This window comes from Cuculus canorus, chromosome 3 (assembly GCF_017976375.1).
Source record: "Cuculus canorus isolate bCucCan1 chromosome 3, bCucCan1.pri, whole genome shotgun sequence".
In the NCBI taxonomy this organism is placed as follows: Eukaryota; Metazoa; Chordata; class Aves; order Cuculiformes; family Cuculidae; genus Cuculus; species Cuculus canorus.
Genome location: NC_071403.1, coordinates 112120848 through 112265026, shown reverse-complemented (window position 1 = coordinate 112265026; position 144179 = coordinate 112120848). Strand labels below are relative to the sequence as shown.

General features: G+C 37.6%; 1 long non-coding RNA gene across 1 annotated transcript; it reads right to left on the bottom strand.

Moving 5' to 3' along the window:
• Positions 1-85772: 85772 nt before the first annotated feature.
• LOC128851768 (uncharacterized) lies at positions 85773-139177 on the bottom strand. Its single transcript, XR_008449205.1, has 3 exons — positions 138876-139177; positions 88800-88882; positions 85773-86024 (listed from the first exon to the last, which is right to left on the bottom strand). It is a non-coding gene; the product is annotated as an uncharacterized LOC128851768 (long non-coding RNA).
• Between the last annotated feature and the right edge of the window lie 5002 nt (positions 139178-144179).

Here is a 144179-nt window from a genome sequence, read left to right as displayed (position 1 = left end):
CAGTGACCAATATTAATACTTCAGTCAGATTATTCTAATCAAGAAATACTTATTCCTGTTTCATTACAAGCTACATTTAAAAATCCACATTAAGAATAACTCTAGGGCATGTTTCAAATCTTAATTTATGCAACTATATTAAAGGAAAATAAAAAACTTTTCTGCTTTAATTTTCTCTTGTTTGTCATGTAATAATGGAAGGATACATGAGATTCTAATAACTGATTAAAGAAATCAAGGGATAAATTATTCAGAATAAATTGTTCTGCTGTAGCTCGCTGTTTATCTTTTTCTAGAACAATCCAGCTTATTCTTTTATTTGTGCAGGAAGCAATTTTGAAAATAACAATCACTGTGAAAAATACCTGAACTCAGCCAGAAGTTTACACACACACGAGATGTGTTCAGCTGCAGTGTTACCTGTGATTTCATGCTGCTGCTATCTTAATCACGTGTATTGTTTTCAAAGGGCATAGGTATTTTCAAGGACCAGATGAAGTAAACATTTCAGACCGTGCTTAGATTTAAAAAAAAAAAAAAAAAAGAAAGAAAAACTAGAGCTCCTGGGGTTTTTTTTGTTTTCTGGCTATGCTTTCAGCAGTTAATCTGGTCATGTCTTTGGCACCTGTTGTTCTTCAGCCCCTCTGTCCTGTCAGTATTTGAAGACACAGAAATCTGGATAAGAGGCGTGGTAAACCCACTGAATGCTTTTATTCATAATGAGAACACTGCTGTTCAGCTGATGAACCTGTAGACCGCAGTAGTTCCAGAGGACAAGCACGGATTCTTGGATGCCATCCTCTTAGTTTGCTTCAATGGTGTTCCTTTCAAGATTCCTTAAAGAGATTTGGTATTCAAAAACCATATACTTTGACAACAAGCCTTTCTTATGAACTGGACACTCATAGTAACAATCATCTATTATCTTTCTCAATGCATGCTTGAAACAAGGATCTCATATAAAAATAGATATTTTTTTTACCAGTTCTCCTTTCTTGGTTGTTGGATCACAAAAGCAGAAATGTCAAAGTGTTAGTTAACAGACTTCAGGAGTTTTCCTACAGTTTTGGGGAAGAATCTGATACATTTTCTGTTCCCTTCAGTCACTTATAAAATCATCCTTTTCCATGATGATTGAAATCCTGGAAGATATTCTTATGACAGAAACACGGACTGCATAGCTGAATATAACTTTTTGCCTTTCATAATTACTTGAAGCAAGAGCCATTAGCCTAGATTGTCCTTCCTATATCTGCAACCGGAGACAATGTTCAGTGTAAAACATCTTTCTGAAAGAAGCAATGAGACAGTGGAGACTTGAATCTATCTATATTATTCGGTACTACAGCATCTTGCACTTCTTTTCCCAGGATAGTCAGAAACATCCAGTGGTTGTCCAAAATTTAGAGCAGGGTATGAAGGATAGAGAGAGAATGATGGGCAGAGAGAAATGAGCTGGATGTTCTCATAGGAAAGGGAAGGTCATGTCTTCCTCATGTGCCTCCACTATCATAAAATATAGCAGGAAAAAGGTCTCAGATACTAATTTGGTTTCCATTTCTGTAAAATATATTAAAGGATGTGGAGAAGCTGTATTTATCCTTGCTAAAGCCCTGTGAGACTCAGTAGTCTGTAATCACATAGGAAGCCTGTGGCAAAACATAATTTGAACTTGTTCCTTCTGGTTTCTTCTTCAACCATTAGCCTTCTTTTGTTTTTCTCTTTCTCTGAGGGGCTCCTTGGGAGCAAGGGAGAGGAATCAGCTGATGGTATGGAGTGGTAAAGGGATGGATAGAGTCAGTTTGGAGGCAGTGTGCATGAATCAGTTTTGCAATTGATAAAGTCTCAGATCTGTTATAACTTAGTATCTTTTTATTGAGGCAAGCCCATTTCTCTGCAGTAGACCTACTGTACATAAGGTTAGTTGTTTCACAAAGAAGACATTCTAGGCTGATATATTTAGTGTGTGCTTTGTTAAACTCACACGGTTTTGTTCTCCTCCAGGACCAGTGTGCGGTCTTCGGTTGTTTCTGTTTAAGTTAACGACTGCAAGAAACGCCCTTCCTCTGAGATCATTACAAACATTGCCATAATGTTCTAACTTTCCCCTTAGAATACTATCTACCGTGCCAGTAGTCAGGCTCAGTATGGTAATTTAGTTATAACTCTATCAAATGTATAACAATCCAAACCTAAAAAAGATCTTGTCGTCCTTTTTAACAAAATGCCAGTCTAGAAAACTACAGTAAGATTCATAGGGAATATAAAAGTTATTAAAAAAAATCTTTCGTTATAGTTTTCATACCATAATAAAGGTCCTACTTATGATAATCCCAAGCAAAAAAGTCAATAAAAGCTTTGTTCAAAATGTCTTATTTATAGTGGCTAGAATCCTTTTTATTATATTAGCAATGCCATACATCATCTTAACATTTATCAGTCATTTGATCTAGGTAAACTTATTATGTCTGATGTAATTCCACTAAAATAAATCTGTTGTAAGTTTTAAGTGCTATTTTTAGCATAGATAAGGTTTACAACCATGTTAATTGGAAGTAGGAACAGTTTTTGTACTAATTAGCCCACTATTATTTTGAAACCATCAACTGTATTATCATTGCACAACTTCCTAAGGAGATTCTTCTATTGTTTAGAGGAAAATGTTGTAGAAAACTACTTATGACTCATGTATCTCTTATGTTTCAGTGTGATGTATGCTCATCTTGCTTTCTCAGCTTTAGCAAAAGGCATCCTTCAGATTTTTTCACTTATCTGCTACTAAATGTCACAATCCCATAAAATTTCAGAATGAAATAACAAACACAGAATGCGCTTCTGAATTTTCTAAAATAATTCAAGTCTGATGTAGCAAATATTCCTCTAGGTGAGTTGTTCTCTGTGAAGTTCTGTTTATAAATACAGTGACGCCAGACTCAGGAAATGTTACTATTCTTTTAGTTTTTCTACTGCTCAGCTCACATAACAGATCTCACCCAGGCATGTAGACTCATAGAATAATTTGAGCTAGACCGGACCTCTGGAGTTCATCTGATCCAGTATCCTGCCTAAAACAAGACTGACTTAGTAATTAGCTTCAAATATTTTTCAGGGTTATATCTAGTCAAGTTTGGGATATCACTATGGATGGAGAACCTAAAATCTCCTCAAGTAACCTGTCCCAGCATTTGGCTGCTCTCGTGATGAAAAAATTTTCTCGGGAAGGAATGGCAGAAGATTCAGAATGTGCATGAAAACATTCAGCGCAATGTCAGTTGTTTTGGAGACAGAAACTCAGAAAGACTCTATGAGGTGATTTATGACTTGCTTTTTTGCATTTATTCTAAAGTATTCTGCCACTGGATGCTGAGGAATAAAAAGTAGAACGTTCGGGTTTCATGGGTTTGCTATTTGAAACTTGAATTACACTGCCCAGAACTGCCTCCTCCAGCACGCGCACAAAAAAAAAACCCAAACCACATTTTACAAGTGCTCATGATAAGAAAACACTTCTCCCTCCATCATCTGAAGTCAAAGTGTGGAAAAGTGTCTCTGAGCAGCAACGCAATGTCAGATTAAAAAGAGATAAAAGCTGGGGCTTGGCTGTACCTGAGCCCAATGTCCAGAGCAGTAGCCTGAGTGGATGATTCAGGTGAGAGCCCTTTCTGTCCTCAGCTGTATGTTTTTATTGCTGCTAAAGGTATTGAGTTTCTTGTTTACTCACCTGGGGCTGTTCCCATTCCTGCACCACCTTATGAAGGCTATGGTCATTAAAATAAAACTACAGCTTCTTTTTGTTTGCTGTTGTGCCGCTGCTTTCCTTATTATCTCCCTGTTGCAATGCAGGAACTGATTGCAGGTCCATGTCCTTGCTCATGCAGAGTTATTCTGCTGTGTTGGACACTTCTTCCCCTCTCCTGTTGGGAAGACAATGTGCTCCAGCAGAGTTTTATAACACAGGCTTTATGCTGAGTAATCACAAATAGTAATAACATAGTCATAGACCATTTGGCTTTCTCTGAGAGACTATTTACAAAGAGGAAAGAAGTTCTAACCCTAGGCATGCAGATGTACTTTGTGGTGACAATTTAAGATTTTTTTCCTTTGTTCTACACATCTATCTACCTCTAGTAGTCAGAGGAAGGCACAGACACACAGGGAAGACATACGTGGTTCATCCTTCTCCCATCTCAGAAGAGCTCATCAGGACAGATCCAAGTTTGTCTTGTCTTCAGAGAACTTCTTTGATATCCATAGCTACTTTCTTCCCATCCAAATTGCATTTACTAGTGGAGGATCACAGCTCCAAGTTAGGATACACTCTTTTTTTTTCTGTTTTCCAGTGTTCCCTAAATCTGTATAATCTCTTACACTATAAATTATTGAGTAGAATCCTATTCACCTATCTGCTAACAGTGTGGCTTTACATAACAATGGACATATTACAGAAACCATTGAATGCTGGTGCTTAAGCACTTAGCTGTACCCACAGCAAAACGACAAAGTACAGCATCAGACTGTACTTCAGGATGAAGAGCATCTTCTCTCTAAAAAGGAAGCAGAAACTTTTAGAAAGAACAGAAAGAGACTTCTTTTCTGTGATTTAGGGCACTAAAGTGCAGGGTTAAAATTCTGCCTTTCAGGTACCGAATGTGCTCCTTGAAAACTTCGTCTTATGACCTAAACATGGCCTACAATAGTCCTCATAGTTTCTTATCTTAAATAACTAGCGGCTTGATTGTGATTTTATCTTCTTTTTTACTGAGACAGTTATACGAGAGTGCTGACCTTCAGTTAACTGCCGGCTTCCTCTGCACAGGGTACACAGGACGTGAGAGTTTGGTTCAATTAGGCACGTTGAGTTGCAAGTAAGTGAAGGCCTTGATCTCCACAAGTGATAGAATTGTTTTACTTCGCATGTTACTATATCTGTGGTCTACTTGTTACAACAGGGCGGTCCCTGACTCATTTCTACCTTGCCAGTGTACATACAATGACTGATACAGTAAAAATTCCACCATGGTTGCCAGTGAGGCTCGAAACAACCACAACCCGAATGTGTTAACAGCTCTTCAGCATCTCAGGCTGTACTGTTTAGCTATTTAAAATAATTTGTACACAGCTTGAACCATTTAATATGCTGACATAATTTATTTCCTTTGGGGCAGGAAGGGTTAGAGCCTACCAAGATCATTGCTTTCTACTTGAGGGTCCATCATGACATTCCGCACAGGTTGAAATGAGCATAGCTGTTATGTGGCACTGGCAGATCATGTGGGATGGGATAGGGATTTTTTTAAGTCCTAGCATACGCATGGCTGAGCCAGCATAAGGCAAGCAGTGTTGTAAAGAAGACGAGAGTTTGAACGAACTATGAACTCAAGACTTAATATGGTCTTCTCTCTCAAACATGTGGCTGGACTTGGAGGTTCACATCCACAACAGGGCCTTAGGTTTTGATGGGCAGCATTTTGGGATATCTAATTTTCCTCAAGAACTGTGCAGGAGTACAGGTCCCTAAGCTGAAATAATAGATCGCACTATACAGCTGCCTAAAATTTAGCTGCTTGAATTTTCAGTGTTTACTTTACTTTTGCAACCTCTGTGCTTTTGGAAAGGAACACATCCCTTGCTACATTTACCAGGTGGGGAAGCAGAGAACAAATTTGACCCACAGCTCTGATGATTAAATCACTTCTTAAGGGTGGAGCGTACATTAAAAAGAAAAAATGTTTTTAACTCTCTTCCAACCTGCCCCTTAATTCTGCATCATTGACTTCTCAAGGTTGGTTTCCCAGAGTTTTAGATTGTTGACACAGTGTTTTGTGATAGATCTACAGGGAATGAGGCAAGACAACAAAAGCTACATAAGTAGCTATTCGTTAGTTCTATCATTATGGCATAAATCAGTCAGCCTGGCTGATTGAGACGGAATGATCATTCCTTACTGAATGATATATTTTTGCTTTCACTAGTCTCATGATCATTTTTAATTACAGTAAAACCTTCTTCAAAAACACTTTTAAACATGATATTCTTCAGCTTCTACTGTCTCTTAAAATGAGGTTTGACACTTTTTGTTAGTGGATTGTATGATGTAGAAGTTAAGGTAAGAAGAGACTTATCTATTCATTTCATTGTAGAGCAGTACAGACAAGCAGACGCTATAGTAACTCCAGCAACCACTGACCACTCTGTCCTACAGGACTTAATAGATCAAAAAGAAAAAGGAAACTCATATTTCTCTGAAGAACTGTTGAATGAAAGTAAAAGGACAAAAATGATGGAAAGTCCCTGTCTTTTCATACAGCTTTAGCATAGGTAATGGTAAAAGCTGCTTAATTTATAGGGGTTATCTGAAAAATTAACTGACATCTATAAAGTACTTTGAACTTCTTTAAAACAAAATGTGCCAGGGTCAGCATGTATTAATATTATTTAGTTGCTGTAAAACAGTCATCATTGTGTGTTTCATTATCTTCCTCCTCGTCTCACTCTTTTCCTAATTCCTCCGGATAATAGCATTCCTCAGTAGCATCAGATATTAATATCTTTAAATATCAGATATGAGCAGAAAAATGGTTTCACTTAAGGAATGTTCTTGGACTTTTCCTAGGGTTTACATTTACTACCACTGCAATGATACAGAAGATGACTAGCCATGACTTACAGGACTGGAAACATGTTGCTTAGTTTTAATTTGCTTATTAGGTCCCATAATCAGTGAAGAGGAATAATTATTTCCAGAGAGGAACGATCCCATTTACAGTTGGAATCGGGATCTGGAAATTACCGTATTTTTGACAGTTTAGAGACTGGTGATTAGGCTTCTATTTTATGTTACTAACTAAATGCTTACACTGGGAAGGAATGAATACATAAAGTCTTACCAATGAGTGCTATATAGACCTAGAGAGAGTACATTAATTGGAAAGTCTTGGAAGAAGTAACAGTAAAATGATTTTGTGAATGCATTCAGAAGCATTTTTGTGCTCTGTTTATAATCATTGATCATATGGTACTGACCCAGTGCAGGAAACCTTTTTTTTGCCTTATTTCACTGTTAATTCTGCTTCTGCCCTTTCATGTCAGTAAATGGCTGACACATATTCCTGATTCTCCGTGTCAAATCTTCCAGGCTGAGTGCTTCATATGAATATTGTGGCTCTGAAAGTTGGATTCACACATAACTTTGCAAGTTAATGCCAAATACATCAGCGAATATTGACCTGCATTTGTTAGTACAAAAGAAGTAGGAGTAGCAGTAAGTAAAAGGCTTATTTTAGCCTTTTTCAGGACAACATCAGATTAACTGTAGCTAAACTCTGCCTTTCAAGCTTTCCTTGGCTGTAATGTGTTATCTTAATTACTGTACAGTGCATGTCACAGAGTTTTGCAACAGTATTTTACCTTACACTTCCTTACAGTGGCAAAAAGTGATAATCTAATTGATCCTAATGTGTTAGCAGGAAATTAGAGGATTCGAGTGGTATATTCTTATCATTCTAGGACTGATTTTTTATTATCTAACTAGTTTATCTTCTACTTGTGAGAATAGTGGTTGAATTATTTGAATTTTTCCCCATACTACTGTGCACATGTTATAGTGGTTTCCTTTGAACTCTGCTTAGTTATATCCAAAAGAAATTATGAAAGGAAGAAAATAATCTAACTGAGGAAATATGTGAGAAACCAAAGCAACAGGAAGACTAGCTGGTCTGATGAATTCAGATTGCTTGAGTGTATCTGTAAACAAACATTGTTTCTGTATCCCCAGACTGCGTCCTGGTAAGCTTGCCATGATATATACAGGGCTACGATGTCCTAGCATTGACTCAGATTATTTACTATAATAGGTTTATTCTTTTCATTTTTATATGCCATAGGATATATCCACTTATTAATTCAAGCTACGTAGCGAATGTGCAGGAGATCTCGTACAACTAATAGATATTATTAGACTAGTAAACTGTGTGTGTGTCAGCTCGGGGCTTGGACTGGTCGGGGATCTCCACAACAGAATGTTCAGAAGTGCTGTTTGGCCCTATGATTTACCCTTCTGTGCTTGGTAACATAGCATATCAAATTGCATTACAGAAGGATGAAGCGAGAGCGTCATGGGGAGATGCCTTTGCCTCACTCCCCACTGGAAACTCCAATAGATAACACAGTACAGAATTTGCCGTAGGGCACAACAGTGCTCCCAGATGTCTCCTGCAAACTATTAGTGTTAGATCAGGTGGTGGCCAGTAACAGGTCAGACCTCAATACCCACCAAGGTAAATCTCACTGTTGTGCTATTCTGTCATGAACACGAGGTGAGGATCAGGGTTTTAGGTGGCTGGGGGTGTGTGTGTGTTCTTCTCCTTAGGACTACCCTTTGATTTAAATTCACTTTGGCATATTGTCTGCTCACAAGTTTCCCAGAAATTCATTCTAGCACTGGAGAAAAGAATTATCACATATCTGATGTGATTAGCGTGTGTATGAATTAATCTTTCCCACAAGTGAAGAAATGTAAAAGTAAGCTTCCCATGGCCATTTGTGATTACAAAATCTACATCCATCATACCCTGGAAATCCATGTAATTTCACATTCAAACAACAGTTAGTGCGTACGTGCATCACATCTAAGAATGTCAATGTGAAAGTCACTTTTTCATACCTACAGTGAACCAATGTTACTATGTATTACAATTGTCAAAATCAATATACACGCTAAACATTGCAATATAGCATTAAGTATCCACATTTTTCATATTTCATTGAAGAAATAATTTCAAAGTGCATTTTCCTGTCATTATAAAGATATGTATATGTATATGTATACGTATACGTATATGTATATGTATAAAAAAGGTTGCTGGGTTGCTTCCAGCTGAGATTATTGCCTGCTGTGTTAGGTGTTGCACACTTTTAGGAGATAAAATAGAATTGTTTCTGTGGAGTACTGATAATATAGGGACAACGGAAATATTTTCCCTCATTTATCTTTGTGTTAAGTGGTCTTATCTATATATTTGAATGGTAACTAGGGAACATGGACTTCACAGCTCTTGAGTTCATCGTAACTTTTAACTTCAGAAGCCCACTCCCTCACCTGCTGGAGCCACTGAACCTAGACTCTGGCCTACAGAGGCAGAAAATCAGAATTAAAGCTTAAATCAGATTGGGGACCCAAATTTGCATCCTACCCGTGTGTTGAAAGCTGTTTACTGGTTGCAGCTACAGACAAACCTTCTCACCACTCTGGGGAGTCACTGCTTCCTCTGGCAGGTGGCTCTGGGGCTGCCTTCACTCCTGTGAACTGTGAACTGCAAGGATGACTCTGCCTAATGCCAACTTCCAGCTCTAAAATTCCTATTATTAATTTATCTTCAGAATATTCCCTTGCTTTCAGATCATTCTCCCACATCTAAGTGCCCTACATACAAATGATCAAGTTTTTCTCCTATCTCAGCCTTTTCTTCGAGCAGCTGAGTTGACTGAGCTCCTCCCAAGCCCCTGAAAAAAAATATTGCAGCTCTCTTTCAAAACTTCCTGAAGATTCCCACACTTTTTCAGACACTAGCACTGGGTTCAATATTCTGGTAAAAGTCTTACCAGCTCTGTGTGCAGAGGGAAGGTCATTTCCCTAATTTCTAGATATCATTCTACTTCCAACAATTGCATTAGGCTTTCTAGCTTCAACACAGTACTTGAGAGCCCTGCTGAGGTGATTATCTGTGATGATGATCTCTGCTTTAGCTGGAGATCTTGCTGTGATGTGCTTCATTAGTGTCTTTTTCTATTGTTTTTTTCTACCTTGTGTTTGTTCCTTCCTTTTAGAGAAGGTTGTGCCTACATTGAATTTGCTTCTCATCTTTGCAGTTTTTGAATCCAGAATCAGGTGAAACAAATTTATAATATGTCTTAATATTTTATATTATCTTGAATACCCAGTCCAGCATTTATCATATAAGCCTGTTCTATAACAATTTTTCCAGACTTTTTTCAGAATGTCAATAGGGTCAGTATGCTCTAAGAGTGGATTTTAAGTTACTTATGCACCAGTGTTTGGATCAAGACAAATCAGATCTAATTCAAAGCACTCCCACTAATTTAGAGGGGCTTTAGATTTAGGGTGAAACAGACAGATTTTCAAAATTCCAAGCACACAAAGCACAGCTGAACAGTAACTGGGGTGAAAAAAATAGTATATTACCTGTTGAACTATCTCAGTTCACTGGACAGACTTCACCAGAATTTGTACACAGTATGGTTGGTTATTACCTTTCCGTACTTAAAGATGTCACTTTCTTAGGACTAATTAGAGCTGTAAGCCCTACTCAAATTACTGGAATCTAATTTTCAGATCCACTAGAAAACAGCTTTGTAGGTTTCTATGGATTTAGTCCTACCTTGTCTTTGGTAGATATAGCAAGTACATGGGCTCTCCCTCCCTCTGTTGAGAAGTCCTTAGATGCCAACAATTGTGGGAGTTAAACTCTATGTGCTCTCTTTCTTTCGCAACTGTATTCAAAAGAGAGACACAGAACAGATCTAGTATGCTCTTGTATTGAAACTAGCCCTGTTTTAAATGTACATGAGAGAAACCAACATCTATTGCTGTTTAAAACATCCATAAAATTGCTTCAATCTGCTTCAAAGAGAAAATGCTCTGTTTTAGGCTTAGGGTGAGTAGTAAAGATAATTTTGAAGAAATTCTTTGCTCTGTATCCTGTCTTTTCACAAAGCTCTATGTGGCAGCCTTGCATCTCCTACACAGAGCAATGTGTTTAGGTTAGTGGATGTGGTTTGAGGTTATTCAAGGGCACATGGTTTTTTACGTGCAAGTATGGAAAATAATTGAATTAGTTCAATCTAATAAGAATTATCTAATTACAGTAAGAACTGGCACAGATTCTGTATACCCTATCAGAAACACAAAAATCACATTCCATACACAGATCTTAATAATTTAGAACTAGTTGTAAAAAGAAAGTTGAATACTTTGCAGAAGAAGAGAGCTCTGCAGTTTTATCTGTTTCAGCCTTTTATATCAAGACAAGGTTTGGAACTCAACAAGTAATTTGGTCATTTTGGATCAGATCCAAAATGTTTTACATATTCAGAGAATCCTACGGATAAAAGAACAGTTCAACCCTATAACATGATACCAGCAATAAACAGCTGTGTTAAGAAAGAGTAGGCAATTTTAAATAGACAATGTAAGCAAAGGGGTAATTATCGCCTCCTATTATATTTCAGAAACCAACATATGGAACCCTGTTTTGGAAAGAGTTGGTCAACTTAAGTTGAATAAGTTTCAGTTCTTAATCATATCATGTCAACAGACTAAATCCCTGGCAAGTTCAGTCTTGCTTAGGCAGAAAAAATAGCATCACTCTGAATGCACAGACTTGAATGACAATGCTGAGTTCCAGCTCTCAGCCTTTGACACAACAGCAAATTCCTTACGAGAACTGACACTGTTAAGTGTCATGTTGCTGACTGATACATGAGCTAGCGCTGCCTCCAGTTGCACCAGAGAGGTGATATTTTCTGAAGAGGTGCAACAGCATTATACGTCAATACCCAAGAAAATATGGTTATATAAAGCTGGTCTGTAGAAATTGTGTTTGCAGTAATGTGGTCAGATGTTTTGGTGTGCATTTGTCTTTTAAGCGTCAAAAACAACAGTAGGCCTATTTTGCATATATAGCCCTTAAAAAAAGTTAAAATATATGTAAAACAAAAAAGTATTCTGCTTTTATACATGGGGACACTGAGGAACCAAGCTTTGTAACAAGTTGCAGAAGATATTACAACTGGACTCAAGTTACCTGTCAAAAGCTGTTCTCCAGCCACTCTTCCATGAAAATATTCTTTCTGATTTTTCAGAAGCAAAATTAATTTCATGCCCTTATTTCAATCCTATTGGTAGACTCAGAGTCAGAATGATATTTTTCTTTCAGTTTCATCTTTCTCAAATTCAGAATGCTAGCAAGCTGGCTTTCATTAATGCAATAATTCTGTTTTATGGTAATTTTTTTATCCACTCTTTTTTATGGTAGATTTTTGTATGCTGCCTGGTTATAGTAAGGTTACTCTCCAGTACACATTTCCATTCCTATTTTTCAGTGCAACATGTGCTGGAGCCGTCTTAATGTTTCCTACCAGAAGTATTTGTTTCTCTACTTTTAATCATTAGAAGCAATTTTAGAGGTTGGCCGCTTTTTCTTTGTCTGTATTTGTTTTTCTATCTCCATGCAAATCTAATTTAACTTGTAAATCCTTGAGGACTTCATGTTTATTTTAAACTTATTTATATTTAATAATAATAATGGACTGGTACCAGAAATAGCAGATCTAGACACTCTGGCAGTATAAGAAGCTCTCCTTTCATTTTTATTTACAATTTGTTTTACTTTGTTACAAAGGTAGAATTCTATTTTTGTGATTCCAGTATGTAGCCTTCTTGGAGCTTCTCAAATCTTCTTTCAAACATGATAAAAAGATAAGTTTTCTAGCATCAGGGCATACAGTCTGGTATGCTGTTATGCTGTTCTGGATATTCTTAAAAATATCAGGCAATATCCATGTGCATTTCATGAGTGCTACCAAGAAGAGGAAAAGCCCTGTTGAGCTAATGACCAACTTTCTTCCCTTATTTAAAAATCTGAATTTAATCTAGATGAGTGGCAAGACCTCCCTGTGTCACCATGGGACAGGATCTATCTGTTAGAAGTGAACATCCTACCATTCTTGACTTACCACTTTAAAGTCCTGCCAGTTCTCTTAGTATTTTTATCTAAAAGTCTTAGATCGTATGTGTAAAAACTTCCTCTGGAAAGAAAAGTTCCCTGGTACTATGACTAAAACATAACAGTGAATGTACGATCTACCTGATTTGTTAAAATATTCCGTGTCACATGAATATATCCTGTGGATAATAATAACATATTTTTTCTTACCATAAAAAAATCTTATAACCCCAAAGCTGAAAGAAATGCATAACCATGAAATGGACAAATCTCTGCTATATTCCCTCCTTTTTTTTGCATTAGTCATTCTAGAAGTTGCATATCAAACACTATTCTTGGGTTTGTAGCTGGCACAACTGTGCAATTAACAGAGAGAAAATTTTGCATGGATGCCTCTCCTTAGTCAGGTCTACCAGCATGATCTTCCTAATCTCGTCCTATCTCATTGTATAAGTAAAAGTGAGAATAGGGCAAGATTCACAATAGACTGAAGCCTAAATCTTTGTTTGACCTCTTCATCAGGCTGATGATAAGTAACAGGAATATAAAGGTAGGGCACATCCTGGAAATGAGGATATGGATTATCATGCTTAAATGTCAGCAGAATGTGGATGTGTGCTGAAGTCAAGGGAACTGGTTTCATTGCCATAATGCAAAAAAGAATCAGTCTTACGCAAAATCGCAACCATGACAGTGAGGTTATAATTTCACTCTCCAAAGAGATTTTTACCCTCCCTCCCTGCTCAGTTGTAGAAAAGAAGAATTACACTCTTATTTACACAAACTCGGATAAATATTTATAAAAGACTTTGACTGTCAAGTTTCATGATATAAAGCATGAAAACCTAAAAAAAAGACTGGAAAAGCTGACACCTTCCTTTGGAACATCTAGCACAGATTCCTGTTATTGCACAATAGTGAAAAACAATGACCATTGATCTGATTCACAGCAAACATTTGTGTGGCTTCATTAGATCACGTGAAGGAAAGGAAAAGTAAGGTTCAGAAGCTTAAAAATTGCATTATTATAGCAGAAAAAAATGGAAAAACCTCTGTCCTGAATACTGGCAATTAAGTCTGTTCAACAATCTAAATTTCCTCTTTGTTTTTAAAACCTATGTAACTTTAAATTCCAGTACACATCACTGTGTCCTCTGTTGCAAACTTAGCTGATAAGGAAGTGTTGTGTGATTACTAACAACATCCAAATAGAATAACAATCATTTCAGAGCTGGACTCAAAGCCTCCTTTTGAAATCAAGTGAAGCAGAGGACATCCTGCAAGGTGCCCTCTCCACTCCTTGTGTGAAAGTAACCCTAAAGACAGCAAGAATATTCACAATGATTGACTACCAGCAGCGAAGCTGGACTCCAAGTAGTGGTCTGTTAATAACCAAGTGATATTTAAGTTTTCTTCTTGTGCTAGAAAATGTGTTGCCAGTAGCAGATAGGATCTGGCCCTCAGGAAAAAAAAAATGTTTGTGATCTTGCTTTTCTGCCTCTTGTTTAGTGATTGTGTGTAATCTCTTTATGTGTCTTTTTGACTGCATGTTTAGAGATCTTCTGAATCATCTTAATACTCTTTTCTAAGTAGTACAGTACGGCTCTTTTCTAAGTTGAGACACTAATAAAAAATAATAGAAGGATACAATTCTGTTTTGTGTGACACAGCTGCATGTGTTTTATTGTTTTTTCTTTACAATGTTTTCCCTTTGTTCTTCTCAGGATCCTTATTCTGTATCCTGAACTCATTGCAATACAAAATCAACATGATATTTCAGGTGATCCAAGATAAATATTCGTTGTTTAAATTACTTTGGTGCAGAGGCAGTAAACAGCAGAGCGAATAGAAACATCTGAAACAGTCTTTGACCACATTTCCAAATTACTGCAGATATTTGACCTGTGTATTCTTGACTTGCCTACAGCCCTTGTATTTCAAACAGTAGTTATGCCAGTTCTCCGTGAAGGTGAGATAATCCATCTCAACAGGGCTGACCCATGGGGAAATAAAAGATCACTTTAATCACTTTATGTTATCAGGAGACTTTATAATAAAAGATGCACTTCCCTGATTATACATCCTTGTCAGGAATACCAGGAGAGTGACTGAGTTTTGTGTGGCTTGCATATCTGTTTTAAGGCTGCTGTGACAGCAAATCTTGGCAGAATTAAATATGAATCTTTGCATGTGGCTTCTATAAATCCAACATTTTCCACTTTACAATCCAGAAAAGATGATTGAGCAGATGGTAATGCAAGCCACTGGATTTATGCAATTTTTTGCTAAAACCGGGAGTTTTCACTCTCAAAAGCGGCTTATATATGAGGGACTGAAAAGGCTGAATACTAATTTTTTGGCAAAGCACCATGCTCACATAACCTAGGTACACAAATACTAGTTATAAATAAGCTGACTGTAGGAAGTACAGAAAACATTTTTTTTCTATGTTAATGAATTCTTTCTCAAGTCAATTTTATGTATGAACATATACATATATACTTGTGCACAATCTCTTAATCCATTTATAAAACAAAGAACGATTGCCTGTCTGCATTCAAGTAAACTAAATAAAATATGTTAATCACCAAAATATTCTAAGGACCAGAATACATGAAACGTGAGCAGGGACATAATAGCAAATGCATTTTTATTTTAGGAATTCTTCTCGGAAGCTGCTGTAATCAGTGGCTCAATGCGTAACATTAATAATGCTTCATGAGATGCTCTTTCAGCAGGTTTTCAACTTTCCTACTGGGGGCCCTTGCAAAATAAACACAGAGCCCTGTACTTTATTATTACTCTGATATTCTTCCATGTTTTCCCTGAAGGCTGACCTTATCTGTCATGTTTATCCAAGATTTCCCGTCAAAAACAGTGTATTAACTTGACCATAAGGCCACGGAAGGAAATTCTACCCCTTCTAATATCAGGCACAACAGCATTGTTGTACAGCATGTGCACCTCTGTAGTCAGTAGAAAACGAGGTGATCTTCCAGGAAGTAATTCTGCTGATTTAAAACCAGAGCAACTTCCCAGCAATGCCTTTCACTCATTCTTTAACACAGAAATTCCATGGGCCATTGAGTGTCCCCCCATGATCTATGTTTGTAACATGTCTGTCACTAATGTTCTGGTGTTGACAGTCTTGCTGTGGATGGATTTCTGTGCCCAACGAGAGTTAACCACCCTTCGCATAGACACGGTAGGCTGTGAAGAGCAATATTTAGGATGAGCATCTTAAACTGAAAAATCCTCCAGCAGTGATTGCCTTTGTTTGCAACTCATACTGATTTGAGCACATTTTTTGGCTCTTTACACTGAGCAATAATTCTTAATAACAACACTGTCTGCAGGCCAGAAATGCTCTGATTCATCTCAGCTTGTAATTTTGGAGGATGTATTAATGTTTCTTCATCAGATGTTTTTCTGAATGGAACCTGCATACTTTCATAGTAACTGGGGTGTCATTTTTATTCTTTTTTTAAATTGTGGCTTTCAGCCTCCTCTACCCTTTATAAATGCCTTTTAGATTTCCCATTGCCTGTTTGAGGCTGCAAAAAACCAATGCACTAGGATGCCCACTAGCCCTGGAACATATCCTGAAAGTCCTTCATGGTATAAATTCTTGCAGAGCAGCCTCAGGACTTCAGCAGCCTCCTGAAGTGTGTTGATCATTGCAAGAACTTTGCGATTCACTTCTGCCATTTTCATGAATTTCCCCAAAGAATCATTAAGGATGCTGTATGGGTAGAATATTACAACTCTGTAATCACATCCAGGTAATTTAATGGAGGACGCAGTTCTTTCCATTGCTGTCGAAAACATGTCTGTTGCGTATTACTTCTGAAAGTCCCGCCCTTCCCTTCAGTCTTTGCTCAGAGAGTCCACATTTCTGATCAGTAGCAGATGGAAGAAAATGATTAAAGTTACACATAAGGACCAGATCCTGCAGTCCTAACTCCTTTCACATTCTGGCAGTTTTCCAATTGACTTCAGTCCCAGAGTAATAAATGTAGAAGGACAGCTGGATCTGTAGCAAAGATATTATTGTCTCTTCCTCTATGTTTCTCAGAATATTTTCACAGACTGACTACTGAGACATAGCAAAGAATATTTTCCCTGCCCAATTTCTTGTTTACATTCACTATGTGTAACGAGATTCTGCTATGCCAAACAAATGCATTTTAAATTTGACACTCAAATTCTAATTCACAATAACCATGTTGCAAATTGGACAAGACCATCCAAAAGACTTTGCATTGGTATGGTACAGGTGGATCATCTTTCCTGGAGACTATCAGTGGGATCATGGGTAAATCCTTTAACCATTTTGTCCTTCTGTTTCAAGACAATAATTAATCTTTTTCAAATTTTTTGTAATATCTGAGTAAAATGAATTTTACAGGTTGTGAAAGGCATTGTGAATATCCTAAAGCATATATAGATCACATCAGGCACCCAATGGAACATTGTTTACATCAAAGAACAATCGCAGTGAATCATTCCACATGAACTTGCCTACTTTAAAAGAAGCTGATTTGTTTCCAGGGTGTAATAAACCATTCAAGTGAGTCATAATTTTGACATTGTATACCTTTCCTGTTTATAAGCAGTAGCGAGAACAATCTGGAACTTATTTCAGAAGGCATTTTCATTTTTGCAAATCATACTCCCAGACACTGTCTTCTATAGTGTGCTTTCTCCTCTCACTGCAGATAGTCTGGGGATTTGGATTTTCTTTTATATTTCATTCTAAACTCTTGGGGACAGAAGTCTTGTTAAATTTCTGCATGTAAATAAGGGATAACAGCATATCCACTAACAAATACACATTTGCTAAGTTTAAACTATCACAATTCCAGTAAACTCAGCAGTAGAAGGGTGATCCCATGGTTAGGTTATTTGTGTAGGATTTCCATCTCTGTCCATATGTTTCCTGCATGACACTGAACATATAAACCTCATCATATTTCCCTTTCATTTAATTAAAAGAGGAATTTAATCTTCTAGGTTCTTTCTGTTATTCATAGAGAAAAATAGGCACCTCCAATTTGCCAACCCATTGTCCGTATCCACCCTTGAGATGGGATAAAATTGAGCAGGACTCAGCTGTTTTTTTTTGATAGCTGCCCAATCACTTTTGTGTTTATTTTCTCTGTGTTTCTTCTTAGTTTTTAAATCAGAAATTACTTTAATACATCCTAAGACTCTCTTGGTGTTGACACCTAAAGAAAATATTAATAGTATATTAATGAAACCAATGAAGTGTGGGAAGACCAGTCAACAGCTTCTTAACATGAGTATTAAGACTGGTAATGAGACAGAGGTTTTCAACACAGATATAGTCATGGCAAGAATTTAGCACACACAGTTTGTGAGCATGAGAAAGATCTAGGAAAACAGAGTGTACTGTGTCTTCCTGGTTTGGGCATAACTAGTGTAGATTGGATGTAAATGAAATAGCTTAAGTTTGAACTAGGTGCAAGTATTTCTCCAAGAGGCAAAAATAAAAGGATTAGGTCAGTCTAAATAGTCTCAGTGTTCTTGTGTAGATTACCCCAGACCTATTCACAAGTATGTAATTTTATTCTGCTCAAAACCCAAAGTTTCACTCATAGATTTTTTTTGTAGATTCGTTGAACTGTTGTCACAATTAGAAGTGCATGGAGTTTTTCCAAGTGTTCATTGTTATGAGTCACCTTTTGTATATAATGTCATACGTACTCACGGTTTCCACCACAGTGAGTGCACAGATGCACTCATCGGTCCCACAGTTTTAGAAATTACAGCCTCCTGAAGTCCAGAGAAGTTTCTATCCCTATAATCGAGAAATGCTTGAGAGGCAGAAATAAGAGGGAATAGCAAAAAGAAAGTTGTATGAATATTAGCCTAAACAGGAATGATCAGATAGTAGGTAAATAGTGAGGAGGTAAAGGCAATTTAGCATTGGTTGGAAGGTTGTAATAAAACAATGGGATGAAAATAAGCAAAAGAAAATTTAAGTTGAAAACCTGGGAACTTTTCCTAATACTGAGCTTTATTACACTAGAAAAAGTCTTCTGAAGAAGTCAGTGGAAACAGTATCAGGTGAGTCAATTGGTTAAGGAGTGGAAAAGCTTTGAGTACAGGGAGAAATCTAGAAATGGACAAGTGAATTTCCTTTCTTCACTCTGCAGCTGAGGGATACATAAAAATTAGGAATAAATATAAATTGGGAGGGAGAGATACAGGTTTGATTCCCAGACTTGCTACAGATTTTCTGTGAGAACTTGTTTCAATCACTAATATTCTTATTTAAAACTGACTGGGAAATGGATTTTACTCAATTTAGAATGTCAAGGTTCATGGAGGAAAAAAAGAAATAAAATTGTCCTTAGCCAGTATGAACTTTCGCATATTGCACCACAGTGAAATTCTGTGGGAAAAAGAAAGGCAATGACCTCCCATTCCCTTGGTAATGCTCAGCTCCCTGGGTGTTCACTTGGCAGCCGTCTGGATTCAGAGCATTAAGGCATCCTTCCAGCAGGTGCGATTTGTTTCCAGTGTTTTCCATATGGCATTTGGGGTAAGCACAAATAAAAACATGTACCCACAGGGTTAGATGTTCAGCCCAGTCTCTCCTAGCTCTGCAACAGCTCCTCTGCCTTTCTTAGGTTCTGGGCTGATACAGAACAAGTTCTTCCTCCTTACTGGATCCGGAAGGGTTACATCATATTTCACATTGGAAGCTGGTTGGGGCTTTGCTGGCTGCTGAGAGATGAGAGAGAGCAGCAGCGTTTATATTTGCAGCTTTGCTCCCTTCTGACTTTGTGCCACTGGGAATTCTGTATCCACAGCAGCTGCCAGGGTAAGGATAACTGCAGTGCTGGGTAACTCCCTGAGCCGCTCTGTGGAACAACGTACAGTTGTCATATAGAAAACCCACGCCGTGATGTGCTTCTTTGGTAAATGAAGATCCAACACATTTCCCCATTACTTGTGCTGTCACAGTTGCTGAGTTTTCACTGCCTTATGGGCAATCTGTGAAATGAATGCTCCTCACAGCCCACAGCCACTTGCACAACAAACAGCCACTAAAGATTCTGCTGCCTTAGGCAACCAGGGTTTGACTGATACGTGTGAACTAGCTCTGGCTGCTTATTCCTCCATTTGCTGTTCTAAGCTATATGGGTTCCTTATTCACTGCTGTTTGCTGTCTGAGCTGCCTCTTAACAGAGAGCCCAGGATGAAGCAGGTGGGAGGAACAAAGAAACTAATACTTCTTAGAACTTGACTAACCGACCAACCTCCTGCTAGACAGTGGCATTTTTGGACATAGAATTTTATTTTTCCTTGCCAAAGATTTTTTATCTAACTCCGTACCTGCACACTGTGTTTTCTTTCTCCGTTAATCACTGTCGTTACACAATAAACTGCTTTAACTGGTCCATGCAACCCATGACGGGAGCATCTCTATCAGCGACTGTGCCTCTGTAGCATGGGTTGTTTTATAACCTAGAAGTGGCACAGAGCTGTTCAGCCATCAATACTAAGCCTTATGGCTTATTTGGCTTAATAAAAATATATTGTTAGAGTACAAAATTTCTCTATGATCACCTACCAATGGAAATTAGTAAGATATGAAGAGATACATAGCTAGCTCTATAATGTAATCTCCTAATCATTACCCTTAAGATTTTAACAATAGGTGTGCGCAGAATTCTCATGTGCAAAGAGATGATACTGCATTAGGGAATGTGTTCAGATGACATAAGAGACAGGACAAAGAATGGAAGAAGTGTTTGCTAGTGCAAAGCTGAGTGACGACACAGTAAGTGTCTGCATATTTGAAATTGGAAACAGTTAAAACTTATCTCAGAAATCCTTCCTCTGCTCCAGTCTCATTTTAGTTTTTCATTCAGCTGTTCAAGCAAGATGCATACATCCCTAATATATACAGCTGCCAGCAGCAGAGGTGACCTGGAAGAAGAATTCTCATATCTTACCGCAGTAAGCTATATCTATAAAATACCCTGAAATTAAACCTGTAGATGACTACTTAAAGTTCTCTGTTACCTCCCAGTTTGGCTGATACTTAACAAAGAAATTTTTATTATTTTCTTCTAAATTTTGGACTGCAGATAATCACAGAATCACAGAATCACTAGGTTGGAAAAGACCTCCTGGATCATTGAGTCCAACCATTCCTAAGCACTAAATCATGTCCCTGAGTATCTCATCCACCCGTCTTTTAAATACCTCCAAGGATGGTGACTCCATCTCCTCCCTGGGCAGCCTCTGACAGTGCCCCATGGCTCTTTCTGTAAATTTTTTTTTTCTGATGTCCAGCCTGAACCTCTCCTGGAGGAGCTTGAGGCCATTCCCCTTTTGTCCTGTCCCCTGTCACTTGGGAGAAAAGACCAGATACCTCCGCTCTACAACCTCCTTTCAGGTAGTTGTAGAAAGCAATAAGGTCTCCCCTCAGCCTCCTCTTCTCCAGGCTAAACAACCCCAGCTCTCTCAGACGCTCCTCGTCAGACTTGTTCTCCAGCCCCCTCACCAGCTTTGTTGCTCTTCTCTGGACACGCTCCAGAGCCTCAACATCCTTCTTGTAGCGAGGGGCCCAGAACTGAACACAGTATTCAAGGTGCGAACACAGTATTTGAGGTGCTAATTTTACTCTAATAAAAGAAGCAGACACTAGGATATGATTGGATATACATATTAAAAATGTTTACATGTTGGATAAAGACCCATCTCTTCTAGATGATCCACAGCACTACTAGTCAGTTGTTATAAGGTGCTATAAGCTGGCTGCCCTTTAGGAGTGGTGGGAGATGCTTGACTTCCTTTGTATAAAAAGTGTCTTCAACCACATCTACAGTCAGGATCTCAATATACCAAAGTACTGCTGTCTTAGGCATCTGCAGAAACAGATTCCAACAGAAAATATCAAGGAACAGCAGAGTGTGCCTTGAATGTGTACCCTGCAAGTCCAGGGCTATTAAATAACAAACTGAAGTAGGAACTGCGGTTAACTAACGCAGAACTTGGTGCGTTGCCATAGTGTCATAAAGGTCACTCCCATGTAGCAAGAATGATTGTTTTTGCTCTGAATAGGCAGTAGGTATATCTCACCAGGATACATGGTAAATGGAGTGTGTAATATCAAACAGAATCCTCTTTTCAGAGCAATGGATAGCAACAGTGTCAAAACACTATGCCAAATATACCACCTCCAGGATTTATGTAGGGAATTCACTATCCAATCAAATCTGGTTGGCAAAGCTGTATATTTTGAGTCTGCTACCCTATCTTCCTGTTCAACTTTTCCTAGTGTGCTGGGTGTTTCAATTAATGTTTACTGCAAGAAAACTGAAGCAAGATGCAACCTAAGTTCTCTAACCTCTTCTTAACTGCAAGCAGAGATGATTTGCAATTCATTATTAAACATTCAAGCAAGCCTCTGCAGAATGGAAGCCAAAGTAAAGAGTTCAGTCTAGATACTGCATACAAAATTCCTTAAGCATGAAGTGAAACATGACCAATTTTCTCTTTTCTTTGGATTTATGCAAATTAGCTTGAATAATTTCCAAATCTCAATTCTCACCAACAGGTGGCACCAACATTTTCTACTATATTCATGTTACACTCCCAGTAGCTAGATTTAAAGTCTACCCCAGTGCTAAATTATCTGTTAAATTATGATGAGTACTGTTCTGTTCTTTTTCCTGCAGATTGTGGCTGATCACTATGCAGTGGTACATGTTTAGTTCTCTAAGCATTTCACAAACTTTGTGTGGGATGTTTTACTAGATACATTACCAACAATTCAGACTGTTATTCTCTTTCAAGTTATGGGAGTAATTCTAATGATGCTTTATTGGAGCCTGGGTGTAGGGTGTGGGTTTTTTAATGTTTAATGTCTTTCTTCAGACTTTCACACAAAAATGTTACTGTATGTATCAACCTTCTTAAAAAAAATGACCTTTCTTTCACTCCTCTGCAGTTAATAAAAAATTGAACAGTAGACTTGTAAAAAAAGTCAAGTAGTATTTTTTCCTGCTTCATGATTGCATGATTACAGGCTTTACAGCCAGGATTCTACTGAACGTAATTTAAGAGCTAGTCCCTAAAAAGTTTCAATCATGTGAATTTTATAGTTGTTTTGGTGGGTATGGTACCAAAACGCTGTCACAGGAAACCAAACTTTGTCATTGAAACCAAAAGCAAGCACAGCTGCAGCAAACTCAATTAATTGATTCAAAGAATATTCATTACTCTTTTTTTGGAAGGAGGATCCTTCCAGGAAACATTGCAAGTAACCAGTAACTCTGCATTGCAGTCTAGTGGTTTTGTTTTCAAATCATAATTTGCCTGTTCCAGATTAATTGTCAATGACCAAAAGACTTTAGTTTCCCAATTAAGATTCATAGACAAGACTGTTTTCTTTGTCTCTCTTGTTTGAGTTATAGTCATCATTACAAAAATGTCTTTTCAGGATTGTAATAGTTATTCTGCAAATCATAATCCCAAGCTTGATAACTGTCATATTTTTAGAGATGTGAGGTTTTGTTCACAGATTATATCCTACTCACCTGAATTCACGACACTTCTAGTCAGGAAACAAGAGTGCTGTTTCATCTAAAATTTGAAGTTTAATGCCTGCCTACCTATCTGCCTATACCTACAAACAATTTCAAAGTGTTTATTCAGTTTGCTGTTCTGAAGAACACTGTGAAAACAGAACCTGTCGCATGGATGACTGCCAAGATTAATGCAAGTTTGAGCATACAAAGCACCAATTACATAGAAGTTTGTCTCTTCCTAACATAATTTATATAGCTGACTTGTCATTTTTATCTCTTGCATTTTTATGAATCAAATCAAACATCTTTATTGATTCTGTACCACCTTATTGCGTTCTGAATATTCTGTTCCCCAAACCTCATATTCACAGACTTATCAGGTGCTTAGGGTCATCTCCCCAACTGAAGACCGTGTTTGTGTATACAACATGAGCATATGAGACAAAGTAACTCCTAAGACACAAAAAAATGAGCAGAAATATTCTTTATATGTCTGGTAACCTTGCTGTCAAGTTTTGTTCATGCTATAGAAGTCAACAGGTCTGTCTAAAATCCATAGGCAAGATCTGAAAATACCCTTTGACTTGAATACAAGTTCTTGAATTGCTCTAATGACTGCAATGTTGTGGATTTGCCCTAAAATGGGAGACATTACCTTATTCAGACTTTTCAGGAAACGTGATGCATTTAAAATACTCATTATTCCAGTCCTTAAATGATTTAACATTTTACTGGCCTTTATGCAGCCTTAATTAACCTTTCTCTTTTTTATGCGGAACATTCTAGGGTTTTCCATTTCTCTGTAACTGAACTATTCCAAAACACACACCTGTGGATTGAACTTGTTTAATTTGAGATTTTAGGTATCCACCCTGTATTGCCAAAGTAACCCATGTGATATAATATTATTTTCAGAGGTAGACTTTATAAAACAAGTATTGAGTAATCTGAATGTATCTTTATCCTTGTGTGTGCTTAGCAATCTTAGAGGTCTCGATGACAAAAAAAAATTGCCTTTGGACAGCAATTTAGAAAGACACTAATCAGAAAGAAAAGTAAAAACTTTGCTTATATTTTGCAACAAACAGAGAATGAATATAGGATCTCACAGTCACATTGTTTTATATTAGGGCAGTATTTGAAACCTTTCACTTTTAGACCTGCGCAGATGCTCTAGGGAGATCTGGAAGTAGGAACAAGAAACTTTCTCTTTTTGCATCCTATGGAGTAGCTGTCAGAAGAACATCTGTATAGGTACATTTATTTCTCAACCTTGCCTAAGCAGATATTCTTCAATAATTATTAGATTTAGAATAAAATATAATTAAGAAAATAAGTAAATGCTACTTAATATGCTTCAATATGCTTCTCAAACACATCTTAAAAATGGTGTGATGGATTAGGTACAGAAACCTAAGGGGATCAGATTAAGACTTGTCCGAATAGTGTTGCTTTCCAAAGAAATCCATAAGAAAAGACCTTAGAAACATCTCTCATCTCATACTGTGCCCCAGAGCTGGACAAGAAGATATCATGTGGTCCTTATAGGAAGTTGATCAGAGCAGCATCTACCTACATCTATCTAATTGTAGTTATGCGTCAGCTGGTGTTGAGGTGACTATGTTTAGGGACCTTACATACTTAGGAACTGAAGAGGGAGGAGGTACTCTGTTGCACAGGATTTGTGTCCCTTACTGAGTAGCACAACCTGAATTTCACTCTGCTGTTGAGCACACAAAGAGTTAGTCAATGGAGTTATGACTAGCTTTAACTGATCGCACATTGATGCAGTTTGGTGCTTGGTAGGAAGAAATTATTGCTGAAATTAGGTTCGTACCCAATTTTAGCAGACAAATGCATCTAAAAATCTGCTACCTCTGCCTAAATCGAGGACAGCTCATGTAATCCGTCTCCTCTGACTCTTAACCTCTACAGTCTACGTGTCTACACTGGAACTAGTGATTTTACACTTGATAGGGGGAAATAGGTGCTTTTAGAGAGCATCTGACCTATTTCAGATATCTCCGTTAGGAACAGACAAATGAAGGTCTGTAAGTGCCTGTTTTTTTCACTTACTCTTAAAGAGATCCAGATAACTAGATCAGAAACTATCCATGTAGGTGAATCTGACCTCACGTATGATGGAGCGCTCACTGCTAATGTGCAATTCACATTATCCAATTTAGGCAGCGAGTGATAATGCAATGCTAACATTTATAGCTTAACTAATAATCTATGTAGAGGTGGTACAGCTGGTTGGGAAGAAACAAACAAGCAATTAATGGAGAACATTTGCTTCCCCTGAATTCAATCTGAGTATAGTTTTATTTTAAGACTTTGTCAGAGAAGCAGCAGTCTTTGCTAACCTGTTTCACAGCAGACAGATAAATCTGCATGAGAGAAGGCAGAAAAAATTATATTTGTTTCTGGGAGGAAAGGGGAAAAATAACAGCTTTCTTTTTGATCAGTAGCAAATTTATTAAGGTTGGAATCTAGTATCTAAATTTGTTTGCTGACAAACCAGTCCTTCTCAAGTGAATGCCTATGTTTTCAATAAATTTCATGGAATGATAAAACCTTGCTAAAGATATGTATGACTTAGGTACCTCCTTCTTTCCACTTTCGCAATCCTTCAAAGTGATCTGCCTTCTACAACATCATCATGTCTTTTCTTCTAGCAACTGACAGGTTTAGCTCACTCCTTACCTAAGGTGGATGGCATGAGAGATTAGTACATATCTCCTCTTGCTTCTGAGCAAGTACAGGTGACTCAATTAAGCACTTTTGAATTTTTCAGGCTAAGAATGGAGTAACTTTACAATAGAAGATCCTAAAGTACTAGAAAATAGTAGACTGAAACCCTATTTGGACCTTCAGACTGTTTTACATGGCTCAGATCTCAACAGATACGAACGTAATGTTCATTACAATGCTTCAGTGTAGAATATAACAGGGGTCTGTTATATCAAGACTGCACACTGAACTCTCAGCTGTACATAAGTTATTCTCTCATTTTATGGTTTTCTTAAGCATTTCACTAGATGATTTTTAAATCACGTTATTGCATTAGCTTGTGTGGGTGCGCAAGTTCTGTGTTCTTAAAAAAGGTTACAAACTACGAGCACTACTGCTTCAGTTTTAATTAACGTTGCATCAATATATATGAGGATTTTCTTATAACATCAAGTCCATCACAGTTACTCAATATTTGAGAGACTGCGTCATCTTGGATTATTTTAATGTTGCTTTCCTTTGTCCATCTCTCTTTTCAACATTACAGTGTGAAGTTAAATGTTTTCATCTCTTAAGTTCCTAAAAATGAAAGCCATGTTTGTATAGAATCTAAAGAAGTCATGTCTAGAGTGGCTGCAGAAATATTCAATACACACAAAAATTTTATCATTGATGCAGAATTGTTGCTATAGATAGAAAGTCAGCTGCCATCCCAGACATCGTATATACTCTAAAGATGGTCTGGCACAAACTTTTACATACCCTGGATTTCTCTAACAAATGTCTCACTTGGTGTCAAGTTGCTGTTATACTACTTTAAGGCATGTTGCAAGAAGTAAGGAGATGGAAACTTGTGAAATCTATCCTCCAATTTTTTCCACTGGAAATAATATTAAAGAATACTTCAGGAATAGTCTGCTTGGTCACGTTTACGAAAATCTGCACCCTTTCATTAATATACTGGTATTAACTATTTTCTAAGAATACTCCTAATTTGTTTTCACCCTGTAGGATGTTTGTGAATTACTCAAAGTCTATCAAGTATTCACTGCTCAAATTTTTATTCTAAGAACTTGTTCAGTTCATCAGACTCGCTGTATTAAACTGCCATCAAACTGTTCCCAATTCCTCCTGCGCTGAGCATGGCACATTGCTTATTTTATATCCAACAGGATGCTCAGTCATGTTATGTGAAAGTCTCGGAAATGAAGGGTCTATCAGTTTCCCTCGATAGTTTACCTGAACAACATTCATACCCTTCACAGTTAAAAACGTGCATTATTTCTAATGTATACTGTACTGCTTTATCTTCCAGTTGTTGGTTCTTATTATGGCACATGGGGCTTGTCCGTCAGCTTTAATGAAGTGTTAACCTCAATTGGATGTGGAATGGGGAGTGAGGGTACCACGAACTGAGATAGTTTCCATCACCTTTCAGCACTGTCTGTGGGAGCTTCTCTCTGAGCTGCATTTCCAGCCGGTAGCCCACACGTTCAGAGCAGGGCTGGATCCACTCTCTATATCTTCTAAGTTCTCTGCCATTCTTAAGAAAATGTTATGAGTAACCTCTAAACACAGAGGTGGAAGACAAAATGCATAGCTGCTTTGACACAGCCGTGTTCAGGCTGTGCTTGTGGTGGCACTTCAAGAGCCTTCTTCTTGCAGGCACACCTGGAGAGTTTGCAGAGCTTTGCATACTAAATGTCACCTGCTCCTTTTCCATAAGCCTGGCTTCCGTGCGCTATGACTCATGCCAGCCAGCCTGCGCTAGAGTAAGGGGTGTAAAAGGCAGCACTATTCATCTACCACCTTGTTACTGATAAATGTGAAACGTGAAAATAAATACTCATTGGTCTGCCCCCCTTTGAGCCCCCCAGTGAGGCACCTCCCTTGGAAAGCAGTGGAGGTGAAGTTTCCATTCCACCCATCCTTCTGAAATTCACCTGTTCGGAAGAGAGTTTTCAGTATTCTTAGAGACATTTTTAATTGCTTATAGTAACAACTAAATTGCTTACAGAGGAAGAATGGAAGAGAGGGAAAAGAAACAGGAAAGTTCCTTTGAAAATGTTGATATATTTGAATGACACTGGTAGAGAAAAGAACATCAGAAAGACATATAGAGCATTAAATTATATTCAAGTAAGGGTTAACATTAGGAATCAAAGTAATGGATAGGATAGCTAGGATAGTACATTGCATTTGTATTTGGTTTACATTTAGAAATATTAAGCAACATAGGTTTTACAAAGAATGACAAATGTTATTATCACCATTCTATTTTGGAGAAGCTACAGACTCATAAACTAAGATTAAGAAATATATGCCTAAGAACAAAGAGAACTGCTAACAACTAGGTCTCTATCTCACTCTGTTTTTTTTCCATTGGAAGTTACTGAATGAAGGATAAATCACAAGCCTGCATTCTAAGAAATCCTTTTCTTTTTGTCTTTATCAGTTACTGCACTTTCTATTTTTTGCATAAATGGAAAAGAGGAAGTCTTTCTTTGCTGGGTGTATCCTTTTTCCCACAAAGCTTTAGGAAACTAATGGAAAGTAGAAGCAGTAAGGGACTCGCTGGAGTCTAGTTTCTGTGAGTAATCCATATTTCTAAAGTATTTTTAAATTTGAGTTCTAAGCTTCAACAAAAGCAATGATATAATAAAGAGGGGATATAGAGTGGACTGTATATTAAGAAGAGATACAGAGCACCTCTATAATGTGTGCATAGATAGTCTTGCTGCCCTGAACAATGGGATTATATTACATTTAGATGGCACCTGTTCATTGGATTGGTGACCATATCTTTGCCCCTCAGACTGTCAACTTTTGGTTTAGCTTTTTTTTGTGGGCCTCTGTTCCGTCTGATTATAGCCTGAGCCTCAGCTGTCCCAGAGCTGCCTCTCACAAACTTCATATTTGTGTCTGAGAGCTGTCGTTCCCTCTCACCAGCTGCTTACCCATCTAATAATTCCTCTTTGTTCCATGCATGCTCCTTTTGTCTATTTACGTATACATTAATGCATGTAACTTTAGAACATGCTTGTAATGTTTTATCCCGGAAGAAAAGCATCCTAATTTTGAACCTCTTATATCCATAACTTGCCTTTTCTTTGGCACTAACAGAATCTGTTTAATTTTTTTGTTTCCATTTTGTAAAGAAAGAGCAATTCTTTTAAAGCCTCTGGAGTTGTTTCTTCTCTCTGTGGAGTTTTTCATGTTCTACCTATCTCCGTATGGTACAAATTTCCGTGTGGTTCATTTCCCCCCCCCCCGCCCCCCACACCGCCCACTGTTGTGCAAGCATTGGGAGCCAAAGATAGGCATATTTTATAAGTTAAAAAGAAATCAGTCAGTACATTGAAGCAATTAGTGTAAATGAGTTCAACAGACAAACAGGCAGACAGAGTTCACTGTGCTGTTTGTCTTTTCCCGCCCTCACCAGCCTTAAGTGTAGTACAAGAGCTAAATGAACAGAGTGAAAAATGACCACATATCATGGGCCGGGTTCCAGTCTCAGTGACAGAGTTGTAAATCCAGAATAAGAACATAAAACTTGCCGCCCTGGGTGAATGTGAAAGTCGTTTTAGTCTTTTTAGCTCAGTCCTGGATAACAGTGGGCAGAAGCAGAAGCCCAGGACAAGACTAAGACAGATAAAGTGATTTCTCCTGCTGTAGCCTGTGAACCAGAGCCTAATTTATTGGAGACAGAGATTGTAGGCAATGATAGAGTTTGAGAGCCAGAAATAGACCTATCTTCCATGATCTAATACTTTCTTAAATCTGTGTATGTTTTGAGGCCCCACAATGTCCCAGTGCAGTGAAGTCTATAACTTCAATACGTTTTAAGTGAAAAAGCTCTTGTTTTCAACCAACTGCCTATTAATTTCATCGGATGCCCCTTCTTGTACTGTGAAAACAGGGACTGCATTCTCCTGTTTGCTGTTTTGATGTAATTTTATGGTAGTTTCACTGATGTCACTGGAGATCATCTCAAACTGACATTGCTGTAAGGCAAAGTCAGAGTCTTATTTTTAAGGAATCTGATTAATTCAAAAGTCCAGCTGTTACCTAGGTCAGGATAGTCTCCCTAAACTTCACTGCTTGCAGATCATCTCTTCCCATTTTCTGAAGTCCCTTTTTTAAATGTATGTTAGTCGCCATTTCAGAGACAATAAGATATAAGCTCTTAATAACTAAAAAAGCCACAGTTTGGGGGGAGCAGCAGACAATTTCTTCCTTCACCCTGTCTAATTGCACATTAAGTGACCCTTCATCACTCGTTTCTTAGCCAGAAGAAAGCAGAGGCAGTATTTTAGAGATACTGATGATCCTTCCCGTCTTTGGGCCCTGCTTCTGTCTGGGAATGTACTTTGTAAGTTCTCAAAACTGATTCTCTTTTAAATCTTTCCGGGAATATAGTTTTGTTAGTTGGAAAAGAATGTGAAATAATAAAACTACTGCAAAATATTTAAATACATGAAAATTAATTGTTAGATTTTTAATCAATATGTTCTGATCCAAAAGACATGGATCTATTGCTATGGAAAGAGTTAGGATCTGAGGTGTGTCTTCTGTCCCCCTAATAGAGCAGTTTTTGAGATTGGTGTGAAAATAAGAGAATCTAAGTACGCGTGTGTGCATGCGTGTTTGAGAGATTGTTTTGTCTTTGATTCCTCTTCAATTTCACTAATCCAGTGTCTTACCCTTTATCTGACATGAAACTCTGTCTCCAAAGAGTTCGCTGCATGAAAATAGAAAGGTTAACAAATACTCAGTTTAGTTCTTAATTCATACTAGTTGAATCAACACACCAGGAAATCCTAATTCCCAAGGAAAAAAAAAAATTAAAAACTGTCTTTTGCCCAAGACAACATAGAGTGACACATCTTCATCAGAGACAGTGACTCATAGCTAGGGCTTGAATTGTTGGGGGGGATTATCTTATCTGTTAGCTGTATCAAGCTAAGACAGATGGAGGTGCAACCTTGAATATCTTTCTAACTGCCAAAATAATTACATCATGGGCAAAAAGGGGAGATGAAAAGTACTTACATCAATTTCTACACTTAGTCAGTTTGTGTGTTCTGGAAATAAAAGTTTCTATCTTGTATCAAAGGTCTCAGGCAAGTTTCATAATTTACCGTCTGTCAGCTTCTGCCTTTTCAATGTAAAATATTTATGTTGATAGAGTGTACTGATGTTGTTGTTATTTTCTCATCCTCTCATTCAGCTATTTTTGTTGTTTAAATCTTTTCAGAGGATATTTAATCCTATGTATATATTTCTTTTTTTTACTTTCAGAGTGTTACACTGAAGGATGGCAGAGTTAATGCTGTATTCTCCATGCATTCAGCTTGGAATCAGAATCCAAATGACTGGCAACACTAAAGGAAAAAAAAAAAGAGAGAAATCAAAGGTAAAGAGTACAATTATGGCTATTCCCAGTAGAGGAGGTGGACAAAATATGTGAACTTACACTAAGCCATGAGGTCAGCAATTTTTCTACAGAGGTTAGCCGGACTGCGTTTTTCATTCTTAAACTAAAGAAAATGCTATTGTTGGAACCACAGTGTGAATCATGAAAAGCTGCCACTGTGGGAGGCTGCGAGAGTCCCAGCTCCCAGCAATCTCAAAACCAAGAGGAGACAGGATGCCATCATCACCTCCTTATGGCATCCCACCTCTGTGTGAGGTACAGTGCCGAAGCCCGGGTGTGGTGGGATGCAGGGACTGGATGCTGCTTTCTTTCAGACAGGGATGCGGGGTGGTCTGGCTCCTCACTGCCCTCTGCGAGCTGGCTCTGCTGTGCACCCCTTGAACAACTCCCACAAGCTGTCTTGCAGGATCTGTCATGCCATAGATTAACAAGTGTCCCACTAAGCGGGTAGATCACAATTTGTGATCTAAACCAGACACAACTTCCTTAACACACCAAGTCCATTAAAAGTATTTTCTCTATTCCCTCACAAATGGCCAAAGCAGAAGCAATTATCTATGAGGGGCTAAATCTTTCAGTTAGAGCTCTCCCAAAAAGTCATTAACCCTGCGACTGGGTTAGAATGTAGTTTGCAGCCCACAGCTTTTCCTCCCTTAGGAGTAATAGTTGGGGCATTAGTCACAAAAATTGAAGGGAAAAAGATTTTAAGAAAGAAGTAGGAAGAAGTCTCCTCCTGGAAGAGGGCGGCATGGGAATTGCTGTTGGCAGGAGCTGAGGCCTCTGTGCAGGAGAGGTGATGAAAGAGAGAGTCTGCAAGTCAGCAGATGGCGAAAGCTCAAACTCAAAGGAAGCCATTTGACTGTTTTCAAAGGCAGACATGGTGGGAATTACAGAAGAGAACGGGCCGGTTTGATATTTTGAGAGAGGGCTGGGGATTCATTGGCTGCCACCCTGATTTCCTTGTGAACATCAGAAATGACTGTGTCTGCCTAAATGATGTCTGAAACTATGTTTTTAAGAGGTGAATGTCTGGTTGCCCTTCCAAACACTTATTTTGAGCATCAGCTGCTCTTGCAGTAAAATATTAGCCATTCCCTTGGCTGCTATTTAAAGAGATGAAGAAAATGGGTTGAAGATTTAACCCTTTATTCTCCAGGAGTCTTCTCCTCTTTGATCACCACAATGTTTTTACGCTTTTGTACTTTCCTTTTTCCTTTGGTTGTTTCTTCTCTTTCACCCAGAAAAATTCAACACATATAAATGTATGAAACTCTCTGCACATGCTGCTTTAAAGTCTCCCTCTGTATGAAGTTACACTTTTTAAAGCCATGACTGACAGGTGACACTGCTTTGCCAGCTGTGGATCTGCACAGTGGGAAGACAAGTTGTCAACTGCTAGGAGAAAGAAAGAAGACCAAAACCACCATAATAATGCAAAGGACAGATATCCCCAGGCCATTCTTTGCATTGTAGCAGGAATTTTTAGCTCTGAGGGAATTAATGTTTCTTTCCCTGAATATTTCATAGTTAGATCTTTACTATGCAGTGATCCAGCTCTTGATGTTTCAACATCTAAACTCACTTCTCTTCAGTGATGGTATTTTGTATGTGTGTGCAAATATACTTATGTGTATGTGTATGTACTTGTAGATATCTTTTGTGAATAACTATTGCACTGCCCAGTCTTAAAAAAAAGTGTATTACTGTAACTACTATAACAAAAATGCTGCTACACTGGCACTGACCAAGAGTTTGTCATTGAAGTGTTAACACCAGAATATTTCTTTGTAAGTTGTAACTTATGTCTGCTCTCCTCCTGTCACAGCTGGCCAGCACTGGTAGCTGATAGCCAGGAGGAAAACAAGTACCTCTCTGCATGTGTGTTTGGTCCTCCCAAGGCTATAAATACAGTTTTACACAAGAGAAAATTTACAGCAGGAAGGGCATATTCTGATAGTCATTTTACAGTACAGAGGTCAGAAAAACGGAGACACAGAAAGAGGAGAAAACAGGTTATTTTCATTAGACCTGAGAAGAAGAATCAGAATAACAGATACAAGTCCAGGTAATTTTAGGATGGACTTTCAGAAAATGCTTTCTGAGCAGTGAGGTCCATGAAAACATAAACCAGCTGGTTTGTGTGCATTGTTGTGTGGCTGATGCCATTTGAAATGTAACTGGACAAAGAGCTCAAGTAGGTACACTAGAGAACAATCATTAGACGCTTGTATGGAACAAAAACTTAACTATATGTCTTTTTTGCTTATCTAATTTCTGTGATTCCATGGCTGACAGTCTTCTGCCTGCTAGTCCTACGTAAAATCCTGTGGCATAAAATTGATCTAAATCCGACTTGAGTGGAGTGTGTGCAAGCAATGAGGGTGATGCAGCAACAACTGGCCCTGAAATGTGAAAATGGAACTTTGCGTTAGAAAAGTGAAACAAGGTTCTATAACAAGCTATTGGCAAGTTTTTCCTCCCTGCAGTGAATCGTAGAATCCCTAGATTGGAAAAGACCTTTAAGATCATGAATTTGAAGCATACCTGCCTACTACTAAATCTGATCCCTAAGGGCTTCATCTTTTAAATGCCTCCAGGGATAGTGACTCAACCACCTCCCTGGGCAGCCTGTTCTAGTGGTTGTTAACCCTTTCAGTGAAGAAGTTTTTCCTAATGTCCAACCCGAACCACCCTTGTCACAGCTTGAGGCCGTTCCCTCTTGCCCTATCACCTATCACCTGGGCAAAACCACAAACACCCACCTCTGTAAAACCTCCTTTCAGGCACTTGTAGACAGTGATAAGGTCTCCCATCAGCCTCCTCTTCTCCAGGCTAAACAACCCCTGTTCAACTCAGCTGCCTCTCACAAGACTTGTTCTCCAGCCCCTTCACCAGCTTCTTTGCTCTCCTCTGGACACAGTCGAGGACCTCAATGTCTTTCTTGTAGTGAGGGGCCCAAAACTGAACACAAGAGTATTTGAGGTGTGGCCTCACCAGTTCTGACCACAGGGGCGGAATCACTTTCCTGATCCTGTTGGCCACAACGTTTCTGACTGCAGTCAACACAGTCAGTGCTCTGCACATTTAGTTCTTTAAATCCTACATCCTACATCTATGCTCCTACAAACATCCAGACACAGATGAAACTTGGCTCCCTTGAGGAGATTCATTGACCTGATTAGGACTACTCCTATGTAACATTTACCCTTTCTGTCGTAAAGCTGGAAGACCTTGTATAGACATCAACTATGTTGCTACAAATCACAAAAATCTGTCCAGTGAGTCATTGGCACTACACCGTGTTGTAGTAAATAAACTTTTTTGCTTCAGGAAGAAAATATTTTAGGTGTTTTTATGCAGTGTTTGCAAAGTTCCCTTTATTTCCAACAAAAATTTAAAAAAATCCAGAAACTTAAACATCTACCCCAGAACCCGACGTTACAGAAAGCTGTTTAAATCAATTTTACTGGTGTAAGGAATATGTGTTTGTTTACATATATTAAGGCATGAGGTCTAATAGAAATGACTTTATGCCAATAAGCTACCAGTATACAAAATGTATACTAGGAAAGGCACAAGACCCCAAAAATAGAAACCTTTATTATAACCTCAGGAAGTAGGAGCAGGCAATTCAGAAGGACTACAATGACATTGTGAGGTTATACAGGGAGAAAATTAGAAGGGACAAAGCCCAGCTAGAACTTAATCTGGCTACTGCCATAAAAGACAAAAAAAATGCTTCTATAAATACAACAAAAGCAGGGCTAAGGAGAATCTCCCTCCTTTTTTAGATGTGGAGGGGAAAAGTGGTGACAAAGGATGACAAAAAGGCTGAAGTACTTAATGTCTTTTTTTGCCTCAGTCTTTAATTGTAAGACCCATTGATCTCTGGGTAGCTGAGTAGCCAGCCTGCTAAGCTGGAAGAGAGAGACTGGGAGCAGGATGAAGCGCCTGTAATACAAGAGGAAATAGTTGGCGACCTGCTACTCCACCTAGACACACACAAGAGTACTGGACCAGAAGAGTTCCACCCAAGGGTACTGAGGGATTGGTTGGAAGAATTCAACAAGCCTATATCCAGGATTTATCAACAGTCCAGTTGACTGGAGGTTGGCAAAAGTCATGCTTGTCCACAAGAAGGGCCAGAAGGAGGATCCATGGAACTACAGGCCTGTCTGTCTGACCTTGGTGCTGGGGAAGGTTATAGAGCAGATCATCTTGAACACCATCACACGGCACATGTGGGACAACCAGATAATCAGGCCCACTCAGCATGGGGTTAGGAAAAGCAGGTGGTCCTACCTGACTAACCTGATCTCATTCTATGACAAGGTGATATGCTTAGTGAAGGAGGGAAAAATTGTGGCTATTTTCTACCTAGACTCTAGTAAAACGTTCAACTCTTTTTCCATCAGCATTCTCCTGGAGAAACTGGCCGCTCATGGCTTAGACAGGCATACTCTTTGCTGGGCGAAAAACCATCGGGATGGCAAGGCTCAAAGAGTTGTGGTGAATGGAGTTAAATCCAGTTGGTGGTCAGTCACAACCGGTGTGCCCCAGCGCCCTGTGTTGGGGTGTGTTCCCTTTAAATCTTTATAAATGATCTGGAAGAGGGGGTTGAGTGCACCCTCAGTAAGTTTGCAGATGACACCAAGTTGTGAGGGAGTGTTGATCTGCCTATGGGAAGAAAGGCTGTACAGAGGGATCTGGAAAGGCTGGACCTATGGTCCAAGGTCAATTTTATGAGATTCAACAAGGCCAAATGCTGAGTCTTGCACTTGGATTGCAACAACTTCATGCTGCTCTACAGGCTTAAGGATAAATAGCTGGAAAGCTGCTCAGCGGAAACTCTGTTAGTCAACAGCCATCTAAATATGAACCAGCAGTACGCCTAGGTGGCCAAGAAGACCAATAGCATCATCTTGGCTTCTATCAGAAATAGTGTGACCAAAAGGACTAAGGAAGTGATCGCTTACACGTATTTGGTGCTGGTGAGGCCGCATTTTGAATACTGTGTCCAGTTTTGGGCCCCTCACTACAAGAAAAACACTGAGGTGCTGGAGTGTGTGTGAAGAAGCTAGTGAGGGGTTTTATGAGGAGCCTAGGAGAGACCTTATTACTTTCTACAACTACCTGAAAGCAGACCGCAGCAACAAAATTGTGGATCTCTTCTCCCAAGTAACAAGTGATAGGCCAGAAGGAAACAATCTCAAGTTGTGCTAGGGAAGATTAGATTGCATATTAGGAAAAATGTCTGTAGTGAAAGAGTTGTCAAGCATTGGAACAGGCAGCCAAGGGAAGTGGTTGAGTCACCATCCCTGGAGGTGTTTAGAAGATGTAGATGTCCTAGGGTCCTGGTTTAGTAGTGGGCTTGGCAGTGTTAGGTTAAATGTTGGACTCGATGATCTTAAAGGTTCATCCCAAACTTAATGATTCTATGATTCTATGAAACTCTGCACTGCTAATCTTTGATAGATTTTTGGTAGAAAATTCTAAACCTTTGTCCTCTGATCACCTGTGTTTAGGATTACACAAGACTATTATTTCCACTTATTTTAGCACTTGGCAAACATACATTGTTACCCAGATATCTTCAATAATGGCTTTAGCTATCACAGCACTAGAAGCAAGCCTGAAACTTAAGTCTAGCATCCCTTTACTGTGTTTTGTTTCAGCCTAGTAGGAAAGCAAGTCTCCCTCTGCACGGCCTCCTCCCAGGCTGACCACTTGCAGCAGAATCCTGTTCACACCCCTAGATTCACTACTCAAGCTTTATGATTTAACCTCTATGGCCTGTGCTCAGTACAAATCATTTCACCTGAGGACAGCGCTGTGCCTCATAACACAAAAAGGTTAATTTAGCCATTGTTTTCTTGCTTTCAGACAGTCTTTGTGTCTGCCAGTCACATGCATGTCCTGTCCTCGCTAGGAGATGGAGCAGTTTTGCAATTAGGGCTGTGAAGTACTGTTGATGAACAACTCCCATTGACATCATGACAGTTGTTCAATAATACCAAGACAAAATGAGACTTTTCACACACTTTGCAAGTATGAGTCTTACCTTCTGGAAGCTGGAACAATAAAAGATGTTGTTTCAGTCAGTCACTGCCCTGGGCTGCAGCAAGTCAGAAATGACAGTGCTCATGCTCTGCCAGACCTCCTTTGAAAACAGATTGCACAACAGCACTGATACCAGTTATAATGATACTAACAACACAGATATTTCTTTGTGCAGCAGGAACAACTAAAAAAAAATCTTCAGCATTTTCTGCAGTGTTAGACCTCTTTGAGTCAGAAAGAAAAATCAAAATGACTCCTCTATGGAGGTCTCTGGAAAGAAACAAAAACCCCAGACTGTAAGTGTCACGGCTACCAATGCTTCTCTTTTTTATTCTCTCTTAATGACAGGTTTTAATCCTAAGAAAGAATGATGAGAAGCTTTTACTTTCCAGTTTGCCTCAGCCTAAATGATTTTGTAATTTTTATTCGGATGACTCAAAACATACTTTTACAATAAAAAAACTCTCCTTGGGAAGTCCCACTGTTAGGCGGTTTCCCATGGTAAGTCTGAAATAATTTTTACTGCCCTCTGTCTTCAACTGCCCTAACTGCCCAGTAAAAGACTAAGATAATTAGATTCATTACTCTACCCTATTTATAAGTTTTCACAGGAAACTATTACTGTCAGAAATAATGAAAGTTTCATATTTACAAATTCATTGTTGGTCCCTTCCCTCTCCACCCTTTTCTTATTCGAGAAGGCACATTTGCTTTGCTTATCTGTAGAACTGGCTTTTCTTTCACAAAATCTGGCCCGTTCTACAGTAGACACATTTTCCAGCACATGAGTATCAACTCAGTTTATTTTTAGTTTAGCCATTTTATTATATTGTCAAAAGTTTTGTGTAGATATGGTTACAGTAGGATGGAAAGTGGTTTTGCCAATGTAACTTATTCCACTTGGGAAGCAGTATTTTCTGTACCAGCAAAATTACTTTCTTTTCTTTTCTTTCTGGCCAGCAGAAGCTGCACCCACACAAGGATGGCTTGCCAGGACAGTTGTATTGGTAAACTTTTCCTCATGCTGACCTGGTCTCCAAAACAGTATTGCATAAATAATAGAGGCAGAAGGGAGCAATCATAAGTGAATGCCAAAAAAATGCAGCTGAGTTCATTTTTATGTTAGAAGCACTGTGGTGGTGTGGTTCCGTCAAGGGTCAGCTATTTTGAGTCGGGTGGAGAAAACTGCAGGAGGAGATGACACACTTCAGCATCGCTTAAATTCTGCCTCTGGAAATAACTTTATAGTTAAAGCTGCTTTGAAAAAGAGTAGGACCAGATTATAGCCTGACTCCAATTCCCAGGTGGTCTGGACCAGAAGCTAGAAGACATGAAACAAAAGGAGAAGCTCTCACAAGAGTAGATGAAGAAGAGTAGAGTTGTTTTGAGTTGAGCCAGAGAAGAAAAGAAGGTGAATGCAATGCTGGCCAAGGGAGACAGGGGCTTAGGTGAGTTAGGCCAGGGTGAACACACAGCTCTTTGAACACACATCTCTGTACTGGCTCCCAGTATACATTGGATGAAAATCAAGATATTGGCTATACTTTAAAAGCCATGATTGGCTCAGTTCCAGGTGATCTCCATCGTTGCCTCATACTCTTTGATTGTCTTTCACGGCAGCTTCATTGCTGGTCCCAAAGGCTAAACTCCAGCAAATAAATAGTATGTTCTCTTCTTGGGAGAATCCTTTTTGTCTGTAATTTGCTAGTTTCTATACTATAGTATCATGGAAAAACAGATCAATTTTTTAGCTTTAAATTTTTTCATACCCTCTTATGTGTTCATTTGCGCATGTATTTAATTCACGAGTTCTGTCTGTGTGGGGTATTTTTCAAGGGATGTGTCTGATGTAGCCAGGGATGATCTCTGCTCTGAACCAAATTCTTGGAACTACACCAGTTGTTACTAAATGCTCCTCTGAGCATCTGTAAGGCAGCTGGATATTTTGATGAATGTCATAGTCTAACCAAATTAAATAATGCTTATGTAGTACGTAACAGATAGCCTGAATATCTACTGCTGATTTATATAAATAATTCACTGATTTATATAAATAAGGGATGTTGTAAGTATTTAGGTATTGCCTTTCCCTGAATGGAAAAGTAGAAAGAAAAGTATATACGGGGAATGCCAGAGCAGCCTTATATAAAACAAAAAGTGGGACCCTTTGGCAACAGTTTTCACTTTCTTATTTAAACTAAAACATTGTCAAGTGTCATTCACATATCTTCCATGATTTTCTGAATTTATAGGTATTTAGACTTTAATGGTGGTTAATGAAAAGCTGTACAGGGAATTTAAAGTGTACCTGTGTACTGTGTCTTAATTTTACGTGAAGAGAGTTATTGTCTTTATTACAGCAATGGAAATTTGTCCAGAATGAACTTGAAGCCTTTGCTATTATTGTCTAGTGCCTGAAAGCACATTTCTTGCACTGTTTTTCCTGTTGGACTCACTTTACTGTCTGACAGTGGCATTATGGATTGCTTAATCTTTTATTTTTGTAAAGAAAATTCAAGACTTACCTTCCTACTAGAACAGTGTTTCTTTTGTCAACAAAGGGTTAATGAATAAAATTGATTTCAAGGTCAAATTAGCAAGTCAAGCCCATAAAAAATTGCCTCATGCTTCAGCAGTTATAAAACAGGATTTGCAGCTCAAGACTTTTGCTTCTTTCTCTTAAAACCATCTGATTAAAAATAATTATAATGACAGAACACTCTTACATGCATCATAGGTTTGAAAAGTAGTTCATACTCTTCCATGCTATTGCATTAGTGACTAACTTCCCCTATCTGCAGAATAATGTAAGGCTACAAAAATCCCTCTGCAACAAACAATAGACCTCTATTCAGCATCAGGATCAGTTTAGGTGTTTTAACAAAATGTTTGTGTAATAGAAAAAGATTTTATCTTAGTATATTATTTCCTTTCTGTTTTCTAGCTGTTTGGTCTCAATAATGGAATTACTGAATCCTTTTCACCCCTTATAAGTTCAATTGAATTGATAGTTGGTTCTAAATCAAAATTAGTCAGTTAGAAAATATGTGGTAAAGTGTCAGTGATGGCTTCTGTAGTCACTTCTGCTGTTTGGACAGAAAGACCCTTAAAAATCTTTACAATGATATGTCCAGGTTAGATTGCGTGCTACAAAAATCTAAGCAGGGGGGACTTCTCTTCATTGCTATGCTTGAAACACTGCATATATCTCAATAGTTCTTCATATTATGCTTAACGGTAGATTTAATGAGGATAAGATTTTAGATTTGTAGGAGCATTCTTCCATGTGCAAAACTTACTCAACGCAGCAGCAAGTAAACAGTACTAACAATCCCAATAATAGCCCTGTTAATAATTTGAGGAACCTAGACAGACAATCCACTTTTAATTTTGCCTTTTTTTTTTTTCCACAGCTACTTGTTCCAAGCAGGTTTGAATTTTGTTGGGTTATTTTTTGTTCTCCAACCTCACCGAGTAACACTTCTACTTACAGTTCCCAAACTGACTGCATGCAGATGACAGCTATATCTTGATATGCATATACTCAAGGAAGGAAGATTCCATTTTCAGCAGTAAGACTGAGAATCAGTCATTTTAAGTTGACTTATTGTTTTCTAGGCCACATTCACCGTTATGTAGGTTGATCCACATACTCATGTGGTGATGCAGTAACAATCTAAAAAGCAGAATTAACCTGATAGCTAAGCAATAAACATCTTGAAGGAGTAGAGAAAAAACATATTGATTTCAAAGGTTTCTGAGTTGGATAATAGGAATTTTTTTGAGAAAACGGTGGGGCAAACAGTTTTTATATAAATGAAATATAGAAGAGCTAAGTTAGAAATACACATAGCACCCTCAGTCCTCTTCCTTCTATTATTATACTTTGCCAAAAAAAGTCACACTCCAGAAGTGCTCCAGACTGTTGCATCTCATTGCGCTTTCTTGTTACATTGTCTGTAGGAAAAAGAATCTGCTTTTTTTGTAAGCAAGGACTCAAAGTATGAAGAACTTTAACATTCTTCAAGACATAATTTTCCCCTAGGAGTTAATGGAGACTCATCACTTCCCTGTTCTGTCTCTTTTAAAGATAATAGTAGAGATAAATCATATGGGTATCTGAAACAAATCACAGTTTTGCCGCATTCTGCTCTATGCAAGGTAAATGAAGATGAATCTGAGGAAAGTGGCATGCCTTTGGGTGGTTTGGAGCACAGCTGGTCATCTGCATCTTCTAGATAAGCTTAGATTACAGTAAGGATTTGAGAATACAAGATATTACATATAGCAAGGTGTAAATACTTGAGTATGGTAACTAAATCCTGCGTTTTAGAATTATCGCTGTGACCAGCTGCCCGTGAAATGCTTTTCATTTTAATGTATAGTGTGTCTGTATACGATTCTAGATCTGTATTTATATCTGCAGCCATATGCTCTTAGATTTCCATCTCCTGTTCAGACAAATTACTTCAGCTGCAGTTGCCAAAGCAAACAGAACTCCTTTTTTTTTTCTCAAAAGCACCGAACACATAACACATGACGCACTTCATTCTTTCTTATGTGATAACTTTTAAAATAACAAGCTACTAATACGCACGATGTGTAAATGGGCAGCAAAGTTAAAAACAGAGGGGGAGGTAAGAGAGTCGTACATTTGTTACTGGTTACTAATCAGAGCAGCTGTTTGGGAAGCCCTCCTTGGAGAAAGCAAAAGACACATGTGCGTGTCCTGTCATAAGTCATCATTTTTTCCTGTACCCCAGATTAGTCCAGAAGATGTCATTGCTCACTTCAGACTGATAAGTGTCACAGTCTGCTAGAAAGTTTTCCATAAATCACTGGAGGTTAATGTCTTGCAATCTCAGGATAGAAAGGGGCTAGTTTGTTGGTTTTATTCATCTTGCTGAGGTGTGCTCTTTGGAGTGGGATTCCAGAGCTGGAGCCTAACTCTTAAAGGAGAAGTTACCGGTTTAATCAGGAACATAACAAGTTCAGAGATTAATTGCAAGGCAGGGAACAGCAATAGGCTCATTGATGATACTGTCAGTATATCACTAGACAAAGCTCCAGAAAGGTGTGTGCCATATCTCATTGAAATCTCATGTTTATCTGCTGATTTGACAGCAAGTCTTTTTCAATGGAGCAAATCTATACATATTTTCCAGCCAAGAGTTATGAGTGGGAGTTTTGCCTGATTTCAACAAGTTAGCAATCTCTCTTTTGGCTGACAATGAGGCAATATGAATATTTCTTGCAAATATTTGTCTGGCAGGGGCTCATTTATATTCCACTGTACAAAAATGTTTGAGGATAAATTAAGCAGCATTGTCAGCTACACTGTCATCAACGTGCTTCTTGCAGACTTATCTAAGTTTTCAAGAAAAAGCATGATCACCTCCTTTTTACCTGCATGCCCTTTGACATCTGATAGCTGCTTGCATATGTCAGTTAGAATTAAGTATGGAAAGTGACAGTTTGTACCAAAAAATAGCAAAAAATCATTCAGAAGTGTAATAGTCAATCTGTTTCTAGGGTGAGACTTTTATCAGTTAATTTTGGTGTGCAAATTTGAGATAGGTTTTGGCATAGTTTTCTGGACTCCACAGGATGACAGTAGTATTGCAACTGTTTTTAATAGACCACAGAAATTTGTCCATAGCACTGCCCCTTGTCACAAACCGTGACTACTCTTTTGCACCTCAGGATCAGACTCAGTGTTTTCTCTATTTTTCAAAGTATTTGGGTTAGATAAGTTTCCTACTAAGAAATGAAGCAAAGGACAATACAGTAAATCTCAAAAGTTGTGCTATTCTGTGAATGCTAATAGATTATAAAAAGTTAATTAATATCTTACAAGTCATATATGAAACAGAGACATCTAATTTTGGAGTGTTCTCACCCTCTTTCACCCTTCATGGGGAATAAGGAAGAACGAGGTCCTCCCTTCAACTGAATGAGGTCAAAGAAAACAACCATTAGTGAGAAGGTGTCCCTTGCTCCTAGATGTTCTTCATTTGTAGGCCAAAATAATTGATCAACAGCAGTATGAAAAGAGTTTGTTCCTTTTTTTTTTCAAGTTGGAACTGTAGAGGAGGAAGAGTACTATTCTGAAGAAGAAAGCGTGCCTCAGCTGTGCATCCACAGGCTGTATTCTCAGAAGGAGAGTATCTTGTCTACTCTATGTGGTGAGACATAGAACTTGATAGAGATAAAGGTCTAGTCTAACATGATCGTGTAGCTCCTTCTGTAGCTGCTAAAGCTAGATGGGCTGCTCCAGCTACTCTCCACACTGCCACAAGCATTCCACATTGGTGATCTGACTTGCCCTGTGGAGCTGGCTGGTTTTTCTTTCCTCCCCTGGCTGTAGACAAAACAAGATTACTGTCTTGATCCAGACAGCTGTAAATGACTGAAGTTGGCTCAGATGCACCCTAGAGTTCGTTAGTGGAACCTGAGTTGTCCAACAGAAAAGAGATCTCCGGAGTGAAACAACATGTAATTATTGCATCCCATAGCGTAGGATAATGTCTCAGCCTTCTGTTGACTGCATCAAATAAATAGCAGTAAAACCTTTGCCTTGGCAAGCCTATATTTACTCTACCCTATTGAAGTAAGGTTTCCAGCTATGTATAAGGAAGTTTGCTAACCATTCATATAATTCCAGTGTTCATGTGCAGGATTTCACAACTAGGTTTGCGTTCATCTATTTTCCAGTTCATATAAAGCGTAAACGGAACTAAAAGAAGTTATGGGCATGGTCAGAGAAACTGCATTATATATCCGTACGTGCTTGAAAAAGAAAGGTCCTTTAACAGAGAAAATTGAAAGAGAAAAGAAATCTGTGACATTTATTTTTAGCTACTCAGATGTAACTAAGCCTGATGTTTTCATAGTATTAAATAATGAGCTACGTTGAAGTAAGAAGGTGCCATCTTTCAAAATTAATTGTGCGTCTCTAGGTTTCTTGTGCCAACTGAGTCCCCACATTATTTAAGAATTAGGGGAGTGATTGTAGAAAGTGATTCAACTGTTAGCTTAAATGCAGTGCTTACATGGAAAAAGTGATAATTACTCTTCTTATTTGTTCCTTGTCTTTATGCTGAATCACACTACTAGCATTAAATTACTTCTGACTGGAAGGTAGTCAGAATTCTTTAATCAAGATGTATGTAAATATAATAATTTTACATTTCCCAGTTGTGGTATGATATGTCCTTTACATGTCTTTCAGTTTGGTCTTTGTAGATCAAACCGCTACCAGATTTCAACAAATGAGAACAGAGAAGGTGCTAAAGGAAGATATTTGTTGTTCCTGCTGACTAAAAGCACAGTGATGAATGTATGCTACACATTTATTTACTACTAGCAAAAATAGGTTTGTGCTTCATATGGTGCAGCAAAATTATTGGTTCTGTTAGCTGGCTGGAGTCTATTTTGACTGATGCTGTATGAAAGAAACAGTTAAATGAGTTAAAGTAGGAAAAGGAAGCATTCTCTTCCTAGGACGTTATTATATGCTGTAATCAGAAGGTTTGAAGAGCAGAACCACAGTACTGCCTTGAAACCCTCAGTCAGAATCTTTATTATATGCAACAGCACACTGGGAAGACTTGAGATATAAGAAGGGTTTGCAGAACTCCAGTTAGGAAGAGAAAGACATCTTCTTTCTTCACATCTGACTGCATTTTAAAAGTAGTTTCTTTTACAGTAAATTTCTATCCAATCCCCTATCAAAACTTTATAAAGTATATTAACATCTTCAACCTGGGAGAGGTGTTGTATTTTTAGTATTTTTACTCCCTGTTTATTTGGGATTCAAAGGCTTTTGTGAAATGCCGTTAGTGATGTCTTATTAAATTCAAAAGGAATTCTTCTTATGCCTTCAATTTGCCAGCGATTCCAGTGGTTAGAGCAAGGCATATTCTTTAATTTTTATTTTGCCAGTCTTTCCTCTATTTACATCTTGCTAAAGAACAGATCTTTCAGGAACTGTAATTCTGGGAAGTCTTCTAGCCACAAACTGGGAGCATTGGTTCATTGCAAAACTAGGGATCAGTTGTAAAATCAGTCATAGGAATATCCATGTTTGGAAAAGGAGACCTCTGAAGGTCATGTGGGCCAATCGCTTACTTAGAGCAGAACTAACCTAAAAGTTCATCAAAATACTCAGGGAATTTCCTTTAAATTTTGAATCTCTCTAATAAAGGCTTGAAAGCTTTTCTGTGCTACCTGCTTCAGTGCTTAACCACTCTTCTTGTGAAACATTTCTCCTGTTCATAGTCAATATCATGTCTATCACATCTAGTCTTTTTACTGCGTTTTTAAGCGTACAGCACCAAAGCACTGCACAGCCCTGATCTTCCCATCGCCTGGAGATTTGATTCTGTTCCTGCCCTTTATATAACAGAAACCTGGATGTACGAATGAGACCTGTGAATCTCTAAGAACCATTTGTCAATCTGGGTTGCATGCAACTGTTTTCAGAGTTAGGGTGACACTCCCAGTAGAGCACAGTGTGGAAGGATGGAAGCATCTGGCAAAACAGACTAGCCTGAGTAGGAGCTCTGTTGTCAGTTCTCAAGGAGCCTGGGGTGAAGCATAAGGCAAGAAAAAGATTTTGCAAATGTTAACTAGAAAGAGTGTGAGGGAGAAGATGTTGGAAGTGATCATGGGAGGGATTTGATTAGTGGTGGAGCCTAAGGGCAGGATGCTCAGCCTGGAGCTTGTCTGGTGGGAGGGAGGTGATGATACTGGTGGGAGCCCAGTCTGTAGCCAGGGGGGCCTGGAAAGGAAAATAACCTGTGAAGAATTGAGAAACGCATGTCACTTACTGGAAAAGACAAGCATGTCCTCAGGGAGGGTTTCTGATCTGATAATGATTTTGAGGAAAGAAACATACTTTTTATTCTCATTTGGCTTTAAACTGAACTTCTCCTGCGCTCCCCGGAAAGCCCATCTGACTTGGTACATTGGAAACACTGCAACTCCAGAGGAACTACCTTGGATGGGAAAGAATTCTTTGTGGTGAAAGTTCCTCTGAGTAGATCCCAAAGGTCTGGCCTTCCAATTGCAAGTTTTCAGTGGTATCAAAACAAATTGACCAGTCAGTGACAACAGCAGAAATAGATATTTATATAGAGAAAGCAGCCCCTAACCATCTGTCCTGCATGATGCCACACTGGCCAACTCATTCTTTTGTGGTGCAGTGGCCTTAGATCCAATGAAATCCTGCTCAGTCTGTCTCACATGCAGAGAGCTCTTTGCTAACCATCCTTTTCCGAACAGACCATTAAAAAAACTTACTTCTGTGTCTCCAGACCTTGTCATTATGGGTCCAGAGACTGCATCTCTGGAAGTGTTGACAGGAAATCTTTAACCTCTCAGGGCTATCTAAAACTGGCTCAGTATAGTAATGACTGATGGCTGTTAGTGGTTTGTGTAAAAATGACTAAATAGCCTCAGGTATTTTTGGAGATTACTGCCCAGATAAAGGAGCCACAATACATCTTTAATTATCAGTCTCACTGCTTCTAGTAATTTTCGTTGAAATAAGCAGCAACTGGTAGAGTCTGCGGAAAGAAAATCCATTAATCTTATTTAACATGAAACAATCCAGCAGTTCTGGGTCTTCCAATGACAAGAGAAACATATTCTGTCTTCAGGTGGCATTGTGGCTGTTAATAGGAGAGTATCTCCTTTTCTACCACGTCTAAACATGTCTTTTCAGCTGCCGTTAGTTAATCTTAGTACAGTTTTACTGATACAAGTCACTTTGCAGTCCCCACAGGATGTTCTCAGTTGGAGATGTCTTACTACATTGTTTCACTTTTTTTTTTCTTGATAAATATATAACCCTGAATGAATTGTTGCCAGCTTGTTTACAAGATCCTTTTAAATGCTTCCCCTAGCGCTGGGAGCACATCTTTCTTTTTCTTTGTTCCTTTTTTCCCCTTGACAACCAAAACCAACAATAATAAAAAGTGCCCAAAAGCTATTTTAATTCTTTATAGCTATTATAATTGCAGTTTTCATGGGATTTCCCTGCTGTTCTTTGGAAGCAGACGGTAGTTTCCATATTGAAGTAAGTCTGTGGTACGTAGTAGGAGAGTGTGAATTAAAATGGTGACGGTTTAGGTATAATCATGATATTTATCAAAAGGTATCAATTTATTGTGTTAAAATTAATCACCTGCAGTCACAGTTATAGCCTCCTGTTGAGAACTTAATTCCCACTTAAATTCAGAGTACCAAGAACAAGGTAATACTCATCCAAAGTATAAAGAGGTTTATGACAACTGAATCTTTTAATAGAATTATCTATTATCCTTTTCAAAATTATGGTTTGTTTTTAAAAAATGTAAGTTGTTTTAAAAAAATCCTCCTAGAGACCATCCTGCTTTTTTAGGCTGCTGAATGACTTTCAAAAGATAGTAGGTAGCAAATAGAAGAATTAAAATTTCAGACAGGGTGCATTGTGTAATAACTCAGTGGAAACACTTAAGAATGGGAGAGGAGTCAGATTATTGTTATAGTGGGCTGAATTTGAGAAAGAAATTCACAACAGTAACTTGATAGATTTATAGAGATGTCACTTTTGGGTTTCTTGGCCGTTGAGCTATTGAAGTTTAGAGAATCATAATGAAAATATTTTAGCACATATCACTGTAATACAACAGAAATGTAGTATTTCCAGCAACACCTTAATACAACAGTTATTAATAGCTAGCTTTTTAAAAAGCAGCATTGGTCTGAAAAGCAAAGTTATAACAATGAATAGTTCAGTCTGTTTGCGTTGTGAATGATTTTAAAATAATTTACTGGTCATAAATATTCTGTCAAAATTCTCCATCAAATATCTGCTATTATTTTTTGTAGAAGCTGTCAGCTCAAAAGGCCAAACTGTTTCTGTTATTTATGAATAGCAGAACTGTGGTAAGTAAGAAGAGAGGTAAATGCACCTATGGGGCAAGCTCACCTGTTTTGTTACAGAACTGGTTATTACCCCTCTTGTCCAAATCAGAAGAGGATGTCTGTGTTTACCTTCAGTTATACCACACTGTGGTGTCTTACCTTGCTGTTCTACAACTGCTACCCATGGAAAATTGCGGTTCATTAAGAAGGGCAGCAAAACTTTGCCTCGAGGACTGAAATGTTGTTATGAAATGCATTTCCGAAAGAGCCTCTATTAACCTCTGACTTGGCCCTGAGTCATTTACAGGTGTGAAACTGCATTCATTAAAGCCAGGGCTAGATCCACTTAGTGCATAGGAATGATTACATATGTTTAATTTGATTTCACATTCTGTGAAGTACACAAGAACAGAGATTTTCATCATTACTTTTTTTTTTTTTAATAGGCAGTGGGAAAGTCACCTTCATTTCAGTGGCACAACAAGAGCATGCTGACATTACTGGAACTGACTAGTCACATCCCTGGGGTTCCTGTGGATGTAAGCCCTGATTCCACATCCTGTAAAATTACCTGGAAGTATTCCCATAGGCACTGGGAGCATAGAATCAATCACAGTTATTATAATTAAAGGTAAAATACGCATCTAATTCTGTGGAAACTTGGCATTGTTTAAATGCTGATTAAGTGCTGCAGGGCAAATACTAAGACAGGAACAATTCCTTTTAAATGAGTACATCTCAAACAAAGAAAAAATCTTGCTTTCCAAGCATTTCTATAAATGATATTTTCTTTGTTTACAAATGAGCTTTTATGACCATCCTGAAAAGAAATCTTGGGCATACATAATTCATGGGTATTGTATAAGTATTTTCATGCATTTCTAGAAGTCAGACACTTTCAAAGTGGATGTTGGAAGAGTTATAATGGAGCATGGATCACGGCAAGAAAATGCAGAAAGGAAAGAATAGCAAATAAGCTGTAAATCATGTGTATAAGAAATGTACATTTATTCCAGATTCACTCAACAACTGCAAAATTTTAGTTGATATATTGAGTTTGAGCTGAGTATCTCCTAAATGAAAAAAATAAACCTCTATGGCTTGAGCTCAAAATTGCAGGCTCTTTCACTGGGACAGTAATAGGATCATATCCTTTGTGGCTCAGACACAGGGGAGAAAATGAGGGAAACTGATCTCTACAGATGTTTTTATTCTGTGCAGGAGGTTATTCCACACAGTGTTTGCTGGAAACAGCCTACAGGATGGACTTGCTTGGAGATCATACAGGTTTCTGATTCAACGTATCTGCTCTGGATTGCCAAAGTGGTAGAGCAACTGAGCTTTACCTTGGATCTGTGAATGATAGTCTCCAAAGGACAATATATTGCCTGGCGATCCCATAGTCCTTGGCTTCTGAACAATTCTATTCTTCTGGACAGTAGAACGGGACAGCTTCACCATTAATCTGCTGGAGATTCTTTTATACGAGGAACAGAAGTTATCCTTGGAAGCTGGAACCGTCGCTGTTAAACACCAAATCATCTGACAAGTTACAATGCAGAGCTTCTCTGAACAGACATATTTTTAGCTGTTCTTTCCAACTGTGGTGAAATTATGCTATGCAGAAGCATTACTTAATCAGGTTTGATTGTAGCCACAGCACAAATTAGTCTCTTTTATATACTGCCGCCTAGTCTAGACTACTAGCTCACACAATATTAATGCAATACAGATTAAAAGAATATTGTTGGAAAATACTGAAAGCAACCCTTGTTTATGCTCCACTCCTACTAAAACTGAAATTAAAATGTCTATTCTTCATCTACTGAATAGTCACTTCAACAGCATTCATTTAAAATTGCCTAAAAATTCTTAGATTGACATTCTGCATTTGTAGGTTAAAGGGAAAGGATTTGAATTATGTTGTATTCCAGAACTGAGAAACTATTGCATAAAATTTCTATTAGGATGGAAAGTAAAGAAATTAATATTGCATTTGTCATGTTTTTGCTTTGTTTCTATGTATATACTAGGAAGCAAGGTAACAGAAAGAATGCATTTAATATAAATCCAGAGCATACAAATGAGAAAATTATTCTGAATTCTGAACAACAAATATGCATACAAGGAACATGATTCTGCTAGAACCAGGCCTAGTGCATTTTACTCTGTGAGACAGATTATGTATTTGTGCTTATCTGAAGGCTGAAGGCCTCTTTGCCAGAACAAATTATTCATTCAGATAGCTGCATTCAGTCTCACAGGGCTTTGGCCAAAGAGAAGGAACGTAGTTCCCATAGAAATCACTGAGTCTGGATTATGCCCACTGTGAAATTTCTTTGCATGAAAGTGCAGAGGACCTTCTTTAAGAGCAAAAGAAACTTATGACAGAATTTCTGCTGGAATACAGAAAAGAGAAAAAAAATCATTCTGTGGGTTTAGGGGGGCTGGATTTTGGTTTATGGGGTGTTAAGGAAAGGTGTTATGAATTTTACTAACTGGATCAAACATATCTCAGCAGCAAATTTGCTGACTCAGGATAAGGAGCTATCAAGAGGACCCCATAGTTTTCCCTTGTAAGGATAAACAGAGTTTGGGAAGGCTTGTATAACATTGGTTCCTCTGGGAGTCCGGAACACAACCCAATTCTCCTTCTACAAATGTATTATTGATTATGCATTAGAAAACTTGTTTTGTATTGCCAAAATAATGAATAAGCTCTTAAAAACACATGAGGTTTGACTCAGTCATCAAGTCATGAGACTTTTTATCAATATTACCTTTATCCATATGTTAAAAGATTTCTTGTGTTATTCTGAAGGCTAGAATCTTCTGGAAAACAGAAAGAATGTATCAAACCACCTAAATACAAATAAGAGCATTTTTAAAAGATGAAAGAGTGGATGACACTATTCCGATCACTAGAAAAAATTTCCTGTGGTTCTTTTACGTGTCAAAGAAGAGACTGAAGTCAACTTGATAGTAGTCTATGTTACATATAGTAGATCTCTGATAGCAGAGAGCTTTGTAGTAACACACGCACACACACAAAAAGGTATAGTAATAGGTAGAGTCCAGAATTAAGCAAATTCAGGCAAGAAATGACCATAGAATGTGGCAATTTCTCTGCCATCTGAAAACCTGATGATACCTGGGTATAAATATATGGGATAGTGGAATGTTAAGTTTAAGGGCTAAACTTTGTAACTAGTTGACAATACTCTTTGACCAAAAATTTGGGCGTGCATCTTCTCTCTGATTTTAAAGTCTAAGATGATATGAAAGACCTAAAGACTTCTCTTTCTGAACTGTTTGCACTACCTACCTAACTCTTGCGGCTGATCTTTTGATAAAATTTATGAATTGTTCCTGTGGTTTTTATCCCACATCTTTATTAGATGTTCTGATTTTGTTCTTAAAACCACAGTTTCTGGCAGCATGTTCTTATGCAAGAACATTAACTTCTGTTAAAATAATTAGCTAATGTTTTTTGAGAAAATATGGTTGATAATAAAGAAGCAGTCTATGTTATGCTGTGACACATTTTTAGATACCTCATTATTTTTCTCTAAGCTGGTTTTTATTGAACAGCACAAAAATTGTAAAGGCCATTGGTTCCAAGCCATTAAAAATTAGAACACATTTTTTAAGTTTACATAATACTTTCAAAAATTTTAGGTGAAGTGGTTTTAATGGAAAGCAATGAATACTTGTAATTTTTTCCATCGTTTTGCTTTTTTTTCTCAATAGCACCCTATGATTTCTGCACTCCCACAAACTTTTCTTATTTTCATTTACATACATGAAAATGTAATACGTAAGAATAAACGTATACAGACCTCTGTATTTGTAGGAAAACAGATACTTATAAAGGAATGATTCATGAGAGGTATGCTTTGATTTAGTATAGATTTTTCACCTATTTCAGTATTTCATTTGTTAGCTGTTTATACTCTGTTTTTCTCTGTTCTGTAACAATGCATGGAGTCAGTATTTCCTTCTCTTTAATCTTCTTAGTTCAGCAAATATTTTCTAGTTTGTGCATTCTTTTCTTATTACCAGATAGGGTGTTAAAATAAACCTTACAGTTTCCCACTGTCATTAGAGATTCTATTTTTTTTCTTTGAATTTTATTAACACTTTTTCTTCTTTCAGTTAAATTAATTAGATTTTCAGCTGGTAATAGCCAATATAAACTGATTAAGCTTTGCAGATTTATGCTGCTGAAATTTTAGTTCACCATTTCAACAGGCTGCATTTAATGGGAAAGTATAAAATCAGCTGCCTGTTCATCTGAACAGGAATCCAAATTCACCGTGTGTAGAATGATCACAACCTACGGTGGAAAGAAAGGGGGAAGCCCAAGTAAATACATGCTGGTAGTGAGGACTTGTAATGCTAGAAATTTCCACCAAGGACTACCCTACACCAAGTGAATAAAGTTCTGCTCCATTGGGCTGAACCTGTAGGGTAGGTCAGATACAGGTACTCGCATGACCACGTCTGACCTTACAGGATGATTGTTTAAACCGTGAGGTCCTAATCTACAATTTCTCTTGATAGTGTTCAGCAATAGCAACCCCTGGTATAAGTTTGTTATAGAAACTATGTATTATATAATTTGCTTTCACGGCAGGAATTGTGCACACACCTATTCTTAAAGCTTCACATAATATTACTTCTGAGGCTTTCTTGAACTAGGTGTTTGGTCATACCTTCTTGTTAGAGTTAATGTTGAATAAGGTGGTTATTTGGTACCCAGATTGAGTGCGGAATATACGACCATTCAACATAAAGACAGCAAAATGAAAATTACTTTTCACATAGCATGAGCTCAAAAATTTCTACTTACTGTTGCAACACTGGAACACGACACATATAATTACATTCAGTGCCTGCTTTAAAAAAAGAAAGAGACACTACAGGTTTGTGGCACATTTATTACAGGCACTAATGCTAATATTTTGATGGTAATCAACAAAACAAGCAGTCAGAGGTCTAGAAGCTAAAATATTTAAACCTGCAATTTAATGCAGGGATTTGAATGTGGATTAATAATTATTTTCATTTGCAAGGCTGCTTGCCCTCAAACAACAATTGTTAGTTTGTTTATTAAAGCTTTTGGTAATTTAGACAGTTTCCCCGCAAAATGATGTAAACCTTCATTGTTCTGTGGCCACAACAACAGAAAATATTACATCATATTATTGTAAATGATACTCTTAAATTGTTTTTCTCAAGCAAGGTCTTGCCAAAATATGTTCCTTTGATGAGATTAAAGCCAAATAAGAAGTGTCAGACTCCACCACTTCAGCAGCTGCAGAAGTGTACTCATCAAGGTTTGCATCGCTGAATCAATAGCAGATATTTTCATATGCAGATCTGGCCTTCGATGTATATTCAATTCCTCAACCTAGATCTGTATTTATATTCACAGCTGTTTAATTATTGTCTGTTGTACTGAGAAAGGGTACAGTTATATCCCAAGTGGAAATCACAAGTATGTCAGCACAAGGCTTTCTCTTTATTTGGTTAAATACTTCACCTGTCAGCAGCCTTCCACACCACCAAAGTCACAGGGATCAGTGTGACAAAGGGGCAGACCTGACCAGCAAATGTCACCCACATCCTCCTATCCTCATGTAATGTCATGTGAGACAAAGTCAGCATTGAGAATAAGGATTATTCTGTTAGCTTTTTAGGAAAAGGCTGACAGCATGCGAATGGAAGGACCAGTAAGATAAATGAATGAATGTGCAGCAATGAAGCATACTCTCACCTGCACCTCTGGCGAAACCAGAAATCGACTTTTTAGGTACACACTATCTTGACATCTGCATGAATTTGTGCAGGAAAAGAAGTGAAGGTAGAGAAAAACTGCACCATCATGTTATTTTCCTGTACTGTTTCACAGAGATTTACCAAAGGAAGGAATGGCTGGCTCTGGCAGAGGTGATGGTATTGGAGGGAAAAAACAGCTGAGAGGATGACTTCCAATTGCAGTGGGATGGTGAAAAATATTTTATAAATATATATATTCAAACGTGTGTATATGTATATGTGAACGTGTTACAAAGACCTAATATAATGAGTTGATCACATTCGCCATTATTCAGCTGTATCTGATTAAGACCAGCCTTATAAGAAACCAGATGCTAGTGCTGAATGTGAATAAAACACGCCGATATCCAGGATTTCCTTTGGAATACACAATGTTGGATGGCTGCCAGACTGCCCCTTTTCATAAAGCCGGATTTTGTATCCAGGCAGAGGCTTATGTGACAGTGTGGGAACCTAACACTTACAAGTCTTTCAGATTATTGGTTCAAACCAGTATTTCCACAAGCTGTTACATTTTTTGGTAACTGCAGACAATTTGCACTCACAAAGGACAGCTATCCTCTCCTGCCTTTGAAACATCAAAGGCGAGCTGGTAATGAGATAGTGGTGAGCAGAGCTGTAACTGATTGCTTAAAATTGCTTAAAATTTAGGGTAGCAATAATGGCAAAACGTAATGAGCTGACTGGTAGCCATCCTGAAACACATTCTGTCCCTGGGAGACTGGCAGTTTGTACCCCAAACAGCTGAACTCCTACAGGCACCCACCAGAACTCTCTGCTCAGGGAGGTCACCAACTAGTTAGGGAGACTGAGGCAGTACTGTTTTACAGATTAGCTCATAACTGGTAACGTATCCCCTTCTCAGAGGACCTCCTAAAATCAGTTGGAGTGGAGCTCAAGCTAGTAACTTCTGTCACATGGACAAGAGAGTGAGCTTGAAAGGAGTTGGGATGTTGAGGCAGTGACATGGGGCCACGGATGATGGCGGTGGCAAAAATCCAGGCAGCAAAACAGGCAGTCCTGAAGGCAAAAGTAGCTGCAGGAACTCCCCAAAAAATCATCTTAGTATTCATTCCAAAAGCATTAGAAGCCACTGCTTCAGCTGTTGGATGTTTCCTTCCAAGGTACGAATCATGAACAAGATGCTGCAGCCTGCAAAGTTTTAACCAGTTCCAACCAAAAATGTGGCTCCTTTAGGATAAGTGGGATAAGAAAGAGCAAGGGGGCAATAGTGACAAGAGCTTCTCAAGTAACATCAAACTGGGTTTTTTAGGCTATTTGCTCTTTATTTTGTGAGCATTCGACAAATAAAGAACATTTTGGAATGCAACTTACACTTCCATTTTCCAGCTATGTGACATCTTCTGATCTGGCTTTCTGCTTCTGGATTCCAAAAGTGGTGTTCAAGTGTATTTGTGTGAATTTGGTGAATAAACCAAAATGCTTTACACCACAGGATTGTGGAAAAAAAGTTGTAACCAGTGTTCCTCCCAGGGAAAAAAGCAAAGACCAATACTCATTATCACTCAAAGTTTGAATTTCATTTTCTCTGAATAAACACAAAAAAGATTTTATGAGGATATCTAATCAGATGCTGATTCATCTATACATTCACCGGTTCCTCTTCCTTCCTGAATATCACTGATTAAAAGACAAGAGTTTATCACTTTAATACGGATATGATGGATTAGGGATGTCAGAACGAGTTTATTTGAAAACGCGGTATTTCTTTTGAGCTCTTAAAGAGCAATCTGCAAGCATTCCTGCTGTTTGTGAAATGAAAACAACATATCCATTGTTCAAGTAATAATCAAACTAAGTTTAATGAGCATCGCAGACCCAGATTTTCCTTTTCAGGATCATTCAAAAGTCTTGGTTAAAGCATATTTGATGCTCTGTCATACAGAAGGTTTTCAATATGATTTATCCTGATCGGCAACGGCAGTAACATTCAGTATTGCTTCATTGAACCTGCCAATGTCAGCAATAGGCAACAGTTCTCAGCACAGAGGAAACTTTTATTGTGCAAATTATCAGTTATAATAACAAACCCTGCCCTTCAGTTTACCAGTCCAGTCTCTTCCATTGCTTTTTAATATCTCCTTGGCAGCTTAAAGTTTCCATTATTTGCTTCAGCTGTTTCCAAGTGTGCTGAGCATCACTGAAAATGCCAAAATCTGTCATTTTAGTTGCGATAAACTGAACTCCTCAATTTAAATACAAATTCAACTCACAGCAGACTTAATAACAGTTGGCCCAACTCCTTCAGATTTTTTGGAGGAGAAGCTGCAATAGCTGGGAATGTCAGCCCCCATCCACTCTCAGAGTTGTTTCCTTAGATGTTACTAAATTGCTTCAGAAACTCCTTATTCTGATGCCTTTAAGCATGAGGGTTTACAGGGGAAATAGCTGTAGACAGAAGCCTACAAATAACAGGTGGTTTGGGAAAACTCCTTCATGCCTGATAAACAAAAAGGGAGATCAATATTATCTCAAATCACAGAGTACTGTTACCAGAATTTTTGTTAAAAACAATACAGTAAAATTCTATATAATCTTGAAAAAAAGGAAAATCCATAACACGATGTGTAGCAACCTGCCACCGATGCTAGAAAGTATTGCTGTCTAATGACCGCAGGGCAAAACCCAGCCATGGTGCGTAACACCACGTAAGGTTAACCCACAGTAAATACCTGAAAACTTGTCTTTCTTACTCTCTGGTAACTCTTGTATGACTTGTCATGCTGGTGGAGTCATACTGAATTGAGCAATACTAGTTGAAACCAGATATGCAGAGAAACATTTGTCATTGCACTTAAGCTGACAGCTGAAGCAATTTTCTCTGAGCAGACACACACAGCTTGATGACAAAGAGGGAAGCTTGTGTGGATTCCTAATTGCAGAGTTCTGTTGCAAAGGCCACCGATAATGGGCCTCTGATTTTAAGAAGGATTAGGAAACAATCAAAACCAGGTGGTTTGTTTGGATTTAATATGCATGAATCATTTGCCATTTCTAACAGAATTAGGGAACAAGCTTTTCAGATTTTTCAAGAGGAAGCAGAAACTATTACAAGATTCAGTGAAGGATAGAAGTAGCACGATGATTTTGAAAAGGGTCACTACTTTGCAAATAGTGTAAGGATAATTCATTAAAATTAGTAGCAACAGTGAGAGGAAGCTATCATTTTCTCAACTTTTATCTGATCACTAAGGCATTGGCAGCAGTATTAAAGGTCACTTGCTGAACTAAAAGAGTTATTCTGATTTACTTGCATGATTTCGCAGTGTCAAATCTTTACAAAGGGGTAACTATCCATGTAGGTGCCTTCGAGTCCATGGAAAACCCCAGGCAAATCAAATTAACTTAACACGTGACAAACAAGTACTGAACAAACTCATATGACTTTGCATTTGCTGTTCTGAGTGACCCTGGACTGTTACCACAGTAGATAATGCATGTTGACTACCTACTCAACAGTAACTCGTGTGTGACTAAACAGCGATGTTAAAATGCTTTGCTGAAAATGTCTGTATCTAAGCATTGCTGAAAGGACAGTGAGAATCCGTACATACTCTTCACTTAACTGTCAGGAGAAGTAATTTCAAAAGTATAACTTTAATTATAATTAAAATATATGTATAAAAATGCTCTTACGTAACTCAAAATATGACTTCCTTATGTTCCAGATAGTTGTATATGTATGGTCTGAGTTCCCTTTAAACTGCAGCTATCGTGGAGTTCCTTTACTCCTTAGAGCTTATTAGCGATTTCCCCAATCCATTGCTAAATATTTGTCTTGTTTCTCTTCACCTCTAAATTCATCTAGGGATTTAAAACAATTTCTTTTCTCTCACTCCTTGCTAAAGCTCTCATTTTGATTTCCACTGCAGTCACACTGCCATTCCACCCTTTTTTTTTAGTAAGCTCTTCACTCAGTCGCCCTGCAGAACCTCAACCCTGTTGTTTTGACAGTGTCAGTGATGGTAATGCATTTGCAAAGTTGTTTCCTCCTGTAGTTTTTACAGATCTCTACTATCTCCTCTCCTTATTCCTAATTCTCTGGTTGCTCCTTTAGGGAGTTTACGTCATTCTCTTTTTGTTGTACAATGCTCTCCCATTATAGGCTCCTTGGGGAAAATCAGCCTATGACACATTTTCACCTTCCATTTTCAGCTGATGAAGGAAAAGCTTACCTTTCCAATCTCATATTATAACTTGTTGTCATGACGTTACCTCGGCTTGTCTGTTCTAAGGAAAGGATTAGTAAGACAAATCTAAACTCAGGTACTAAGGATGGATATTTTTCCCCCATCGTGAAATATCTTAGAAGATACTGGGCTCCCTCCACCCTGTGGGTGACAGCTGAAAAGCCTTCTTTACTGCCTGCAATTGAAATCTGAGAGGATGTCTTGCATATATATTGTTGGGCTCCTGTGTTGAACTATGCACCTGTTCTTCCCAGTAGAGGTGTCAAAGTTGCAAGAGGTTTGTCAGCTCATGGGAGCTGTAGCCCGGACTGAAATAAACACAGAGTAATGGGAAAATTAAATATATCTCCCAGCCATTTGGGAATAAACCCACAATTTTCACTACGGTGATCAGAAAAGTTTGGTTACCAAGAATTTTATCTTCTACAGGCTTGGTAAGAGTAATCACTTCATCTTCATTTCTCCTTAGAGCACACGGATTACTACCTCAGTTCCCAATGTCACTCAGTTCTCTTATTCAGTATCTTCACCACACAAACACCAGTTTCACAAATTAGTTTCAAGATTTCTATGAAACTTTTAAGGGCCTCCTACTTGTGAATGTCATCTTCGTTTGGTCAGCCGTGCTGTCCTGTGGGCATGGTGTGTCCTTCCTAATGAAGCAGTGAACACACTCTCTCGACTCTTCCCTCAGGGCATCCCACAGCACCACACATTCCGTCCAAACTCATGTTGTTTCACAGGAACACAGACTAAGTGATTTAAAAACTAAGTTTTTTTTTTAATTGGCATAAGATATAACAGTTGTAAAATGCAATTTTATAAAAATTATTGATGAAGTGCTATTTGAATATGAAGGAGATGGAATATGACCCAAAGAAGCAGTCGTATAGTCAAAGACTGAAGTGGAATGCATGTGTTGAGTAAGAAGGTGTTCTTATTATATTTTTATAATTATTATTATTATTATGTTTTAATACTAAAATCTTTTAATAATTAAACTTTTTCAATATATTTAATAATAGCAATATTTTTAAGTTATTACCAGAATTTATTAGTTCTGATTTTTCACAAAAAATATGCTTGTACTACAAACTGGCAGTGACATAGTAGAATACATCTGTTAAAAGAAATCAATGTGCTTTTTTAAGGCATCATTACAGTTTTATTTGTGTATTTTCTCTTTAATAAATTATTTTTATTAATTTATCTTTAATAAATTAATTTTTAAAATAATCACTCTGAAAACATGAGAGTTTTTTTCCCACAAATAACAAGCCAGAGTAGTTTGTAATGAATTGAGCAATGGTGGATAAAAACAAAGCAGAAAGAAAGACAAAACTAAAAACAAGTTTCAAATGAATAGATCATTAATACAGCATACCCGTGTAACATTAGCTGTACATAACCTGTCAGCTTTCAGTCTGATGCGTCTTCCAGATGCAGCAAACTCATAGAACATAAATCTTCTGTGAAACCTAAATTAAGACAGCAATATATGACATAATAGCTTTGGTAAATTGTTTCTTGTTCACAGAGTGGTTTCTGGAACTGTAAAGATTAGTCCTTCATATCAAACATCAAAGAGGCTGGTACAGACAGAAAAGATAAACTCTAACCCTTGTGAGCTTGTTCACGTCACTTCTACCCATTTAAATCCCAGTTAGGTTGATCAGAAGAGAGAGAAAAAAGCTTTAAATTGCATTATTAACAATAGGTTAAATCTTAGACTGCTTATTAAATCAATTTCTCTCAGATAAAATCATGGTAGGCATTGTCTGTATTTGTCTGACAGGAAACATGTCATTGGTAATGCTTTGTGTTGCCTTTAATGAGTCTGATTGTCATCTTCTAGCAGGGAGAACATAAAAGGCACCTGCAGGTCTGGATGAATAGGATCACTTATCGATCAAGTTGTCTGGCCTGTCAAGCACTCAGGAACGACTGAACGAGTGCATACAATTAATGTGATCTTGTATTTATATATAGGCCCCAGATTAGTCAGCTGATTGAAAATTTTGACTGAGTTAGTTACACGCTAAATATAATTTCCCAAATTGTCTAGCTCACAATGTTTGCACTTAAAAATAATGAAGATGTTGAATAGAATGTTTGATTCTTTTTGGTTCTGAAGAAATTGAGATTTTTTTTTTTTTTTCATTATTTTGTCCAGATTTATTTCTGTGTAGAACTGCGGCCTACCCATTTCCCACCCCCACCCCCAAAACCAAAAAATCATTTGTTAACTTTTATTTATTACTCATATTTAGTTCCTACTCCCCATTTGCTGAGTGGCAGCTCCATGTTGGCAATGACCTTTGCTACTGTTCAAGCTGTGCTGTAAAGAAGAGGCTGTTCTAGAGAAACAGTAAGCAGGTGTGTGTCTCATCTTCCCTAAGAAAACTGCTTTCTTGCATGTGAGCTCTTTGTGGTCCAAAACACCTTCCTGGAAATGGAGCAAAGAGAAAGGAATGAGAACTAGCAGCCCTAGTGAGGAGATATAGCAGGAAGAACCCTCTGCTACTTCCAGACCAGGCTCCTCCAGCAGCTGATGGGGCCGTTTCTAGACTGGCAAACACACAGTTGAGCCCTAGATTGTGAAAGGCTTTGGAGTTACTGGGAACGTAAAATATAACATTAAAGTAGAAATTCCGTGTCACACCCAGGAGCAGGCTTCTTAACACAGTTATTTTGTGTGTCTGGTGCATTGCATTTCCATTTCTAGGTTTCTTGTTTACTGTTATCTTTTCTGTTTTCCTTCTGTCACTCTGCATCTGTGTTTTATAATTCATTCACAGAATTTCCATTCACATCCTACTCTTGCCTCACTTCATTATTCTCCCCAGGGAGTCATTTTCCCCTTACTACCTTCCACGTATCCTTTCTTTCTTTCTTTGTTTGACTTATTTGTAGTCCCTAAACTCACAGAGGAATAAAACTAATCTAATTCAAGTCTACATCCAAAAAAAAAAAATGGCTTACTCAATTTAAATGTATTATTTCTGCTGGTTTTGATACAGATGGATAGAATTCATGCTTGGACATGAAATGTACTACCAAGTTTGAAAAGAACATCTCTTTTTTAATCTTCTTCAAGTTTTTATCATTGCATCAGTCATTCCTGCACGTTTAGCGTACAAGCTTGTTGCACTGTGGTGCCTTTGGAGTCAAATTGGTTCTCAGTCTCTTTCAGTAGGATTTAATCAGTTAAAACTTCACCATAGCTGCAATAGCACAAACACCACAATGGGCAAGTTCACTATAATTGAAAGTAATAACATAAAATTTTAGAATCTGTTTGTGTTTCAGGTGGGGATAAGAAACATACTGCTAGGGGAAAACTCTTTTCAGCCCACTTGTTGCTTGCATAGTCCATCCCCAGGAGTTTCCTGGATTAGCCCTTCTTCCTCCCAGCTGTGAAACAGAAGCTCAGGAGATCTTCAAGTCATCTCACATCACAAAACCAGAAACCATCGGATTCTGCCCTCTTCATACTGAGACAGAGCTTATGTTCTATTTCAGGAAGAAATTCCATGGATATAAGGCTGAAGTGACCCCAAGTTCTAGATATCTGAATTTTAGAAGATAACACAATATTTCACAAATTGATGTGTCCAAAGACTGCAGATATCATTATAAATGATGTTTGAAATTTAGACTGGGTTGATAGCGAGGCAACTGTAGTGGATTTAAACTATTTAAAGTTAATTTGGAGAGTTCACGAGATGTTCTTGGCAATGATGAGACTGTGACTCTAGAGTTCTTATCTGATGATTAATGAGAACTCTAAATTAAAGCTCTTAATTACATGTCTATATTATAACAGGTAGATGAATGCACAGTAGAAGTGGAGAGGAAAAGCAATCTCTAAGGATGCTTGGATGAACTCATGGGTGATTGTTTAGAATCAGAATGTTCCAGGGCACATTGCTTCACAGCCTTTCCTGGAAATAGTAACAGGGTTAGAGCCGAATCTTCCACAAACAGCGTATTTCACTTCAATTAGTGACACTTTTGCTTCTTTGACAAAAGTGGGAATGACATCTTGTGTTTTAGGTTGCTATGACCAATATAAAAAGCAGCATCTAACTGCAGATGCATAGCCAGGTTTCTGATTAATTGTGTGTAGTATAATGTTAGCACAAAGGAAAACACTTGTTGTCAGTATCATTGATTTGCTGAAGTACATCATGAGTGCTTTTCTTCCTTCCTTGATCTTTCCTACCCAGTGGTGTCTGTATCTGTCACATCCTCTTCCCCTGCATTTTCTGATTACCACTTAAGGCTTTTCAAGAGAGTTTCCATGACTTCCGACTTCTAATGAGTCTTCTTTAATCCCGACCACTATAGTTTTGAAGCTGAACTGATAGATGAACCCAAAACAAAAAGTATCCAAAACTACTGGGGAAAAAGAAAGTTTAAAACAAGATGTATTTCTGGCTTTTTAGTTTATTTTGTCTTTGTTGACATCTGAGAGAACCAGGCAACAAGAGTTTTACTCAGGAAGAAAGTTCTTGTCCCCAAATCTTGTCCATTCAGCACATTACCTTCACTCTTCCTCAGCCTGCCTTTAGACATAGTATTTCTGTTCATCAGTTTTTCTTCAACAGTTCCACTAAATGGTGGGACTAGAAATGCAGCACAGCATATCTGAAAGGTGATGCCCTCACTGCCCCAGTTTTACATGTAATTTTACAAGGCAGAGCAGTGAGGATCCTCATGCTGTGAGCTCCTGGCTAGTCTGCTGACACTTCTCCCTCCTGTGGCAGACAGCTATAAACTGGGAAATGGCTGTGTTCTTTATTTCTTCTCAGTAGGCATCTGTAAATCAAACCCAGCAGGTATCTCCCATGTTTTCATATGAACCCAAGAGTTTGATGCGTTAATAACCCTAACCACTCCAGATTCTCTTTAAATGACTGAATAAAATTGGGGAAATATTTTAATTTTCATGTGCTATAAATAGACTGTAATTACCAGTTATGCAGATTAGGAACATGTCCCCTGAAAGACAGCTAACAACCTCTATGTCTTACAAGTTGGAGCTTTCATGTTAACACTAGGATCCTGTTTGTTATGACTTTGAAATTCTGGTGTTAAAATATTTTATAGAATCATAGAATCATAGAATCACTAGGTTGGAGGGGATCCACTGGGTCATCGAGTCCAACCATTCCTAACACTCCCTAAGCCATGCCCCTCAGCACCTTGTCCACCCATCCCTTAAACACCTCCAGGAAAGGTATCTCAACCACCTCCCTGGGCAGCCTATTCCAGTGCCCAATTTTAACTATGTCAAAGGCTTTACTGAAGTCCAAGAAGACTACATCCACAGCCTTTCCCTCGTCCAGTAGTCAAGTCACTTTGTTATAGAAGGCAATCAGGTTAGTTTAGCAAGACCCGCCTTTCATGAACCCATGTTGACTGGGGCTGATCCTCCTGTTGTCTTACATGTGCTTCATGATAGCACTCAAGATCACTTGTTCCATGACTTTCCCTGGCACTGAGGTCAGACTGACAGGTCTGTAGTTCCCTCGATCATCCCTGCAACCCTTCTTGTAGATGGGAAACCCTTTTTGAGAAGGGTTTCTCAACAAATATCTTCCAACAAATCTGTAAATTATTTTTTAATTTATTCAAATTATTTCTCTAAAATTCCAGTAATTATGTAGAGGAATCAGAATTTGTAACTTTACAGAATATGAGCTACTATTTGAATTTTAAAACCATTTTTCATGATCAACACAGTTTCAAACTAAATGAAAAAATAGAATCTAGTAGATACTGCCATATAGACTGCAAGTTCCTATGTATTTCAAAATATATGAATTGTGACATGATCCAGGGATCTTTGAAACCGTATCAATTATTTTGGGCCTGGCACTGCGCACCACCTGCATAATGAGAGAGCAGAGGGCTTGATAACTTTTGAAACTTGTTTCAATGAATAGTCACATGAATTCATTGTGTTCTCCTCTAGACAGATGGAAAGCTACCAATGTCTCAGAATTCAAAAATTACTTTATTGAATCTTGGCTTATATTTTGCTTTGTTTGTTTGTTTTGTTAATTTGACATGTACCGATCTACCAAAAAGCAAGTATTTTTTCAAAAGAGCAACTTAAATTACATACAGCTATATCCTTCTTTCTATATGCTGTTTGGCTTCCCCTGAGGAACTGAAAGCAGCATGTGATATATACTCTCGGAAAGGGCACATTTTAATATCTGCCTTTTCATTGTTTATCAGGCTTCAAAAAGACTCCATAGTCAAATAAGTTGATATATGTGAACATTTCAACATTCTCCAAAGACTTTTACTTGCATCAGAGCAGTGTTTCTAAAAATTTGCCCCAGTATAGAAGATTTGCTTAAGAATAAAATAAGGGCCAAGCCGAACATAGTGAAGTTAAAATTTTATTGGCAAATGGTGGTTCATATGCTGTAAATAACACAAGTTCTTAATAGCAGATTACCAAAACTCTGCATTGTATCATTAAATACACATACATATTTTAAAGAAATGTTTGTGCATCACTTCATTGTTCAAAAATCATCCAAAATAATATGATACTGATTGACAAAGGCTACTTTTGAGTAAATTTAATGCAACCTTCATTTTCCACTGCTAAGTGCTTCACACGGTCACTTACACCAGTGTGAGATAGCTGTTACAATCTCACCTGTGTGTATTTCTCAGAGGTCACTAGGCCAGTGGTCAAATCTGTACTAAACTCCAGCTGTCCTCGAAGTGAAAGTCATGGTCATCTGACAAGATCCCTGTTGGGGCTAATGAAGTGTATACATGTCCAAGGATACCCTTACTTGATACAGAAGAAATTTTCTGCTGCAGCAACTTTTGATCTTTCTGACAGATAAAGATAGTGGGATATATTTCCAAAGACCATTCTCCACATTTTTACGTTGTTATATAAAGGTGATACATTAATTTCTTGGTAGGAATCACTTTTCTGCCTCACAAAATCCTGTGAGATTAAGAATAGAAAGAGATTCTTCTTTCTTAACTAGGTCTCTCGGTTTTTTCCCCTGCTAATGTAAAGTAGATGTAGCACAAAAATTATAATCGAATCAAGCAAATGGGCAGCTCTACAAGACATTTTAAAACTGAGACCTATTTTAGATTTTTTTAACTTATAAGAATGAATTCTTTCTTCTTGCCTGAAAAAAAATTGCCTACTTTCTCCACTTAAAATTAATTTTTATAGTCAACGTACAAGAGTTGAAAGTAAGGTGTTAGCAGAAGTACTGGCTGACCTTTAACTGGAAGCAGAACAAATGGCTTATCTGTAATAATGAAAAGATGAAAAGCTCCTCAGATACACATGCAAGTGATTTATTTTTGATATGTACACATTAGACATGTATTGGATAGATTTAAATTGATTGGACTGACTTTTACTGGTAGAATTCTTGTTGTAATTTACACCTACGATAACAGTTTGTTTAACATCAAATGCTATCCAGTGTTTTGAATAGGATGTAAGCAATATCTTCCAAACAACACAGGTTTCCTACAGATTTTTTATTGTTTCTACACTTGCTGTCTTGCATTTTAATCCCTCTCTGTGGCCTAATTCTCTTCTCCCTGTTTTCATTTTCATTGATTTGAGAAAAGAATCAAAACTTTTATTAAAAAGAACAATGAAAAATAAGCTAAGTGAACCCTTTGAGTTCAATCTTCAAGACTCAGATCCAACATAAGAACTCCACTAGGATCAGGGATATTTAGATTTGTGGATTGTAAATAGGATTCATTGATATTTTGAGGGACAGTTCATTTGGAGGACGGTTTGTCTAATTTAGCATATCTTTTCTGTTCTCAATAGATTTCTGGTTCCTTATCTCAAATGGAATGACTCTTAAAAGCCTCATGTCGTGTAGGCTGATGGGCCAACATCACAGCACACAATTTTCATCTGTCTGCCTCTGGGAAGAGAGTTCAGAGGGGCTAAATTACTAAGGACTGCAACTCTAAGCTATCTGCATGTGTCAACATAGATTTCTATAAATCACCGGTGCTTGATCACATAACTTCAAATTCTACTTTAGGTGCTTATGAACTATTTGCAATATAGACTTAGGCCATTTGTATTCAACTGAATGACAACAATTAGATTTTCAGATGAATTTCAATCCATAAAAGTACTGTAAGATTCCCATTGCGATATTCAGGCACTTAAAGGTGAATTAGAGCCTAACTTTCTAAGTCTCTCTTGATAGCATCGTGTCTGCATTGCCAGATACACAAATACATTTGAAAACTGAGCCCTAAGTTTCCAATTTACTTTTGAAAATAAGATGTGTCTGATATAAAATTTTATTCCTTCTAGTATTTCCCCTTTATTTAAATATTTAATTCGCCACCTATCACTAAAGCACATAAAGACAGTAGCTGTCAGCCGTTATGTACAGAAACACTTTTTTTTATGTAACTGGCTACAGAATAAAGTAGATAAAAAAATATATATTTCCTGAGTTTCAACTATTCTCACAGCCTGGTATGAAGGTTATAAGATATGCACAGTGGCAATCAACAGTTCCAGAAAACGGTGGAGTAGTGCAAGACTCAGTGTTGGATCTAGTCTTCATTTAATGTTCAAAATGAACACTCATTTCCTGTAACTGACTTGTCATTGACATCAACAATTTTAATAATACTGTCTGGTAAACTTTAATTCAGTATTTATTAAGTTAAGATATTGTGCTGAGACAGATCTGATTTCTGAAAAATCCATTAAACTTGTTAAATTATTATATGCAATTATTGAATGTAATCATTATAGTAGGGACTCGCCCACTCATCTGTCTTAGACTTCTAAGAATGACCTACTAGAAATTAACTTTAAATTTCATGCCCTGGTCTCTGAAAATGCAGACATAAACAGTTTTCTGTTTCCTAAGCTAAATAAGCTTTCCTTAACTCTGTAACGAGGATTCAGATAAATTGCTCTTGTTTTTCTCTATTCATATATCTCTGGTGTGCCAGAGAGATGACTTGTGGCTTTCAAATAGGAACTACTTTGCACTCTAAAATATATTTTAGAAGTCTTAGACAGAAAAAAAATTAAGAAATCCTTTGTTTAAATTGTTTTTATTATCAGAAAAAGTATACATAGCCAGGTTGACATCTGCAATGTTCTGCAATACACAGTGGTAATGTTTTTCTACAGGAAATTTGGTTTAAAAGATGAGCAAAAGCAGTATTAAAATGGCAGAAACATTGGTGTGATTTCTGGCAGAAGGTACAACTTGCTGCGATTGCAGACATTAGGGTCACCACAAAGCTGGGCCAATTTTACTTTGCTTCTTACCGAAAGAAAACAAGGAGCTCCTTGCCTTGATCCTTCTTTGATGTTTCTTTTCTTTTGGCTTAGAAAATTTTCCAGACAGCTCATCTTTGAATTGTGAGAAATAAAAGCAAGGAAATTAGGAAAGGCAAAACAAAACCACAAAATAGCCAGTGTGGTGCTGAGATTTTTTTCTGAATATAGATGTCTCTTCCCCTTGTTCTTTTCCCAGGTCTGCCTGCCTTTACTAGAGGTGGCATTCACAAGCTCTGAACATGCTTGAACTCATATGAAAACTTGCTGTCTTCTGAAGCATTTTTGCTGGGCAAGTCTCCCAGAAAGAGTGGAGGCACTTGAGCTTTGTGAGTAGGCTCTTACAAATGTGCTTCTCTTGACATGGGCTAATGAATAGCCATCAAAGCTCAGAACAGACTTTTCCTCCTGCGTCATCATGGTAATTGGACTGTAGTAGCAATGCTGCATTTCTTTTAGTACACTGCAAATGTGATTGCTGAAAGCTTTTAAATCAGAAATAGTTTGGGTTGTTTGGAAAGTTGGGAAGTTGTGGGCACGTCATGAATAGGAGCCATTGTGAAGGTGGTAAACAGGAGTCTTTTGATTTTAGACTGAGATAGGTTCAAACTGCTGAGGATTTATCTGTCTTTATAAGAAAACACATTCAATTTAATTATGTACTATTCGTAAGTTGTCTGCAGTGTGCACAGATATTTTAAAACCATTTTAACTATCAAGTAATACAAGACTTACTCCTTGCACAGGGTTGATTTTCTTATCCTAGGCTCAAAGCAACTTGCCCTGGTTTCCTGAATTAACCACAAGGTCATCTTTTCTCTTGACCACAACATTATTTTTCTGGTCTCATATGGGTATTTCAGGTCTTGTTCAATTATGACTTAGATGTGTGGCTTCTGAAGTAAGCAGCTGGAGCAGTTTGATATTTTGCTTCCCATTAACCAGAGAATAACACCTCATCAGCTCTGGCAGGAGAAAAGAAGCATGAACCTTCCTCTTTTCCTTTAGCATGAAGCCCAGAACTTCACTAAAGCTAAGGTCCTATGACCTTTTTAATTTATGTTACTGGTGTTTACACTGAAGCAGCTTAAGTGTGTTCAGGTACTGCAATCTACAGCCAGAAGCAGGTGGGTTTTTTTTTTTTTTTTAGGAAAAATCCCTTAAACTGCTATAGCCATTTGTGAAGCTAATGTGTGCCTAATCCCTATATCAGGATTTATGTCCTTGTATTTATGCAGATTAAACACAGTCTAAAAAAGTGTCTGTTTTTCCTTTCCTCTCCCCTGCCCAGTTTGAACACAGAGTAGCAGCTTGCGTTCAGCTCTGGCTAGTTGGGCTAACAGAAGAGAGAGAGAATGGACGTGAATCTTGTAACTCTCTGCCAGGGTCTGTAGATGTGGTGGAAACTGTTCATAGCTTCTCCTAACGTCCTTCCAAAGCCATAGAGCAAACAAGAACACATAGTACAGGTTCTGTGCGTCAGTTGCAGAATCCAGCCTTAATAGCTGTAAAGCTTTCCATGCGTAAATGGTGCCAAACAGAGTAAAATATTAATGTGTACTGCTGTGAATAATCCAGAAATGTCATCCTGTAACCTAAGGAAGTGACTTCTCAGTTGTTTCCTGGCCTTCTGCAGCACTGGAACCATTTCTGTGCCACATAAAAGAGATGAAGTGTTGCTTTGTGATCTCTAACTTCATGTTTTCTGCCTCGTGGCATGAACCTCGTGGGATGCATTGCTATGCAAAATATTTTTGTGATGAAATGCCCTTTATTACATAGTCATTACTGATGTCATATGATATTAAAAAATAACTGTGTTATGTTGTCCATGAATTTTCAAGCTGAAGGGTTTTCTGGGTGTCTTCATTCCTCGTGGTACTATGACTTTCACCCTGAGAAATGTTGTAAAAGGAAAATTTTTTAAAAAATTCCTGAGATATTTTAAAAGCAGTTGATTTTTAAAAGTAATATTGCTCAACTTGTTGGTGTTGTCTTAGTGAAATCATGACTGTGCTGCTCAGCTACCAAAGAGGTCAAAGCCACCCTTCTCTCAGGTGGTAGAAGCGGTTTGTGAGCAAAAGCTTCTCCTTGTCACTTTGTAATAATGAAACAAGGACTGCTGGTTGTTACAGCTTTCATTAATGTGGAATGTGGAGTCACCTGTTGCACCACACACTGCCACATAAGAAAGATAGTATGTCACTGTGACTATTTATGGCTCTCTCAGTAAAAATCCTTATTCAAAGTTTTCTGTTTCTTTAGAAGAGATGTATTGTCTCTGACATGTCAAATATTGTCAAAGTTCCTCTGCCGCCGAGATAAGTCAATGTCCTTAGAGAAGACCTGCTCTCCTGCTGAGCAAGGACTCAGGAGGAGGGTTGCTATCATCCTCCCTTCTTCAGAACAGTAAACGGGGAGTGAAAAAGAAAAGAGAGAGAAAAGAGGAAGAGGACTTTAGACAAACTGTGACTTTAGACAAACTCAGCCTTTAGACTGAGCTTCATAGTATGGAAAATTCTGTTGTAAATCATCTGGAAAATTGTGCAGGAATGGGTGTTTTAGCCAAAATCAAAATGTGTCCTACCCTTACGCCTCCATATCTGTTCACTCAGACACTCATTCTTAGCCACTCTTTTCTCTCTGGAGGTGATGTTTCCTTTCACGGTGGCTCTGCGATGAATCTCTACTTGTGCTTGCCACTGGACTTTCCACCCCTGCATCACTTTCACACTGAGTAATCTCCTTCGTGGGTTGATTGTACGTATATGTCTTCACTCTTACTTCTCTTTTCTTTCTTTGTCCCACAGTTTGGCACTTCCTCTGGAGAGCAAGGGATATTCTGAAGCTTCTTGGTTCACAAAGCAGCTGCTATCACAATTCTGTTTCATTGTGCAGGATGAAAAGGTTTCTATTCCTTCATTGGGGTTTTTCCCTTGACTGTAGGAGGATCCTTACCTGAAGAGAGGACTAAAGGTCAGTAGATAAAGCTGGCCAGACATTTTCCAAAAGAACTTGGAAGACTTTCTCTGTTCATCAACAAAAGGCTAACGGAAATCAGGAAATTTTCAAGTTCTGCCTCACTCCCACTAGCTCACCTTCCTTGCTGTTCATCATCCATATGGTTCTCCAACAGGACAAGAGCCTGTTAGCACTGCCTGTCCAGCATGAAGTCTCTCAAACCTGAACAAGTCTAGGGTGGGAAACAATTCCCACTCTCCACTATACCTTTTCTTGCTTTTACAAGAGTTAAAATCCCTTTCCTGACAGACTGTAGTCTTGTCTACAGATTTAAAATCATCCCGTATTTTCATTGGCTCTTTATCTGTTTCTCAAGTCCTATCTCTTCCTCCACACGTTTCTTCTTAGATCAAAGGAACAACAACATTTCTCTGCTCGCTCTTCCCTGCTTCAGACTGCCAGTAAGAGCAACTGCAGGCCCTCTTCCACAGATTCCTCAGATTCTCAGCAGGCAGTTGGACCAAGCATTAGGTGCACACATGTTCTGTCCCAAGGATGTACATTCAAAGTATTTTTAGAATTTTGTTAATAGAGACTCAGATAAAGCCATTGTATTCCTGTGTTTAGCTATGCAAAAAATAGGGTCAATTCCATTAGTCCAGAGCACTAAACGTCTGAAGACTTTGTAAAAAGTCTCTTTATTTTACTATGAAATATTATCAAGTTATTTTAGATTATATTGACTATTTATATCTGTTTATTTCATTAGTTCTTTCAGCACAGCTTTGTGAATAGTGTGGTTCCATCACTTGAATATAAAGCTTGAGTTCAGTTTGTTTTTAAAGTATATTAGTACTCTAGAGATAAATCAGATCAAGGAAAAATATCCTTGCAAACAAATTGGTAGCTCATTGTGCTTTAAAAGCTTCTTGCAAAGAAGGCTATAGTAAAACACTCAAGCAAAATTTGGTACAAGATCTGAAAATATTCAGACGTTGATCCACATTTCTTATGTACCTTAAACAGTCCTCCAATATTCAGACTATCTTGCCTTCAGGATACCCACTCCTGATAAAATAAAAAGTGACCACATGCCCTGCCAAATTCATACATTTTCATAGTAAATAAACAAGTTACCAGTAGCTCTTTGGCAGTTGGTGAGGGAATTAATTTCAAGCTGCTTGTTTTCTTCTAACAGCTGAATAAATACATTCCTGGTACCATAATAGCTTCAGAAAAAAAAATATTATGCAGTAACTCAAGACCCAGATATACTCCTCCTGCTGTTGTTTGCCTAAAACCAGGTGGGATATGGCCTAGGTATGTCTCAAGAATTGCATAAGATCCTAGATGAGGATACATGAGGGATCTAAGCCAAGAAAAAATTCTTTCCTGGGGAGCTGAAATTTGGATATTTCCCTTTCAATTATAATGTGTTATAGGTGACTAATTTAATAGGACAGAACTGGAAATGGGAAATGAAACTCAGTATATGAGGCTTATAGAAAATAAGAAAGACTTTTAAAGATGGAGTTCTGAGGCAGTGTGTCTTCTTGTGATCTCTAAGGGCATCATACTTCCTCAAAATAAACTTTTTATTGTCATTCCTTTGTTGTGTGGTTTTTGGAGCTCTATCTTTGCGTGTTTTCCAAAGCCTATCATTATCTTTACTCCTTAATAGCTCTACAATCAGTTGCACTACTACTATTGCAGTATTAGACTTCATATTCTGAACAAAATAATAAGGAATGTAATCACTCATCTTTGCAGAAATTCTGTGTGAAGAGACCAGTCTCCTTTTCTGCATGCAGGAATAGAGCTGTGCAAAGTGTACATTGCAAATTTTAGTGTTTCTTTTATAACACAGTTACATAGATTTACAGTTCATTCTTTAGAGACATGACTGTGAGCTAGTCTAGGTGGAGAAATGTGCAGTCAAGTCCTTCTAGCAATATAGCTGGCAACACCACGTTTATAGTACTTCTGCTGTACCTGAGCTAATAAGAACTTGTTGAAATGACAAAGCTCTGGTAATCGGATGCCCTTTGGCCTTCTACTTGACCAAGACCCAGGTTTTCTTTGCAAAGCCCAGATATAAGGCTGTTGTGCTGCACTTGGGAAAGTAAAGAGATGTTTTTTAACCACTAATCTAGAGATCTGGGTTACTGGTTTTTATTTTCCTTTTTTATTATGCCCACAGTCTGTGACAGCCATAAGTGAAACCCCCCTGCTAAATAAGTGTTACCAAGTTCTGGTGAGTCACATTTTCTTTTCACACATCAAGCAGGAGAAAATACCTGATGGAAAGTGCTGTGATCATGCTAGGGAACATGTCAAGCATGGCCAGACTCTGAGATACACATAGTGGAGTAAAAGCCCTTCACCAAAACACTGATGTCTACAGACTTTCTAAACAGTACTGTTACCATTAACCACCCTCACACAGGACTTCTTTCAGACATTTCTGTATGTCTTGTGGCTTCCTTTTCACATCTTTCTTAACAATTCCCAGAAAGAAGTATTGTGACCCTCCAGCCACTTACTGTCACTCATGCTTACTCGACAAAATGTTCCTGACCAAGGCTGAGTGAAATCCGTCTTTATGAGACCTAAAATACCTAAGGTGGATCCATCCCACTTAACTTAGGACATCTAATGGTAAGATATTTAAATTGCAGCTGGCTGTTGAAAAACACGGAGCAGCACCAGGTAGTAATGCAACGTATGCTATAGCGTGTGTCCATAAATTATTGGGGAAAATGACCTTCGAGAACCGTCTGTTTCTGTCCATTGAACAGAAAGGAAGCCAGGGTTTAGATTTAGTCAGTTGATGGGTAGATGCATGAAGTGAGTACGACGAATCACACTGATGATAATCACATCCAGACTACCTCGTTTTATAGGCCATTGCCTAAAAAGTAAGCACCTGCCCTCAGCATAGTGAGTCAGCCTGCCTAAGGTGGTAACGGGGAAGCTAGTCGTCCTGTACATAGATGCATATATAGGCACAGTGTGAAAACTCAGCACCTCTGAAGAATGATTCATAAGACTAAGTGTGTTTTCCTGCCTCAGATAATTAGGGGTCTTAAATGCTTCTGTAGGCTGGCTCAGTGCGCATTTAGCAAGGAGGTACCCTTAGCCAGTTTGTGCGGAAATCTAGATGATGCTGCCCAGACTGACACTGATAAGCCTTCTTTTGAAAAACAAGAGGCATCCCTTCGCGTAGTCTGACAATAGGAAATGAGAACACTAAGTTTTAGGCTTTTTCAATCTGAGCAAATTTAAACACACAAATCTAGTGTCATAATCCCTTAACTGTAAATCACAAATAACAACGGAGATTTCTCATCAGTAAGTGACATTCATGTATCCTCTTAATCATTGGAAAATGATACACTTGAAGAGGAAGGTTAGACAGTCGTGCAGTCTGAGACTTCTTCACAAACTTTCCATATAGGACAAGGGACCTTAGAAATGTTGTGAAGGTTTAGAAAGAGATCAAAATCACTCATGAAGAAATGGCCTGAATTTGACTTATAGGTCTTTAGATTCAAGAAGAAATTATATGAAACATGAAAAAAGTACTCTTCGAACTGCGCTTTCAGCTCAAAATGGATGATTTGCAAGTGTCTTTGTGTGGTGTTCTTAAACCACATCATACCGTATAAAACTGGAACGATAAATAAATGTGAATGAAGAAATCTGTTCTAATAAATTCTTAGGTAAAGATGAAGCTGTCAGGAAACAAGTACTTCAAAGGATCTGGCCCATAACAAAACCCTCAATTCTTAATTCTGCTCTATTTTTTTTTTTTCTGTTGGACATTAACAAACAAGGTAAAAGGCATTCAGAAATTTTGCATGCCAGCAAAACATAGTGCAATGCAGCTTTACACACACGTATTTAAAACCAGACTTTCCATACTGTGGGTATAACATATAGTGGATCCATATCAGACAGATTTACCTTGAAAAAAAAATACCTATTTATTTAGTCAGATATTAGAGGTGAACAGCTGAGAAATAGTAGGCTTGTAGCAAGCATAGATGACAATTATCTTATGCAGCTTAACTAGAACATGCAAATTATGCTTGTTAGCAAAGAAAAAGTGAACTTTTTGAAATATCTCAGGGGGCCTATCACCTTCCTATAACTTGTTCACATACGTGTGAATGTGTCTTTCACATGGCAAGCTAATGGATGGCATCAGTTTCCCCTTAAATAACTTGATAATCTTGAATACAACAGTTCACCTGCCCCAGCGTGAATATAAAGCAAACAAGGTCAGGATGGAAATTATGAATCATTGGTTCCATCATTTGCAAGCCAATTCAAGTTGAAAACTAAATGCATTTAGCATTGACTCAGCCTGGAGCTTCCTGACTCAGTGTGTGTACATGCGGTGAAAGGAAATCCTATTTAAAAGCAAACCTTCTAAAAAGCAGATTAGTCTCAGCAAGATTTCCTGTGACGGAAAGGTAGAAGCAGCTCTCTCAATTTTATTTTTATACTTGTTTGTGGAAGGATTGGGGTGCCTTTGAGTGAAAGATAAAAGTGGTCTCAGGTTTAAAAACCAAATTGTTCCTTGGACTTCATGTTTTTTTTCATGTTTAGGTGGGTGAATGGAAAGTACGTCTCAGCACAACAAAAGGGGGTGTCATTTTTAAGAGCCTCCTCACATTCAAGGAACAAAATGTTAAGTACATTTCTTCATTATCTGCTAAAAATAAAATTAACAGGGCACTTTTTAACAGTCTGTTCCTTTACTGTATAGTACTTATAGATAATGTAAAAACTAAATAATGTAAAAACTAATATGTTTTTGGTAAACTTTTTACTTCATCTCACTCCTTTTGGAAGTGATAATATGAATGTAGATATCAACCTCATTCACAAGTCAATAAATGAAAATAATAAAATGGAAGTTAGACAATAGAAGGACCTGTGCTGAAATATTTGGGTCTGATCCAGCATATTATGTACTCACAGGAAGGGTATTGAAGTAGTGTGCAATATATTTTAACTTTGCCATGAATTATTGCCAAATCCTGCAAGCACTTGCATTCACCACCTTCTCACGAGTGAGTAGTCCTTTTCAGATAAATAGTTGTATTTATAGCTGTAGGATCTAGGTCAGAATTCATAGTTGTCTGGTGTATCTGTGGATTTCGAAGGCTGTCTGTACAACTCAGCAAGCATAAAAACATTTGACATATTCAGGTGTTATTTTTTGATGAAGAGTCAATTTAAATTATTAGAACTGTCCTGCTTGTATATAATCTGTTACAGTTAGTAGATAACATATTTCCCAAAGAGATAGAAGCATAAATTTTATTGTTTTCAGTACAATATAGACACCAGCAAACCTAAATCCCTTTTGAAATGGCTCTTCACTGTCCCAAATTACTCAGGGTAAGATTCATCTCTTCTTACTTTAGCTACAAACAAGTTAAGCAAAACATCTGAGACAGTTGTCTATGCTCCCTTTATCTTCTACAATGAGAGACAGGGGATCTCCAAAAAGCAATGTCTCCCTCTTCTTTTAGATGTATCTTTAAGGATGAGCTAAATCACACTCTAGAGGTACTTGTCTCTCTCCATCAATGATAAAAGGAGCCCAGAGAATTATCTTAGATGCCTAACTACTAGACTGGAGAAGATACTACAAGTAAAACACTCCCTTAGACACTCAGGAACGCCACCTTTACACTTAGAAGCTTCTTTCCTTAATACCAAATGACACCATTATAAAGAAACATAAAAAAAATGTCAGCCAGGTGCTGAATGGTGGTAGATAAGTGTACTTCTGTTAATAGATTAAATAAGCAAGCAAACACACAAAAAAACCCAAACAACCAAAGAAACCCAACCAAATAAAAGAGAAAAAACAAAATCTAAGGCTTTAGACTTCCTGAGTTTTGAAAGAGGATGGTTTTGAGCCAGTGTGATGCAGCTCCCCCAAAATAATGTGCTCCTGAGAAATACTGAGAACTAAGACATCAAAAGAGATTAGGAAGTGCTAATGCTCTTGTGCAAGAGATTGAGGAAATTATTTTGATCATCTGCTCTCAAAAAAGATTAACTCAGTGTGAAGCAGAGTTAGAAAAAGACTGCCAGGATATGAAGGGAGTAGAAGGCCTGTCTGGCGGGAGTTTAGACTAAGAAAACAGAAGTTGAGAGGAGTTGTGTTTGCTGTATGGGGGCAAGAAGAGATTCAAAACAACTATTTTAAGCTAAAGAAATATGCAAGCATTACAAAAGCCTGGTGTGAGTTGTGATGAATAAATTGCTCTGGAAGTTAAAACAGTCAGATCACTGATGTTTTAAAACAGCCTTGTAATCAAGAGAGAAGTAGAAATCTTAGCTGGTTTTTAGATGAAATTTGGGACTTTAATGCAGGGGATAATAAGACATAGTGCTTACGGCAGCAGAGGAGCTGACTCCACGTGCTGGCACAGACAGCTATCCAGAAGTCAGTGGAATCAAATCCCGTGGACAGCTCCAGGATTAAGAATATAACCAAAAGATCCTTCCTAGGCATCCGTTTCCAGTGAAGGCATTCAGACTATACCACAAACTAAAACATGATAAAGATAAATATTTGTAACCATCCAACTTAATTTTCCATTTGAGTCTAAAAGGCTCATGTTGAGCTCCAAAAGCATTAGAAAATTAGAATCACTTCCTAACTATCAAAGACATGAGATCCTGGAGGAATGCTACTTAACTCCTAGTTTGAAGTTGAAGGCTGTTACCTTTGTGATTTTACTGTATTTTATGGGTGCTAATCATAGCAGGGCCCAAGTACTATCCACAACGTCTCTTCAGGGCTGTGCTCCCTGCCTATTAGAACAATGAAGCTGATTCTTGTTTACTGTGTTTACTGGGGGAAGTTGGGCATAAGATAATTAACAATAAGATTTTTTCCTTGACTGGGTTGAAGTTCGATGCTCATTACACTCAGGAAGCCTGAAGGCTTTTAATTCTCTTGAATATTGCCAGATTTGTACTAATGCAGATACAACGCAAGGGCTGAGGTCACAGCTACTCCCCCGAGAGGAGGCCATCTCTACACACATCAATAAATTGTTCAGATACTTGTCAGCCTTTGACTAATATTTGAGCGATACTCTGCGGATCCCATGTCACTTTTCTGCCTTTGGGGAAGCAGCAGTCAAGCTGACTATCTCTAAAAGTAGGTGGACTTCAATATAACACGTTAATATCTAAGCCCAGAAGCTGAACCAATTAGTATGTTGAAAGTTTACATCCTACTTAGCATTGATAAAAGATTGATTTTTATATATATATATACACACACACACACATCCACTTTATTCTTTTTGATGGGAAAAGAAATTTATTGTATTAGCTTCATTTTTCAACAACAGCACTCTATTAGCCATGACACTGTTAACAAATAGTATTTTTGGCATCAAGTTTATAGCAGTGCAGTACTGGTAAGCAGAAAAGTTGTATGAATATTTAGTCTGAAAGAAGAGGAAAAGGGGGAAAAAATGTGATTTAATCCTTTCCTTGAAGATTGTACATACCTACAACAGACATGATCAATAGGGATCACAGTAGCAAAGACTTTGGTCTTTGCTCTTACTACAGATCTTTGGTAGCAAAGACTGGAATGGGGCTTCTCTTTGCTTGTGGATTTCAAAGTAGTGCAGGGGGTTAAACACGGGTCCTCTAACATGTATGTGAAGAAGCTAAATCCTTGCACACTTGAAGAACTTGGCCTTCTGGGCTGTACTAGACTTGATTTAGTAAGGATCTGTGCTTGTTTTCAGCTTGATTTTCTCAGGAAACAAAAATATCAGCTACAATTTTGGCTATCAGTTCACTAGTCTCCTGAGGCCCAAATATTTTCTTACCATGGATTCAGGATAGCCAGAACCCTGCCAGATTTTTCCCCTTTCTGATTTAAGGGAAGAAGTTATTATAACAGTGAAGGGTTTACCAGAGCCATATGTTTACTTAGAGAACAGGGGGGCACAAACTTAGGAAACTCGGTTTTACTCACTGCTTTTCTTGCTCTTCCTTGTTCTTCTGAAGAAAATGAACTAACAGGTTTTTCCAAAACCTTGATGACTTTTTTGTTTGCTTAGCCTTGGATAGCCTACACTTATTCTCTTCCTTGAATGTTCTGGCAGAGATGGATTAGGCATTTTTATATATAAACACTAGAGAGAGATAGGTTGGATGAGTTCACATGCCTAGTGGAAAAACTTCCACTGAAGTAAACAAGTGGGGTTTGCTCTAAGGTGGTTTTGGAGATAAACTATCCAAGGAAGAGAGCATGGAATGGAGTCCATGCAGCTGTTCTGAATTTTTATTAGAATATAGCAAGCTGTTATCCCCAGGAGCCATCTTGTTATTAAATGTCAGACCAGGTAAAGCAGAGAACAATTACATTATCTTGTTTATTTTTTATGTTAAGTAAGTTAGGACATCAAGTACAGAACTATGTCTGCAAAAGGCATGAAACTGTATCTTGAGGTCTTGTAGGAACTGTAGTGTTAGCTGTGTCCTGTCAGCAAGGTTTTAATAACAATAAAGGTAATAGCTGCTGCTTATCTAATGTTTTTCATCTGTATGGCTCGAGCATGTTTCAGAGGAAACATTATTATCCCTCTTTTACGAATGGAGTATCTGAAGCATTAGAGAGATCAATGATTTGTTTAAGGTCATACACAGAAAGCATTTTAAAATGGACACAAATGCTATTGCTAACATTTTGGTAATTTTAATACCCTTTCTTTGAATAATCTGCCTTTTTCAATGAGTCACTTGCAGAAACTAATTTATATATGTGACTGTCCTTTTGCTGAAGGAAAGCAGATTGCCAGGTTGTCATCTGACAGACTGAAACTTGCTACAGAAAAATTAGTGATACAGAATCAAGGGAATTTAGAAAATACACAATTAATTCTGGAACATTATTCACACTGTACAGTCTGTTGCTCTACTGGCATAAGTAAACCCAAGGCAATCACCAGCATCTCAGAAATAATGATTACCATAGTATGTTTCTTTAAATGTAAAGAATGCCTTTTTTATTTCAAGCAGTCCCTGCTAAAACAGAAGAAGCATTAATTCCAGGTCTAGAAACCATAGGTCAGATAATAATTAACATGGTCTGATGATGAGAAACAGCTTTTTTGTCTCACTTACAATCTCTGCCTCTTATTTTTATCTGATTTTGTATTGTCGGTCTGGCTTCTTCTCCTTGCAAAACACTGTGGTGCAAGACCAGTTCCCAGGCCACAAGGGAAGTCTTTTTTTGTGTGAGTGGTGTTTTGTCTCTGGAAAACACAAGTGTGAAATGTCATCTATGGAAATTAAGGAGCCAAAATTTATGGCAGTGCTTAGGGTCTTTTAAGGAGACAATTAACTAAGAAATACTAAAATTTAGGAGTTTAGTAAAATCTGATTGTGTAGGCTCCTTGCATAGTAAGATGAGGGAAAGGCATTTCCAGAAAGAATCCTGAAACATGTATTTACAATAAACAGGTGGGAAGTTCTCTTTCTAATTCCATTTTATACAAAGGACATCTGTAACTAACAAGAAAAAATGCCAAGGATTTGGGTGGCTAAATTCAGGTAATATGAATTTCATCCTTCATGGTAAATTCTTCACTTCAGTCAAGAAAATAGGTTTAAACTGATGTTCTTGTAAGTCTATAATGAGGCAAACGCCAGCAAATACCTGGACTTAAGAGCCCAAAAGAGGGTCTTTATTCCTTCTACGTAAGTATGGAGATACACCATCTCACCTATCATTCTTGTATTCTTCTCTTCAGTGCATTGGCTGTAACTTGGCCAACATATCACAGGAAAGAAAAAGTATCATCTAGAAACAGATGTTTAAAACCTTTTTATACCCATGTAAACAGAGATTTTGGGGGACAAACACCGGACTGGAATGTGCTAAAAAACTGAATGTGTGCTGTGGTGACCTAAAGAGAATGAAAATCAGGAAGCCTTTAACTTTTCTTTAAGTGCTGCAGCACTACCACCAACTCAGAGACTCAGATACCAAACAATAAGTCCCTGAAGGAACAGAAAGCTACAAAGTCTGTACGTGATAATAATCCTGATGGGATGCAGCAAGCATCAACCAAGAGAGGTTTCTCAGCCTCTTTGAGAGAAACATACACTGTTGTTTGTACACTGTTGTTTGTCATTGTGCACTGGGAATGCTGTAAACTCAGGAACACAGCTGAAAATTAGATGGTAACTGAGAAGTCATTTTCTAGAAAAGTAATGAGAGGAGATGCCTTTTTTATTGTGCAGTGCAGCTGATCTGTTATAGTGTTAACGGGGAGCACAGTGGACACTGGTAACTGTTGAAAACCCTATTACCTCAGGCTTTTAGGACAGAAATCAGCAGAAGTCACATGGGTAGTAAGATGCTGCAACATTTCACTGGAGTAAAAATAAATCTTTAACAATAAGATTGTGAAGCTCCTACAGCGATTGAGTCATTTTTCCATAAAGAGATAGCACATGGAGTTATGTAAATTATAGTCTTTAGGATGTTAAACAGGATTCAGCTGACTTCCCTGGAGATGTGTTCACTTCACAAGTGAGCGAGCAGTGGACTGTTGAGTATACAAACTATGTAACAGGGAAGATTTGGGGTTTGGGGAATTTTCCACAGGAATTTATATAAGCAGAGGCTTATAAATAGCTAGTACAGACTAGTCTTCCTGATCAATGGCAAAGAGAAGTAGTTTGGAAGACTTTGTTAATAGTAATGACAATAAGAATAGTTTTATCAATAGAGGTGGTAAAATCAATATATTGCAATATATTTTTTTTCAAATTTATTGAACTGTGGGAGAAATAAGGTGAAGAAATTACTTTTTTATTCACGTATTTAGGTTAAAAACAACTGAAAAATCTTGGAAAGCAGAAGTTTGTCATAGGCGGCAAAGTAGATTATAGTTAGTATGTTTCAAATGACTGGAACTTTAAAATATTTAGCTGTAAGATGTAAGGACAGTGGGATAAAGCATGGAAGTAAGGCAAAACATTTGTGGGTATTGGGAACTGTAACTTAGCTCAGGAGACGGTGATCATTAGAGGTCTGTAGTAAATCAAAGAACTATACCAGAAAACTGCCCACTGTACCTTCTTATCATGTGTAGAATTTATTATTATGCTTTGTTTGGGAAGTATAGGCTAAGGGGCACGGGTATCACAATTTCTAGAAGTTATAGAATGCTATTTCTTATATAATATGTCTGATACTCAACAATGGTTTATTTTATCTGCTGCTAAGATGAACAAAGATTAATTGCTTCCTGGTCCTAAAAGTAGACCATTGCCTAACAGAGTGGTGATCATGATCTGGTGATATTCAATACGTAATCAAAGAAAGAACAGTCCTAATCAGCTGCATACATGGTTCATATAAACAAGTAATTCCCCAAAGCTACGGCTAAGCATGAGTAATATTGAGTAGGAGGGAAATGCAAACAAAAAGTGAGAGAACTTGAAGACATTGTTAGAAGCCAAAAAGTCATTGCTCCGTAGTCAAGAAAGAAAAATTTGGCCTACAACCCGCTATATTATGGTGATGGTATTACAGGCCTGCTGGTGAAATGGAATGAGTAATGTTGTTAATAACAATCCAGAAATTTAGTTTTTAGAACATGCTAGTTTGTGACAGAAGATTTTTGAACACTTTATTTCCATTACTGGTCAGGGAGGTTATTCGGCAAAGATTTGTTAGTACTAGATGTTTAAAAACAATAAGCCAGCATTACTTTTACACCAATGTTACAGATGAGACATCCCAGACAACTAGCTTCCCGGCCCTCCAGTATAGTTTTGTTTCTTAAGAAAATAGTGCTTCTGTGGTCATGGTGCCTGCCTATTGAGCTGTTTGCTGTCTGCTCACAGTCCTCTTTTTTTCCAAAAAAAAAATTCTAAACCCACTAGCCAATTTCAGCTACATTTGAAAGAGTGGTAAAAAAATCAAAGTATAAATAAATTCCTAAAACTTTGCAAATTAGAAACGCTGTTTTGGAGTTTTAGTTCTAAAATGATTCAGAAAAAAACTGCCTGATGGTGTTATGCATGATAGTTTGTATCAGGAAAATGATGCCGACAAATATTCCTGGTTTTAAGTCTTTAAAAATATAACAATACCCAACGTTGAGATAGGATCAGTATTTAACAGTATGCCAAACAATGACCTTTTTAATTTAAACAACACAGTATCACTGATTTTTAAGAAATAGCTACACTGTCATTTAATTCCTCCTGTTGTGGGTGTTATTTCCTCGCACAGGGGCAAGAAAGCATCTAACCTTTAAAGAAAACAGGGATTTGGATCTCTCAGTGCCCAGCATGGTAGGAAGAAAAGACATCTGACTAATACAGCAGTCAAAAAGCAGCTTTAGCTGAGCAGTTGTCATGTTGGAGACAGTGATTTCCATTTCCAGTAAGATTAGGGTTAGCAAGAGTTGGGACTGGAGAGACACTGCTGCAGGCAGAAAAAAGTCCATTTCAGCCTTCTGCAAGTGTACAATTCCTTGATTTCTATAAATTCAGCATCATTGAAAGAATTATTTCCTCTTCTATTAATTAGGTGCAGTTTTGGATTATGTTCTTTATTTTAGCTGATCCAAATTTGCGTTTTTTCTAATCCACGTGTAAGTGATGTAGTAGGTTTCTCAAACACATGTCAAGAAAATGCTGTATATGCTGTAGGACACCGATTCACAAAGATCAGGGTGATGAGTGGGCAGCATGGGAAAGAGAGCACAGAGCCTTCATGGTGTGGGAAGTTGTACAGTTCTACTGAGAGAATAATTTGATGAAGTAAACAGACTTTAAGTGTCGACACCATCAGAGCAAGAGGCCAAGACACATTTCTCTCACAAAGGAAATCTTCAAAAAAAGGTTTTGTACAGTATTCTCATGTAGCAATTTTTCCATAACTCCTCATTAACAAGAAATTGAAAGTCAAAATGTATGGCTATGGTGAAACATTACAAAAAAGTTCAACAGCTGTAGTTCTGCCCTGAATCTGCAGTGTCAGAAACTACTTGCACACGTATTCATTCTTCATTCATAGCCTCTCTTCTAGAAAGAAAGTTACAGTACTTTACTGCAGGATTGCTGAAATGTTTCCTTTCGTTGTCCTCTCCCATGAAATCATCCATGGATTTCATCATCAGAACAGATTTGCACTCACTGATCTCCAGAGGGGTGGGCCTGCTGTCACACAATGTTCAGTTCTTTGTCTGAGAAAACATGTATGCGCCATGCGTATGTTCTTGCAACGCAGGAAGCCAGCAGGAAATCTGAGCTGTATGAGGACAAACAAATATGAGTCACAGCAGCCAGAACTTAATGCCATTCCATTTCACACTCCGAAGGTGATGGCTCCAGTAGCAGCCTGTGTTCAATATGCAGGGGAAAGAGTTCAAGAAAAACACAGCAACCTCCTGAATAGCTAGGGAGGAAGAAGGTATAAACCAGATAACTGACAGTTTGGGTTTTTTTTTTTTGCTTTGGTTTCTTTGGGTACTTTTTACTGGAGAGATTTATCACCCTAGATACCTCTGATCAACCTACTTAACTTGTAAGCACAAACAAAAGGGGAAAGCTGGCAGGTTAGGTACTCAGCTTTCCATGAATTTAAAACCTGTTTCCTAACATACCTCCTGATGTGGTGCTCTCCATCAAGCCTTTCATTATACACGGTGTTACGGCCAAGCAGGACAAGCAGCTTAATTTGAAAGAATAGTGTTGAAAAGAAACTTGTTTGCTGAGGCCCGTAACATCTGCAAAGGCAGCAGGAACTTCTAGGTGTAAAATTTAAAGACTTAAAGATCAGAATCAGACCCAGGTGGTATTTTTTAGGGTCTGTACTAGTTATTAGGAGTAGGTACTTCTGTGCTTATTCAGGTCCTTAAGGGAGATCTTTTCAAATGGGTGTCTGTTATATCTACATCAAAGACCCTGGAAACTCAGTTCAGGTTCTTTCTCTTAATACACCTGCCAAGTCCGCTTCACATATAATCATAAGGCCAGGTGTGGGCAAGTCTCTTTCTTGTCAGTCTTTCAGCTGAAATATGCATTTGCCCAAGTCCCGTATTTCAAAGTATTTCTGTGGCTCTTTGTGGGAGGCTCCACTCATCATTGTACCCTGCATGTCATGCTCCTCAGTAGCTCGTGTACAAATTGTCATGCCTCCAGGCAAGTTTTCAGTTTTCTTATTCTTTCCTATTAGTTGTTTTGCCTTATTCTACTATTTATTAGTCTTTTATTTTTAATTTATTTGGTTTTAGTTCAATGCAGTCACTACCTGAGCTGATGAAGGTCTGGTTGTCAACAATTTAAACGCAGGTGATATTCACTACTATGTTTGTTGATGACAGTCTCTACTCTTTGACTTTGTGAGGAAAGGTACCAGAATTTGTTTGCATTGCTACCATGGAGAAAGACTGTAGTGTGCATCCTTCTATAAAGACGATTTTTTTTTCATATTCATTTTTTGGAAACAAACAAATGAACCATGAATTCCCTTTAGAGAAACAGGAATGCAGGAGGGATTTCCAAGTATGGTAGACTTGGCAAGCACCGTATGTAAATCCAGACAATTTCTGCATCCAACACATTCTTGTTAGATCCTAGAGCTGGCCACACTTTATTTTTATTGCTAAATTACCAAGAGGAATCTTATTTTATGGTACAGTCACTTAATCTGTATGGTTTTCACATTTTCCTCCCTTTCAAAATCTCTTTCATTTCCAGAAATAGCCACATCAATGATCAATTCTGCTTTCAAGTTTCTTAAATCAGCCGATGTCATGCTGAGCTTTCTCTACCTGTACAGCTGTTGAGTCATACAGAATTTATACACTATTATTCTGAAGTGTTTCTTAGTGTTATGTCTCCATACTTCTTCACCACTTTCCAGTTTATGCTTTTTCAGCATCCCCCAGTGAGATTTTCAGATGCCTGATAATATAACTTGTCAGGGAGCCTGCAAAGATTGACCATTGAGTTACAATATGATGCTTTATTTTTTCATGACTCATTATGTAAAAGGACTGGAGGCAGGATTTTCTCAGGAAGTATGTCTTGGGCAAAAATGAAAAACGCATTCCCAGCTTATCTTCAGGTTCTGCTGTGTTCACATCATAGTCTTTCCAGAGTATAACTTGCTAGGTTAAGAGTGCAATTCTGAAAAAGAAAAAATATAAAATTTCTTAATATCTATTTATGAATTATATTATGTCAGGAGAGGGACATTCAGTTACTTACTGCAGTCATAACTAAAGCAGGCAGTCACAACAAAATAGTTAACCTGGAAATTCAATAAGAATGCCTCTCTAACTCTATAATTTGATAATCAAAACTAGATTCTGCTACCCAAAACATTATATATGATTTTGGCTGAGAAGATAAAGTGAAAGCTGCTTTCCACTAAAGAAGGGCATCATGACATGAGTGATCTAATATGTCTGCTATTCCAAACATGCAGACAAAACTTTTGATACTCAAAATCATTATCTTAAAAATGATATGTTAACTTTGGGTTGAGTTCTCCCTTGTCAGTGTGATCAGGAAAGTGAAAAACATGATTAGGATAGGAAGAAAGGATAATCAAGGAGGACATATTTTATTTGTCCCTTTTTAGACGTTATTAGTTTGTCCATACCAGCCCATTTGTACTATCTTCAATACATAAAAAGGATAGTATTGCTGCCTTAACCATCTCCAACTGCAGTAGTTGCCACTTTCTTAATATACAGGATGGCAGCAGGAAGTGCACTATCTGGTGTTTGCTTGCTTACTTTTTGTTGCTAATAATTACACAGAAGATCTTGCCACCACCATGAGCGCCAGACTCGAAAACTGAGTTCAGGCAACACCTTAATTGCCTCAAAATTAAAAAGGGGATTGGTTGAGTGTGAAAAAGCAGAAGAAACTAATAAAACATAGGATACACTGCTTAAAGCTTTTTCCATTTCCTTGACTGTCTCATATTCTTAATAAATAGTTTCAAATTATTTACATAATAACTTTTTTTCTCTTTTAACACTGGATTTTAATTTATTGAGCTGTTAATGATGTTAATGTTATGGTGCATATGTCCATGGAACCAGATGAGATATGTCTGGGGGCCCTTAGGGAAGTGGCAGATGAAGTTCTCAAGTCAGTATCCATCACGTTTAGATCATGACAGTATGCTGGAGTTCACATTGACTTGAAAAGGGGAAATATAGCCCCCACTTTTAAAAAGGGAAAAAAAGAAGCCCCAGGAACTACAGGCCAGTCAATCTCACCTCTGCGCCTGACAAGTTCATGAAGAAAATAATCCTGGAAACTACGCTAAGGTACATGAAGAAGAGGTGACTAGTGACAGTCTACGTCTTCATTGAGGCCAAGTTGTGTCTGACAAATTTAGTGGCCTTGTACAACAAGATTGCACCATTGGTGGATAAGAGAGGAGCAGCTAACATCATCTACCTGGACTTCTATAAACTGTTCCCCACTGTCCTACATGACATCCTTGTCTCTAAACTGGAGGAACATGGATTTAAAAGATGGACCACTCAGTTGACAAGGAATTGGCTGAATCTTCACACTCAAAAATTTGCAGTCCATGGTTTGATGGAGATTAGTGATGAGTGACGTTCCTTAAGGGTCAGTATTGAGACTGGCACTGTTTAACATCTTTGGCACAGACACGGACAGTGGAATTGAGGGCACCCTCAGCAAGTTCGCCAACACCAAGCTGTGTGGTGCAGTTGACAGGAGGGAGGGAAGGGGTGTCATCTAGAGGGATGTTGACATGCTTGAGAGGTTGGCCTGTGCAAACCTCATGAAGTTGAAGGACCGGGGCAAGGTCTTGCACCTGATTCAGGGCAATCCCAAGCACAAATACAGGCTGGGAGGAGAATGGATTGAGAGCAGCCTTGAAGAGAGGGACTTGGGATGTTGGTTGATGAGAAGCTCAACATGACTTGGAAAGGTATGTTTGCAGTCAGACAGCCAAACCGTATGCTGGGCTGCATCCAAAAAAGCATGACCGGCAAGTCAAGGAAGATGATTCTCCTCCTCCACTCTGCTCTCAAGAGATCCCACCTGGAACAGCCCGTTCAACTCTAAGTCCCCCAGGATAAGAATGACATGGATCTGTTCAATCAAATCCAAAGGAGGGCCACGGAGATGATCAGAGGTTTGAAATACCTTTCCTCTGAAGAAAGGCTGAGAAAGTTGGGATTTTTCAGCCTGGAGAAGAGAAGGCTCTGGGGAGACTTTCTAGCAGCCTTTCAGTACCTAAAGGGAACTTATAAGAAATCTGGAGAGGGACTTTTTATAGGGCAGATACCTATAGGAAAGTGGGTGATGGCTTTAAACTAAAAGAGGGTAGATTTAGAGTAGATATAATGAAGAAATTTTACACTATGAAGGTAGTGAGGCCCTGGAACAGGTTGCCCAGAAAAGTTATGGGTGCCCCATCCCTGGAAATGTTCAAGTCCAGATTGGAAAAGGCTTTGAGCAACCTGCTTTAGTGGAAAGTTACCCTGCCCACGGCAGGCGGGTTGGAACTGGATGATTTTTAGCGTCCCTTCCAATCCAAACCGTTCTATGATTCTACGTGTTTCAGAAACCATCAAACTGGCTAATATTTTTTGTTGTTGTAATTGTTTAAATATCCAATCTTAAAAACACAGTCTGTCAGGCTAATGTGTGCTCACTGGAGTGAATGAAATGGCTTAAAGCTCTGCATCTCATCTTCTTTCATTAGAAACATTTAAAAAGAGATCGTATTAGCTTAAATGGGAGCCCATGCATCTTAAAGGTTACCTTTCTTATAAAGATATAAAGGTATTAACACCTAAACAAATATTAATTAGCTTTTCCTTTCCTCTGGTCAAAGAAACCTAAACCACAGGCTAAGCTCACTTTATAAAGTAGAAATGCTGGTACACGTGGTCATATTCCTACCTTACATGAGGCTTTGGGTTCACATGCAGGTACACCTTTGCTGTAGACTTCTGTTTTCAGTCTAATGGTAAAATTTCAGATTTCTGAAAATCAGAAAGGAAAAATATTTTTCAGATGTTCAAAAGATACATTTTTTGTTAACAGTATTTTATTGACATATTCAAAATCAAACAAAGGTATTCTTCTACCTGACATTTTGAGAGGAGACTTAGTCATCCTACTATTTTAATATCATTTAAAATATAAGTTCAGAATTAGCAAAACAGAATGGTTTCAAGATGCTTGCATTTTTTATTAATAGATTTAATGTACTTGAACATGTTTTTAACAAAAAAAAAGACATGCAGAAATTTAGTCCCTTAAAATTCCTTGATTTTATTACAAATCAGATAGGACATCTGTCAGTAAATGTATTGACTTTGTTTTTTAGCACTCCAGATTAAAAAAAATTAATTATTCTGACAACTTTCGTGAAGCTCTTCAGCAGATAATGATTGAAAGATCTTATATAAGAGCTATTCATTATTACTACAACCCCAGCCACTGCACCTGGGATATCAAGTTCTCCAAATGAAAAGGTCTTTCAATACCTAAGCCTATTTGAAATTGTAAGAAGATTGTAAGAAATCAAAATAAGAATTCTGCAGAAAATATAGTTGTGACCTTCCCAAGAAATATCCATAATTTATGGAATTCTGGATTGCTTTCTTGTTTGGCTTTCTAGTTTTGGTTGATTTACCTTGGTTTCAGATGGAAGGTGCACTTTGGTTTCTTTTTGGTAAAAATTGACCATTAGTGTTCTATTTGCTCATAAAGGATTTCCAAAAATAGCTCCTCCCAAAAAGAAAGAAAACCTCAGATTCAAACTAATTTCAACAGTAGCCACTCATTTGTCCTCTCTCTCTCCCTCATTAGGACTCATTTAGCTGAAGAAAACACAATTTCCTGAATCGTTCCACAAGTTGTTGATAATTTAATGTAGGAAAATATCTTTTTTTTTAGCATTAAGCATAAGCTTAGCATCCAGATATATTCTGTCTAATGAACATTAATCACATGGTTGAATTATGTAGTTCCTGGAACCAGACCTATCCTTTTGAGATTTATCCTTTATGAGATTTATGGGCATCAACATAATAATTTTGGTGTAGATCAAAAAAATTATTTTCATAAATATGATAGTGCTTCTAGTTCTAAAGACATAATTCAAGGAAGCTACTAAAATCGAGTCACATATCCAGCAGGTAGTAATAACTTTCAGTCACTGTTCTAACGGATTGCTTGTTATTTTGACTGTTGTCTTCACAAAGCTTCTGCTCCCTTCATTCTTATTTTCTTTATTAAACATAGAAAGTCCATTAGTTGCTGGTCAGAACAATTGCTTTTGATATCTTGTCATCAAAATTACTAATTTGGAGAAGTCATAATTACATTGCAGTTAGAACAGTGTTGAGTGGTTCAAGCAGTGACTAAATCAACACTAGAGGGAGACTGCACATATTAAAAAATAGTGAAATTTTCAATACTGTTTATTAGAATGGCTGAAAGGTCAGAGATTCCATTATTTGGTTTTGCCCTAATTCACTTATATTTTCCTAAACTTCAACCTATATAAATATGCTTAATTTAAAATTTCTGGAAAGGGAGCAACAGAAGAAGACCGAATCCTAAAGGAAACTCTGACCCCAAGCAGACAGATAAAATTTTGAGTATAAACTGAATTATTGTATACTCAATAGGTCGGGATAGACTAGAAATACCATGAAATTAATAACTAGTCTCTTCAGCAGGCCTAGTACTTGAGCTAGAGTCTCTTTTCTCTTTGGATCGCCCCCTCAGCTGAGTCACAGTGAAATTCTGCACACTTTTCTGCAAATTAGACTGTTTTGGCTGGAATTAACTGGACACATATGTTGCCACCTGCTGCACATTCTTTAGTCTGAAGTTTTACAACAGCTTGGTTTGTATCTTTGAACGATTTGTTCATTAAAGAAGGTAGAACCAGACAAAGGGCAGTGCATCCTTGATAGAGTTTTCCAGGAGTCCTGTGTGATTTGATTTGGTTTATTCCTCAGGCTGACAATTTACTATCACATTGCTCCTTGGTGGTACCTGAGTATCGAAAGAGTACAGAAGTTTACAGGTCAGACTTTTGTATTTTCATTTCTGAATACATTTGTTGAGTCAGTGGTGGAAAGAGCTCCCTGCACATGGTAATATTTTATTTAGGTTTGTAAACTAGACTCTAAATGTACCTATGCTGATTTTTTTTCATATTCATTTGCGTTCTATTCTAGGTGTACAAATGGGTTTGTAATTGCACACAATTGTATATGTCTTAAATGAATATTTAGGAAGAGTAGTTGAACATTTGGCTTTTCCATTGGCTGGAGAGATCCTATCCAGTACCTTGGATGGAATAGCTCATCTGCTCAAGCCAAGTAGCAATAATCATAGTCAGATTAAGAATATTATATAGCCATGTATGTCACCCCTGTGAAATTTCATTCAGCTTAATAGAACAATTTTTATACATGGCCTCAGTCAGCATCAGCCACACAGCCAAGGAAGCCAGATCCACAGTGTCTCTGGGAACAGAGATTGTAGTTTGGTTTGCTATGATTGTGTGCTCACATTATTCACTACCCGTGAAGACTCTTATCAAGTATGTAATATATTTTATATAACAAAGGGCTGTAGGGTTTTTAGCATCCACGATTACTTTTTTAACTTGCATGACTATTTATATAGAAAGTTTATATCATAGTCTCATAGTCCATTATTAGCTCTACTGTTAAAATGATTCAGTCAGCCACTCACAGTGTTATCCATCACAAAAAAGTAATGTGGAAAGCTAAGCAGAAAGTTCACAAATGAACCGTGCTCTTAAAATGGTTAATCCATAGTTTTCAGTAGATACTTATGAATAATAAATGTACACGTAGGAGATAATCTGTCTGGACTTGTATGGGATAGGAATAGGTGACGGGCTACTTATAAAAATGTATACCCTTAATGTTACATTAAGGAAAGTAAATTGCAGGTCTTTGGTTCTCATCTTTGATTATTGAATTATACATGAGATAATCTAGACAGTTCTAAAGCAATTTTTGATTTGTAAATATTCATTAAGCTTGTTCACTTCTGTAGTCCTCAAGCCCTGGCTTTTAATGACTGTTTTCTGAAACAGTTCCATTAGTTTGTTTTACAGTCCCTCCCACTGTCACAGGAGAGCAGCTGCTGCACTCACAATTCTCCATGTCTAACAAAGTCAAACCTTGGCAAACCTTAGGTCTTCTTGAGAAAGCCTTTGAGAAGGGTAGGTGCAGGGGGAAAGGTTGTTGCACAGGCTGAAGCATGCTTGGATGGAGGAAGATGATCAGGGAGACATGAGGGAAGTGAAGGTTGGTGGCAGCACCCAAAGCCACATAGAGGCATTCAAGTAGAACTACAGAATTCTTTGGTTGGAAAAGACTTTTGAGATCATTGAGTCCAACCGTACCTATCCACTACTAAATCATATCGCTGAGCACCTTGTCTACCCAGCTTTTAAATACCTTCAGGGATGGTGACTCAACCACATCCCTGGGCAGCCTGATCCCGTGCCTGATAACCCTTAAAGTAGGTGACAGGGAGCACCAAGAATGTTCGTCATCCTACTGAGCAGGGTATTTCCAAAGGTCTGACTGAACAAAGTCTGCATAAGAAGGTAGGGGTGAGGGAAAGAGTACTTAAGAAAGTAAAAGTACCCTAAAACTTTTAAAAGTACCCTAAAACTTTTACTTAAGAAAGTAAAAGTACCCTAAATAAAAAATATAAAAGACGTTCTGTTTGGCAGTTCTGAGTAATTTAGAAAGTATCCTCTCCTTAATAACAAGCAGGGAAAATGTATGTAAATGAAGAAAAATCAGAATCTGGCCAAAGATACTGGTTTCCTTATTGCTCCTGATTTCTTTTTTTAACACAGTTGAATGCTACTGAATGTTAGAATAACATTTAAAATAAAATGCATTTATATATCATAATTTATTCTAGCAGTCATCCACATCATGTGAAAGATCTATCATCTATTCTTCAAAAAAAATATTTTTAGTAATTAAATTTAATAATTTTGAGATGTTATGATTCCCAAGCCTGAACTTCTACAGAAATCAATGGACTTAGATCTATTTATGTTGCTGTTTACTGTACCCGTGAGGGCTTACCCTTGCAGATTGTTTTCCTTTTTCTATCATTCATTAGTCTAGCTTCATCGATGTGAGACAAAACATACAACAGAAAAGGGACAAAACCAATTTTTAAAAGCGATATGCTTTATTACACCATCAAGAAATTAAATATATTTTAAAATATTGTTTTGATATTCCAGACTGCTGGAATAATTTCCTCAAAATCATGGCCAGGTCACCTCAATTTTCAGACAAAAATGTTGTGAAATCATCTGAAAAAACTAAACTTTGTAGTCACCTCTGAGGAAATGCTTATTCTTAAACGTTAATGCTCTCCTGTGAAATACTTCATGGTCTCCCCTCCTTAAGTGAGAAAGAAAGGTGCATTTAGAATCACTGGTGTCAGGCATCAGCTGAAACAAAGTTAAAAGAAAATAGTTCTTTAAATTATTCTACCTAATATGAGGATATCTTGGGCATGTGACATTGCTGAGCTGCCAGGGGTATAATAGCTCTGAATGCTGTAAAGGTTTTGCTTTAGGATTAGGCAAACATGGCCCCTCCCTCAAAAAAAAAACCATTAAGAAAGAATATCAATTAAAAAAAATGGAGACTGTTCTGGGAAACCTAAATTACAAACCCCTAGAGTCCTGAAATGAAGAATAAGGAAATTGCTCTCTCCCTTTGGGCATGACCTTTTCCTTTGAATGGATTCCACAGAATAAAAAGAGGAATCATCTTTTATTTAAAGAGGAAGCAACTGGAGGCAGTTCAGGGCTCTTGGGAATATTTAAACACATGCTGAGAAAGAAATTGAAAGCCATGACTATTTCAAGGACAGAACTTTAGCAATCTATGCCTTTAATGTGATACCCAGCCCTCCCGACACTGAGAGCAAAACCAGCATTTATCCTTTTATCAATACACAGCATTAGCAATGCAACCGCCTGTGATAATGGCTGAAATTAGGGACAGAGATATTTTCTGGGCCTTCTGGAAGGAGTGGACACCACCAGTAGGTCCATTAGAAGTTACATTAGGGCAATCTAATGCCCAGCTCCATTCACAACTCCTCCTTTCTTCCAAGTTACAGTTTGTTGAATCAATAGCCATTAAAGCGAATCAACCTCGGTGGGAAAACGGCCTTGTAAAACTGTAGCTTGACTCATCGTGATCATTGTAGATCCCCACTTGAGCAAAGACAGTCATATTTTGATTCTTAGATGAGATGTACTCTATTTTCAAAGCAAATCCAGAGGCTGCAAGCAATACCATGGAGTTCTGATAGGCATAGAGAAAACTCCAACAAACCAAATTGTAAAACTACTGAGTATGTACTTCAGCGCTGCCCTGCATTTGCTTCTGTAACAGCAACCACAGTTCCCAAAATGCTGAACTTTTCAGAAATCTAAGCATTTTCATTTAATAGCCTTATAGGCAGTTAGAGAGAGACGTTTCTCTCTTCTCTTCCTCCACCCAAGCTCGTGTAATTTCCGGTCTTATATTTGCAGCTAAACATCTCTTGGTGATGCTTTTAATTCATTTTAATGAGACAGTATCAGCCTGTGACTTTTTGTGCCCTTCTAACAGAGCTGTGCCCCTTTATGCCGTGCTACTCACTTCCATAGGCGGTACCATACAGAAAGATAGTATGGTATAAATCCACCCTCATTCCCTCAGTGCCCTCAGGTGGTCAGAAAACAATGACCAGAGACATGCCAGAACTTTGCAGGTGTGTAAGAGGTGCAGAGATCTTTTGTGATCAAGGGCAGATTATCTTCCCTTGGGAAACAAGAGAAACTGAGCGTCCTGAAGTGACCTAGGGACAATATTCCCTACAGTATGAGACTGGAAAGAACTTTGTGTAAAGTCTGAATGCACTCTAAGCCACAAACAATTTAAGGTACTGCCTTAAAAAATTAGTTTAGAAAATTAACATGTTTCCACATAGATTTTGTCCACAAAAAAAATGTTTGGTGTCATAGCCAAGGTAACAGTATAAGCTAGATGAACATATTTGCGCATATTACAGAGCTCAAAGCAAACATTAATCATGCCTGAAAATGAGGAGTTTTGTGTCTTTCCTTGCCCCTTCTTCCTTTTTACCAGTTCTAGTGTATTACGGTATTATATTCTTTTTCACTAATTAACTGAGAGAAAATCCAAAATCACGTGGCTAAATGTACAGTAATGAGTATGACATGATTTTCAAGCTATAACATGAAACACCAAAAATGTGTTACTCATCTAGGGAAAAATATTAGATACTTATTTATAAATCTCCTGAAATCATGAATCTTTTAATGCTGCTACTTATTTATAAATAGCCCAGGGGATAAAGTACACTGACAATTTGATGACCTGATGTCACACTATACTTTGATTTTATTTAATACACGTGCATTCTGTAATGTGTAACAGCTCGTATTGTATTAATTTATGTCATGTCCTGAATGTAATAAATTTGCAAAGTTTTGCAGATAAACCATAGTAGTCACAAACAATATTCTCTTATTTACTTTTCATTACAAGTTATTCATCTACTTCCAATGCTTATATTTTAGTCCTAAAGTAACAGGATGAAAGATAGGATCCTAACCACACTTTGGTCAAAGAGTGTGGACTTTTTTCTTGCTAGAAGTGCATTAAGCACAAGTAAGGGCTGAACATGAGATCTACGATAATGGATGGAAAGTATGAAGACTTTGGTTTAATATGGCTCAAGGCTGAGAGAAATAATTGATGACAGGGAAATAAAAATTATGGAGACCTTGTTATTTGAAACAAGGACATAAATGGCAATAAGAAACAGAGCAGATGAGCTGGAGCAAGTTTAGATTAAGAAATGCCTGTTTGATAAGCTTCCTTCAAGCATTATGGTAAGACGTGAAGTATAAAGATCTGGGTTTTTTCTTATTACTAATGGTGATATAGTATTAAACTTTGGCTGATTATTGGGAAATCTTTAGGTCTGAGGGCAGCACAGAAGGATGATGACATGAGATTCACACAGAACAACCGGGAGGCTGCAAAGACCAATCTCACAAAACCCATTTCTTGTCCTTTCTACACACAGAAGCTCTGATCCTGTAGAAAACAACATGTGGCTTTTAGACTGCAAATGTTAGGAGGGGGGTTTATTAGATTCTGGGTGCTTGAAGCTGATCAATGTAAATCTTACTGATTTGCAGCTAAGTGAGTGCTAAACATGTGCAAATGGGTTACAGACAAGTTTTTTTTTGGGGGGGGGAAGCTGAGGGGATTGAAACATTTTTCTCTTCTGCTTTGTCTTAAAAAATTAACACTGATATAATAAAGCACTGACAATTAATTAATTACAGCAGCGGATGGCCTCTCATTTATTTAAATTAACTTCAAATTGGGAACATGCTGTGCTTTCAGGTAAAATGTTACTAATTCTTCTTAAGTTAAACACTGATTTCAACAGAAGGGACAAAAAATGGCTTTTATGCCAACTTTCATGTTTTCTTATAATATAAGCTGTACAGAACAGCTTTCCAAATTCAGATAACTGATTGTTTTAGAGGCTCCAGGTTTCTGAGACCAGATCACACTGCATTTTTCACTCTAATAATTTTATGTTAAAGTGTTTCTCTTAATTTCATCATTCTACAACAGCTGAAAAAAAGTGCAAAAATTTATCATAAATTGAATTTTCACTTTTATAGCAACAAATTCATTCAGAACGAAACATAAATATGAACTGCACTAAATGCATAGGAGTTGATATTAAAAACTCTTATGATATCAACTTCTCCCACCTCCCAGCCCAGCACTGCAATGTGGTTAAATTAAGGCCATCCAATTATCCCCCAAAATGCTGGCCGAGCACTGTAAGATGAAGGAGATGTGCACAGCACAAGATCCTCAGCTGAGGTAAATTGAGATATTCAACAAATCTTTGCTGATTTACTCCAGACAAAGAGCCAGCCTGCTATTTTTATCTTTCATCTTTTACTGGAATTTCTTAGCATCTAAGCTCCTTTCCAGTGGAGCATCATTTCTCCTGTCTGCAGGCAGAGCATGCGCAGGGCCACCAAATCTGCTCCCACATAGCCTCAAGATGCTTCAGCCACTGTTCCAACCACCCATTCTTCCAGCTCAGTGAAAAACCTCTCTAAACTACAGCAAGGTGGCTGCCTACACATGTACCAGCTGGTTTGCTTCATGCAGACCCAACACACCACCTCCACAATCACAGCAGCCTGTTTCAGTGATTAGAAGTGTGAAAGAACAGCAACAAGCAGAGCTCATGCACCAAAGCAACTCTGTGTCAGTGATTGAGGTAGACTGGACTTCATAGAGAGATTCTTGTTCTCTTCCCTGCAATATGTGACTTGGAAAGATCTTGGGATGATTAACTGAAAGTGCAGGCTCCACAGGAGGAGCGAAAACCCATGAAACATATCCTAACACCTGAAATGTATGGATGTAATAATAACCTAAACACCTAGAGTAGGCTAAGTGGGAGTTGCAAAGCTGCTGTCAGCCTAAATTGTACATCCATGTCTTTCTCAAAACACAGATTTGCCATTATTTTGTCTTATTTGCCAAGTCAGATGGTTTCCAACATCTTCAAAATTCAATAATTACGTAGCTAACACTGTTATTTAATATGCTGGTCTTTGTATGTATCTTGTTTCGGTTTCAGTTTTACACCTCTGTCTGGATTTAATTGGTTTTCACACTCAGGGAGACATTGATTTACAGAATGGTATATTTTTAATATTCTCTTGGTTGTGAACTTCACAAACAATGCTGTGCATCTCTGCCTTGGGGCAATGAGTCATCAGAAGTGGCTGGAGGAGTGAAATGATTGCTTTGAAAAGAGTATTTTTAACTACAGGAGGAAACAGCTTTCATTATCATCAGATTGGCAAAGTACTTGAAGGTAATAGCTCCATCAGACAATTTTTTTCCTAGTCTTTTTGTCAGAGAATAAAAAAAAAAAAAACAACTCTTTTTCCAAAACACTCCTCACAGCAGTGGAAAGTTAGATGGAAGGGGGAGATGCAGAGACTGTCAAAATAAAATGTTGAAGAAAATAACAGGTGGAAAAAAAGAGTAGGAAAGAAAAAAATATCCCTCAGGATACATCCATTTCAAATAGAGCTTTTTTTTCTTTTTTTCTTATTTTTTTCAGATCCTTCTGGTCCAGAAACACAAAGAAACCCATTTAAATCATTCTAATCAGTGTAAAGAAAAACATAAATTGTTCTAAAATATTTCTGATAAAGCCGGTACACCTATGCTTCTGGGTAATAACTGGATTTAGTCATAGGAAACATTATCACTGTTTTATTTGCTAGAGGACCTAAAAATACATAAACAAGGAATACCCTTATGCTGTGTTTTCCTCTGCAGTTTGCCATTTTAAACTTCAGTGTTGGCGTGCATCTTTGACCATGAACTCCATTCAAATCTGGATAAATTTCTATATTCAGGCAGTCCAGCAAGCAGCAAAAGAATCCAACACCAATGTCTCACTGGGTGCACAATAATAACAAGACTTGTCTATCCAGCAGCTAAAATCTTATTCACAGTTATCTTTATACAGACTATGCACAAGCTGCATTTCAAGCTTGTCAGTAGGAATGTAGAACATTCACATATCTGATACACACGAATCACTCTTTAGTGGTGTATTTGCTATACACGTCCTTGCAATGAGGATTCTATATGAAGCTAGATTGAGTGACAGGAGAACTTTTGAATCAGGTAGTTTACATGTGTATCTGTAATCCAACCTGACTGAGTTGTACAGGCTTTGGTTAACTTGTTGGCATAAATACAAGACAGTGTAATGCATCCTTAATCAGTACAGTTTAGCAACCCTGCACTAGACAACCATTCCTCTCCTAATTTTCATGCCTAATTTTTATGACAGTTGATCCCAAGCCTCTACTTGTAGGCAGCCTTCTCAGAGGAGCTTGAACAAGAGTTGCCAGTAACAGAATAGATGAAATCGTCTACATTAAGTATAGTTCCTTGTTCCATTTAGCAGCCACCATCTGCCAAGATCTAGCCAGAACTGTAGTAGTCCCCAGCCAGGGTTTGCCAAGGTAATAAGAAAAAGTTGAATTAGGCTTCCTTCAGTTTCTGGATAGAAATCTCTGCGTAATATAAGCTTCAAAACACATGAATTCCTCTAACCCTTTCTGTGTGGACAAGGGTGTAGCCAAGGGGAACAAGTTGGTCTCACTGTTTGCCCCACATGTCATTTAAGCTGTTTTATCCAAGAAGAATAGTACATTTCCAAAACTATTTCATTCATATTTTCCAGACAAAAGGTCTAAAAATGAAGTGGGCTTAGGCTGCCTACAATGCATCCACTGTTGCAAGGAACAGTGCCATGCCCTTCCTGGACTCTCCTCGCTGCCCAGAGTCACTGAGAGACCTGGAGGAAGAAGAGTATCAAGCCACATCCTTCCAGTTGGCAAGTACCACACCGGGGCACCACAGCCACCCGAGAGATTCCAGACCTCCTCTTTGTGGGCTCATCCTTGTGTTCTGCGTGTAGCATCATTCCTGTTACAGTATAAGCCAACTTTATGTAATGCACATCTTATTGTAAATGATGAAACTATGGCATAATATAAATAGGAATATGACCCTGGGGACTATAGAAGGGAATAGAAGAAGGGAACCTGAATTGTCCCTGGCTTGCTTGTGTTTCTTTCTTTCTCCTTGTCCTTTTATTCTTTTCACTTGAGCAGGTCCAGTTAGGGTTTGAAAGGCTGCTCCTCTGAGGCAGTCACACTTTTTTCTCCAAAAAAACCTTTTCCTGTTTTGATTGCAGTAAAAAGAAAGTTTTAGTATGGATTAACATTCAGTACTTGTTTATATTCAAGCCATTTTCCATAGAAACCATTTTCTAATATGCTGTTCACATTGTGTAAGGAAATATTTCTGCATTTTCCAGAGTATTTCCTTTATATGATATTTTAAGTTAATTACACTGATATAATGAACCAGGACCACTTACAGCCACTGCACAGACTGTCAAATATCAAACTTCCCACCCAAGCAGAAGGTTTTAAAGCCTTTGATTTGCTGTGTGGTAACTAGTGAAATGAATCAATACCTACTAATAACATTTACAGCAGGAAAATTAATATGAGTCAAGCGTGTTTTAGCTTTATGAGACCTGATTGTTTCCTCTGTCTCTCATTACTCTCACTCAATATCTCAGGACTGATGAGGATTAGTTCTTCTGTGAATATCAAACCCAGCAGTCATAACTCTGTAGGTGTTATTTATTGAGCACAGCGACAGTTGCTGCTGCGGAAAATATGTCCTGTGAATTCTGTGAGGCAGAACTGCTGGTGGACAGTCTCCCTTCGAGGGTGTTGAACAGCATCTGCTTAGTAAGACAGAAAAGGAGACCCTTATAAGAGGAAGACTTGACACATTTATGGTCTAATATTTACTGGATTCTATTCTCTGTCTCTTTTAAGCTCATTGTCTGAATAACAAAAAACATCTTCTGCAAATATATGTTTAACTGCCCAAAGGACAAATAGGCTACAGAATGTTAGTATGAGATGGTTGTTGCATGACTTTTCAGTTCTGAGATAGCTGTACAGTTCATACTCGCAGCGTGGATTCTTGATTCCTGGTCACAACCTTTCTACCCACTTTCCTACTTTATCTTTAAACCAGATAAACTACTTCGACTTTGACAAACAAGCATCCTGTTGATCACTACGCTGTCACTGAGCTGCTCATTTTCATTCTCCTCACAAAATCAAACATTGCTTTTGCTTTCCTCATCACCTCTTGAGGGACTCTCACTCTCTCACTGAAGGCAGCAACTGGAGACAGATGAAAGCTCTTCCCTTGACCTTCTGGGCAACCTTGGCCTGCTCAGGACTTTCCATACTAGTTTTTTTGTTTGTCAGGCTGCTTGTTCCTGGGGTCATGCTGCACAGCTTCAGGTGACCTTTCCTGTCTTGGATAATGTGCCTTCCAGTTTGGTTCTTCCCAGGGCAGCTGCAGTTCTTACCTCTAGCTGTTATTGTGATGACCAAGTTTTGGTACATTAAGCAAGAGAAATCAATACCTAGCAGGAGAATCCTGCTGGCTGTTTTTCATCTAGAGGATTAAACTATTATTATTTGTCCTGCAAAATAAAGCTTGTTGACAAGAATATTTAGTTAGGTTAATTTTGCCTTTAAAAAGTATTGTTTATTTTTTTTTTTAATCAGTAAATGTGGTCTGTATATAGGCTAGAGCCTTTTTTTTCCAAAAAAAAAGTATTTTCTTTTTTTCATTATTTTGCTAATCGTGGAATGATTCATTTACGTACTCAACCAAACTGTCTCTTCATTTCTCCTTTTATTCCCCACGGGCAAATACACAACAGAAAAATAGATCTTATGCTGGGCTACCGTTCAGCTATGATGAGACAGATCTCCCCATGGGAGAAAGCACTGTTTCACTTTTCTCCATCTGCACTTTGCCTACAGAAATAAACTGTAAAGATAGCTCTCGCGCCAGTCAACACTGCATGCGTTCCATCTTTTTTCTTGCTTCTTCCCAAGATGTAAGAGTACAGGGATGAGCATGGTGGGGGAGGTGTGTGCTCGCGCATGAAAGTTCATGCACGGTGTGGGTTTTTTTGCACAACGTATTCTGAGATGTGAACTATTTTTTACAGATCTGAAAAATTAATTACAATACTTTCTACCTATCTTCCAGAAAAATAGAATAACGGCTCCAACAAAATATACTTGGCAAATTGCTATTTCTAATTTTTTTTGGATTGCTGTATTTTTTTTCCTTAATTTATTCCACTGCATAATGGCTGTTCCCACCAGGCTTTACTTCACGGACTTCTAGGCCATGAGGCCATGGAGGTAAAAACTATGAGTTTCCTTTCTTCACATTACCAGAAAATGGCAAATTGCAGTCTTGACTGTGTCTGGATAGGTGTTTGCCAGTTTCATTTCATCTCCCCAGTGATCTGCCAAAATGTCATAGCTTTTTTCTGTACTCTATATTAATTATAAAATTATGCAACATTTACAATTAATCACGTCTACTTTCGTAATTACAATTTAATTATAATTTAATTTCACCATTATAAACTGGTTTTTTGTTTACTGATGTCATTGGACAATCCACCTCAAATGATTAATTTCCTCTGTGCCAATTGCTAGGAAATTATGATTTTTAAAGTTTGGGGAATACAGCAAATTTTGAACAAAAAAAAATTAAACCCCCGATTTTCTCCATTATAGTCATATTTCTGAACCATTTTCAATGGGCTTGAAATGTTAAGCTTACCAGAATTGTGTATGCCTTTTTTCTGAGCACAAAAAAAATGGTTTTGATTTGATCTTGTAAACTTCTAAAAATCAGTGATGCTGATTATGAAAAGATTTATGCTCCCTTCAAGTGTGTCCATTGAACTCAGTGGACTTTATCCGCTTGTTTCAACAGTCTTTGTGCTGTAAACAGATTTATTCAGGTGACATTAATTTGGTCCTCAGTGAGGGATTTCAAAGTGGGTGATTTTAAAACTAAAGAACAAAACTATAATGAATTGGGGATATTTCAAATGAAAACATGCCGCGAAAAATAAAATAGCTGATTTACTTATTCACTCCACATTGAGTAAATTACTTTTGCATAATTTTAAAGAGTCAGGAAAAAAATATAATATCACTGAAATTAATTCCAGATTTAATGAACATAACAATCTTCCAAACTTGAATGAACATGATATTTTCCTCATTCTTAAAACTACACTATTATATTATCTGCCTAATAATAAATCAAGATCTAGTTAATAAAGTTTTCTGAATTCGCAGTGGATCTGCATAGGTGTAAGAAAAATCAAATATCAACCTCAAGTTTTTCCATGAAAAGCTAACCTGGAATAATCCGTGCTTTTCCACCACGCACAGATCTTTGCCAACAGTATTTCCTTAATTTACTTACGTTGAAAAAAATCCCTGTAATACATTTCATGTAAAAAAAAGTACACTGTATAGTGGAAATCCCTGTATCTGAGCTAAACGCATAGAACACTTGAATGGACAGTTGGAAGAACATCACATCTTACTTACAGTAAAGGTTTATTACAGATGGAACCAGGTACATGACAGAAGATTTCTCTTCCTGTCCACTCTCTGCAGAAGATACCTGGATCCCCAGCTCAGATGTCTCTTCTATATATACATTAAGTTAAGTGATTTGAATCCTACCGTTTCTTTGTCATCTGAATTCAAAAATTAACATTAGGATCTTTTAGATTAGTGTGTCCTTTTAAATTTCAGCATTTTTTACAGGTCTCTGTATTTTGCATTCTTCAGTTAAGACTTAGCTTTTAAATCAAAATGTCCTTTTTTAGTTGCCTTCCATTATTACAGAATACTAGCTGCTTTAGTTACACAATTTTTTAGAGAAACTTTGGCGACCAGTTAGCAGAAAAGGTATTGTAAAATACATTTTCATGTACTGCTATGAACTGACATTTTTAAATACACAAAAATGAGCAATTTGTGAAATATTAAAATAAAGGAATATCTTCTAGATTAACAAAAAACTTCTAAACATTCTCTGTATGAATGGATAAAAATATATCAAAAATATAGCAAAAAAGATCCCCAAATCTATTGATTTATAACGATCTGCTGAATGATCTGCCCCTGTTCTTACTATCACTGGAAACAGATACCTACTGTTCTTCAGTTGCAGCAACACGATAGTAATATTTTCAGGCTCTTCACTACATAGAGGTCGATTGGCTTTTCAAGCTGTGCCTACTCATTGATCCAGCTTTGAAATTTTTTGTCACTAAAATTCCTAGTCAAAAGATTTGTCTTGACAAGTCACTTATTCACTACAAGGGAAATTACTTTTAAATGCTCTGTTCTAGAGAAGTGTTGCAAATGGGAACAGCCTTCAGAAGGGGAATGAAAGTTTCCTGCCTAAAAGGTTCATTGGCTTAAGCACAGTTATACCATCTGCGTAACTCTGTTCCACAGTTTCTCCTACCTAATCCTGTTCTGAAAATCAGTTTCTGAACTGCATTGAGGTTGAACTAAGACAGTTTGTCCAGTGCTGTTATTGCAAATTTACGCCTTGTTTTTTTGCTAGGAGGGAACATGTACTAAAAGCAATGATGATGCTCAAGCCCATTCAATAGTAGGGGCTGTTCGTGAACTTGAGTCTTGGGTAATAGAAACCCACTGTTCAAAAGTTTCCAACTCAGCCTGATGTAAGCAGAAATGGATGCTCTTTCTGGATCATAGAATCATAGAATCATGGAATCATAGAATGATTTGGGTTGGAAGGGACCTTAAAGATCATCCAGTCCCACCTCCCCTGCCATGGGCAGACACCTCCCACTGGACTAGACTGCTCAAAGCCCCATCCAACTTGACCTTGAAGACTTCCAGGGAGGGAACATCCGCTTCCAGTGAGGGGACATCCAATATCTCTATGTATATGAATTCTACGCACTATTTAACAAGAGCTTCCAGAAATATAGTCTTTCACATGTTATGTTTCTGACAGAGACTGAGACTGAGAGTGGTTTGAATCCCAGATATTTTTTGTCCTGAATGAGATGGAGGCATTTTTCATTTTCAAGCTTGTTTGGTGCAAACTACAAAGGGCAAATAATGAAACACACCTTCTTTGCAGCACATACAGGTATTTAGGAGCCTCACAAAACAGGGAAATCAGTACAGAGCAATTGGGCAATATAAATGCAGGGCAAACACATCTGAAATTCTATCTGTAGGTCTCAGTTTCGCAACCCCTTTGACTGCAATGATGTTGCACAAGTATAATGTAAGGTCGAACATAACCTTCTGCAATGAATAGTCAAAAGCCAAGAAATGCGTTCTGGTCTGTGTATAACAATAGTTTTTCAAACCTCCAAGATCACCAAAAGCACTGTGTGAAGAGCCCCATAATTCTTTTATTATACTACTTTCAAGGGTGGGATTCACTGCAAACATTTTAGGAAACTGTTTCTGACAACGGTATCTAAAGTGATCTTTACTGCAGTACTTTTGATTATGAAATTATTCTAGGAATTCAGGAAGTAAATCAGGATGTCCTTTTACATTGTATAGAAGAAACCAGATAAAGTCAGCTCAAGTCCCTAGAAATCAATGTTACAGCAGACAAAAATTTGACCCACTGTGTTATAAAGCCTGGAGAGGACACAAATTTTCCATTTTTCCACATTAAGGATGAATCACTTGCTTTGTTTTAGCTGCAAAGCTAAAACAAAGAACAGAGAAGGTGTATGCCAGAGGCAAGGGGAGAAGGAAGATTTGAATCATTTTGAATTGTTGAAGAGCTCAGCTTTATATGAAAAAAAAAAATATTTCAGCAATCTGCAAATGAATGAGCCATAGAGGAGGGAAAGCCATACTTTTTGTATTAAATCAGTCCATTCATTTAACAGTTGGATGTGTTGATAGCTGAATTACCATCTGCCATATAACCAGATGTTTTCCATCCATGTTTTAATGACTCTTATTTTTCTAATCAACGTTGTGCAGAGTAAAAATCTGCTTTTCAGAAGTGCTGCATTTTCCTTACACTGCACTACTTTGGCCTGTCAAAATTACAGATTATCTTATCAAATTAAAGTGTTTATGTGGCTGTGCTTCCTATTATGGTGTGAAACACACCCTTGCTTAAGCAAGGATTCTCTCTCATCCTTTCAAAAATTAAGCAGTGGCACTGCAGGCTTTCCTAAAGCAAGGATGTGGCAATCCATCTGCAATTTGAGTAAGAGCATGCAGATATTGAATTAATTACCTCCTACTATTACTCATGGGCTCTCAAGTAATTACCTATTTCCATGACCATTTTATTTGATTCACTAATTACATTCAAAAATGTTGTTTGGATGTCCACTACCTGAAAGAATTACATTCAAATTAACCAATAAAGATTTCTCTTAAGCTGCCAGCATGAAATTATAAGGTGATGTGATGTATATGAATAATAGAGCAGTAAACCCTTCTATGCAAGTCCTTTAATTTTCGTTTGTTCAAAGCCACAAAAAGTGGCATGGATTTACAAGCAGTAGAGAAAGAGAAGTGACGTCTGTTTTCACGTGGATGCTGATCATGCAAGTAGCTTACTGTGAAAGACTATCTATGTCATTTAGGTCTGGTTCATCACACAAAGTGTTATATGAGAACTCTTCAACAGTTATTGAAGAACAGACGTCTGAAATGCAAGTGGTTTCTTTTTTATTATATACTACATGTACTATACTATGGAGTATGATACTACTCTTTTTATTGACTGACCTGAAGAATACAAATAATGTAAAAAGAATTAACAGATCTGAGGTTATGCCATCATTTGGAGATGGAACTACAAATACTAGTCTAAGATTTGGTTAGAAATACATCCTTAAACCAAACAGAAAACAGCAAAGAGAAGACTGAGAGACTGAGTTTTGAATAGTCACTATGGTTGTGAATTAGAAAACTTACTGTTAAAGCCTGAGATCTATGTTGAAGCCCACTGAATTGATTAGAGAACAGACAGGACTCCAAGTGGGGTTTTTTTAATGGGTGAATATAACTTTACAGTGTAAGGGAAACCATATAGTCTTTCACCTTGTGAACCCTGGCCTTGTGAATATAAATATTTAAGAGCAGTTTAAGCCTTACAAGTGAAACAAACACTTATCAGGTAGCTAAAACCAGGTTGATTTAGTTAAAATTAACTTTTTTTACTTACTAAAGAGATATGAATTTTCTCTTTGACTTCACACTTTCAGCTCATTTTATTTTTCAGTTCAACCAGAAAACTGAACCCATATTCACACAGATCTTTGACCAGCATCCTTCTATAAATAGACCATTTCTGTGGATGCACAGATGACAAAACAAGAGTGGCAAACTTCCTGCACATCTGTTTATTCTCGTGTAATCCTATGCTCAGCTACACAAGTTTCACAGCAATTTACAAGACAGAGCTTAGCATTGTCTTGGGCCATCATGCCCTTGCTAGGATCCATCACAATTCTGCTAATAGCTTGCCCCATTGGCCTTTTTTTTTTTGAACCATCCATTGGCCTTTCCTCATCCAATATTAGCCATCTAAAATGCAGGCATCCAGGTTACGTTTCAAGCAGTGGAGAGAAACAGGCATCTCCATGGTGAGATTCATGCTGCAGACTCTTATTCCCTGATAGTTCTACGCTCATGTCTTGCAGCTGGCCAGCTCACCCACTGGAATTCTCTCTCTCATTGACTGTAGAAGTAACCAGGTAAGAGGCTAGTGCTTGGTTCTCAACTGTTACACAAACAAATTTTAGAGTGCTCCAACAATCCTGGCTACAGAAACAGACTTCTCACTCTGCAAGGGAAATGTTAACATACCCCTTATTGCTCAACCACTTCTTTTTCATGAAAGATGACTCTCAAAAGTGGACCCATAAACAGTGCTACATTTCTCAGATAGTAAAAGGTGGCCTCCATGCAATATATCTATATGTTGGAAAAAGTAGGTCTTCCTTGCTGATAAATATGATGAAATTATCTCACAGAAACAAGTCTCTCCTGCAAAAATTGTTTTTTCCCCAATTATGCAAAACCAGGTATGTGAATCGCATCTTGAATCTAAATGTACACATGCATGTTGCCGACGCTGTCACGTACACTGTGAAAAGAAGAGCATTTTTGTGGCACGTGGCAGGTTTTCAGGACTGGCTTAGATCACTCCAGAACACTCCTGGTTCTGTTAAGTTAATGATAGTGTTGTTGTAGTCTGTCACTTCAGCTGACCTAGGATTTCATTCTTTCTGAATAGTATTCTCTATTTCAAATTTCACCAGACAGCAATTTGTCCACAGCAGTCTTTACCAATAAAATGATGTGAAAGTATTAATGAAAAGCAGGTTAAAGACAATATAACACATTAATATGTTTATGTTATATGAAAATTATTACAGCCAGATAATTTTCAGGGCTTCTTGAGAGGATATGAAATAGTAATATTTACTCCTTGCTCTATTTTAAACTAATTTGCAGTGTCTATAGTTTTCACTGAATTTTTCTCACTGACATGTGGATTGCAACCTTTTCCATTCATTGACTGTAACGTACGCACATTTAGAAGTTTACCTATCTGTACAATATCACTACATCGGCAGGCTCTTTCTTGATTAAAGAGAACATTCCAGAGAAAGCTATCAGAAAAAACAACATAAAATTACAGATATGACTATGTGGCCATTATCAATTCCTTGTGTAGCGGTATTTTTCCATCTCCATTTTGATTCCTAGGTCTTCTTTTCATCTTCTCATTGCAGGACACCTTTTAGGACATGTAGGGCAAAACTCATCTCAACACAGTTTTGAAAAGTGATAATGCTATTGGAGACACTTGGTTTCAGGGGAAACTTCCCAGAGCCCTAGGTAATAGGGTCACCATATTCATCTCAGAGAAAAAAACATTAGAACGTAGCCAGATGTTTTCCAGAGGCAAAAGAATAAAGTCTGCATCTAATAACAGCAATTACGTTGCATGCTATGCTTCTAGTCTTCCAGAACGGGAAATACCTTTTAGAGAAAGAAGCTGCTATTTCCAGGCACTTGACATGTTTCTCTTTCTCTGTTTTATAGAGCTGTGGCTGCTTTGCTCTTTACCATTTTGTTTAATCATAGAGGAGGTTTTATGAATAATTTCTGAAATATAAAATCAAATGTCACATGCTCTGCTTTCAGTAGACAGGAGGGCTCTGTGCTTAAATTGTTTTCATCATGAACTCTGTTTGTACTCTTTGGAAACTGAGAGATGATCTCACCTTATCTTACTTATGCAGCAACCCCAAAACAGACAGCAACATTGTTTTGTGCCAGCAAAGGAAAATTTCTGATGTCCAGATCTTTGCATGTTCTTCAGGCATGACGTTCAAATGATGTGCAAAAGTATAATTTTCTTGTTCACATATGTTACTAAGGATGTCAATGTAGCAGACCTACAAAGGACAGTTGGATGATTACACTGAACAGGAATCCGTCACTTAAAAAGGATTCCTGAGCATGGTCTAGGTGGTGTTGAAATTAAAAAATATTCCAGCAAGTCTTCAGGCAAAAGAAAAGTTACTTTACTTAGTGTGTACTTTTTACGCCAGCCCAAATTTCTACTTGGCGCAGGCCAGATATGAAGAACTCCCTCTTCAACTTCAACCAACTTAGTTGAATGAGGAGAAGTTCAGAATTGTATGCCATATTTTCCCCATATTCTGTTACAAAGTTTAGCTTATTGCAGTATATGCCAGTGCCAAAGCAATGGCAAAAGCACCGAAAAAATGTTTCCAGACTAATCAGTCGGAAAGCAAAGTTATTCCTTTTGTATCAGGATAAAATTCCCTGCCAGAATGTCAGTAAGCAAATGATTGTATTGTTGACCAATGCATAAATAATAAAATATTTTATAGTTAGGATAAAATATTTTAGACCCCTCTCTCTCACAGAGCAGGACTGTTCTGTGTAGTCCATTTTTGAAGTCAAGCCTGACTCTGGCTTGTCCCTCCTGAGCTGAGGTAGAGTTAATGTGTGTCAGTTTTAACACACTGTTATAGTATTCACACAATTAAGTACTTCATTTTATTCCAGTGAAAATAAATTCAATACTAATACAGTATTTTGCAAGCAGAAAAAAAAAATCTTCATTTGGGAAATCCTTTCATTTTTTACAAATTAGTCTAGTAGCTTTCTCCTATTGGCAGTTTCTTCCAATGTAGGAATTTATTCTTTCCTAGCTATCTCATCTCTTTCTCTGGTGTACCTCTGCATAGTCAAGTTGAAAGTCCCTTATTTAACATGCTACTTCATTTAGAAAACAGAAGTAGATTTGCTATGTAGATATGATGATATCTTCAGAGTTTTCCCTTTCCAGTCACAAAATCTATGATAGGCCATCTTGCATCTCCCCAGGGTACATTGCTCTACCTTCTCCACTCCCAAATCTATGTTCCATGAGATCTCATGCAGGCTACAAACCCAAGATATTTTGTCTGTGGGAAATGGCCATTCACATTATTTCAGATGCCCAGAGCCTGGCCTGCAGCATCATCTGTGAAGCATCTGTGAACCTGTTCTGAGGTACCAAACCAACATTGTAATGGGACTGTGTCCTTTCTACCCTTCTGTCTGGAATGACTGTTTTCAACATATTCTCCCTACTAAATTTTCTTTCTCAGTTATAATTTAGAATGAAAATCAGTAGATAAATATTACCCCATAGTCTGCATGTACTCAGAGATCACAGAAATCAGAGTTTGTTGTTTCGTGCTGCACAGCATCAGTGGGAATTTTGAAGCTGAAAAGCCATGAGACCAAATGAGAAAATGTACTGATTTACCCTTGAATGGATGCAAAGGAGTTAATGCAAGAATTGAAGCAGAGTTTGGAGCATTCCAAATAGCTTGACCCAGATTTGGTTCCCATTTTCAAACATCTGCTGCTCTTTAAGTAGAACCCTGCACCAAATCTAAATGAGAAAAAACAAAGACAGAAGAGTCTCTTCATGCAGTCCTCCTGGATTTTTATCAGTATTCACTATATGCATATGTCTCATTAATATGTACCAGTCAAGCAAAAATCTAGGATCTCATTTTCTATTTTCTGATGGCAATCTTGAGTCTTTTAATATAAATTGATGCTGTTAGTTCATTTCCTTTGTATCAAGTTTTTCTATACTTTGCTATATTTGACAGTCCACAGTGAAGTGAATGACTAGTTGCAAATAATATTCCATCACTGCTGATATAGACTAATAACACTGGAAACAGCTTTCTGCAAAAGCAAGTGGAGACTAGTTATAGGTGACACTAGCCAGATTGTTTGATGAGATCTGCTGATTTTTTGTAGATCAATAAATATTCAGGACACTAAGACCCAAAACTAAAGCAAAGCTTAATGAAAATTTAGGAGTTTAAATCTCCATATATGACTCTTAAGCCACGCATCTGTCCTGTTAGTGGTCTGAAAAACAGTAAGCATTTCTCTTCTTACCAGTAAGTTTGCTTTATTCTAGTTCTTTTCAGAACAGTGAAAGTCGATCATGTCTGTCCCAGTTTTGTATTTAAGTCCACTGGTGACATGAAACGCGTCACAAAATTCCTTGGAAATTATGGCACTGACTCAAAAATGTGGCTGGAGTTTGTGAGTTGTAGTGAAAGAAGAAATAACAGAGGAATGCATCATGGGGACCAGAAACCACCACAATTCACTGTAGCCAGGAAGTAGGACAGCGGTAGACAGCTCTTGTGCATGAGGTCTGCTGGAAAAATCTAATCATAATTTTTATGAACTGCAAAACAATTTCAGTAGATAGCTGATAATGGGCCAGGATTTCAGATAGAATGCTGTGAAAGGATTGATTTTATTTCCAGTAAACGTTATTGTATTTATATTTATATTTATACTTAAAACAGTGTGATGCTTAAATTTTACTTGAGACAGCCTGTGAGATAAAAATTTCAGCCTCATTTCAGATCTGTGCTGTTTTGAGCCTTGATTCAGTTGTGCTGAAGATCATAACCTGTGTGGTCAGTTGTAAAAATCACTTGATGAAAAAGTCATTCAAATGGTGTGAATGCAACACAGTTCTTTTGTGAAATGCTGGCTGTTGGTACTGATAAGCCTTGAGGATCCAGGCAGGACACGTGCAACAACCCTATCTGGCATAGGGGTAACTGATAGTCTTACAAGTAAACAAACAGTAATGACTTTATGGATGTTGTGAATCTCCTAGTTCTGAGTGAAGTAGGTTGTACTGGTAGCTGTTTTCTAATTATGGGAGATGTCTGGATGATCTAAGAGCTGTTTTGACAAAGTAACACCTCCTCTGTGATAAATGCCTGGTGAAGTCAGTAAACCTAGATTCAACCACAGAACAGCAGCATCCACCGTACTGACAGCCCCCAGAACTATATAGGTGAATTCCACCACCTTTCTTTGGTTTTCTTCAGTGCATGGTCTATTTAAATTTTAATATTTTAGGAGAAGAAGCTTGACTTGATATTTTTCTATAAGTATTGCAGATGCCACACAAGAAATTCAATGCCACTGATGAGGATGGCAATTACAGATTGTGCTTTGGGACTGACATGTAGAATCATAGAATTATAGAATGGTATAGGTTGGAAGGGACCTTTTAAAGTCAACTAGTACAAGCCCCTCTATGATGGGCAGGGACATTTTCGACTAGATCAGGTAGCTTAGATCCCCATCCAACCTGACTCTGAATGTTTTCAGGGTTGGGACTTGTGCAACCTCTCTGGGCAACAAGTTACAGTGTTTCAACCACTCTCATCGTAATTTTTTTTTCCTAATATATAGTCTAAATCTGCAATTCTTCAGCTTAAAACCATTACTCTTTGTCCTATCACAGCAGGCCCTGCTAAAGCGTTTGTCTCTATCTTTCTTATAAGCCCCATCAAGTACTGAAAGGCTACTACAAGATCTTCCTGGGGCCTTCTCACCTCCAGGCTGAACAACCTCGCTCTCTCAGCCTTTTCTCACAGGAGAGGTGTTCCATCCCTCTGATTATTTTTGTGGCCCTCCTCTGGACCTGCTCCAACAGATTCATGTTTTTCCAATACCGAGGGTTCCACAACTGGATGCAGCACTCTAGGTGGGATCTCACCAGGGCGGCACTGAGGGGCAGAATTATCTCCCTCAACCTGCTGGCCACGCTTCTTTTGATGCCGCCCAGGATACGGTTGGCCTTCTGGGTTGTAAATGTACATAGATAGTTCTTGTACAGCTTTTCATCCACCAATATCCCCAAGTCTTTCTTGACAAGGCTGCTCTCAATCCCTCAGGCAGTATTAATCAAGGGATTGCTCTGACCCAGGCACGGGACTTTGCATCTTGCCTTGATGAACCTCATGAGGTCTACATGGGCCCATCTCTTGCTTGTCCAGCTCCCTCTGGATGACATCCCATTCTTCGAACATGTCAATTACACCACTCAGCTTCATGTTATCTGTAAATTTGTTAAGGAGACACTCAGTCCCACTGTCTGTGTCATTGATAAAGTTATTAAACTGTACTGATCCCAATACAGACCTCTTGAGGGACATCAGTTTTCACGGATCTCTACCTGGGCATCAAGACATTGACCTCTACTCTCTGGATGTTACCACCCGACCAATTCCTGATCCAGTGAACAGTTCACTCATCAAATCAACATCTCCCCAATTTAGAGAGAAGGACGTTGTAAGAAACCATTTCAAAGGCCTTATGGAAGTCTAGACAGATGGCATCATTAGCTCCTCTCTTGTCCACAAACATAGTGACACCATCATAGAAGGTTGGTCAGACAGGACTTGTTTTGTAGCTTAGTTAACAGTATTTCCATTATTTCCCAGAGCACGCAATGAATGTAAAAGTAAAATAAATGCTTATCACTTTGCTCTACTGACATAGCATTTTCTCAAAGAAGCCTGCAATTAATATTAATTTATTATGGGTGTTTCAAGATGTGAATAAAGCTCTTTTCCACTAAACATTACAAATAAATACAAACAAGCAGTGACTCTAAACGAAAGGGAAGAGATTTTTTTGATTGATTTACTGAGATATTTAAAATTATTAGAGAGGCAAGTAATTGTGACATGTGACAATTTTGTTTTAAAAAAGAAAAGAAAAACAAATACATTCATTGTGCCACAAGTTAAAAAAGCATCATTTTCAAAGCAGCCAAATGCAACCTCTCTTTCAGCCTCAGATAATAATAAAAGAACATTTTGTTGGTCTTTTCTAAACCAGAATGTTATTCTTACTTATATCATAGGAAATATCAATCATTAACACAGCAGAAACTACGTATTAAAGAAAAGCAGCACTACAGTAAATATTGTTTGCTAAGGAAAACAAAACTTGCCTTTTTTTGTGTTCAAGAGCATGATGCCACTTATTGGACAATATCAATCAACTAATGCTTAGTTAAGAACAACTGCTCCTTTGCACTCTATTTTAGTAACGTATGAAAAGTTAATCCCTCAAAGAGACATTTCTAACAACTGAATTATAAATTAATTCTATTTAAATACCATTTTAACTTCAAGGGGCTTTACTATAATAGCTCATTTCAGTTCACAATTACATCATTCTTAACTTTCTTCTCAATTTCTTCATCAAAACAGTAGAAAAAAGCATGTGCTTTCTACTTTCGTAAAACTCGGGGAAAGAGGTCTTTGTATCTACTAATACATGGAAAATGTAGTAGACCTTCCAGGCTGTCAATGAAAACGATTACTTTTCATCTCAGTGGAATAAAATCATTGCATGTGGAATGGCATTTTCCTGTCAACATGGTAAGATTTCTTCTTATTCAAATCAAGACACTTAATCGGTGTCTAAGGTGGAAGCAAGCTTACAGGGACTACTACCAGTGGAAACAGGGACATACCTTGGGTACATCAGACAACTTAGGCGCATTTCTTTGTAATGGTAAAGGGAGACAATGGCTGAATTACACTTGAAAAATTACGGATATTGAATCCAGTATAAAAATTATCTTCATGAAGAATAATGCATAGAAAAAATAGGTAGAAACTGTTCAAGTAATCAGAAGCAACAGCACGCATTTCAGCCCAACCACATTTCACCTCTAATAGAAACAGCAGTTTCTAGAAGAAAGGGATGTTTGCGTTTGCATTATATTATTTTATACCTCAAGGTAGACAAGGGAGCAGAGAAAGTTGAATTTGGAGAACATACTTTGATTTTGCAGGAGACATAGTGATTCCAATGGGCATCCGAAAGAGAGCATTTTGAGGAGAATGCACTCTACTATGTTCTATTGATTCTTTTATTTCCAAGAAAAAAAAACCTTGCCAATTTACCAGAGACTAATTAGTAGAGATACTCTTCTTTCTTTAAAAAACAAATTGAAACTATCAGTAAAGCTTTTATATTAAAAAAATGTGAGTGGCAAATGAAGAATACAGATAAGGAAAGGCAGCAGCAGTTGCATGAGTCCTGAAATCAAGGTTGGATGAGTTGGTAAATTCAAGCTCCTTCACAGATCATTGAGTTTTATGACAAAATCTCTGCATAAAGCTTTATGACCTGCAAAATAAGTAGTCCAGACACTGCAGATGTCCTGTGTGTCAAGGATAAGCAGGTGTGCAGAACAGAGCTTAAAAACAAAGCAAAAGATCTTTCATGTTCTACCCATAGTGCCTGGCATGACTTGACTAGTCCTTCATGCTGACAATGCCCTACAGATTTAATGATTCCTTTAGGATTCCCCCTCCCCATCTCCAGCTATACAGGGTGGAACCACCCAGAACAAAGCCATGCTTTGCTTTTACATTCCCACCTTTTTTTTGCCTAATTAGCTGAAAATTAGAAGAATGAATCACCTGTCTATGTAAGACAAAAAGCAGTATAGTTGCTACATTATATTTACAATAGAAATTTCCTCCCAGTGAAAAGCGAATAGATTTTTCTGTTTCAGAAAGCAACTTCATGCGTTAAGAAAACATTTTAATTACTCAAGCTAAAACAATAACTTCTGCAATGATCTCAATGGAAACATTACTGCCTAATACTAGAAAGAGTTCTAAACAAGTCCGTATTTTACGATAACACCCAGTGTGTTCTGAACTCCCACTGGAGTCTGTCTCAAATGACACCACATAGAGGATGTAGCAAGAAATATGCAAAATGTGGAATATAGCAATTAAAGCTTAGTAGATTCCCTCAAATCAGTAAGAATACATTGAGATCTACCCTCCACTAGACTCCAGGCAAAAAAAAAAAAATCCACTACATCACTGTCCTTTGTGACAGTGCTCCACAGGTATTAGTAATCGAGAAATATGTTGTACAAAAATGAAGATGAACAAAGATGTGTTTTTCCAGCCCCTGGTTTTAAGTGACCTCTGAACTAGATGATACCTTGAAACAGTATTTTGTGCATAAATTTGGACTTTTCTAGAAGCATAAAAAGAACAGAGATCTTAAGTTTAGGATTATAATTATTATTTTGGAAAATCATAATTACGTTCTCGTGGAGGTTAGCCGTGGAAAGAAATCTTAACAGAAATGAATTTTATCCAACTCAGGCAGAGTTATTAATATGAGCAACAGTACATTGCTACAGATGTAAAAGCTATCAAATGGTCTGGGAAAGTTTTCCTTTAAATATCGCTTCACAGATGTTCAGTCATTTGGCATTTGCAAGGAGAATAAATATGGTGCCTATAGTATATATTCCCATTGGCCCTCTGTGACCCATGTTAGCTTTTCCTTTAAAGAAAACATAAAGCATTGATGCACTATTCATTTCCTCTGCTAAGAAATTTAATAAAATAATGGCAAAAACATTTGCTACTGTATAACCGACATCAACATTTTTGGTCTTGAGCAGTGTAAAGTCACAGCTAAAAAGTGGTTATAGAAAGTTTTTCTGTTTTCTTTCTCCTCCAAGCTACAATTTCTAAAGCCTGTTAGTAATTCAAAGGGAAGGCACATCTCTGCTGGAAGAAAACTATTAAATGAAAGCTGTTTTCTCAATGAAAACACACAAACATCTGCAAGCATCTGTAAATTTGATTTGTTGTCTATTGCGCGTTTGAGAAAAAGGCTGGTTTATTTTACAATAACTACTAGAATAGAAGAAAAATCGAAGGTCGATACCAGTACTGTCATCTTCAAATAGTTAGTCCTCATGAATTATTCATTCAGTGATATCTGAGATACAATGGGGGGTCATATTTGCAGTATGAAAGAAGCATGGTTCCTGTGAAGGTTTTCTGTTGTAGCTGGCAATATATGACAAAAGAACAACTTATCTACACATAGTGTCATGCAAGGATAGTTATTCTGTAATGGCTCTTCTTTAATAGCTCTACAACTTTTACCACAGGGTAAGAGCCTCTTACTCTGTTTAGTTTCATCTGTGTTTCACTGTGAGAAGAGTGAGGAATGACACTTAAAACCATTCTGTACCTTTGTATGACTTAGCTTCTCATTGCAGATAACAATCATCATCACAAGGTGGTTTATAAAGCAAATGCCTACTTTGAAGGCTCAGGTGTTGATTTTGGATAAAATTCTTCACAACCCTGTCAGAAATCCAGGGGAATAAGTAAGAATCTTATTTTTTAGAAAGAGAAACAAGAAATTCTAAAAATATAGAAAATTTTTAATGTTTTTTTGTTAGCGGCAAAGTAGATGTAACTGTGTTTTAAGATCAGAAGAATATCTGGTTGATTAACTTGAAAACCCAGGAGAGTAGGGAAATGCTGCTGTGTGGATGAAATAACCTCCATCCTTTCCTTTGGAAATACAGATGAAATGTTCCGGTCATTCTAGTTCCAGTCTTACTGCAGTTCCAGCTTTGCTGGTTTTATAGAATTGCACTGGTGGCAGGTAGACCATATGGTATGTTGTAGCAAATATGTTTTACGACATGAAGGGATATCAGGTGTTATTTCATCATTACAGAAATACACAACCCATCTGTACCTCATAATCATCTGAAAGAATCCTGGAGTATGTTATGATATAGCTTCATTTTCACAGCTATAGACAGAGGCAAAATTCTAGTCCGCTATTTTTCCATGAAGAAAATACTGCAAACTTATGTCAGGTCAATGGCATAGTATAAAGTATTCCTTAATATGTTTGACCATCCTACATAGAAAGTCTTCTTCCTGAAAATCAATATAAAAGTCCTAGGCTGAGCAGCATATTTCCTGTAAACTTTTGATGGATTTGTGATCCAGGAATTCTAAATATAAATCTGTTACAGATTAATTTAACCTGTGAAGAAGAATAAAGTTAATCAATAAGACCGTTAGAGCACGTAAATCTCCATATTTTGGGTAAGGACGATTGTATTAGTAGTAGCTAATTAGTAGCTGTAATTAGTAGTAGCTAAAGAAATAGTTCATAATTGAAAATTCAATAAAATGTTAAAAAAAATCTGCAGCTCTATTTACATTTAATAAACCTAGGAAAATGCCATACCATCCTTGATCATTTTTTTTTCTTTAAGGAACACAGTATTTCCTATCTATCCTATTTATTTGTTATTCATGCTATTTATTTCTCCATACTTTTTTTCTCTTTCCTAAGAAAAATTGCAGATAATTTGTTTTGCCAATATCCATGCTTTGCAATTGCCACATATATTCTTCAGTTAAAATCAATAAAGGAAAATCAAGAAATCAGAACAACACATTTCCTTATTGTGAGAGGATAAATATGAATATGTAGTAAGACACATCATTAATAGCAGACGGAAATAAGCATGTGAGGAAATTCACCTGTTGGGTCACTATATTTAATCTGTTTGGGTTTTATACTTTGAGTTCTGCAATGCATAGGCACAGCAGTCCAGTGAAATAAATTGATGTCATGAATTCATTTGAAGGTCATTCATTGAGCCAATTAGTCTCCTATGTATCCACATTTTCTTCCACATGTGGCATGACAGTCCTACCATACAGCTTCAGCTTTGTTCCCTTAATCACAACGTATATTTAATTCTATCTTGTCTGAACTTAGAAAGCACTTTCTTTAGGTCATTATCTATATTGTCCTTGTACGAAGAGGCTTCTCTGTAGTTCTAAAATAAAACCAAAAAGTAGTGATTAAGAGAATGTTAAGGTTAATAAGAGAAACAGCTTTAGCTGAAATTCTCTCCTACAGTGCTTTCTGAAAAGATAAGATAGAATCATCACATTTTTGATCACGTTTTCAAGTTCTCTTCACCCTCCACATTATGGAAAAGGTGATTTACTTACTTCCTGCTTCCTTCCAGTGTCATTCCTGGTGGCTTTCCAAAGCAGAACTCAGCAACAGTTTCTTGTGTAATACCTTTTGTTTTGAGTTCAGTGACACTGAAACACTTCCACAGAAGTGTTAGTGAGGAATTTTATCTATAACACTGAAGCTGAGGGAATACTATCGAAGACAAAGGTTCAAGTCCTATTCGTCTTGGTTTAAAACAGGAACTTGAAATATGATGTCACATTCTGGGTGATGGCTCTAAATTATAGTGTCTGGGCTATTCTGAAGTCTAAATTTCAGGCTTGGGGGAATTGATGGGGAGGGAGGGAATTATTCTCATTTTCCACAGCACAGAAAGGTCTTGTACATTGTATTGTAATAGAGAAAGAAGTCATCTTCGCTTCTCTGAATCCTAACAATATTAGTGTTAATTACGCGAGAAGCTATATGAAGTCAATGGTGAGGATAAAAGTAATTTGCAGTAGGTGTAGGGCCTTAATTTGACCCATGGACTGAATAGAGAAAAGCCTTATGGGGGGAAAAGATTCACACAAGATGATCATACATCTGTTCTTTGTATGTGCCCCAGTCTGCATAGGGGAAATAACCCTCCATTTCCTGTACATATTACAGACACTTGCTAGACAATAAAAGAATCTAAAGTAGCATCGTGGGCAGTGGAAGACAGTTATTCCAACTGTGATAGGCTTGTTCTCTCTGCTGTCGTCTGCTTTTCATCCATTCCCTTGATGATACCACTTCCCCCATATCTGTCACTCTTCTAACACTCATACCCCTCCTCTCTAACCTCTTTTCTCTTCCAAAATGGTATGCCTATATTTGTAGGCAATGATATCCTCAAAGAAATAAGCTAGCAAGCTTTCGGTCTTCACTCCTGAAATATGTGACCTGCACTTTCTAAAAGTCTGACCGGTTGGTCAAATCTAAACAATTTTCAAGACACAGCAGAAGGCAAAGTTCTGAAATTAGGCTGGTTATCTCTTTCATCACTCCCAGATAGTGTTCAAATTACTATATAATCACACATTAAGGTGGTAGAGCTCCACAAATAAGCAGTAAAGTTATCCTTATTAGGGCAACACAGTGTATATTCAGAAAAAGTAGAGCTGATACAGGTGGGAATGATAAAAATATTCAAATCAGAATACAAAGTTTCTACTACTTAATGAGTATTTTTCTGAGTTTTAAGAATTACAAAACCACTCCTCATACTGGAAAATTTTGGATAATATTAACTGTCAGCATGGTTAATAGGTACCAGTACATCTTAAATCAAAGCTTGCACTTTTTGGCAGAACCATTCAGACATGCAAGATTAAATCAAGACATGTGAAGCATCTCCGTGAAAATAATCAGGATAAAACAGTCTAAGAACAGTGTGGCTGGTGTGACTTTTCCATTAGATCTGGAAGAATATCTCCAGAAACACATACTCAAAGAGACTAAATTCAAAAGAAGGCAGAATATCACATTGAAATAATGAATGCTGGATATGACTTTTCAGACAAAGGTGGTCTGTGCTGCTACTTTTGTGAAGAAAACAGTACATGAGATACAGAATGTATGATAAAGGAAGATGGCTTAAATTATTTGTAGCCACTAGAAATCAGTAGGAAAGTATTTCTTCCTGGAAAACCTTATTAGAATATGACTGCAAGTTGGGAAATCAGTTTTGCTAAATTATTCATTTTGATTAAAGTATTTTGGCTATGTGCACAGTGCACCTGTTACTTCTCATGCTGGGGGTTATTACCCTGGGGTTGCTCTTTACACAGTCAGGTATGCTGTACTAGGCAAAGATAATGTGTGTGGAATCGTATGATTCATCTTGTCCTAGAGGAAAGTATAGGCATACATTCTTCTTTGCAATAGAAACTGATATAGTAATTAAGTAGTCAGAACCACATTAGAGAATGACTCATGCTAAAGCAATATTATAGCCTAAGGTTGGGACCACACCCTAATCTGCTGTAAATTAATATCTTTTATCAAGCTAAACAGGGTTGTATTCACTTGCACCTGATGAAGGTAACATGCATTAATGCTGAAGAAAAACGTAGAAAAATAAAATCAAAGTTCACAGAAGGGGAAAAAATACTACTGTTCTGTTAAATTTCCTTTCACTTATAGTTTTTGAACCACTAGATGAAAAATTCAAGCTAGAATCTGCATAGAATTATACACATTATATCTTGGCATCAGAAGAATGAATGTTAAATTGACAAGCAGGTAAATACTGAGGGCAAAAGTTTATGAAAAATACGTACTTTCCCAGCAGTTCATGAGTCATAAGGCAATCATAACTACAAATGGAATGAATGAGAATGGTGTCTATTTACATCTAATCTGCAATGCCTGCAGAGAAGGAGAGAGAAGGATCTGGAATTTTAAGAAGTATCAGCAAAAAACAAGGCTAAAAAACTGTTGAACCCACATTGAACCTATTTGTCAATTTGAAAAATTCCATGAGCCAGAAAGGTTAGATGGGAAGCTAGTGACCCTCGTTGCTTTTAACAGCACTGGGTATGAAATAACTGTATCGTGTAACCAAGCAAGAAGTGTATTAGAAGAATGAAACATACAGCTGTGTTCTGCATTCTTGTAAAAATAGCTGGACAGTATCACACATGCCAAACAAAATTATTTCCCTTCAGCTCATATGTGAATTCCAGTTGAAAAAGATAGCAGGATTACATTGCACTTAAAAATCAAGGAGGGCATAGACTAGCACTTTGTCTCTGATTTTATCCCACCGGTAGTAACACGGGAAAGAAGAAAAAGACTGAGACTTACCTTATTTTTATTACAAAATTTGTGGCTTTTGCAGTGCCTTTCATCTGAAGATCTCAAATATTTTATGACTACTAACCCTTATTCCTCATCACTTTGTTCTTGCAAAGTAATTGATATTAGTATAAAAATGTATAAAAAGTACTACTACTATCCTTTGGAAAGTAATTTATAATGGTTTTGTGTAGCTGTTGATAACTTCGTGACTCCCAAAGAAGTCAATAGAGACCAGTACTAAGCTCTTTGAATTCCTTTACTACCTCTATTTGTCTTAAGTGAGAAGTTATCATGATTATATTCACCATGTCCAAGTCTTCTAAGCACTTTGGCTTTTTCTATGTGCAATCACTGCTGCATCAATAACATCAGTTCCCTTGGATCTAGAAGCCTTCTAGAATCTTCATAATCTAGAATCTTCGTAATCCTCTTTCACCAAACTTAATATTGCTGCTTCTCCTGCACCCTTCGTTACAAGATTATCTTAAGATTCAGACATGGGGTTTATTATTTTTCTCTACAAGTTACCTCTTGATATCTGAGTAGCCACTTCAGGATTTGTACCTTTTCTTAGCAAAAGGGGGACAGCATGACTCTATTTGAGTTTTCCCATTTTCCTACATTTGAGTGAATATGTGTTTGATGAGCACATGTAGATAGATACTGCAGTTCAGGTGACCTGCAAATTCTTGGCATGGTTATTTACTCAGATGGACAAATGGACCACTAGTTCATTCAGGAGTTAAATGCTATTTCAGATAAACTTCCTTTGCTGCTCTGGTAGAGTAAGGAACCTATGTTCAATGGAGAATCAGACTCTCTTTAATAATATGTGTAGAGGCATCATGCAGCTGTTAACATTTGCTAACTATGTGACCTTGAAAGCATAATTGTTGGCTATTCTTATCCCATCATGTTCGAGGTGTCTTGTTTCTTTTTGCTCATTGTACAGTGCCTGCAATTAGTCTTTAAGCTCTTTACACCAAGGAGTCTCTTGGGCAGTTTTATTTGCTCTTTAATACCCATTAAGATGGATTTGTTCTTCCTTTGCCAAAGTTATCAAAGGCACTCTACAAATATTTGAAAATAAACATGCCATTCTCTGAGTTTCATTGTTTTTTGGGGACTATTTGTAACAGTTATCCAGGATGCTGTCTTAACTGAGGTTGAAAAAAAATCAACAAATCTTGTGGGGTTTATGGAATACTTACATGATACCTAAATCATCTTGCCACTTAATCTACTTGGGATGAAGGATGTGTTTTTTGATTAACTATTCACAGCTGATTGACTTTCCCTCAATTTGTTTTTCTTTCTTCCAAAGCTTTCCTACACCAGCAATAAGCCTCTGATAGCTGAACCACAGAGGAGATATTCTGTTTATGCATATTCATAGGTGATTAAAGGAAATTGTACTTGTTTATTTTGCCCATCTGAATTGTAATATTATCCATGTTGATTCTTGCCTCAGAAAAAGCTGCTTAAAGGTCGTATGAAAAAAGGGCAAGAATTCCCTGTGGAACTGTTCATGGTTAATTCTATTTTGAAATAAATCTTGTGCACAAAAGGCCAGTTTTATTTGATGCTTTAAGAATAAAGATTCATACTTGTTATTATTTTACTGAAATGATTTTGTAATGCAAATTGAGCAGCTTTACTATTCAATTACTTTTGTGCTAATATAAATGGTAGGATTAACATAGCTGTACTATAGCTTCAGCAGTTGGTGTCATAAAAATTCAGCCAACTTCAACAGCTGCAACTGAGTGGTATCCTGTGGTCCAAATACTGAAATCGAGGTACTGGTAATAGAAATGCTTCTTCTGGACACAATTGTGATAATTGGAATACTGCATAATTTCTGAGTCAGTGTCATAAATAAACAATAAAATTAAAAATAGAATAAACATAGAGCAGATATAAGCCTTTGTAATGCTGTGTTCTCACTACAATAGTGGATCAGGTAGAAGAGCTGACAGGCAAAGATATTCCTCTGCATCGTCATGATGCTCACAGAGTTGCAGGCACTTGTGCTATTCTGATATCACTTTGTGACAAGGAAATGGATGGTGGAATAGAAACCAAAAAGACCTCCATCCCATCCAGAACATGTCCCACAGGTACTGTCCTTGTATACCGTCCCAGCACAAAATAGATGACCTGGATCATCCACAAGTTGTATTGTTTTTCTTTGTTTTGCTTTATTTTATTTCACTTTTAATAGCTGGGGGGAAACAAGGGAGAAAGCGACATGGATTTGGATTTGAACACAATGTCTCTAAATGAACACAGACTGTGCAGCATATCAGTGAGAAAGGTCAAGAAACACTCAGAATTAATGTGGCAGCTACTGAGACTACTATTTATCACTTCCTGAAGCTCTATAGGAAAAATCTATGGCTGAAAAACATGTCCTTCGTTGTCCCATTTTCAAAAGTCTGATTGAACTGGAATTAAGAGGAAGCAGAAGTTGTTAATTTAAAAAGAACTAAAAAGGTATTCGTTGTAAGAATAAACGCTGTGTAGTCATTAACTGGTTATGGTAGCCACTACGAGGGACTGGATCAAAATCCTTTTCCCATTACTGATCTAGGTGCATGCTATTTAATGAAACAGAAGCCTATCAAACCATGTTTTATAGATACATGATGAAGCTGAAAGGGAAACAATAACTGCCCTTATAGCCTTGACAGTCCTATAGCATTTGGATTTAGCTATTAGCTCCTATGTTAACCTGAGATAATGCCTCAATTAAAGAACTAACAGAGCCAGGTCAGAATGAGATTGGGAAATGATCACACTATGATTCTTTCTAAGCCACCACTCCAGCACGTTGTACTTGGAGTGTCTTATTCCTTGAGTGTGCTTTGTATATCTTCACTCCACATAGGACAATGCATAAAATTTTTCTGTATGTTTTTCACCTGTCTTCCCACTTGCAAATGAATATGCATACAACTCAAAAGAGAGTTTTGTGGTTCAAAACAAGAAAAATCTCCATTATGCAGTTTGAGTGTTGTCAGTACAGTACATGAATGTTGTATTGATTTTCAAATCTTGTACACAACTAGTTGCATATTATAATTTGTAATTGGATGGCTGCCTTCGCAGTTCTCATAAGTTACTAAACACTATTGCCATCAAATTTCACAAAACATAAACTACTTTTGTTTTCATTTTACACAGAATTTTTACTAAGGTACAAAGAATAATGTGATCTTTTCCATCATACCTTTTATGTGACTCCTGTAACATGAAAACTGCTAAGAGCCTACAAATTCATTAAAAATTAACTTGCTTCCATATCGTTACATTTAAATTATTTTCCAACATAAACTATTCAGTTATGCAGCTTTGGGTTTTATCATTTGCTATGTAAAAACCTTGGTAAAACACAGTTATCATACTTGTCATTTTCTGTGGTACAATCACATCTCAGTTTCTCTATGAGGATTGGGAAGTTTTTGCATAGACACGATATTCTGCCAAGTCATGCAAATGTAATCAAAATTCTGGTCAGGTTCCTAGAATGACATAAGTAATGGAGTAATTGACCAATGAGACAATAACAAAAGCTGGAAAGGGTGTTATCTCAACATCATTGGCATCAAAGATGGAAATTGTGGACTATATTCTACATATGCACCATCCTCCATTTGTCTAGAGAAGCCAATAAGCTGAGGTTTTGGCTGCTTTGCATTATTGAAAGGAATTTGACATGTCATCTTATTTTACTGTGAAGTTAGGAGAACTCTGTCATGGAATAAAAAATCTTGTCCTTGTTGATGATAACTTATAGTACAGCTCTTTACATTCCGGGGACGTCATCGGACCTGTGTCTCATCCCTACCACTGATTCCTATTATCAGAGACTGATATATAAACAGAATAAGGTCACTGCCAGTCCATCTGTTGAGTTCAATACCTATCTGTATACATAGTCATAAAACACAACTGATTTGCCTCATTGGCTCAATGTGGTGAACTGCCTTAGCTGTGACAAGTGGCTCTTGTCATTGGATGGGAAATAGCATGGACTTATCTAATTCTTGGCCTGGATCAAATTAGGGTCTAATTTAGGTAGCTATCCAAGAGCCTCAAAATCTAAAGTACAACCACAACCTCAGTTTTTTTTCATGAGGTCAAATTTCCCAATATAGGAATACTTTCAGAATCAGTGTTGGAGATGTTTAGGAGAGGTGATTTATCTGGATAGCAGCTTTTCACAGAATGGTCAGAGTTGGAAGAGACCACTGGAAATCATCCAGTCCAACCCCCTACACTAAAGCAGGCCTACGTAGAGCAGGTTGCACAGGAACAGAAGTTCTTCCAGACTTCTTCTCTTTACTCCAGGTTCTTGCCATCGTACTTCATGCCCTTTAGTCTCCCTATAAACTTCATGGTGTGGCAGTTTGACCAAAATTGTGGGTCTGTCAGGTCACTGTAAGAACAATTTTACTGCATACCCATGAAACTTGGACATTGAAGAAGCCTGAAGCATAAAAGGTTTCACATTTTTCTGGTGGTCTTCCAGTCCAATCCTAAGAACTAGAATAAGGTCAGTGATCAAGACATTGATAACTGCAAATATCCACTACTGCAATCTGGTTCCATTTTGACTTTTATTGGAGGTGGATTACAAGGATGGAAGCAAGGGAATTATAAACTGTGTTTACCAAGAAAAACCACTGCATAGTTGTTGGCTCTATGCTTCAAAACCTTAGATGGTACAGCAACATCACAGTGACGCCTTTGTCTAACAACCAAACAGCTCATTTTAATAATTCAATCAACATCTGGTCTAGCTTCCATTCCATCTTCATTGAGGCTCCCTCACTTTGGGATTTGTCTCCTTTGTATGAGGCAATTGGATTAAGCCATAAACTCTACCTCATTGTGTCCTTTGCCTGTGAATTTAGGACCAGCTATGACCTGCTGTGAGATTTATGTATTGACTATGACAAAAGAGCTATAACCAATTAATTTAGCTGCTGGTACTTCCTCTTAATAATTTCCTAAACTGGCAGTGGTTCCAATCTTCTTGATTTATTGCTGACATTCCTGAGACACAGACCAAACCTACTACTGTTAGTAAACGCCCCTCTAAGAGAAGGGGATTGCTTAGTTCAGGATAAAGCCCTGCTACACAAAGGTGAGAGGAAGAGTCCCTTTCACTGCATCATGCCAAAAGGAGAAGATTTGGTGAAGCAGCCACCATCTGTCAACAGAGAAGAGAAATCTGTTGCAATTCTGCTGTACACCTTCACCCTGTGTCAACATCCCTTTCAGGAATGGGAATACTGAAGAAAGATCTTCTACCTTTAAAATGATCCCATTTAACTGCATGTATGTCACTGATAAACACATTGTACTCTGTTTGAGGATTCACTATGCTTTGTATGATTCAGAAGTATAAAAATTAGATTCAAGCAGAAAGAACAGTCTGAGGTGAGAGTCAGTGATGTGGACTGCGCACCTTAGAGTCCACTACACAGCTCAGAAATTACCACTGAGCCCAGGATGTTCCCCCGACATTACATTCACAAAACTGTAGGCTGTGTTCCTATCTCAAGCCATAAATTTAGGGCAAAACAACAAAATTACTCTAGTTTCTAATGAAAAATTACAAGTCCTATTCAGGCTATGAATTAAATTAGGAGTTAAAGATGTAGATTGTATACATACGTTTAACCTTGTTTCACTATATAATGAAGTTCAGAAGTCTTGGATTTTGATAAAAAGGTCTCCTGTGAGTATTGGGTTTTGCTCTGATACAAAATAGCATTTATTTCCTCTTTTTTGAGTTATCGTATAGCAAAATGGGATTAGCAAGGGAATTAAATATGAAGATGCCAAACTTTTGAAAGTATTGGTTTATATGTAAAAAGTTCTTGTGCTTTATTGTGGATAAAGAGCTTAGCACTAGCCAGCAGCATCAGATGGAGGCCACTCAACTACTCAGCTCTCTCAGCCAAGCACAAGCCTCTCAGAATCTGGTCCATTGCATGTACATTTGCCCCTTGTATCCGTAGTTACATCACATACACCCAGGTTTCACAGACTTCTAGCACAGAAGTGTAAGCAGAAAAAAATGGGGCAATTACCATCCAAATAAAAGATTCTTGTGGGGTAAAGTGTTATGAACACTGCTCAGCATATTGCACCAGCAAGCAAAGAACATACTACCTGCTGTCCACTGCCAATGGTAATCGCAGGGTTAGCAAGAGACTGGGGAATTCAATGGGCAGCACTCACGACTGAAGAAATTTTGAGCACATGAAGCCACAGAAATATGTGTTTACACTCTAGTCTTGGAGTCTGTGTTATCCATTTGTTCATTTCAGGTCAAAATAGGAAAAATAGTTATCCTTTCAACAGAAAAATACTAGAGCTGTAAAAATTTCCATTGATTAATCCAGAAATTACCCAAGAACTTGAAGCATTTATTCACCGTAACCTGTAATTTTGCTGATGGGCTGCAACAAGGCTCTTGGAGCCAAAAGGGTTCAGCCGAGGTGACACAGTAAATGCAGAAACATGCTGCACTGAAGCTGCATAGAATTTCAACTCAACTCACATCGTTAGCTTCAAGGGTAATAACTGTGAACTCCAGGGCAAACTTTTCTTATAACGAACTAATGAGTTTTTGCAATACCTCAGAACATCCTGTACCTGCTGCTGAGCTCTGAGATAAACAAGCAGGAAGGAAAGTAACTGTTATCACTCCTGTCTTCTTCTAGTCCTGTGGTTATATGCTACTCTCTGGTAAGTCATTTCACCTCCAGACAGCTCTTCACAGTTCTGGATCAAACTATTCCTCTCCACAAATCTAAGAATGAGCAATTGAGTTGAGACATTCTGAAAATGTGACTGTGGCATATATTCCTTCTAGCTCATTTCAAATTTAGTATGTTTGTAATAAGAATGGGAAAAATATATTCAAGAGAATTATTTACTATCAAACTACAGTAGTATCAGAACGAGAAAAATAAATAACATCATAGAGCTCCTGGCAAAAATGGATTGAAGATTTTTAATATTTAAGTTCAAGTTATTATTTGTCTTCTCTTCATTGTGAATTGCATATCACAGTTAATTATTAAAGTCAACTGCATTCTAATTAAAATAATACATAGTTATCATGTTTTAAACCCAGCTGGCAACTGAACACCATCTAGCCACTCACTCATTTTCTCCCCTCCAGTGGGATGGGGAGAAAAATAGGGGAAAAATTAAAGCTTGTGGGTTGAGATAAGGACAGTTTAGTAAGACTGCAAAAAGGACATGTTGATAGTGGAATATACAAATCATATGATGCACAGTACAACTGCTCATCATTCACTGACCGATGTCCAGCCCATTCCCAAGCAGTGATCACTGTCCCTTGGCCAACACCCCAGTTTATATACTGAGCATAGCATTATGTAATACGGAATATCCCTTTGGCCGGTTAGTGTCAACTATCCTAGCTGCACATCCTCACAGCTTGCTGTGCGCCCCCACCTTCTGGCTGGCAGGCCAGCATGATAAGCTGAAAAGCCCTTGACTGCTTTGCAACAACTAAAACATCAGTGTGTTATAAACATTATTTTCATCCCAAATCCAAAACATAGCATTATGCCAGGTACCAGAAAGAAAATTAACTCTATCCAGATGAAACTAGGACAACAGTGTATCTTTTTTATATGCCAAAATGAGATTACTTGAAATTATTGAACATAATATTTCGACACAATGAGAAAAAAATTTATTGCTAGATTAACAAAAATGAAGAGTTATTCTGTGGGAAATATCAAAACTTTGACATTTTTGAAAAAGGAAATCTGTTGTCCAAACTCTATAATTATGTGCCTCAGGGGCTGTTAAGCAACATCAGATTGGTACAGTGGTGGGCTTGTAATACTAAACCAAAACCCATACAGTCTCATCTGTAGCTTTCCAACTTTGCTTGGGAAAATATACACACAAATTAAAATTGCCACAGATTTGGGCTGGGTTTTTTTTCGCCTACAAATAAAATGCATTGAGCAACCTGCCTCATGAATCCAGTCCTTATGCAAACAAGACCTTCTTGCTTGTGTCAGGTATGTTTGGTGAGGGTTTTACCTTCACAGAATGCTAACCCATGGGATGGGGATTTAAATCTATTAACAGTCCCCAGGGAGCCTATGTGAATCCCACAGCTATAGCTACGCTCCTTAGTGCTGCAGTAGGTCTCAGTGCTACATCTGGCTTCACCACAGCCTTCCTTTCATGCTGCCTGTAGGCTTTACCTTCTCACCTTCCTCTGCAGCAGACAACGTCAGCAACTGTTGCTGGAACCTGCCTGAGTCTTGCAAAGTGCAGCAGGAAAAACAGAGGCTGCATGGACTGCCAAGTCAGTCCCTGGAGCAAGCATGTGAAGAATCTGATTCATATTAATGCATAGGACATGTCCAAATTTTCTCCTTGAAAATCTCATCCAGACTGTTCTGACAATATGCCTAAGTACCCTGGACAACTTGGGTTATATCTACGTTTCTGGAGTCATTTGCTCCGCAGAGCGACGTCTGGCACCAATTCCTGGTAGTTCAGGGTGGCTTGTGTCCACTCTCTGAATCAGACTGATCATTTGACCAGGCTCTTCTGTGTATCTTGCATTGCACTTCTAGAAACAATCCATCGACCTAAACCGTCCCAAATTTGATTTTCTGGCCCTGAAGGCTGGCTACATTCTTCTTTTTCAAATATTTTCTGCTCTAAAGAGTGTGGCAGCATCCAGACTATGCATTGGTAACAAAGCCTGGATGTGTTTCTGAATATTGCTTAACAGTAGGTTAGAATAGCACTTGGATGGCCTAAATAAAAATTGTGACAGTGACTGTTCTACTACTTTAACACTCAAAATGATCACAGTGCAAAAGCTGGACTCATTTAGCCTGGAGAAGAGGAGGCTGAGGGGAGACCTTATTACTCTCTACAACTACCTGAAAGGAGGTTGTGGAGAGGAGGGAGCTGGACTCTTCTCCCAAGTGACAGGGGACAGGACAAGAGGGAATGGCCTGAAGCTCCGTCAGGGGAGGTTCAGGTTGGATATCAGAAAAAAATTCTTCACAGTAAGAGTCATTGGGTACTGGCAGAGGCTGCCCAGGGAGGTGGTCGAGTCGCCTTCCCTGGAGGTGTTTAAGGAACGGGTGGATGAAGTGCTGAGGGACATGGTGTAGGGAGTGTTAGGAATGGTTGGACTCGATGATCCAGTGGGTCCTTTCCAACCTTGTGATTCTGTGATTCTGTTAACAAGCAGTATTATCTGAAGTTTACATATGAATTCTCTCACTGTTGGTGCAGTACTTGGATTCATTGCTGTGTTATTTATTTCACTAACAGAAAAGTTATCTATAGCCCTGAGACAGAATTAACTGATTTGTTTTGTTATATTTCATTTTGAAGTGCCTGCAGTAATGCAAGTGCTGTGTCATTATTAATCAGAGTGAGTTTTATATACTCCGGTAACATCATATCTGTCTTGGGATAGGGCTAGAGGTATGTTGTGGTCATATGAACAACCCATCATAAATACCCTCTGGATCAAACTATTGATGAAACCATGTGCCAGTTTCATCACGGAATAAATATTTTGTCCACTTCCCAAAGGGAACAAAAATGAGCTAACATATACACAGCAAGGCTGTCGTCAGAGCCCAGACCTCTCCCCAGCAGTACACAGCACAGCCAACTTATTTGCCAGTACAGACTTAACTCAGTGCAGCTTGAGGCTAAATTAAAATGGCAAGTTTGAAAGAATCTGTCTTTTCCATGCCTGACAATGGAGATTTCTGTTTCCTCTCTGAGCTTCAGAATGGTGATAGTGACATTAAAGTAGTGTATTCATCCACAACGGTTTTATGCACTTTTGCCACGTTTCGTAACATCATTCCTAGATTACACAAGCCTAGAGAAATCCTGGTTAAGCTGTATGGTAAATCTGAGCCTGAAATATGGATAATGAACCACTGCAGAAATTCCAATAACTGCAGAGCAAGAAATTCTTTTAGTTTTCCCTCAAAAGTTGAAAGAAGCAATGTTTGATTGTTAGACTTCAGCCAGCTACAGAATAAAATTGAGCCTAGTATTTCTTTGCCTTTGAAATAACATCTCACAAACCACCAGTAACCCTTTGTGAGACACAGAGCTCTAAATCAGGGTTCAAAAGACAAAGAACTAATAACTGTGCTGTACATATGTGATTTAGAACAAGAAATAATAGTTTGAAGACAAGAAGAAAGAAGTCAGGAATCAAGAGGAAACAGAACTGCTTCTAAGGGGGAATTTCAGTTTTAGTTTAGGCAAAGGACCACTACAGGACCTTGGGAAAGTAATATCTCAGATGAATGCCTCAGTTTCTCCCTCACAGATTATTCTAAAAGCTAAGGACAACAAAGCAACAGAAAATAATTACTTAACATGCAAATATATATTGTACTCTAAGTGTATCAGCTACTAAATACAGAAATAGTGGAAGGCAGCAAGATTTCCTCAGGCTTTATTTAAGTCTTTAAGAATTATATGCTTTACAAGTAAGCATTCTCCTTCCTCATCCTTTCTTACCATGAGACCAAAAGAGGCAGTCAAAAATTCCGGTGGTTTGCACTCTAGCAGTATCTTGCAATCAGAAAAGGTAGTTGGGTAACTAGGGACAGACCTTTCAAAACAAATAATGATACTAGTCTGGCTAACTTTTCCCTATATATTATAGAGAGAGAATTTTGTTTACCTCCCAGAGTTTGTAAAATAGCAATGAGTATTATTTGAGATTTTGCAACACTGTTTTCAGAATTCTGGGAAGTCTTTCAGGTTTGTCTTAGCATCATTATATAGAAATTGCATGCGTAGACACTGGAAGCACTGAGAATACACTGTCCTTCCTGTGGTTAATGAGTTAATGTGATAAATTCCTATACTGGATACAATATAAACTGAGATTTGACCTGTTGTCTGTTCTCATACTAAACAATAACTTTTGGTAGCCTTTTCAAGTTTCAGTAACCTTTCCAATTTATTGCCTTAAAATATCCATTTTAAATGCTGTTTAATATAATATATATATAGAGAGAATAAGAAGGAAATACCCCACTCAGTATCATAACACTAAATAGTTCCTTTTCATGAAAAACCTTCTGTTATAATTACATTCAGTTATGTTAGAAATGCATATACAGGGGGGCTGAGTAGATCATAACTCGCTCATGGTGGGACTCTAAATTGTCACTTCATATTCAGTCCTGGTGTTAAATGACTGAAAGATGTTAATTGTTCAATGTCCCACATGAAATGAAATGCGTGGTCTCAGGCTGCTTGAGAAGCGTTTCACATTACAAGAACTCCAACTCATTTGGCACTAACTGGAAATTTTATTGTCAGCCTCAGCTTATATGCAAATGCAGGGATGCAGCACACTGACCAAGCAGCTATTAGAATGATGATGGCGTGTACATAAGGAGACCCTGAAAAAGCAATAAGCAGATAGGAATTAGATTGCTACTGTTTATTTTATATGTAGTTCATGAATAAATAAAGGCTTTTAGCGTTGGAAATCCTCTATCATCTTTCACTAAAGGATAATTTGCTTTAGAAAGAAAATCATATTTAGGAGAAAACAAAATGAGACATCAAAATGTTTAGGGAGATTCTGTTCTGGGATTTGACACAGAATTCAGTGACAAAAATCTCTTGGATTGACAAGAGGGTTGACTTAAGGAATCAGATCTTATGGGTTACATTTACCCTAACTTTACTTTTAGTGAAAGTTGTGAATTAGTTGTAAATTAATTATTTGTAAATTCTTTATAATCCATGGAGAAATAAAGAGAATTGAACGGCCTTGTCTATCCTTGATACTTTTATCTATCTCTTCATCAGTCATAGAAGGAACCCAAACGATGATTCGCTGTAGGTAGTCTGAGTGCTTGGACGAGTATAAATGTCCGTGGTTAATGTTAATGCTTGTTCCTGTTCTTTCCTTTATGAAATACCATTTGTCTTTAAATGGTTTCTGCTTACATTCTTTTTCACATGGTACTGGAATTGTCTTGCAACTGTAGTCACTGGAGGACACTGAGCTCACTGTGCCCCTACTTTCAGGGACCCTGAGCATCTTGGCCATCGGGCTGTGGAGGGGAGCAAGACTGGTCTCATGACACAGCTAAGGGAAAATTATGGAGCAAAGCTAGACAAAATTCAGCTTTTCTATTTAACTGAACAAAATTGGGGAAAAATAGTTTAATTTAAATTTTTATTCTATATGCATTTGTATTTTCTACAGATTCTGTTGACATTCAAAACCCATCTCAAAATATCACCGGTATCTTTTATTTTTCCTAGTCATGACCCTTCCCCCTGCTACAGTGGGATGAATTTAAGAGTCTCTTGCCAAAAGTGCATATCCAGGAAAAAGTGAAAAAACAAGACATGTATAAAGTGTCTGACTCTTGGTCTACTCTCTCATCTCCAGCAGTGATCAGTTTAGTGTTTTCCTCAGCCAAACATTGCATCTGGGTTACTTATGGATCTATTCCCATGAATTTCTCTAAATCTTATTTAAATCTGTTTATATTTTTGACATCCACAGCATCTTGTGGAAATGACCTCATAGTGCAGTTATGGAACAATACAGAAAAGTATTTCCGTCTGTTTATTTTAAACTCACTACCTGATAACTTTATTGTGAATGTGTCCTCCTGAGTTCCTGTACTGCAAGGAATCCAACAAGGCTTCCCTGATCCCCACAGGATACATAAATTTATGCAACTGTCATACTCCTCTAAGTTGTCCTTTCCAAGACGAAGAGGTGTATTTAATTTAGCCTCCCTACATATGGAAAACATTCTCCACCTCTAACAACCTCATTGCCTTTCAGTCCTATTTTATTACTACTATAATATGGTATTATTTGTAGGTGGTTCTTTTCCCACAAAAACATTTAATACAATTTTTGTCCTATTTTTACATAAACATAGCTCAGAGTCTTCCTATGAATATGCTCCTTTTCAGGCAAATTATTTACTGCCTCCAAGACTGAATCCTCGTTAATTATGTATGTCATGCATTACAAGAAAATCTGTTTCTTCATATCTCATGTGAATGCAGCTATATCTTATTGAGGATTTTACTTATGACTCTCCTTTCAAGTTTGCTACAACCTGTGAGAAACATCTAATAGTTTTAAAGCTTGACATAGCCTAGCAAGCTGCTCATTCCACTGGCATTTCAATACTTTTTGAGGACGTATTGATTTGTCCAGATATCCTTAGGTGAATATCTGGACAAATACGGGAACACGAACGGGTACATATACTAATATATAGCATTTCAACATCTCTTTTCTACAGACGTAATTATAGCCAATTTTGTCAGGCACATTCACTGTCTCATCAGCCTCTCTCATTCCTGTGGTGCCAGTAAAATTTAAAAGTGAATTTGTGAATTTGGAAACGAAAGGAAAAAAAGAAAATATTTTAAAAGAAAAATAAAAGGAAAGAATTAAAAGGGGGGGTTGAAATAATAACAAAGAAAAATAACGTATCCATGTTACTGAAAAATGATCGTTTATCTAGAGGATATATTGCGGTGATCAAATGTATATGGGCAAATGGACTAGATATGAGATTTGTATCATTTACTGGAAACCATCTAGTAGCATAAACAAGAATTTCATCAAACTCGCCCTCCAGAGTCTTCAGGCTGACCTCACATGCTCTTTGTATCAACAGACGGGTCTATCTGACTCACACTTGTTCTGTGCACTCAGGAAGCGTTATGCCTTAGCAAGCCTGAAACCCTGAGGAACTATATAAACCAGTCTGTGTGAGCTGGAATACGTGTTGCTTTTTAATGTTTGCTGCAAACGAAAGTAGAAAGTTCATGTGGTTTGAGGGAATGTTGCTGGCAGTATGTCAGACGATTAAAAGTGATAAGGAGTTCAAGAAATTTCTCTCTCAACAACTGATTTCTCAGGTTTCAAGCTTACAGGATATGTCTGGTTCAGTCTTTTGTGTCACTAAACCTTTTTTCTAGCAATCTTTTTGTTCTCTTTTTTGAAATGTGTTTATTAAACTTCAGCAAATAAATTATGAAGCCAAAAAAAGAGGGATAAAATACCTTAATGTTCTTTTTTTGGTAATTTTTGCGAAATAAAGATTCTTGTATCAGAACTATGGTTTCTGGTATAATTTCTCATGGCACGATGCAACAGGAAATAAGATCAAGTAGGGTAAAATAAAATTAAAATACAGAAAAATAATATATCCATGTAATTATGACATTTTCTTTGATAGGTTAAGTGTGTTTGAATACCAGAGACGTCTTATTGTATCACACTTAGTTGCGAGAAGAGATTTTGACACACACATTCAGCCTGGATCAAGTAAATAATTGTCAGTCATGTGCTAGAAATCAGGAGTCTTCATTGTTATCCTTCACTGCAGAATAGAATTGTGGGTTAGCAGTTAGAGATTTACTATGAAAAGCATATTCAATCTGAGAGGCCATATGGATGATTTGTTAAGATTAAAACTTACTGCATGAGGTCGTAGGTTCTGTTCCTGAGGCAATACATGACCTTCCTTTTAGCTTATTTATAAAATATGATAGCAGTTCATACTTGAATGTTCCCAGCTTAGAAGGCAAGCATGGATTTATTCAGTGTAAGTGGCTAAGTGCGTGAAAATAAAAGCTTGAGTCAGTAGATCTGACTAACATAAATCTATGGCCTCCTATTTTGTAGCTTAACGAAATTTCCCTTCAAGGAGGAAGGAGTAGGTAGTACTGCCTTTCTCCTTTCCTGCTGCAGTGAATAAGGATTCCCTATAAAAAATAAATACAGTATTGCTCTAATGAAAGCTCAACACCTCTACACGCCCACGTAGGGCAGTGCAATACTGTATGGAAAATCTAAAATTAAGCAGCAAAACAACACAGCTCTCTGCAAATAGTACAGTGTCTGCTGCCCTCAGGAAGTACCACTCACTGGAGTGCCTTGGCTTCCTGGCATTGCTCAGTCCTCTTGAGACTCATAGCAAGTTCAAATAGGAAGAAACTCCCCACAAACAGCACAGGGCATCCTCCTGTCCTACATTGACCTATAAATTTATTTTCCTTCCCATGGAAAGAAGTAACTAATTGTAATTGGAACAAATCTTATTTATGCATAAGTCTTTTATCAGACCTGATAAGTCTCGAAGGGCAGGTGAAGAGCACACGGACAAGGAGGAGATTCCAGAAACTGTCTTCCTGGAGAGAGTAGTAAAAAAAATGAGACACACATCAAGGCACATTCTTTAAAGGAATGACAAATACTAGACAGATGTAGGTTGGATCCACTCTGCCACTCTTAAGAACTTTAACATTATCTTAGGTTTTTCATGTCTAATGAAAAGGTATTCCCTCAAAGAGCAATCTACGTTTTTTATAGTAAATAGAGAAAAACAGGTACCTCAGGAGATAGATTCATTTGCCTGTCTCTTAACAGTCTTCCTTGCATATATAAGCAAGTCAGGGATTCCCCTTACAAGCATCACTTTATTAGGCACTTAAAATTGTGCACAAGTTAACTAATAAATTCAGTAGACTCCACGCAATTAGAGTATAGGCGTAGGTGGGGATTATTTTACTGTACTAACATATCACTTTACAAACCAACAGAAGAAGCAAATAATATTAAAATGTTAAATTCTAGGTTTGGGGGTTTGGAGGTGTTTTTTTGTTTGTTTTTTTTTTTTTTTTTTTAATATTCAAACAAAGCAATAGATTTGAAACACTTATTATAGGCAGAATCATCCCTGTCAAGATACAGGGTTGATGGAGATTATCTGATTTAGGACAAGTTTCTTTTACCTGTAAACAAACACAACAACAATGTATTTTCAAGTATTTACTGTTTTCATTTGGCATCTTTTTGGTTTCATTAGTTTAGGAGTTACAGGAATTTTGAAGGTAGACTCTCTATTTCAGAACTTCTTTGGCCTCCCTTTAAGTGAGTGCAGATTGGACTTTAAATTATGTAGAATGAAGGCAAAAGAGGATAAGTTTCTGAATCAGTGAATATGTTCACAATAATGAATATCTAATAGGTTACAACATTTACTTCTTTACCTGAAATCTATGCTTATTGTCTCATTGAGTGAATTCTACAGTTTGTTGAATGTTTGTTTTATATTCCTTTAAATCTTGCTAGAATTTTAACCCAGAAGTTCAAATGGTGAAGTGATTAGAGATTATTTCATGATTCTAAATAACTGGATTATATTATTTTATCATACTGGATACAAAGACAATTTCAGTAATAACAAATGGTCACAAAGTAGACACATTTACAGAGGAGTTTTGAGATTTCTGTTACTGAAGAGATGGATTGACACTTGGGGGGGTGCGCACATACACATATGTGTTTTAGACAAGATGGAACTGAGATCTTCTTGCCTCTGTCATCTCTCATAGGATATCTCTGCACATTCTTCTATTTAGGGATATTCATAGATATGAATAGTGACTAATCTAGCTGTTCTTACTGCAATTTAGGAACTCAAGTCATGCACAGCACTAATTTTACATTCTCTTTGTTTCGTTTCACCTCTCTCCAGCTCCTGTTAGTGACATTAGCTGTTGTTTTTCCATCATGATAAATCTGGTCAGACCTTTATACATGAGTCTCATATATTACAATATCAGTTTGTTAATTAAAATACTTTTCCACAGGGGAAATGATTGACCTACTTAATCCTCACTACATGGGACCAAAAACTGTAACCAATATTTGTCAGACTGAAATTTTAATTTGGAGCTCAAACAAAATCCTTTGTAATCAGTGGAAAATTATTATTAACAAGTAGGATTTGGATCATATACAAAACATGATTTTTTAAAATAAAATAGTTTCCACTGGAACAGAAAATTTCTCGGTCTGTTTTGATCAGATATGGTTTGAACAGGTAGATCTTAAATCTCAAAAGCGTTGTATGTGTGCTGATTAAGGCAGATTTTGTCCCCTTTTTGTGTAAACCCAGACTTTTCTTCAGTTTCTAGTTTTCAAAATGGAGTTAAATTTCCTCTAGACAGCACTCTTTAACTTTGCTTACATGTGACTGAGTGCAGCTCCTACCAAAGTCCATGAAGAGACTTAATCTGGCATAGAACCAAACTACTGCTCCCTATTTTCAAGGGCATGCTGCTTTTTCAAAGTATAGTTTCTGTCAGGTGCTCATTCATATCTTTGTTTCTCTTCAGCCTAACCTTGATCCAGTCAATACAATGTCCCAGTTCTGAATTTGCTAGGAGAGGTTACTTACCTTTTCCGAAAACAAATCTTCAGACTGGTGAAAAATATTCTGAGGATTTAATAAGAAATATAATCTTCCAGTCCAAGAGTCCAATATTTAAATTAATGATTTATCTTCATTTGCACCACAGCAAAGCAGAAGCTCTTTAAAGCAGTATAGAAGTTAAAGATGAACGTATTTTAGAATGGACGTTTTATTTTGTGAGTGCTGCTGCTACTTTGTAACTGAAAGAAGTACTGTGAAGGTTAACCTGCGGGCATGAATATTCAGTAATAGCTGGTCTTTCTTAGTAATTTCTTCACAGTCTGAGGATTGGGGGGTGTTTTAAAAATAGGACCATAATTGTCAGCATTGCAATAGACTTGTAACTATTTCTAAAACCCCTCAAGTTTCATGAACTACTGCAGAGGTGTTCGGCAAGCTAAGGAGATCCCCAGAGAAAACGGGGCTTTCAAGGTCCCACCTGTATGGCCTTTACTTTGAGCTGTAAGTTATTTCAAGAGGGAACCAAAATGGTTCTATATTCTACAGAAGACTCCAAGAATAGAGGAAACTTCAATGCAATGGCAAGTGTCTTGCTGCAAGTGAGCTACAGAGATCACCACCCACTAAAAAAAAACAATGTATTTCAGTCCTGTTCCTACAGCCCCTTTGAAACCACAACCACCTGCAATCCCAGCAGAAATGGAGCAAATTATGACACTGTGCCAGAAACCATAAGAGCAAGCATCCATCTGTCCATCAGCCATTGTTATGTTCTACTCTTGCAGATCTGCAGTAATCACATACTTTAATACTTTTTTATCCCCCACAATAATCTGTTCTTTTTAAATTAAAATTATGCTTTCTAAAACTAGAATCTGTATTTGAGGAGAGCGAAGCTTCTAAGAAAGCATGTAGGAAATTCCTTCTTTATTGTAGGCACTAATTTATTAACTACAGAAACAAGGGTACAAAGGAAAACGGAAAGAGTTTTTCATCCTAGAAGAGCAAACTATGAAATCATTAAAGATAGGTGACTGTGGATGTTAAATGAGGGCAATGCTGAAGGACGGCAACATTTGCCTCCAAAAGAGGATTTGCTATATTTCATTTCCTTTGTACTGATCTTGTTGTTGTTGTTCACTTCACTAAATAAATAAAGAAAGGGCTGCAACTTGCAGGGAAATCAATAAATTTACTGAAATGAATGAAAATGTCATACATTCATTGCTTAATATTCTCCTATAAATCAGACTTACCTCAACATCTGTTATGACTTTAGGGTAGATAGAATCTTGTCCTAGAATTAGTTCTACCAAAAAGTGTGCTTTTCTTACCCCTTTGACAATTCACCACAACCTCTCAAAGGAATTCAATTTCATTGTAAAACATCCTTAGCCTGAAGAAAATTGTTCTAGCTACAGCATGACAAAGCCCAATAAATTTGATCTAAGAAGATCAAAACAAAGTTTTCAGGTGGCAAAAGACATTTCAGTAATTAATATCTACAGGCTTCAGAAGACATGAAATTAAGATGTGGAAAAGCAAGAAAATAGAGGAGTTTAGCTAAAGGAATTTATTTTCCACTACTACTTTCACTTCTTACAAAGCAAGTGTGGTTGTGTTTCTCATGTCTATGTGAAACTGATACCATCTATGACTCAAAAGCTCTAATGAATGACTCATCAGCGCTGAGAATAGCTACTGAAGGGTCACTCTGGGACTGGAAGGTTCCTTTCAGGAAACAAGAGAGAATAGACATGTGTATCAGTTCCTGCTTGACAGTAAAATACTCTGAACCATTAAAGGGAATTTGAAACATCATCATTTTAACATTAAATGAATGCTGTACGGTTACAAAATAACAGTACGTAAACGCACACAAAAAAGTAAACTTTTAACCATTGTTATAGAAACACAAAGAAAAGGAGAGCTGTGATTTTAGATTTTGCTTCTAAAGATATTTTTATTTCAAATAGGATAATATTTGATGTAGAAGTAACTCTGTTGTGATTTTTTATTGTTTACATACTGTTTATACATATTATTTGCATATTGTTTACTCAACAAAACACTGCCTTTTACACACGGACAAACACCTCTGAGTTTCTGTCCACTTATTTGTGTAGCATATTCTCACATCAACATTATTTTCAGTGTAGCTGATTGAATCAAGATGTAGAGACAAGACGATGCCATACTGGAAACTCAGTGAAGAAGAAGTTAAACTGCTTTGTGCAAGAGTCAATGGCACTAAAGGAAGACAGACTAAATATATTTTCTCTGGAGATGTTCAGGATCAGATAACAGAGGAAACAAAGTTCTGACTGTGGCAGATCCGGGGGTAAACAAGAAAGACTGACTGCTGGAAGAAATTCAGCAAAGGGCACAGGAAGGGAGAAGAGAAGATTTGAGATGTTAACTTAGGAAGACCTAGGGGTGAAAAAAAACAGAGGACCAAAAGGAAAACAACACAATGAAGTTACAATTGCCTTTGAAGCCATGTAAAAGGCAAACGGACAGGCTATATCAAATTCAATTCCATGTGATTCATCAGACTGTGCTTTGATTATCAAACAAAAGTGAGCATTGTATGTGGGCCTTTCTCAGTAAAGGGTTTGGTGTATAAGGAATCTATCAGTGCTGCCTGGGACTGAAGGTCAGGTGAAGCCATGAAAATGACTGAGTGGGAGTCGAAGAGATTAACAATCACCTGAATAAAAGTTGACACCACAAAAGATTAGGCAGAATGATATATTATCTCACCACAGCGTGTATACAGATTCTGTGAAACAGTAGATCTTCTCCATCTCAAACACACTCTGTAGGGCCTAGGATCTCCCTGTTACTCAGGACTGATACCACATCTCTGATAGCTTCTTATTACTACTGCAGCTCTGCACTTAAAACACCTTGCTGAAATATATAATAAAGCAAAGCCTTGGCTTTAACCTTCAACAAATACTAATGCCTTCTTTCATTCATTGTGAGTCTGTGGCTGTAGCAGACTGTGATCTCTGATCTCTGACGGTAAGGAAGCTCCTCTGACTAGTTCTGAAAAGGCAATGACAGCATAACAGAATTTTATGACTGTATCTTGAACATTTCCACTGCGAGCAGAAGGATCCTGACTAAGATATTTTTATCTTCTCCTTAAAGAACAATAAAAGGTAATAGGAAGGAATCAACAAGTCATGGTAGAAATAACTCAATACCTCTGCTACATTTCCTTCTGCATTATTTTAACTTGAAATTAACTTACTGAAACACAGTGCCAGTAGTTTGGTAGTTCTGAGAAAGAGGCCAAATACTACCCCACCTAAGTAAATGGTCAGCCTGCACTGCTAGAATGGAGTTTTTTCTCCCGGTATGGCAGTGCTAAGAACAAATGAATGAACTAAGAAAGATAAATAGAATGTGACCTTTGAAGTATTATGGAGGACAGAAAATTCTGTCTATGAAGCAGTTTTAAGACAAAATAACTTCCCAATAAAGGCAGAGGAAACTGGCCATAGGAAATCTGAGCAAAGCCTGTAAGCACGTGTCCACACTCAAGCAGAAGCACAGTATGCATAGAAGTGGCTGAGCTTTGGATACTTCGGTTTAAGAGACTCATGACGTGTTTTATCCACCTAACCTGACAGTGCCTTTTTATCAGGGAAGTTAAAATAAACTTTCGTTTACTCCATCGCAGACCTTGTTCTTTAAATGCACTCAGTCATGTTTGTAAAGCACTTTGAGACCTTTCCTTGGCTGGCACAAGATAAGCTCAAAGTGTTATTAAATCATTCAGTATAAAATCTCCTTTACCTCATTATATTTTATAGCAGTAACTTTTTATTATCATCTAATGGCAGTAAAACATGACACAGCTCATCTAGCATGCTTGGACAAGGTCTTGACTGAAGTTGATTAGACTTTTGTCTGAATGAAGAGTGAATAAAAATTGAGTTAAGGACTTCAGAATTTGGTTTCCTAATAGGTGTTAGGAACATATATCTGAAAAATAAAACTGGCATTTTTCTAATGCCATACATAGATGTTACTGATGCTTTAGGCTGGATTGACTCCTATTAATGGGGATATTATCTCTCCTAAATTTCAATAAATCTGCCATTTTTTCCCCACTCATTTATTGCTGTTGTTAATGGTGATTTTTCAAATGTTGTTTCTACATTCCTTCCTCGTGCTTCCTTTTTTTATGGCACAACCATAATTATTTTTACTGTATAGTGAAAGGTTTTTGAAAGAATAATGAGGATTTTGAGCATCATTATTGGCTTATTGAATCGGAAATAAGTAAACATGTCATGAAGAGGATTCTGTGAAGAGGAGTTGTTTCATGAGGATAGGAACAGCTCCTTGTACTTTTCACCATTTATAAATTTAAGCCTTTTATTCTGTGAAGTAATAGCTATGGTGGAGTTAAAGAATAGAACAAATATTGGAAGAGCAAGGAGAAGAGAGCTCCACAATACAATTGTCACATACTGGATAGGAAAGCATGTGTTCCAGACCTCTGCACATAGCTAAAAATGTCACCAGCTGGGTAATGTAAGATAAAGCAAGTTCCCTCCCACTTCATATTTCCTCTTTAACTTGCTGTTCTTTCTTTTTTCCAGCTTTAGCATAAGAAAGTTTTTCTTACTTCTGTTATAGTGTCATACCATTTAATTCACTTTGCAGATTTTTGCCTCCACAACATTACTCTGAATGAGTGTTAAAGGCTTCCCTGACATCTGTCATGCTCCTGAGTGCATTTTTCAACCATGGGAACTTCTATCAAGCCCTTCTTAATGCTTTTTAGCATCCGTCACTGCTCTCTGTGATACTGGAATTATATAACTTAGATACGTAATGTACCAACTCAATTAAATTAAAAATAAATTCTTTATACAACGAATTGCCTTTTGGGCTTACTTCTCACTTGTAATTATTAATTTTATAAACCCCTCCTAGAGATATTTTATTTTGAGAAAAAGGAAGTGAAAATAAAAAAGGGGGGCAGGGGATGGAAGGAATAACTAACAACCAGCATCACTACAGCAAATAGTTTCTACTGAACACTCCAACCATATAGTAACCCCCTCTGTAGAAACAAAAAGAGAGTAACATAGGCCACCAGGAGTAGAGAGATACTCGTCAATGCACGGGTGGAGGGAGTTGCTGCAAGGGGGCACAATGAAAGCTAAAGGCTGGTGGGAGCTGCAGAGTGGTACCTGGGGAGAGAAGGTTCTTGGTATTTGTCTTTACCAGAGGTCACAGTTACACCAGTGTAAACAGTCTGTGTGTTGCAGGAATCATGCAAAGAGTCCTGCCCAAGACCAGGCA